The following is a 144,179-nucleotide window of genomic DNA, read 5'->3' as shown; positions in this document are numbered from 1 at the left end:
TTACAAAACCAGAGCAGTGACTAAGCCGCCACTGAGCTAAGTACCCTGCCCACTGGTGTCTCACTTTCACCTGGGGCTCCCCAAAGTATGGCAAAGTTAAAGGTCTGTTTATATTCACTGTTGCTCTCTCATCTTTTGGTTTGGTTTGGTTTGGTTTGGTTTTGCCCGTATTTCTGAAACAGAGAGAAGGTTGAGATCCAAACCCATAGCTGCAGTTTCTAGGTGCCACTACTGAAACAATAACCCTCAGGGATGTCTAATCAGAAGAGCTGGAGCACATTCATGTCAGAGGGAGTCTGTGCACTGTGATTAAGAGTGTTTTCAACCCGCGAACAGAGGGGTTTTGCTTTAGTTTGAAAGATTGTCATGGAAAATCCCTTGTGTCACCTGTTTTAAAAGATGTGCGTTACACTCCTATAGTTAGCTCTGAAACATGTAAGACAAGATGGGCCTTGTCATCACCTTCTAAAGTCAGGGATCCAGAAATCTCAGTCCCCTGGTTCGAAAGGTGAGGTGCAAGTAGATGCTTTGCACCTTCCATGTATGCAGTGGGGAATCACACAGCAACGGCACTGCTTATGAGTGCCACACAGTCCTGGTCCTTGCCCTAAAGAGCTTGCAGTTTGGGTAGGGAGGCAACAATCTCATTGGGAGGCTTCTGTTGTGTTGCTTTTTTTTTTTTTTTCCTCTTTTAATACCTTATATATGGCATTTGGCAATGCATGACAGAGAACATACATCTTGGTTAGCTGTTACCTGAAGCATAACAGCTAACCAAGCTACCAGGGAGGGTACTGATCAGTTTCCTAGAAGACAAGACACGAGCAGAGGTCACAGCACACGTTTTTCTCCAGCTGAAAAAGCTGAATCTACATTTGCAAGCCCCTATTGCCCCAAGGAGCAAGAATGGGGCATCTCAGTTGCAGATTTCACCTAATTTTAAATAGAGTCAAAATGCAAATTTGTATTCAGGTTTTGTCACTGAGTAAAAGATGTCTTGCACTATGCCTTTTACAGGAGGCATTCACAGTGCTTCACCTGGAACATTCCCATGCACCTCCTGGGCTTCCTACCAGCTATTTCTAGCTGGCCCTCCCTTGAGTATGGAGACATGCTGACTTGCCCTGTAGCAGGGACCCTTCTCTCTGTAAGGTCCATTTTGGGAGACTTAAGCTTTTCTCAAACGCCTTTAGAGGGGACTCATGCTCTTCTTTGCTTCAACCTAAAGGGGACTTGAGGCAGTCTGGAAATCTTAACTGAGGCAGAAACCTCATTTTTAGGTTTTACACTACTTATCTTAGGTCCTAAAGCAGAACCTGGGTCTAACATGTCCATACAAGCACATGGATTTGAGTCTCCATCGTCTTTCAGAAGGACACACCACTGTTTTTTCATTAAAGGTGGCAGAAAGTGAGACTGGAACTGCAGTGCCTCCAGTAAGAAATCTAAGCTTGGGATTCCTTCCTGCCATTCTCTTTTCTCTCTCTGTTTACACAAAAGACAGACCACATTCAACAGTATCAGTGCAACCCAACCATGATACTCATTGAGCAGTTAACACACACACAAATACAAAGAGAAAAAGAAAAAGAAAAAGTGGCAGTCTATCCATCTCACTTGGCATGTTTATATGTCCTTCTTAACCATAAAAAAGAAGCCTGTTTACAAAGTGGAGTGTCGGTAACATTGTGTAAAGGAACACTTATCTGAGAAACTTTGATCTCCTTCTGAAGCACCATTACTCTGAGACTGAAGGGCTAATGGCTCTTTGGGTGGGAGAGAAAGTTTTTCAACAGAAAAAGAAGGAAGTTTATTGTGCTATCTAGTGGACACATTTAGAAAATCCTGCTCCTTGGAAATAAGTCGTGGCTGTATCACTGGCAGTCTTATCCCACATTGCACAGGCTGCTGAATGGGGGGGGGGGGGGGGGGGGGGGGGGAACAAGACATTGAGGCCTCCTGTAATGAGATAGTGGGGAAGTTGTTACTCTAGGGCAGGCCTGCTATCTCACTCATTTAACTAATGGACATATTAATGGAGCTGAGAGCTAAACCAGACACAGAGCCCTGCCTATTGAAGCAAACGTTTTCCATTTACAGACTCCGGGACGCATTTTACCATGCTGATTCACATTTTTAGGTCCTACTTGGGTGAGTAATCATATTGGCTTTGAGAGCACAAGCAGAACATTGGCCTCAACAACAGGAGTGTAACCCACTGCCAGGAGAGTGATGGTGTTGGATCCTAAAACATCTAGTTAGATATCTCTAAAAATAAAAATATGATTTTTTTTTTTTTTTTTTTAAGGGATTGAGGATTCCTGGGATGCAAAAAGCAAGTTGAAAAACATACATAAGACTCAGGTAGATTCAGTTTCAGAGAGGTCTGAAATCCTACAGGAACAGCATCATTCACCCTACTGCCTTTGCAAAAATAGCATAAAATCTTGCCCAATCCTTTTTTTCTTCCTAATTTCAAGTTTTCCAGGTCTCCCTTAAGACACTGAGCTTCACTGCAGTCAGAGATCTGGGTATCTCTAATCTTTCCTGCAAACACATTTCTCTAAAATGTTTGTTAAAACGCACTGTCAAATTGAAACTTAATAGCACAGACCTTCCTCACAAACATAAATAGCACCTCCGGAGGCTCACACATCACTGCTCTTCGCTTTCATCTGTCCTGCTGCTCTCCATTTTATTTCTCCGCGCTGCCGCTTGCACTTTTCAACTTCTTCTATCTGTCGCTGAGTCCTTCATTCAAAGACCACTGAAATCCTTGGGAGCCCATCCAATACCTGCCGCTGGCTTTGAGCCCCACCACAGCAATTCTGCCCTGCCAGCAGTGAACACTTCCTTCGAGGCACTGAACAAACCCATTAACTAATCTCGTTAAAAATACTCCTTCACTAGCCAGCCTTTAAACAGTGGCGTCTATTGTATAAACGTGTATTTCTCTTATAAACAGTGCTGGGGAGACAATATAGAGATAGGCTGGAGCTGCCTTTTGCCAGTTGCTTGGCCTGTTGAAACAATTAGCTTGAAAGACAGACTTTAAAAGATGAGGGGTTTGTGCCCGCAAAAGAAAAGCAGCAGCTTCAAAAGAGTGTGATTTATTCGAAAGGGAGAGAAAAATAAAAGGAAGCAGAATAGTTAGGCTCATTGAGTTTCCATCCTGTAGTTTCCTTATTTTGCTAGGCTGTGAAAGACCGCGGCCAGGCTCTATGGAGCGTGCACATTTGAACCCAGATTTACTAATGACTGATAAAGCAGTCATGAAAGTTCAATTTATGTCTTTCTTTTCCCCAAAAAACAAGGCATTCATAAGCCGCCATATTTTTTGGTTGGAGACAAATAAGGTAGCTGTTATTGCAAGGTCTTTAAAATAGATAATACCTCGTTTGGAAACCAAGATGAAGTACCCTTCTATCTGGCATACCCTTGAAACATTTACAGAAAGCCTTTTAATGGAGATTTAGTGCACGTATAATAATAACAACACAGAATTTGATACCCTCTAGGTAAAAGCTGCCTGGCACTCCCTTAACAACCACAATTACTGCACAACTTGTTATACCTAAAGTTAATAAACCAGAATTAAGGTTGTGAATAATCTTTATTAACCAGTAGGAACCTGTGTCTTCTCCCCGTTGTGACTGTCCCACAGGCACCAAAGACCCTATGTTTGTCCTCTAGTTTACCTTTCCTGGGGTGCGTTTACCTTTCTAGCCCTGAAAGCTCTGGCAGTGACTGACACATACTGGGGCTGAGGCAAAAAAACCAACCATCACAAAACAAAACAACCCCCCCCCCCCCCCAACAACAACAAAAAACCAAACCAAACCAACAAAAAACCACACAAAAAATCAAATAAAATATTACAGAAGGAAAATAAAGATAAAAGAACAAAATTAAAGAGGAAAGGGGAAGGGAAAGGGAAAGGGAAAGGGAAAGGGAAAGGGATAAAATAAAATAAAATAAAATAAAATAAAATAAAATAAAATAAAATAAAATAAAATAAAATAAAATAAAATAAAATAAAATAAAGGACAGCGATTCCTTCCGTGCCGCGCGCGGCCCCGTTCCCGCTCCCAGCGCCGGTGCCGCGGGCGCACGGAGCGGCGCGGGTGACACCGTGTGGCCGCCGCCGGGACTGCCCCCGCCGCGCCCGCCCCGGCCCGCGGGGTCGTGAGGCGGCGGCCGGGGGACACCGCCTGTGCCGGCCCTCGGCCGCCCCTCTTGGCACAGCCGCACCCGGGCTCTCCAAATGCTCCGGGCGAGGAGCCCGCTTCTTCCTGTTGGAAGTTAAATGAGAGTGGGAGACAGAACTTGCCTTAAGCTAACTCTGGGTGCAGCCGGGGGACACATCTGCCTTTACGCTCCATTTTAGGCAGCTGCGGGCAGGGGGGGCGGGGTGGAGATTTGCAGGAATGGTGCTCTTCCCTGTGTCAGCAGGCCGGGGAGAGGGAAGGGTTCTCCTTTCTCAGCCCTGGCTCCTCACACCAGCCTCTTTTGGAGCCAAAGTGCCAGAGGAAGGAGACGAGCACAGCGCGCTCCAGCCTGTGCCCGCACATTTCTGGGTTAGACATCCTTGCAGGGAGATGGTTTTATTTAGACAGAGTAGGTGGTGATGAGATACCGTGTGCTGGGCCAGCAGAATTACAATGCATGTGGTTTAGGCCTTTGTGAGTCTGTCCTCAATTATTTTTGTTTGTTTTGGTCCTTCCCCAAGTCTTTCAGATAGAGTGTCTTCACTCATGTTTTTGTTCTTCCAGGAACAGACACGAGAATCCAAACTCCAGGCCTTGTCTGACATCACATCCCTGTGCCAAAAAGGCCAAAGGAGTTGTAATTGCTGTCAGAAATGAGCTTTCAACAGGCCCCTGCGAGGAGAGACAGTGAAGAAAAAAACAATCCTTCTTTTCCTTGGCCCCAAAATGCCTGTAAACTTTGACCTCCTGACAGAGAAAGGCCAGTGGTGGAAAGGGCCTGCTGTGGAGTCATGACCTCTGCTAATAGACCTCCTGCTTGTGAAGTTGTTCAGTACTGCCACCTGCTCTCCCCAGAGGTATAAAATAAAGCATTAAAAAGTTTTGTAATGTACCAGTTCTCACTGGTAGAAACAGGGGACTAAATGCTTCACGCTCCTCAGGATGCTGAGGATATTAAATGTAAGGTATATAAACGTTTCACGCATAATGGCAAATCTCCCAATTAGCCTTTCCCTCTATTAAACACCATAAGAAAATCTGAGGTTTCTGAACATAGATTTCTATCACTATTTTACATGCTGTGGGATTTCCAAAATATCTTCATGACTCTGAAAGAGATTACAAACGAGTTGCAGAAGATCCATATCTTTCCAGAGAAGTGGCTGATTGCCAGGTAGGTGGTCAAGAGCATAGAATCACAGGATGGTTTGGGAGAGACCTTAGAGATCATCTGGGTCCACCCCCACTGCCATGGGTAGGGACACCTTCCATTAAACCAGGTTTGTCAGAGCCCAAACCAACCTGGCCTTGAACACTTCCAGGGATGGAGCATTCACAGCTTCTCTGGGCAACTTCTTCCATTGACTCACCACCCTCAAAGTAAAGAATTTCTTCCTAATATCTAATCTAAATATCCCCTCTTTCAGTTTAAAGCCATTACGCCTTGTCCTTTTACTACATGCCCTTGTAAAAAATCCCACTCCTGCTGTCTTGTAGGCCCTCCTTACGAACTGGAAGGTTGCTGTAGGGTGTCCCCAGAGCCTAATATCCAAAATGACACTAGAAATGGATGTTTAGGCAACTTTATCACACCCACGTACCCAACTTCTTTTTCCTCATAACCTCTTCTAGGTACAGACACTCAAGAAATCTGGGTTCTTTTAAACATCTCCAGCACACAGCTGAAAAGAACACATGTGGAAGATCACCAAGAATCAGGTAGTATTTGAATTAGGACAAGTGAGGCCTCTTTGCTCATGCTCCAAGACTTCAGCATGGATTTTGCCTGCAGTGGAAAAGTCTTCTCCACAGATTTATGTCCTGTTCCTATAATCCCTTAACTGACCTTATTCATTGGGTGGGAGGAGCATAGACATTTCATGGCCATCAAAACCCCATCTCAAGCTGTGGACACCAGAAGACTATCCACCTCCAGCTGTAACCAGGTCAAACAAAGCACACACTGTCCATCCAAATCCTGCCTGTTGCCAGACTAACTTTAAAGAAAAGAAATTACACACACTCCAGCAAAATGTATTTTCACTCCAGCAAAATGTAAGTTGAGATGATCACAAAATTGGAAACAAGGTCACGAAATAGAGAAATAATGAAGATTATTTATAGGTATGGCTTTTCAGAGCAGAGCTCTTCTCTAACACCCAATGTCTAGGTGTATAATGGGAAAGCCATGTTATCTTTGGATCAGTGTAGAGAAACTATCAAAGTATCTTCTAAAGAAACGTAGTATAATGCCATGTAATACAATATTATAATAAAAGAAGACTAATATAGGAACTTACATTATTATAGTTGAGTTTAAACTGCCTTCCCTGACTGGTGATTGATCTACTTACTGGCACAACAGCAAATGCCTTCAGTTTATGCCATGATGTGAAAGGAGAAGCGTCGGCTCCTAAAAGTACCACAGAGCCATTGATTCTTGCATTGGTGTTTGTGGATCCATCAGGAACACATTTGCCTGTTCTGTGTGGTGTTTTTGCAGCAGTCTGGTAATTCAGGTGATAGAATTCTTGCAGGAGGCCTCCTGTTCTGCTGGACGAATACCTGGAGCTTGTGCTGGTTGCCTGGGAAAGTGATGGTATCCCTGCCATGGGACTTCTTCCCTCCCTTTCTTGACCCCACTGACACTGACTCCATGCCAGACTGGTCTGCTTTGATGTGCTCCTGGGTGGACAGATGAGTGTGGCCAGCTGGAGGAAGACAATCATATTGTCCGTTCATTTTTATCCTCTCTGTCAAAGCAGAGATGTCACAGAGATATAATTACCCCAGCTCTTTGGAGAGAGACTGATGAAGGCCAGGACAGAAAAACAAAACAGTACTACAGATACTGATGTAATATCAGCACTCGACAGCTTTGATATTGCGGACGGAACCATGATGTTACTGATCAATCATATCATGATGAATTGTGATACCAGTTCCTCACCTCCTCCATGTTACTCTCCATCTCAATGGCAAATGTGGGGCGAAAGGCCACTGAATGCAGGGTTCTCAAAAGTGGTTTTTTTGGCTCACCTGGAAGGTCTCAGAGGAATTGGTTGAGGGCCTAGAGGTCAGTGCCTTCAGAGGGCTGGAGCAACCCTTTTATCTCAGTAATTGGTCTTCTCCTAACTCTTAGCCTGCCTGAATTTGTGCTCTGGGCTAGAAATAATGTCATTGGGCATGAGAGCTTTCAGGCAGTCTGAACGATGAAATCAGCCCCTGTTGATAGATTTGTGGTGAAGGAACTCCTTGATATTTGCTCTTTCCTTCTGTCTGTGTCTCAAAGCAGACAGTTGATAATGTCCAGAGTTATCACAATGTGGCTAGATCACTAAATGGCTTACACTGCTCTTCCAATCCCATTGCTAAGAAACATCTAGAAACCCATCAAAGGAGAGGGCTGCCTATCTAAGCATGGGGAGGGAGTTTCAGATTAGTGAAATCAGAAGCTAGAAAACCAAAGGGGAAAAACTTACAGAAGAAGGACCCTTCCAGAAACCTTCCAAGTCTGGACTTGTCTCCCCTTCCTAAAGAGCTGTGGCACCTCCACTGCCAATCCCAAATGTACACCATGGCTATCTTCACACAAGGAAGAGCCTATTCCTTATTAAGGAGCTTTACTTAGCTAAGTAAGCCCCTCAGCTACTGAGATCTGCATCAGTGAAAACCAGAATACTGACTCTAGCTGAAGACTGACTGGATCCCAGCTCAGACACCAGGACTACCAACACATGGTTTAAGACCCCTAGTACTCTGCATTGACTTGACCTTTCTTTGCAAATTCAAATACCATGTATTCCAAAGTGTCATAAACATCAACAGTCATGCCATCTCAGGAAGGAAAAGTGATATGCACTGTGTTTGTCAGATACAAATTAAACCATTATTCTTGATCACAGCCACTACCTTGCAAGTGCAGCCTAGAATTTAGCAGTATGTAAAGGCAGCCCTAGTTCTGTGGCTGACCAGTTCTTCTCCCTCATCTGAGCACTTGGTTTCATGTAATTAAACATGCCAACAGAAAAAAATATAGTCCTTTATCAGATTGACAGCTAAGCCCTGACTTAAAACCATAACCTCGAGTATGTTCAAAGCTGAAAATCCAATCTGGTTGACATTTTGTCCTTTAACACATGCTGTCATAATCCCAAATTAACAGCTGCCCTTATATTGTATCAAACTAAATCACACACATTTTGGAAACTTTTGCATGTGAAGGAAGCATAGTGCTACATAAAGATGGTGTCAGATCAAATTTGCAGCCTTCTTTGTTGGTGTTTGGATTTTTCTCAGATCTTCAAGGTTATATACATTTCATGGTCTAATTTCTGTTATTCCCTAAGGCACTGATGCATATTTACCCACTGAAAAAAATTAATTTGTTTGAAACATGATAATTTATAATAGGCATATTATGATCCTTTCAGATTTATTGTGATCTAATCACTAGGCACGTATTTAGGAAATATAAAATCCTTTCAAGACTTTTACCTTGAGACAGGCTAAGAATGCACAATGCACAAACACACATTCATAACAACTCCCAGTTTGGTAAGATGATCCATTCTCCAAAGCCATATATATCAAAAAGTTAACTGAACATTAGCCACCTTTCAAACCTTAATTGCACAGCTTGCTTAAAATAGAATAGTTTGCAGAAATGTTTTTGTAAGTCAAAGGCATGTTCAAACTGCACAGAGAGAAATGGAAAAAAATTTGGCCAGATTGTCACTTTGGTATGAATTTATGTTTACATATCTAAGGCAGAATCTAAATGCAATTCAAATAAAAATGATGGCCAAACTTCAGGAATTTTACCTCAAATTAAGAAGACTGCCTTATCACCATATCTGGTATCAAACCTAATTTTTAGTAGTTTGGTTATTTTTCCTGTGAGTTTGGTGAACTCTCAAGAAGCCATAACCCCTGTTCAGTGGAGCTGTACCAGCAGAACAAAGTCTGGTACACCACACCATTTTTGCTCACAAGATACTTTCTATAGTAGTGCTACACCAGCCTGAATGTTCCCTGTTCCTGCTCAGGGATTAATGATGATAAATTAGTAACTACAGTAGGGCAAGTAGGTGGTGAGAGCTAGAAAATTCGGTAAAATGATAACATGCAGTTTGATATGATGGATGGCTTTATTCAGTTATTTCATGTTTTGGGATACAAACTTGATTCTTCAGTGGATGAACTTGAGCTGTGACTAGTGTGAGGCAGAGAAACTTTGTGACTGTAACGAGTATGCTTCTTACTGCTAGTAAAATATGTGCTCCCAACATTTCCTTAGTGAAAGAACCTCTTCCACCAACATCTCATAATTAAACAATACTCATAGTGTGTCACCACCTTTTTTTAAACTCCCAGTTGCAAATATCTGCCACGATGTCTAGCAGCCACATTATTTTTTGAACCTAAATTTCTAATTGTAATGACTACAAGCTAAAGCTTGAAAACATGAACACTCAAGATTATGATGCCCACAGATAAGTAAAATAAATCCAAATCTTTGCAATTTTAAAACCAGTTCTGTAATCTCTTCCTTATCATCTTAATTAAAATAATTCTTTTAAAACTATCCTCTGAAAACACACCTAGTCCATTATTTTTGTTTGATATTCACTAGGAAAAAAAAAAGAAAAACAAACAAACAACAAAAAAACAAAAAACAAACAAAACAAACTGATGGGCTAAAAAGTAGGCATTTCTTATGAAACCAGACAATTCTTTTGCTGGTATTGCCCTTATGTAGTGAAGGTTAAACCAGAGGGATGGGTAATGGTGGTTCTTTAACCAAAAAACATATCCTAACCAATAGTTTGCTTTTCCAGGTACTTATACTTTTTTCCTATTTAATCCATACTCTGTAGCACATAAGAAAATCCTGAAGCAATATTCCTTTTTGAAAGCATCCCACCAGTCTCACCATCCCTTACTTCTTTATGGATTGACCTGCCCTTGGTGGGTCCATGCCATGCTCAGCAAGGAAAATAAAGCAGCTTAGAGAGGGACTTGATAAGTTTTGGTGCTATTCAAAGTTCTCCAGTGCTCTCTAGAGCTATACTAACACTGAGTGCTGGGGAGTAGGAGGGCTGTGAAGGACACGTGGGAAGAAGAAAAGGCAGAGAACAAGCCACTGGATTAGGTGGGAGGTGTGGAAATTGGAGAAAGAAGGACTGCTCTACAACCCAGCCATGGCTCCAGCTCTGGTTACCTAGATTTCAGATGTAGACATGGTTATGGGTACCCCAGCTGTGTGTGTCCATTTTGAGCTACTTCTTAGTGTCCTAAATAAATACACTGTGTGTAAAGGCTCTTTCTATAGTGTCATCAGATTGTCAGCCTAAAGCTAAGAACATTACTCCTCTTGATACCAGTGAGAGTTTTTCCTGCTGGGTTTTTTTTTTTTTTTTCCTGTGGGCAGGAACAGGAACCCCATTAGACAGACAGACAGTTATAGACAAAATAGGGCTTTTTTTCCCATAATTTGAACTTCCATTATAGATAGGTACTTCCAGGTTAAACACATACACAAATGTCCTCCCCTTCTCCTTCTTCTGCGCAGCCCTGTGGGATAGGGCATAGCCTAACCTTACTCCAATTTCTCTGTTTTCATCTGCTGAGGGACAGTGAACAGATCAGGAAGCCTGTTGTTCCAAATCTGAAATTCCAAGTGCATTACTTGTTCAAATTAAGCCATGTGATACTGTTTTAGTTCATTGATTTGACAACTGTGACATTTAAAACAATGTTTCTGATACAGAAACTGCTGAAAAAGCAAATGAAAAATGTCCCAAAAGCAAACTGTTGTGGAAAGTAAGCACAGCTGGACCTTAATTCTTTAATAAATTGGAATGAATATTCCCAGAACAAATTTTCTGGTTTTAGCTGTGTTTTTAAATTGCAAGACTTCTGAACTTGCATGACACCTGGAAAACATACCATCCTCTCTCTCTCTCCACAAACTGAGTATTTCAGGAAATTTTCCTGTCTGTACAAGGAAAAGCCTGTAAGTTCAAGCATGATTATCCCTAATTTTTAGGCATAAAGTTTAAAGCTACAATACACTGAACTTTGAAGTAATTCTATCATTTAATGATAGAAATATTTGTTTACTGAGATGTTTAAAACTACCAAAGCTGCTTAAAACACCCCAAAAGCACCAAAGCTGCTTAAAACACCCCAAAAGTATGTGGATGTGTCACCTGGGGACATAGTTTAGTGGTGAACATGGTGGTGCTGGGTTAGATATTTATCACACTGATCTTAGAGGTCTTTTCCAACCTTAGCAGTTCCATGATTGTATGAAAGTGCATTTTAAAATGTTGTATCTGCTTATCTGCCTTCTGCCTTTCCATCTCTTGTCTTCTCTTGTCCCATTGTCTCCATTGCCAGCCTTTTTCCCTTACTTTCCTCCAAATGCCAGACTAAAAATATTTCCCTTCTGCTTTCCCCACCTAGGTCTCAGCACACTGACTATATCTTTGCCTTGATTCCCAAGACCATTAAAAATGCAGTCACTGAGGGATATTGCTGCACAGCTTGATCATGTAAGCAAATACAATGCTCTAGTGCACCTGTAAGATGCAAAGACATTGTAAAAATAGAGAGGGGGGGAAAAAATGCTGTTCTCATTCCTCCCAAATGAAGTAAGAGGTTGTCATAGGAGCTCAGTTTCCACACTCTCTCCCTACCCAATTTTTTGGCCAGCCTGCTCTTCCTTCCCCACTCATCCGTGAGGAGTTGAAAAGGGCAGAACCGAAAGCAGCATGAAATGGGAGTGAGACTTGTAAAGACAATGAAACAAAATGAATAGACATAAGTAAAATAATCCTAAAACAATGACAGCTCTCTTTATTGTAAAAACCGAGATGATAAAATGGATAGTAAAACTTTTAATCGCCTCTTTACCGCAGTGCAAGACTGCTGCTGTCAGAGTCCTGCAGTCAAGCTGTGGCCAGACTGAGCAGGTTTTTTAGAGTTTCATTCTTCATCTGCAGATTTCAGGAATGAAAGGATTGTTCCTAAGAGAGGAAGTTAAAATTTAAATTGCCCAATTTCTTCCTTAGGCTGGCATAAATCAAAAGTATCAATTGGGTTAGGCTGGTTGGGAAGAGATGAAAATCTGGTCTTCAGTGTTTAAAAGAAAATGCATTTCTATTGCATATTATTAGAAAACTAATTTTTGTTGCCTCTATAAGACAACAATTAAGAAAGGAAGAGAAAATAAAATGTTTTAAGTACTGTACTATGTCCCATGGACTCTTTTTGGAGTATCAGTCAGTCATCAGTCCTAAAATAAAGTCCTCCAAGGCTGCAAAGAACTCCAGGTTTGCAGGAATCCCGAACTTGTGGCCAAAAGCCCAGGGTGCCAACAACTGACCAGGAAAAAAAGGCAGACTTCCACCACAAATCTGTCACACTTGAAATATTTCGATGAAGCATTTCAAGTTAAACTAATAGTACACCTTTTTGAGTTTTGTCCTGGCTCTACTCAGGGGGCCTGTAGTTGTGCCAGATGGTTTCTGTAAGAGAAGAACAGGAAAGCCTGAATCAAAACCATCCAATTTTAGATAAAGATGATCTACAAAGTCCTGTCAGAGTCTGGCCTGAGGGGTGTTCCAGCTCTTCATTTACCGTTTATAATTTTTCCGTTACATTTATTTCAAAAATACAATCTTCTCTTTTGGACTCATTTTGTGAACTGAAGGCTGTCTGCCACTCCTGATGACTGACTGATGAAGTCTGCTTCTATTTCTAAAATAAAGCCAGGAGTAGACTACAACATGCCTGAGCCAGGCTAGAACGAGAGGGATGCTTGAATGAGAGGGATGGTTGCAGTAGAGAAGGTACAAGTCAGACATTTAGGCTCTATGTTTCTTGGGCTGGTGATTTAGGACAGACCACTTTGCCCTTTACCAATAAAAGACGAACAAAAACTACCACTCTTCCTGCTCTTCTGCTGCTTTGTGGCACAGGAAGCGGGGAAAGAGAAGGATGTATTTGTTTGGAGCATCCATCCACCCTATAGATCCTGGAACCCACACGCCACTGTTATGCCCTGGCCACACTGCTACATCCCAGGAACAGCCCTCTTGGGTGAACAGGAGGCTGCTGGCTGGTGCTGTATGTCTGACAGAGTTGGAGGGCAAACTAAGATGGATTTGAAACTTCTCCTCCTAGCGCAGGAGGGAAAAAGATTAAAACAAATGGGCTACAGGATGGCTAATGGTGCTGGTACAATCACTGGCAATAGCAGCTGTAATAGAGTCAGCCTTGAAGCAATCTGCAGAGTGGTGATGTTACTTTATTCTTTGTAATGATCATTGTTAACTAATATTTGTCTGCTGAATGCCTACAGGTCTTTGTCAAGGATCAGGCCCCACTATGGCTGGTCCTGAATACAACCTAATAAAAAGCTGCCATTCTTCAGAGCTTGAAATTGAAGCACAAGTCAAAAGACAATAAGTGAATTCTGCAAAGAAACAGGTGGGCCCCAGGGTAACAATGAGAAAAATGTGTGATGACATGGCCTGAAAGTGGCCAAACAGTTACATGCAAGAGAATGAGAAATGCTGCTATTTCTGTTAATTTGAAGAGTCTCTTGGACAGTCTAAGTTAAAGTTGCCAGGTCTTTTGATGCCTTTTCAGAGCTGAAGTCCGCCTCCTGGTAAGCAGCTGTCAGGAAGGCAGGGAAGAGGTAGCCTCTCTCTCAAGGTGACATGAAGTGAATGTGGGAGCAGCAATGTTGATACCTAAGGCTAATTCTCTGCACACAGTCCATTTGAACTGCATCTTCCAGAAGCCAAACCGGACTTCCCAGGCAGCTAATAAAAGGGATTTGTCTTCTGTACAAACTGGCTGCTGCCAAATGGCCACTGCAGAGTGAGCAGCCGGTCCTTCCCCAGGCTCGCACTCTTCAGAAAATAATGATGGCTTTGCTGTCTCTGCTGACCAGCTCTGTACCGAAATGGGAAAGGTTCCATATGTGTAATAGGAGCTCAGAGACCATGGTAATGAGTATGGTGTAAAAAATGATAGATAGGTGGATGGACAGATACCTCTTTATCATTTTTCCGAGCCATCCAATTTCCCCAGGCACAGAGTACACCCCAGAGATTTGGGTTTAAGGCAGAGAAAGCTTTACACGATGGATTGAGTGTTGTGTAAATATGTAAATAAAGAATAGCTCTTTAATTTTTTATGAGGAGTGCATTTTAAAGCCCTGCTTTGGTCTTCTTACTCAGGCTAAATTGCCACCTAACAAAATGGCAGTCATACCTGAACAAACATAACTATGTTCTGCACAGAAAACACCTGTATTAAGGATTAACTAATGAAAAAGTATTTGGATATTAAGAAAAGCAAAAAACTTGTGCATCAGACAAAAGCTTCCTGGGGTATGAAGTGCATTTGGCTATCAAGATGCTCTTTGTAGGCCACATGCTGCTTGCTGACATGCCTGAATCCTAAATAAACAGACTTTATAAAGGGAAGCTAACAGGGTTCAGGGGCAAGTGGAGTGTCACAGCCACCCTAGTGCCATGTGTGACGTGTCTGGAGGCAGTCTGTGCACAGCAGTGTGTAGTGGCAGCACCGTACAGGACTGAGCTGTTCAGCAGCAAGACTGGCACCTGAGCACCCAGAAGATGCAGGGCCCTCAATATGACTCTGGCAGGACTGTCAAGAAAGCCTACAATGGGATTTAAGCACACAAGCCCCCAAACTGCAAGCTGGCAGAGGGAAGTGGAGGGCTAATCAGTGCTCTCTGGCACTGTCTGAGCTGGCTGTAGGGTGCTGGGTCCCAGGCAGGCACACCTGCACCCCGTGTTTCAAACATACAGCTTGTGCCTCAGCACATCAGCTCAGGGACATCTGATGTGACCCCAGTTTTTGTGGTTTCCTTTGTCCCCACAATCCCTCTGCCAGCTGCAGTAAGGAGACCTGCACGGCTCAGCTCCCAACTGCACAGAGAACAGGCATGCTCTTGCCTGCCTGCCTTCCCCTCTCTTGGTCTGCTCTCACTCACGGAAACCAGCAAGGGAGAGGAAGGGAGCTCCCAAAGCAATGCATTGCAAGTGATTTACATGGAGAATGGCTAAGGCAAAGCAATGCGTGCATCTGGGAACAATCCTGAGCTGGTAGGAGCATAGACAACACAGTCCACTCATAATTGCTCTATTCCCCCTCCAGGATCTCCATCAGGATGTGAAAGGTTTCAGCAACTGATCACCTTCACTCAAGGAAAAAAAAATTACAGAACTCTGGTTCTGCATGTATATATGAAAAAAGATCTTAGAACTGTTTTCCTGCAGGAAGTCCAAGTGTAAATATCATCCATGAGAAGCGACTCTGCCATTAAAACCATCCTTGCTTTGTTCATACCACCAAAGACACAGTGTTCTGCCTAACTAAAGGTCACAAAACAGCAGAAATTTGAATTCTTCCATCAATGCTTCTAGCAATCCAGGAGAATTCACATAAAACCTATAATCCATCCAGTAAACATATCTACATGCATACATATATACAGATGTTTATATACACACACAAACGCACAATGAAGGAGGAAATACTCCCTTTAACAGCATGACCTTGTTGTTTTGTACCACTGTTTAAGAAAGGGATTATTAATGAAGCTAGCAGAAGTGCAGCAGTGTTTGTTAAGGCAGCGAAAACACCCATTCCTCCTTTTTTCAGCCGAACTGAAACCCTCACATACATCCACACTCTTGCAGTGTTTAGGTGTAAATAACACCCGGTGTGTACAAAGCTCCCCCTTTCATATTCATTACTGTCATAGCTTTGAAAGGAAAAAAGCAGAGGTCATTTATTAGAGGTTACTTTTCATGCAAAACACCCTGTGGTTGCTGTCATTCAGAACTACTTAGTCTACGCCCTCAGTCATCTATTAGCAGGGCTTCAGGTCATAACCTTTAGTGGCATTTGGAATCCCAGAACCTCTGATTAGTGCAGGATTTACATATCCTTCAGTAAAAAAATGCTCAGCTATAGAAATGCATGAAGTGTTGTAAATTTGTTTGGCCTTTTGTCTGGAATACATATGAACTCTGCATTCAAAGCAGGGTGCATTAAACTATATTTGTTTATCGTGTTATAGCTCCTCCGTTAATGTGGCGTCAGTTAACCCATTAAAGACAAAGTGTCCTTTCAAAATGGGCTCATAATTGAGCACAAAGGAGGTGGACGCCAGTGCAATTAATAGGTTCAGATCAAACAAGCCAACTGTTGGTGCTTCTTTAGGCCTGATCTGTTTTTCTCAGAGAAGTAGCCATGCCTGTATGAAGTTTGACTTAATGGTCTCTGCTGGGATCCGTATCATGAAATTTTACTGGAAGGTGTGAAAGTACTACTGAGTTGCTGCCTTGGCAGATGGTAGCAAGGTGTAACCAATCACACATTTTTGAGTTTCAGTAGCATAGAAACATCATTCCTTTGCAATATAGGATCAATACATATTGGGGTTTTTTGTTGCTAGAATTTAGAACCAAATTACACTGTTCTTCTAACAGAAATGCCATTAACAAGCATTAGCATGACTAATTGGCTGATTTAGCCCAGCAGAGAGGATTTGTCAAACAATACTAAGCCAGTTTCCCAGATACTTGAGTACTTGGGGTGCTCTTCTATATTCTCATATATTTTGAGGAAGACATTTTTAAAGGGTATAACATTCATGGCACATGGCTGGAATCAGTCATCTGTGCATTTGAGAGGACCTCAGCTGAACTGAAGTTCTCTAAGTCACGCACAGCGGGATACCATCTATGTTTTATTCAGGTTGGTTATGACTCTCTTGCCTGGATGTGAATTCTAATAGTGATAACAAAAGTGGTACCCTGTGCTGTGGGGGCTTCTGTATACCATCACAGAGCTTCACCTGGACATTCCAACCTTTGAGTCAAAGGAAATTCCAGCCAGAAGACCATTTAGCCTGCAGTCTTCCTCCTGGGAAAGTTAATTTGGATGTCAGTGAGCACCAGTGAGAGCACAGCAAACAGAATACTTGACAGGAGTATTTTTTACATATACATTATGACTTTGTGTGGTTATATGTCCCCTCTAGGTAAAGCTGGAGATATTTTCACCATGAATTTACAAAAAAAAATTATTTATAAATATTATTAATACCTCCTTACTCCAAATGAATACATGGCCATGCATACAGGCTGGTGGACATCTCTGGACCCCAGTTCCTTTCAAATTACAATCCAACTGAGAGGTGACACTTACAAGTCAGTCTCAGAATTCTTTGTTGAAAGAGCAACCTCTGCCAAATCCATCCTTATTTCTGCATGTCTTTGTGTTTCATACACTCAGATGTGAGAGGAACTCCTTGATGTCCTGCAAATATCAATGGGAGATACAGTCTGAAGGGACGCTCCCCGCATGGATAAAGCTTTGACAGAGTGATCCATGGTCAGCAAAGAGGATATCACCTTTGCATGTCTATCACATGTCAACATCCAAATTCCATCCAAAATCCAATGCTGTCCAGCTCTGTAGCTACTCTTTGACTTGCCTGCAAGTTGAGAACATCAGAATGGCCTGGCCTCCGAGTATGAAACTTGACTTTTGAGGTCACATCTGTGCATTGTTTCATTCAGAGGCTGCATTTCTGGAGGTGTGAGGTCAGGTATTTCAATGTATCTCCTGGTTTAAATTAAACTCAGTGATAAGAGGCAGAGAGACCCCACATTTGGGTGATTTGCTGCAATGGCTTGGAACCAACCCAGCCCCCAGGGGAGCAGAGGGACACAACCTCGTCTTTAAATTGGCAGCAGTGGGGAAAGACTGTGAACCTGCATCTCAGGTGATTATAGTGAACTTGACTTTTTCAGTTCAGGAAAGTATTTCAAGGCATACAGGCTGAAATTGAGAGCACAGATCTAGACACAGCCCAAGAAGAAAACCTGGCCCTTTGTCTCTTTCTTACCACAGAGAAGCAATACCTTTTCAATTACAAGAGACGTCAAAAGGTCTATCTGTAACAGACAGAAGGCTAAAATACTTACCTAGAAAATGTCATTTTCCTGCAACATCAGGTTCTGGCATGGGTATCTTCACTGATCAGGCTTTATAACTCCTCAAGGTTACCACACTCTTCAAGGCAGAATCATGTGTGCGCATCTTATTTTACCTTTCATATTTTCAAACAGACCCAGAGGAAAGGCAGAGAGAAATTTGCCATTCTGCAGGATCAGAAAAGAGAATGACACAGAGCCAACAATCACATGAGCTTAGGAGCAAAGCTGAGGACATTTCCTATGGGAACGTGAGGCGGAGAACGATCAACCCCAAGACACACTGAAACAACATCAAGGTCCAGCCATGTCTATTCATTTTTTGAAAGCCTGAAATGCTACCGATTCTCCAACATTGTACTCAGAAGTTGTAGGAGGCAGGACACTGCCAGGCCAAAGTAACGTCTGATACACCTGATCCACACAGAGAGAAATGCGCAGGAAAAGCTCTGTGCCACTCATGTCTAGATGTGCCACTACCCCAGTGCATATTAATACCTAGACTAAACAACATATGAAAAAGTTCATTGGTAGGTGTCAAGGTTGTTCTACAGGGACACACATGAGAGTCGGTTTTCTGAGCTTTTATGGGATTTCAGAAAAAAACTCATCAGTCAGCGCCTGATGACAAAAGTTTTGTGCCTGGGGCAGTGCTCACCACCCACAGAATAAGAGCCCTGGGGGACATATCAAGGGTAAGGAAGGATTAATAATGGGAAACAATGAAAAGTAATAGAGAATGGAAAGTAAGAAGCAGTAAACGACATGGAGGAATAGAATCAAAGCAGTAAAATCACTTTGAAAGGAAACTTTCTCACATGGTTGGTTGAAAAGAACAGATGGCACATGGACACCCCTTAACTTATTACAGCTGCTTGTCAGAACAGGTAAGAAGGCAAGCCTACAGATACCTCTGAGCCCAACGACTTCTGCCTGCCTGTGGCATGCGCATTTATTCAAAGTTAAATGGTTAAAGTAGCACTCTAAAACAGAGATTTTTCTGGTCACATGAAGAAAGAAAACTGGAAACCTCTGTTCCACAGTGATAAAAAAGGTGACTAGCTCTAGCAATTCATAAGAGAATTTGCATTCTTCTACTATTTAAGCCGTTAATCTTCATTCCTCAAAGCTTTTACACCAACCTTTAGGCTTTTTAACAACAAGAGGACTCTAGCCGACCTTTAGTTAAGATGGAACACAAATGTTATGCTAAAATGAGATCCAAGGAAACCATTGTTTACATAGAACTCAGGGAATGCTTTGTGGCCACCTTCAGTGAGAGAAGACTGAATTCCATGTTGCACAGTTACAAATTGTATTTTTAAAAACGAGTTTCATTTAGAAATCATTTCATTAAGATAAATACCATTTTTCCTCAAATAAATCCTCTATCCTTTGTTTTCCTCCAGATCTGGTTATATGAAAGTACAGTATTTGGGAAAATATTTGAAATACTGCCAGTGTTTAAACTGAAGGTGACAAATAAATTCAAGCATTGATCTGTCCCTGCTACTGAACAGGAGGAGCTGCTGTTGAGGTCAGCACTGAGAAGAGTTGTCACCAGATCCCTGCCATGTCCCATCAGTTACTCATGCACTTTTGATGTACCAGACACCCACTGTGGTTTAGTTAAATTAGATGGGTTCAGCTTCTGTTGGACCTTGAATGTGAATCACATATTCTCAACTAAATAAGGAAATAAAATTAAATACAATTTTGGTCAACCCTCTACCACAAATCAAAGTTTTATGTTTGTATATACAGATGCTTAAATCTCCATACATGCATACAATTTTTAGTGGATTATTCCGATTGTCTGCCTTACAGCTGCAGCACATTTGCTGTGTTTAATAACACTGCGACCTTCCCCTGCATAGGAGACTGTGACTGCAAGAGAAGACACATAGACACATCCATATGTTCTCCCCTCTGCTTCTCCCCTCTGCTTCTCCCTCCTCTGCTTCCATACTCCCACACATCCTGACACTTGCTCAGACAAGAAGGTCTGATAGTTTTCCCACTTCACAGGTTAACTCATTTCATTACTCCACCATTCTCCAAAATTCTCCACCGCTGCCCATGTTTGCAGTGCCCGTGCACTGCAGCACCTCCTAATATAACTCTCCTTGGTCTTTGGGGCTTGTGCACTGACCTTATCAACTTCCCTTGGAAAAATAGCCATAAACAGCACTTTAAACACCAGATTTATTTAAAAGCAAAGTGATCAGGAGAACACAGCACAACCAGAGCTCAGGGAATGTGTTTTTTCCCTCTGGCTCCCCCACTGACTGGCTGTTAAGACTTCAGGCAAGTTACTGAGTCGGTCTGTGCTTAAGTTCAGTGCTCAGACGTGTTTCTCTGTAAACTTCATGGTCTCAGAGACAAGGCCTGTCTTTTGCTCCAGATGTGTAAAATGACTGGCACAGTAAGGCCTTGTTAGTAGCTGGGGTCTGTAGCTATCATGGCAATACCACAAATGCTGTTTACATTTCATAATCAAATACTGCACTGCAAATGCATTTAGCACCCGACAGTCAAATAATGTAATAGGTCCTTGCCACATAATCAAGGTTAGATTTCACTTAAAACAATAACACTAAAGAAGTCATCTGGGTGTGGAAACTGCAGCAGACTCAAGATACAGCTTCTGTGACATTTCCCTGGCTTACACAAGAATTTTCTACCTTCCATCTGAGCTGCCAAGGCCTGACTTGTTTGCTCTCATAAGAGAGGGGGTGGTGGGCTTAGGTTCATGGTGGCCCTAGGGCTTTTTGTCAACCCAGCACATGGGCAGCGTGGATGCCTGAAAAAGGTGTTGTGGAGAAATATCCTTACTCAGCAGATGACTGAGAGAGAAGCTGCTCAGCAGAACACAAGGTGAACAAATGGAAATGGAGGGGGGAGGAAATCACCATCTCTTAAATGACCCTGCAACACCCTGTGCCCAGCCAGGACTCTGCTGTCCCCTCCTGCGAAGAGGAAGTTGCAATAGCTATGCAAACATCTACTGACCTCACTGAAACACGTGGCAATGATAAAGTAGGTGACAAACAGCAAAGGCATCATTTCCTAGACAGCCATATTTATAATTTGTAGGCATACACACACACTGTAGAGCAAAACTGGGACCTAAACAATTTGTGTGCACTGATTTTCGTAGTAGACTCAAGTTGTTCAGTTCACCTCTGACATCTCTTAGCAGAATTTTTTTTTAACTACCATGTGACACGAAGTGAAAAATCCCTGTTGAGCTGTCTCCATCACAAGTGTCTTCACCTCACTGAACTTTGCCAGTAAAGCATCCAAGAAACACAATGATGCCACTTTTAGTCATTGTCTCATTTTCCAGCTGTTGGTAATGGACACACTGTGCCTTAGCCTGTAATGACAAAACTGAAAGCACACTCTGTGTTTTATAGGCCTCTGCTCTTTTGAATTTGTGACATCTATGCTAAAATGGGTCTTTTTTGACTACAGCTGGGAAAATGCACCAGTAAGATACTTAGCTGAAACATATTTTGTCGCAAAAAGGTGAGGATTATTTTTAACAAATTTAATTAACAGAATTGTGTATTTTTATGATTTTTAAATACTAGAGATTTATAAAGAAAAACAAAGTAACAGTTCTATATGGGTTTTGTCTTTCTGTATTACAAGGGAAAATCCTTTGAAATGTTTTAGTTGTAGATTCTGCTCAGTGAAGTATCTCCTAAAGTGGTCAGCTTGAGGATTTTTTTGGAGAGGAGAAGTGCAAACCCAGCAAATCCAGCCAGAACAATGTATTTATATACTGTGTGTGAGCAAACCACAGTGAGCAGGGACTGAGACTGCCTGGTGAAGACTAAAGAAAAGGCTGTAGCCTGGAGTAGGGAGGATACCTCGAGGTCCTCTGTTCCTGGGAGTCTCATGCATTGCCATAAATGACCATCTGAAGGCTTTTTCAGAAAGACAGACAGCTGAGGTAGTGGGTGGCATTTTAAAATCAGCCTGTGGCACAGTCCCACCTGAGGGACTCCAGCAACACGATGCTGATGAGAGAATCCCCTGGGTGACTGGGTCACACTTGTGACTACACCAAATTACAGCAGAAATGAACTCTCACTCACAGTAGGCTGAGATTTGGGGGACCTCAAAAAATATAATGAAGTGGCCAGTGCTGTGCAGCCCCCTGCCCCAGGCTGTATCAAATGGCCTTTGGGATGGAATTCCCCTGCCAGGCAGAATCGTTTTGAAGGTGTGGTACCCACCAGAATTACCCCCCATAAACACTGTCCTACATTTATCCCTCCTTGTTCCACTACCCACAAGAGCAACTGCAATGCATTTGAAGGAGAACTTCCAGCTCTTGTTCAAAAGCTACCAGTGATAACATCTAGGAACTGCCCCTTTTGTTTTCCCGTTCTTATATGCATCACAGTGGGGATAACCAGGAGGCGGGGATGGGAAAAGAGAAGAGAGAACACCAGCTCTTTCCAAAACCCCCAGCTGATCTATCTGGAAGATGTTTCACACCTGGGAGGGAAACCGCTGGTGTGTGAATGGCAGTAGTTACTTAATCCCTACACCCACGGAGAACTGGAGCAGAGCATAAAGGCTCAGGCAGTTCTGCTTGTTCCTATTGCCAGCCCCCGTTTTGGCAGCCCAACACCATTTCCTCCTTACCTTGCCCCTCTCTCCACTCTCTCACCCCCATTTTAAGCTGGAAACCAGTCAAATGTTTTACTTAGGCCTGCAAGTCTAATTCTTCGTAGGTTTGAGTTGTTGGTTTGTGTTGGGGTTTTTTTCAAATGAAAATGCCTAGTTACATGTAACATATGGATTTTATAAAGGTGGGTATGTATTAAAGGTAAAACAGAAAAAGAAAGAACAAAGTTTATTATTTTACACAGTGGAGTGGACACCTCATATGGCTAATTCTTGAGTTAAATGAGTTTTCCAAGAAAATGTTTAGTCTTCCATTGAACAATTATTTTAAATACTTTGCCACCATGAAGTAAGGCAGTGTAAGTTTTATGAACATACATCTTTTTTTTTTCCTTTCACGGAAACATTTGCTTGACTGATCCCTTATAGTTCCAGAAACAAATACAAGTGCATTTGCTTAGAATAACAAAACCACACACAATACTTAACTCACTAGGATGATTTAGCAGTGGTTCAGTATTTCTTTTGGCTGAGTGCTCTGGATGAGATCCCATGTACACAGTCTTGTATTTTACACTAATACTTTTACTTCAGGTTATACAGTAATCTCTGTCAGGCGCTGTGCCCCAAGTACAGTATTAAAAGCTATCTGCTGATGGAATGTCTCTGTCAAAAGGGCATGTGCAAAATAGATTCTAAAAATTAAACTTGTTTAATGCATTACACTTCATGGGTGTTAGAGCGGAGAATTAACTGAGATAGTAAACCCATACTCCCCATCACTTAAAAGATAAACACAGTCACTGAGCAAGGGATATATTTGTAACTATGAGGAAAAAAAATTGCCTCGGTTCTAGAAAAACTGTCTCAAACTGTCCTCTTTCCTTTTCATGCCTGACACATATAGAAATTAAACCTGTTAAGTTGTAAATTTAATTAAAAGAAACCTCATAAAATATATTAATACAATCTCTAGGAGGACTCCTCTGTACCAAACTTTTATTGCCTTCCCTTTTTATATGCCAGAACAATCCTTTGTGAAATTTCTCCTTAAATATATTTAATTTATATCTCTCTGGCTGGTGACACTCACACTGAACATCCCTGCAGTACGGAGGCAGCTGGCTGTACCCTACACACTGTGCATCCAGTATGTGGCACGAGCTTTTCCAGCTGAAACTTGCCAAATGCTGTCCTGTGACCCCACGCTCCACTGCCTGCTGCTTGTGACCACTTAGGTACCAAAAAGTTACTTTGAAGAAGGGTGACAGAATCCTGACCTAAAGAAGACCATGTATTTACAGGTCCCATTCTGCCATCCTTCCACAGGTTTTTAATGTTTCTAGTTTCCTACTGGCTTAATTAGAGCTGCAGGGGAGCTTCTAATTTTTCTGGTCACACTTTATTATCTTCTGATTACTAACCATTAGTCTTCATCTTTCTCTAGGGCTTGAGGTTTTTGGATTTTTTTTTTTTTTTTTTTGGGGGGGGGTGGGAAGGGGGGTTCTTTGGGGTTTCTTTGCTTTTTTAAAAAAGAGGGTTTTTTTAAATGGCCAGGAATGAGATATATGTTGAAAATAAATTTCCTCTTCTCAAAGTAATTGCTAGCTGGGGATGATAATTTCTTTGTTCAGAGCAGATACAGAACTATTGTCTTGGCCTCCTAAATTGGTACACCATACCCCATGCTGTCTGCAAGCATCAGTGTGGAGCCATGCACAGGAGATGCTGAATATCCGATATAACGGTGGTGTCCCTGTCTAACAAAAACTAACTCCTTCTCCTTTTTTTTTTTTTTTAATGGAAGAGAAATAATGAGACAACTGCACAGCATTTTAGTCCACATTTCTCTATTTCCTTCTCATAAAAGGTCTCAAAGAAATGCAAAGCACCATTGAAGAGTTCAAAGACATACCTCAGAATGTGACTGCACATTCAAGGCACACTGACATATTCAAGACTGGATAGCTCTATTGGAGGGGGGAAAAAAAAGAGAAAGAAAGAGAGAGAGAAAAGAAAGAAAAAGGTTCAGCATACAAAACACAATACACAATATCTACTTCTACTGTGTAAAACTCACTGCATTCATTTTGCTCACTGAGCAAACTAGGTCCCAGAGTATAACACACACAATAAATCGAGCCTTCTTTTTTTCCATAGGAGCTGATTTTAAGAGAAGCTAAAAATTACCCAGTGTAAATGATGCAGAGGCTGATGCAGCTGAATTTATAAATTGGGTTGAAAAGTTTGACATGCTGAATTAGATTATGCTATATAATGCATCACTAAGTAATTGATATGTACATTACGTGCAAAGAAAGCCCCGCTAACTCATGTGTAACTTTCCTTTTTTTTTTCGCATTATTGTGTAACTTGGCCATTGGCTCATTGTCAGTTGAACAAATTTTCAAAAGGAGATTTAGTCCCTTATGAGCTGAATAAAAATTTTGTTCCATTCTGGTACTCTAAAAATAGAATACAGGATAAAGATACTTTTTTTTAAAGTAGAAAATACATAGGAATGCATCAGAGCATTTAAAGCCCCTTTTGTGGCCTTTTTTCCATTTTTAGGGAAGTTTTCCTTACATTTGTTCAAGAAATGTAAAGTCCAGATGAAAGATGTGTAATACCAGCACCAACTGGAGAGGTCATCAGGAATTTAAGGGAAGGGGGAATATACCATTTCCTTAGCAAAAACCAAACAATGTAACACTGATTTCTGTCTTCTGGGAGTGCACCAGAAATTTTTTTTTTTAAATCATACCAGACAGAAATTTCAGTTTTATACTGGTTGTTCAGTATGTTTACAGTCTTCTACTGATGATCTGCATTTATTTCAAGAAGATGAGAGCATTTCCCTCTGCAATTACTAGCATATCTGCTCTGATCCAATGCTGATTGCAGCACAGGGCCTTAAATCTCTGTAATCTGTCTGAAATGTTATTAAATATTAGATTTCACTGTGATTTGTTTTCTTATCACTTTACTTGTAACTTTACAGCCATTCACCGCCAAGAGACCTTGAACTGGAGGCTACGGCTTTAATCTCAATTTGTTATACTAAAATGCAAAATTAAAGAAGAATGAAAAAAGTTGAATATTACCAAGGAATGTAATTGATAGCATTGTGTCAGTTTTGAGTTTTAATATTATAAACTGAATTTTATGATACTCTACCCTAATAGTGACATATTTAACATTTTAAGACTGGATATAATAATTTTATGGGACAAAATGGGTATTGTTAGAAGGTTATACAGTAGTACTTTATCAAATCCTTGTATATTAAATACCAAAACACTATGATAAAATAATAGTAAGTCTCACTTCTCCTTGGAGAAAAAAATCTGTCTTTAATGTCTCATCTCTAGTTCAAGACCTCCTCGAGGTCTCTGGTCAGGAAACAGTGCCACCAAAGCTCTGTGCACAGGGGTATGGACAGACAGCATTTACAGCGTTCTGGCAGTTTTCACTTGAAAATGCAAAGCAGGGAAATTTTTATATCCTGACAAATTCTGCTTTGCTTCCAGGAAATTCCAGTTTGGTAGGTGCCCAAAGGGCCTATACCAAAGGGAACAGGCATGAGCATGCTTTCAAACAGTACAGGAGCAGCCAGGAATAGATGATTTTGGTTCTCCTCCCCTATTTGACCACTCCCCAAAACAGAGGTTCTCTCTTCCATATCACCAGCCAGACTCAAACTTCCTTACATCCAAGTCCCTGTAATGCACTTCTGGCATGCTGCTGGTTATAATGCTTATTAATTTGCATCACATTTTCCTTCCAGTCTTCTCTTCCCCTGACCTCCATCTACCTCCCTCTCAGCCCATCCTTAAACTGTGGAGAACTTGGAATATAAAGAAATAAGAAACATGTAGAAATCCAAATCTATGTTTTAAGTGAGCTACCTTGCCAGAATGTGGCAGGATGTCATCATTTGTAGCATTGGTACACATCTGTCATGGTAAAGAAAGGCAACTTTCTGGACTGGGAAAAGGGAATAATTCTCTCTTGCCAGGATTCTGAAATTCAGACAATGTCCAAATCCAAAATAAAACTAAAAACCAAAAATATATTGGTAGAAATATTAGATGTTATGACTGCAGTATGGCAGCAGCTCTGGAGATGAAATATAATATGTGAGGGTACAGATGTAACAAGAGGGAGGATAGCACAGGACTTTCAGCCATGGAAATATCCAGATCAGGATACTAACCCAGCAGTTCCACTGTGCTTTGCCTGTCTGAATCACCCCAGCAATGTCCCTCCTTAACAGTCCATCCTTAAAGTGCATATAATAAAATGAGGCCACTGAGACTCGTACATGGCTGGCTCTCTCCATTGATTTTAATTCTCTAACTAGAAATGCTGCACAAGGTCAGTTTATGTGGAAAAATCTGTACCAGCAGAGGCTCACATTGACCCTTCTTTCAGAAGAAAATCATAGGATTTCAAATTGGGGTTTTGTATAGATTGGGAAAAGTGTCCACAGAAAAGAATGGCGACTGTGATTTTATACAGACATATATAAAGGACTTGAAGACATGTGCCAAGTTTTTGTTAGTTATATAGGGCTCTTCCATGAGCCACAAAGATCTAAACAATTCAAAACTGTCAGATAAAAGGGGTTTGGGGGAGTTTTCAAGTCCATTCAAGGCAGGAAGGCAGGCAGGAAAGCAGGCAGGAAAGCAGGCAGGAAGGCAGGCAGGCAGGAAAGCAGGAAGGCAGGCTTATACTTTGGATATCACTAAATATGAAAAGACAATCTAGATACATTTGATGTTCATGCATGGGTTAATGTTAGAGTTGGTTGCTCTAGAAAGTTCTGTCCAACAAGCTCAGGTGTCCCTGATGTGGAGCCCCAAGCATAACATTTTATTATATTTGTCATCTCCTACTGGTGAGATTTAGGGACAGAGTTCTTGTCCCAATTCATCCCCACAAAATACAGATCAACAAAGGTTTTGTTAGCTGCTGTATTTTTCTGGTTTGCTTTCAGATTCACATTGCAGATGAATATCCTAACACTTGCACTGCCTGTGTCCCTCTCCGTCTTTGTGTGCATTTACAAAGTGAAACATTCTTCATTTTAGTCTGTCAGAGATATATATTATTTTCAATTTTATTTTTTAATTCTAGAATATCACAGGATTGGAAAATGTTAAGAGTAAAATAGGCATGGCTGTCTATAGGAAGAGAAAGCCTACTAAAACCTTCAAAAATATAAAGGACAACATTCACCCAAAACAGAATCCAACTAGATTCTCCCTCCAACCATGGACAGTCCTGGAAAGAAAGGTCATGATCATCTTCCTCTTGGAAGAGGATTACAAAATAATTTTTGTATTGACATTTGTGATGTTAGTTTCAAACAGACATCAATTACTCTGCCTGCAACATTATCCCAGGGCTCAGTACAGCAGAGAAACATTTATTTAAACATGCCAGCTGTGTTCAAAGTGAAAGAAAATTCCCGTAAAATACTTTCAAAACAGAAATGAACATCAATTTTAAAAAATAAATAAATAAACATCGGCCCACATTTATGAAACAAGAAGAGAAATAAAACCTGTCTGATCACCCTGCAGAAGTACGTGCACATTTTGTAGTAAAAAGAAAGGAAGGGAAGCTGTAGCTAATTTTCTCTGAGTTTTGTGTCTTTTTTTTTCTCAGAAAAGGAAGACACCAAAAAAAGGAAATAAAAAGTGTGGTTGAAAGTGGGCAGGGAAAAGGAAACACTCTGTCACAAGATGGTCCTCTCTAATTCCACCTTGGGAGATGCCAGCAAGCACGGAAAGCTGTGCCGGCAGTGGGACAAGCCGTGAGGAACGCGAGGAGCTGCATTTTGCACCAGGCTGAAGTGCCAGGGGAGCTGTGACCCCAAGCAGGCGCAGCCCCGAGGCTGCCGTGCCCGCAGCCAGGAGGGCAGAGCGGGCAGGGGCTGGACCCGCACTCGGCCAAACCGGGCTGGATCCACTGTCCCGGCACCGGGGCACCGCAGCGAAAGGAAGGGACTCGGTGTGCTTCCACGCCGTGGGGTGCTGTTCTGAAAATGATTCTTCCTGACACATGATTGCTGTGATTTGGCTCGCTGTTCTATCAGAATAAAAAACCAAAATAACCCCCCAAAAACCCAGTAAACAAACAAACAAACAAAACAAATTAAAGGAAAAAAAACCAAACAACAACAATTCAAAATCCATTTTCTAGAAAAATTATGTTCATGTTCAACCTGGAGACAAAAGCCGAAACACCCAAGAGGTCCATCCCAGAGCCACAGCACCCCAGCAATAATTAAAGGGAACATTTTTGTATTATGGCACAATACAGTCATGGTGTTTGGACATATCAAAACAAACAAACCATATTCAGGAAAATCCGTGGCACAAAAGAGCTAAACAAATCATGGGGTAGAGGCAAACATGGCCACACCATCAGCATTCAAGACCTGAAGAAAAGAGTGGAAACTTTCAGGGTCTGAATGCAGGAGTGGAAAAGCTAATTGAGCACAAATGAAAGGATCTATTACGGCTGAAAGAATAAGTGAGAGTACAGGCAGGACAATACTCTCATTTATGATTCAAATGCCCATGGATAGTGCACTACAGCTTTAAATACAATTTACAGCCTTGATTACAAATGACTATGTGCATCAACTTGGAAGCAATGCAAAGACTGCGAGCAAGAGAAAGAGGCTGCCTTGTCAGAAAGGAAGGAGAAGGGGATAAGTGACGGCAGAGCTGGGCTGGACACTCAGAAGCAATTGGAATGTGCAGAATTATGAAATAGGGCTTTTAAAAACCTGAAGATGAACTGATTAGTGGGCAAGAAGGCTCACATTTAGAATAACCGAATTGCACAGTGATAAGATTATAAAGGGAGATTTATGCTAGATAATCACAGTGAGATCAGGGGCAAGGGAGTATCATTCTGTCCCTGTGTCTTCCAAAAGCAAAATATAAATATATGAATGTGGTAAAAATAATAAGTACTGGAAATGAAGAGCAAGGACAGCCTCTTATTTTTATGGAAAGCAGCAGCAGCTTTTTTTCTCAGCCTGCATGAGACCCAAAACTGACCTGAAACCACCCAAGTTGTGAATTACTTTCTACCCAGAAACTGGCTGTATCCTCACTGCCTTTTTTTTTTTAAGCTATGTTATGTTTTATGAACCAAACATTACTTCTGTTAAATTTCCAAGAGTTGGGAAATTCTAAAAATCTTATGAAAAACATAAAATTATTTGGGCTGTGTAGCAACAAAATAAGCACTGGATGGACATTGGCACCAAAGACAGTGCACCCCGAAGTTCCACAGACTGTATATTTTCATATTTTTTCTATTCCACATCCATTCTGAGCTCCAACCATTGCGTACCACAGCAGCTAACAAAAGTCAGGAAAATGCCATCAACCCTCCATAGGTCCCACTTTCCCAATTCTCCCAGAGCCTGTCTGAAACCAGAAACTCACTAAAAAGCTACTGGTGGGAGTAGACCTCAGTGACAAGGAGACAGGCACAAGCAGAAGCAAACAGCTGGGTGAAGGTGTGGCCTTCACACCTGCAGGAGGGCATCAGTACCTGAGAACTCAGCCCTGCCACGCTTTCTACTGGTAGTGTCTAAGCAACTCAGGTAATTACTTTGCATTTACCTCTTCCCCTAGGTGGCCCTGAGACATTTCTTCCAAGTAGAAATCGCTCTCTCAAAGAGATCTGTGAGTCCAGGACTGTCAGTCTTAATCACAGGCAGTGCACCATGTGCTCAGGAGTGAAACCCAAGTTCAAAAAGCCTCCATGCCTTGTGCAATATTGCAGCAGTCCCTTGACTAAAAATTAAGGAGTGGCTCAATAAAATGAAGGAGAGCTGTACATATATTCCTGCAACATTCCAACCCATTCCCACTGAACACTTGTCAGAATCAGTTTTCAAAATTTACAAGTAGTGAGAACAACCAAACCTCAGGAACTAACCCTCCTCTCATAACCAAAAGCCGCAATCTCCATAATTATGTGCACGGGAGACTGGAACTGTGTAATGAGGAGGAAGAAAATGAGAGGCTTCTGATGGCTGATTCAAGACAATGGAGCCCTCATCTCAGAGCCCAAAGAGTAACCACACAAAGGACAAACCCAAAGTCTCTTCTCTTTCCCTCATCATAACCATTCACTGCAGAGCACAGTAATGCTGGGGCAAGTGTGTGTATTTTTACTTCTTTTGTAAGGGTTCAGCTGGCACCTTTCTTAAGCAAGGCAGTTAGCATGAGTAGCCCAACACAGCACCCTTTCTCCACAGTTATTAATTTTTTAAGGACACTGTTTTTGAAACAAAAAGAGAATGAAACTACATGGCGTGTACTCCCAGTCTCCAATTGGGAGTGGAAGAAAATAATGGCCACACACTGCTATACAATTAGGTCTGTCTTATACTGATGTTTTTCTAAGCAATGCCAGGTGGTTTATTCACCAAATAATGAGACACTAAATGGATCTAAAGATTCTTGGCAACTGGTAAATGCTTACCTTGGACTTCCTATTCCTCTCTTCAAGAAATGGTTTGTTTTTCCCAAGAGCTTTTTAAAGTAGCTCCTCAGCTGTGATTAAAAGCAAATAACAGTGGTCTGAAGGTTGGTTACCTAACACTTGTTTAATGATACAGCTCAGGGAACTGCAAGCGCACCTCAGACACCTCATTGGTTTAGTAAACAGCTGCAGCCATCAGAAGACCTTGTTTTTAAAGTCCATAATTCCCTTCCAGAAACAAAAAAACCCCAAAATGTTGTAGCTAACTTTTCTCTACTTGATCACTGCCCAAAATCCTATTAGAAAAAAACAAATTAAATCTTAGCTTCATTATTTGCAAGAGCAACAAAAACATGGAATCTTTTCCCTGATACTGCAGGAGGAGGGAAGACAAGCTCTGGGAGCAGGAGGTGGCCACGTGTGGGCAGCAGCACAGCGAGGACTGGTGGTACCCACAGCCCAGCATGGAGGGCCAAAGGAGTCAGGCTGCCTCCAGAGCCGAGCAAAGAAGGGAGAGACCATATCTCAACAGGCTTATGCAGCCTCTGGGCTCAGCATCGGCTGTGGAGCAAATCAGAGGACAAAGAAGGAGTGGACCTGGCTCCACCATTCCACCACTCCACCAAGTAAAAGCTGGTGGGGCAGCCAAGGACCTCAGAGCCAACACAGCAGTAGCTCCCAGGGTCATCCCGTGCCCCTAGGGCAGAGAAGTACCAGCTGAATCATCCCACTGATCACTGGGAAACACGATGTTTCAACCACAGCTCTGTCCCATGATCCAATCCCCATCCTCTGCTGCTCCATCTTTGAGAACTAGAGAGTGCTCCAGCTCCAAACAAAACTGACCTGGGGACAGGAGCCCTCCTGTACAGGTACAAAGCAATTTAAATAACCCTGGGGCTGCTAAGGTCAGGCTTAGGTGCAGGCTGCTTTTCCCCCTGCTGCGCTCGCAGGGGTGGACACAGCCCGGTGGGCGGGGGTGGACACCAAGGTCGGCAGAAGCACCAGCACCCAGTGCTGGGATGTCACTCAGGAAAAAGGCTTTAAAGGAACAAGCCATTTCAGAACTATCAGCAGACAGCAAATAGAGCAGCCAATGGATTTTGCTTCCCTTTCTTTTTGTCAAATTAGGGAGAGAAGCACATTATACAAATATTAATAATGAAAAAAAATGCTGTGAATAATTCTTCACTTATGGTTTCTCCTCCAAATATTTAGAATTAGTATTGCTTTGACCATCTTTGTCCGAAGATCGCTTCCATTTCAAAAGATGACTGTTCACAGCCAGAGATTTAGAATTTCGTTTATATGAATACAAATTGATATTTATGAAAAATCCTACATCTAAAGTACATCTGCTAGAGTCATTTTCTAGAATATTCCACAAAATTCTAAACATACTGAACATTGCAAGGCTTCCCAAGAAGAACTAATTACAATGCCCAAATTAATATTTGAAGAAAATCTTGAAGCACTGGCTCTGTTCTCATTTAAATACGTGACTACTCTCTTTATAATGTGCAAAGCATTATAACCATTTATATATGTTCCAAGTGATATATTACTGAGTTGAACCTAGATTCCCCTTCTTTTGTTCTGGGTTCATAACCTTGCTGTATTATCTTCCATAACTCTATAGCTTGCTAATGCATAATTCAAGCCTCTCTTATTGACAAAAGGCAGCAGAAAGAAAGAATATTTCAATGCCACTTTCCCACGTAGATAGTATTGCTTTCACTTCAGCTAGTATAATTTCCATACTAAAGCCAAATCTTTTAAAGTACATTAAGTATCATTTTCATTGCTTATTTGCAATTGATTCACTGGAACAACTACATCTGTTTACCTCCATCTTCTGAGACTACTTTACTGCAAGTTTTTTGTTGGGTTTTACTGGGGTTTCTTTTGAAGCGGGTTTCTTTCCAAAAGAAGAAACTTCAGTTAAAACATTATGCACTGATGTATGACATCAGCTTCACACTAATCTCTTGATTTAACTAGAGCTTGGCTTTAGGACTAGCGTCACAGTTTCCCCAGATGCAGGTATGGAGCAGAACCACTTTGCCATCATCCTGCAAACCCTGTTCTACCCCTTCCCTGTGTAAAGTAACTGTAAACAGGCATGTATCACGTTCCCATGCATCTCTGACTGGAGGTCAAATTTGTCCTCACAGTCAGCCATGCATTATGCAAAAATCCCACTGATGCTAATGCAGTTCCTTCAAATACACGCAGGTGGGAAGGAGAAGATAGTCTGCCCATTTTCCATGTTGGCAACAGATATGGAGAACTCCAAAGGCTTTCAGTCTCCTCTGAGAAACAGACTGCCTCCTTCCAATGGTACAAAAGTGATACAGCCCACAGATAGAATAATTACAAACAATTAAATGCTCCAAGAAGCAGCCAAGTATCAACCCTTCCTCATCATTACCTGGGCAGGTTAAGACTGTCAATTCTTGTGTCTCCACAGACCCTCAGCTCAATGTCCTCTCTCATTAGAGCGTTCTTTGGAAGCCAAAAAGGACACATCTTCCTTTACAGAAGGCTGTAGGGCAGCGAGCAGCTACTCTCCCTCTGCATCAGCCCAGTGGATTGTCAGCACACGTTTCACAGAGTCCCTGCTGCGTGTGGCTCAGCACACTGCGCTGTGCACGGAGCTGTGCGAGGCGAGGCTCCTCTGCAGCCTTCCTTCTCACCTGTGCATTTATCTGAGCTGTGAAACTGAAACCCTGCTCTCATCTAACTTCCCCTGGCACTCAGCCTGCGCTCAATCTGCAGCCAGACTGCCTACACATGGCACCTGCCCTTGTGGCCAGCAGCGTCCATCACCCAGCCACATTTATTTGTTCCATCTCTTGGCTGCAGTAAGAACAGAGGCTGGGGCAGATTGGCCAAATCCAGGAGTGCCAGGGCCCATCCCCACAGCAGGTACGCCTTTAGAGCACGGCGTGTGTGCCTTGCGCACTGCGCCTCGCTTCTCCAAGCTGCAACTCGTTTGCCTCACATGCAGCTGAAAGGCATTCAAGCAGGGAAGTGCCGTGGTCAGAGGGGGAATTTGCCCCCGAGGCTGGTGCAGCATCACTTCTGCACAGCAGCCCACATGCAGCTTAAGCATCAGGAAATGTCCCTTACCATACAGTGCCCAGCACAGATGGACACCCACCTAAGACACTCTTTATATAATGAAGGAAACTGTAATCTTACTAATTAATCTGCCAAAAGTGGCATGAAAATTTATCAGAAGAGGCTCTACAAGGCACCTGGACTCCCTGTAATCGTATTTACCAACCAGTCTCAGTAATAACACCTTCTAGCAACGTTTATAGCTCTGGTGCTTCTCTCTGTGCCACCTCAGCCACTCACCTGTTCCTTGCAAGTTCAGCTTCCTGAAGCATTGCAATTCTAGCTACAGTCAAGATGATTTCTCTAAACTTAGGAGGGTGTTTATTTTTTTCTAAAAACTCTCAAAGACTCATTTTCTGCAAAATACTCAGAAAACACAGCTTGAGAAGCAAAATTCAGGTGGGTTTAATGGTGCCTCCAGCTGTGCCTCATTTTAAAGTCACTGTTTATTCAACAGAATCAATGCAAAGGAGAATTGAGTTACGAAATACTTTAATGTCATGGTCTGAAAAAGTAGCAGTTTAGGAGAGTAACACTGCTGCCACTTGGATTATTCTCCTTCTACTTGCCTCACCTTAAAGGTCATGGAATTTCTCGTATCATATGCTGTCAGAGGAGAGAAAATGAAAATTACTTATGTAATTTTGCAGGGAATTCCATATGTTTGTAACCCTGAAAGCACTAGAACTTTAAGGGGCTGTGTAGGAAATGGTGCTGTGAAGTAAATCATCAGCCTTGTCAGCAGCAAGTAAACAGCCCATGTCATTCTTGACACTTGCTTATTGCCTGTCCTTCCCCCTGGAATTTCGCTTAGGTCTGCTTGGATTTAACTCTAGCACTTGCATTCAAGCTAGCTCAGAAGTTCCTGCAGCTCTCACTGCACCAGGGATGACCTCTGGCCAAATGCAAGGAAGGCCCTAACTTGCAAAGGATGAACACAGAGCTGCAGTGAACCTTTCCAGAAGTCACTGCCTAGACTCTCAGTTCTTCATCACACACAAGGGCCCCAGAGAGGCCTGAACATCTCCCCAGCTAAGGGAGTACAGGGCTTCTGGATCCTGGGCTGGTCCCATTGCATGGCTGGTGCAAAACCAAAAATGCCAGAACACAGCTGTGCCGAGACCATCTCCTCAATGGCAGGGCTGAGACCAGCCCCAATTCCCTTCACACCTCTGTCCTGGTGGATACGGCTCTTGGGATGTGAGAGAGCAGAGCTTCCCTGTTTGAGGCTGTGAGCTGGGAAGTGAGCAGGTCAGGGAAAGGAGTGCAAGAAGAGCCATGCACGTGTGTCACTGCCGGGGAAACAGCGAGTACAGGCCCTCCTTCACCATCCTGGTGCCAGCCCAGGGCCACTGGCAGCAGGCAGCCTTGTCCTCTCAAGGCACAGGGATGGTGAGCAACCTGAGACTGGGCACCTAAGCAAATTTCTACGTAATTTCACCTTCTTGTTAGCGAATTTCCAAAAATCTGTCTTTGTAAAGAGCTCCTAGAACCTACCTCTAGACCTACAGTTCCTAGAGATAAAAAATGTGCTTCATGTCACACCTGCACTAAGCTTCCTCCTGACAGTCCCTCTAACAATGCAGACAAACACTCCGTAACAAGAACACACCCTACTCTTGTCAATATTTGGAAAAAAAAAAACAAACAACAAACCTTGGGAAAAGCCAATCATTCCCATATCCATAGCAGGCTTTTGCACATTAGCAGGAGCACGGCCACACAACTGATTTGCCATTTCACAGGACAAGCAAGTAGGAAACCCCAGCAGAGGGGACGGGACTTGGCAAGCTCCCGAGGTGGACTTCTTGTAAAAGAAGAGAAAACTCTTGCCAGCTGCCTGTCCCCACCACTGCTCTGGACATATCACCTTCTCTGTGGTGCAAGCAACCACCCACACCTGTCTTCTCTGAAGGAGGAGAGGAACACGTGAGGAAGAAAAATTTGGGAAAGCAGTACCAGCAAACCGGTTACCATTTTATTTCCATGGTCTTCTGTGGGTGAAGTGACTGCAGCGACCTCCCACTGCTGGCTCCCACATGGAAAAACAGACCCAGTGTCCCTGCAGCAGCAGCAGCATGACTCTCATGAAAACTCGTGGTAAAAGCAAGAAATGGCTTGGTTTGTGACCTACCTTCGCCAAGGGAAGCCCCTCACAGAAGAACTGTGTTTATTGGAGCACTGCTCCAGCATTCTGTGACAAGTTGTAGGTCTCAGAAACCACCACTGGCTCAAGAATTGTCTCAGGCAAAGCACAACATTGCCCTGTCCCAGAAAAATAAGCTGATTTCTGGGAGTAAGATGAACGGGAGGGTCAGTGTCCCTTTTATGTCATATCATAACAATGAATATTTAAAAGATAAATAAATCATTTTTCTCTGCTTAGAAAAACCTTCTGAGGTTCCTGTGGTACTTTGGGTTGATGATGATGAAAGATGACATGCACAGATTTTCACTTACAGAAAGGCAACATGGGTAACTCACATTTTCTAAACTCCTGACAGGTAACTCACCTGATGACACAGGAACAAACAAATCAAGCCATCTGTACCAATCTCACATGAACAACTTAAATCTGAGATACAAAGGATTTCATGAAGGAAAGAGCCAAGTGTATAAGCCATTTTAATATTGGACATTTTTTCTTAACAGCTTTAAGCATCTCCAGCTCTTTTATCCAACATACTACAAGGCATCTTAAAACATTCTGTATTACAGAATGCTATCTGAATGTACCCTCTAGCATCCTCAAAGGATTGCTCCAGTTCAGCATCTGCTTAAAACACTAAGACTTCTTGCCTGCCTTTTTCTTCCCCCTCCTGCTTGGGGCTAATCAGCTTGCTTGTTTCTCTAAAAGAGCAATATGCTTCTCAGAATGCCTTAGGTATTGGAGAGACCCTTCAGTCCACCCTCAACTACTCATAATTACAGTTCTACCTCTGGTTCACTCATCAGTCAAGAAAGCAGAGATCAAAATAGGCATTCCCTTATTTTCTGTCAGAACATCATTCACCCTAAGAACATTTTTGCAGGATAAGATGATTCACCAAGATTAAATTATGTGCTTATTTTCAGAATTTTCCAATCCATCTTCCCAGAAGCTGCCTGCACATTCCTCCTCCCTTTCATTTAAACAGAAGCCCTCCGCAATAGGGACACACCTCATCTGGTTAGGTTTCAGAGTTTCTGCTCCATCTCCAAATCCTTTTGTCTCTCAAACTGTTGACTTTGCCCTTTTTGGCAACTTTTCCACTCAATGGCAATTCTTCCCTGAACCTCTCGTTCCACTTCTAGCCTCTCCTTGGTCCTGTTCTCAGCTTTGCCCTTCCTCAGAGACTGCTTGCCATCTGCTTCAATTTCAGAGGGTCAAAACTTAACCCCTTACTGATCTTCATGTGCTTTCGTCACCTCTCTTTCTCTATGGCCCTGTGAGCAATCCAGGGTATGCGAGTATCCAAATCCAGAGCTGGGCCATGTTGATGCTCTTGATGCCACTACTTAAGCCACAAACAAAATAAACCTCTGGTCTGTGCCTGCTCACAACATACTCTTGCCTCTCTCATTAGCAAAAGCATTCCTTACTTTGACCAGTAACTGGTGGTCAATTTGGAAATACTTGCTTATATCCAACACATATGGACTTTTTTTCCCATGTACAATTTACTCTTTGACTACCAGCCTCGAACAAAGGGAGTATTTTTCTAGTATTTTGAGGGGGTTATGAAAAACCAAGCAAAAGTATCTTTGAAACAGCTACTGTCTACCTGGAGATAGCTAATGATGTCATCACATGGTTACAGTCCCTCTCAAAAAGCCAGCATTCCCACAGCCCCATGGAAAGCAGCTAATAGGGGAGCATGTCTATGCTTTCAATTATCTTCAACTGCTTTACATCACTTGCTGCTCCAGAAACAATCATTTCATAATTTGTAATAAAAACCTGAAGTGGAAGGTTTTTTATAGATCAGCACACTCCATTTCATTTGTGTTATCTTCTAAAATAGTGGACCGGGCTGGTGTTCCTTACCTGTGAGCTCTCAGTGAATCCACTTGTTGTCTCTGAACATTGGACTGCCCTGAAGTATGGAGCTCTCAAACACAGCAAAAGAGAAAGCAGAGAGCATGAATGAGGAGAGAAGACTCTGCAATTCGGTGCTTTGCTTAAAAATAGTGGCTTGCACGGAGGTTGGGAAATTTGACTTGTCATAAAATGCAACCTTTTCCACTAATAATCCAACACATTTTACATAGTAAGAACCTAATGAAGAAGTTACCTCTTGCTTTGTTCCAGGTCTTGTGGCAGATTGGTTTTTCAAGGATAAATCCCCACCTATGTCAATGAATTCCAGCACTCCTGGTGGAGCTGCTGAGATATACTTGAGGTAGCCTAGCATGGGAATATGGCTTGGAAGAACAATACCAAGCACAGGCCTGGTCAGAAACTCTTTGGGCATGAGAAGGAGTGAACAGGGGTGATGCAGATACTCCCAGGAGAGTAAGAGGATTTTGTAAGATGGCTCCGAACGGCAAGCATGCTCTGATGCCTCCAGCAGGATAAACGAAGACACCACACAGCTCCCCAAAGCATGAGAACCCAGCAACACATTTACTGGGATTACCACGAAACCTGCAGGATATCAGTGCCTGGAAATCCCCCTAGAGAGAGATTTGTATCCTACAGTTAACAGCAAAACACTTTTTGCACCTACCAGCAGATGCTGTTTTCTAAAGGATAATACCCAGTTGTTTTCATTAAAGCTGGGTCTTCTATAGGACAGACGCAGCAATTTATGGTAAGGTTTATCACTAAGGACATTTAAGAGGTTTTAAAATACCAACCTAAAAATTGTCTTGGCTTTCCAACTGGCTTAACTTTTTGTAGAATGCACCCATTTATACACAGCATTTCTGACAGAAGGAATTTCAAGAATGCAGCATGGTGGCAATGTAGTAGCTGATTAGGCCTGTGGAGAAAGTTTCTCCAAGTTTGACTTCTGGTCAGCGTACAACATCCAGGATACAAAAATACTCTGGTGAAGGTGGTCTGTCTCTTTCACTTCCACCATAATAAAAGAGATCTCCTACACTTCAGCTATAATAAACCACACACAAACCAGAGGGGGGGGGAGGGAGAGAGAGAGAGGCAGAGAGGGAGAGATGGCAGATACACGGAGAATCTGCAGCATAGATAATCAAACCCTTTATTGTCTAAGTTACATTAGACTTGCAACACCATAAAAACCTGTTAAGAAGAAGAAACAGTAGATTGGTAGAGGTAGTAGAAAGTCCCTGTAACAGTCATAAAAGGGCTTTACAGGAGTGTGTCATGCCAAAAAAACTTATGACTTTGCTTAAAAGAGCTGATCAAAGCCCATTTGACTAAATAAATAAGAACACAACTCATTTTAAATACTATGGTCTAACTAAAATAGCAAATCAATACAATACAATGATAAAGAAAAAACAGAAATCGTGGGATTCACTTCCAAAAACAGATGGTCCTTAAGGTTGGTTTTCCCCCACCCACTCTTATTTCTTGCTTAATTAAGTGAAAATCTCACTTCTGTGCTATACACAGCATATAATTATTTAAACTGATTTCCCCTACTGTTGTTCTTCATGAAGCTAAATTATGATTGTAAACTTTGCTGATTAGTACCCTGGTAATGGCAGTGACAGCACTAGCTTCTGTGTGAAGGATTCGGGAAGAAAATTCCAGAAAGAAGGTTTGGCTCTAAGTATTAACTCAGATTTTCTAGTTCTAGTTCAGCTTGCCAAAAAAATACAATTAAAAAAAAAGAAAGAAATTACAAATGTACACTACACTTCCGTGCCATTTTGGGTATGGAAGAGTTTTTAATAACTAAACCACAAACAAACAGGTTAAGCAACTAGCTTTTGTGCATTCCTGAACTGTCACCATTACGTTCTCTCATGGAAAATATGACTCAGAAAAGCAACAAAACAAAAGAAAAGAAGAAATCAACAAAAAAAAAAAATCAAAGCTAGTGCAAACTCAAAATGATAATCATTAAGCAACACAGCAAAATATTTAATTCTTTTTTTTCTTTTTTTTTTTTTTTTGGTGTACAATGGAATGTGTCTATGCGACCTCCCTCAAAATAACTTCACAGAACAGTTAATTACAGTCACTTTTAAGTACTTGCACAGACATTCCTAACTACACCGAGACTTACAGAGAATTCTGGTTTACATCTCGTGTAATAGCATAAGGAAAATCTAGTTTAAAAAAAATACGTAAGAAAGTTAATTTGCATTGTTGCAAGTGTTGCAAAGTAACAAAACCTGTCAAGTAATTTAAAACAAGTAACAAGTAGTATCCAGACCAAATTACTGACTAGATTTTTTTTAAAAAAGGAACCCCCCCGCCCACCAAAACTGTTAGAACAGAAAGATCACGTTTTAAGGTTTTTTCTGCTTTTTTTCTTTTTTTTTTTAACAAATCGTTTGTCAGAAGCCCATTTCTACAAAAACAGCACTATTCCATTACTGTATTAAGTAAACTGTGGTCTCACCTGTATTAAAGGTTAGCATCATTTCTGTACATGTAAAATTATTGCTTTTTTGAAAAATATATTTAGCATGCTAGTTGTTTTTTTAACTCCATTTCCTGCCTTTACAAACTGTTACAATTAAAAAAAAAACAAAACTAGTAAAGCTTTTGCAAAAATTTTCACAGAACATTTTCTTTCAAGGCAGCAGTAACTTTTGATAATGCATAAAATTATATGTGCAAAATCTGAAACTCTCAGAAATATTACCATCACACATAGTGTCACAGCAATAAGAAAAGAAAATATTTATATCTGTGGAATACATTTTTAATTGCTTACACTGCATGGTTTAACAACCTGTTATGTGCCACAACCCCACCTTGAAAACTTGCAGTTAAAGAGTTACGGTAGAAGAGGTATATAAAGCTTTTTTTTTTCTTTTTTTTCCTAACACCACCAGTGATCACCAAGTACAAGACATGACACATTTATATGAACATTAACCTGCCACCACAAAAGAAGTTCCTTGTCTTTCCAGAACATCAGCGGGCCCAAGGAGGAGTGGCAGCTGGTCTGCTGAACCGAACTCAGGAGCAGAGAGCACCTTATGGCCCCAGGGCTGCCTGAATTCGTTCAGTGACACCTTTTCTCTTCTAAACAGACAGATCAGCGGTGTTAGACAGCTGAATGTTTTATTATTTCCATTTTTTTTCATTAAGTGAAGACTTCCTTTGTGACCAGGTTGAAGAAAGTAGCCCTGTTAACAAAAAAAAGGTCCTGAGAGTAAAACACAGAAGCCTGTTTTTTTTCTTAGTGTTCAACTAGCTTTTCTTTTCCAAAGCAGAATAGAAGCTTTTCTCTGGAAGTGTTTCAATTTCCATATTCACATACTATTAATGGTGCGCAGTCAAGAGCAAGAGCACTAGAAATCCAAGTGGTCCCCAAACTGTAATGAAACAAACCATTGCAGAATGACGGTCTTTCTCTTTAGTCCCTTTAATCCTTCATCAAGCATTGCTTTCTCAGCACCGAATGCCACCTCTTCCCTGCACCCCCCATTCTTCCTCTCTCTGTTGTTTTTTTTTTTTAATTTGCTTTTCAGCATGACAGGCAGTGGCAGTTTCATTAATTAATACTTCTCCAGCCCTCAAATCCACTGCTGTTTTTCAAATGTATCAAATAGTCATTGTGAGCATCAGGGAGGTTTTTGTTACAGTGCTTAACTTCTTCATGCTGTCCAAATCACATAAAGTTTAATTTTTCCAGTGTCTCAAACTTCTGTTGATTAATATAGATGCCTTGTGCCGCCACAGTGCTTGCCAACTCCACTGTTTATTATAAAGGAAATAAGGAACCATGGGACTGATTAGTACGTCAATTTATATATATCTTGTGTAGCATCTTCATTTATTTTAAGATGATTAACAGCGCGGAGGAGGCACCCCCCTCCTGGCAGAGCGCTGCTCCCAGCCTCGCGCAGCAGCTCCGGGTGCGGCGATGGCTGGCAGGGGGATGCTCTGGAGCGCGGGGGGCTGCCGGGGCTCCTCCGCCCGGGATCTAGGTTCCCTTCCGGAGATGCAGCGTGTGGGTGACCTCCGTGCCGCCGTGCTCTCTCCCCTGCAAGAAGGACAACACGGGGAAAAGCTCATTCTCGCCCCTGCTCCCAGGCACGACCCTCCAGCAAGTTGTGCCGGCATTCGTTACCCTTTATTAGCATCACGTACGTTCATCTTGACCCACCACGTGAGAACACTTTGGGGGGTTTTTTTTAAGCGTCTCCCCCAAGAGCAAAGCGCGTCAGGCCCATATATAAAGTCCCTGACGGACTAGAACAAGAAGTAACAGGATCTGGCGGAGCAGTTCAGAGAAGGCTGAGAACAAGGAGGGAAAGAAGAGGCCTCCAAAAAGTGGAATTTTGTGCTAGCCAAAAGGGATTTATAACTAGATCAGTGCTTTAAAAAGGCTGAAGTTTGACGTCACAGAGGCAGCTAAATGAAAAAAAACTGAATTCTTGTGCAGGTCTGTCAAATGCTAAGGCAGCTTTTTTCCCCCCTTGTCATCTTCCTTTTATTTTCTTAGCCAATTTTCATGAATAATTACCACATTGAAAAAAAATAGCAGGGATATTCTAAAATCAAGTGAAATTAAAGATAACATCATGAATAAGTGGGAGCCTGCAGCTCCCAAGAAAAGCTTTAAAATGACATTTAGAACATCACTGTCGGAACAATGCAGTTTACAATCCTGATCCTAAAACAACATGGCAAGATTAATCTTACATAAATGCATTATCCTTAAGCTAAAGTCTTGATGAAGTGAAACAGACCATTTTAAATTAATGCAACATAAAATACGGCACCCATGTAAAATCCAAGCAAGTTTCAAGCTGTGCCTATGGCAGCCCTCGAAATAGCTAAAGAAAGCCCAGCTCTGGTTGACATAACGTATTAAGTGCATCTCTTTTGTTAATAGATTTAGAAAATTCCTAATTAAACCTGGCCTGAGATTCATGACATTTACCAGTCAAAGTTTGGTTTTAAGGCGGAAAGATTTGCAACAAAATTAAAGAAAAAAAAAGCTGCTGTACAGACCGCAGTATATTTGAAATGTAGGAAACAGTAACTGAATGAGAGATGTGATAAAACTTCCTTAGTTGGATGCTGAATTTCCTGCAGTAAACTAAGAAAGATGCTTTACATTTTTGCGCGGCTGCATCATGCCTGAGAGACACAGCCACAATTCCAGGAGGAGGCGTTCATCATTGGAACACCTCGTATGGAACCGGCTCCGTGTACATGGGGGAGCACAGCAGAGCTTCGTGGGGCTGGCGGGGAGGGGAGGGGAGGGGAGGGGAGGGGAGGGGAGGGGAGGGGAGGGGAGGGGAGGGGAGGGGAGGGGAAGCACCTTGCCCCACTTTCCCTGGGCAGGAACTGAAAAAGGGGTGTGATTAGGGGCGCTCTTTTGCAATGGATAGCCTGCAAGGTGGTGAAGGCACGCCCTGCATGTCATGGATCACACAAAACAAGGGATCCTGGAAAAGGACAATCCATCCTCCCCACCTGCAAGGATAGCGCAGAGGGGATGGAGGTGATGGGTGGCTGAGCCCCTTTCAGGCACAGCTGTGCTCCCTGTTTCATCAGGGAACAGCACCTGAGCTTCACGTGTGCCAAAACCCACTCAGTGGCTCAGCCCCCTGTACTCACACTGTCCCAAGGTACGGTCAGATTTTGAACCAGCTGATACAGAGTTGGATTGAATTCTTCCTGAAATAAAAATGTTTTCCCTTTTAAAAAGTAGGCTTTCTTCACTTTCAATGAAGTGGCAGATCTTTACGTGAAACCTACAGCTTCCATGCCAAAAGCTGCTCTCATAGCAACTTCCAGGGCTTTTCCCCAGTTAACAGGAAAAACCCAGTTTGTGTGCATGTTAATATGCTGGAGACAGATTATTGCATGACATTGAAGTAAATTGCAAGAAGCACAAGTACCACTGCAGTTTGCAGGCAAGGGACAAGTGTTGGGACAAGAACTACAGCTCCTAATCCTGTCTCTAATGCTCATAAAGTAACAGACATACATGCATATTACTCAGATGCCAGTACAGCAGCCTCCATGGTTCCTTGATTGTTTGCACTATAATCTCCATATGTATGAACGAGACAAATTAGGTTGCCATTTATTTGTTCATTATCTATTATTTTGATTAATGGAATTCTTGTTCTCAGAATAACTATTTAAAAATAACATTTGCAATAATGAGGACTGAACTATTAATCATGATCTTTGGAAGAAACTCTGCAAGGAACTGGGGCAAGACATTTCATATGAACAAATGTCATAAATAGGACTTCTAACAGACAGTACTAGAATTTTGAGTGCAAGAAAACCCAAACCAGGCAAACTCAGAAACCAATAGTTTAAATAACTTTTTAATCTGGGTTAGGTTTTTTGCCTCCTCCCCTTCTCTGTAAAGTCGCTTTAGGACACACAGAGCTATAGTGTTGCTGGACTATAAAAACATTACAGGTAACAGATGTCCCCAGCTTTTCCCCCAAGCTCCTTTACAACACACACATATATACATACATATATATATATATATAGTGTTTTCTTGATGGTTCTCTCCAGCCCGTCTATCCCCTAAGTTCTCGCTATTCACATTTATGCTATTTCAAATAATGAATGCTGCAAGAAATATTTTAAAATTCTTAAGAGTGGAGAAAATGAAGGTTTAGGGACCCCTTAATGAAGGTACTTTACCTTTGTCACACAGTAGATACAGGACCTACTGCACACCCCTCTCTTCAGTGAATGAGGCCCAAGAACTGTGCTGTCCAGAAAGAAGGACAATCAGCGCTTTCTGGCATGGGGAAAGCTTCAGCCAGAGAATTCAGGATACCAACAGCTGGGTTTTTTTCCCTGGGCTGCAGCTTCTAATTAATTTTCAGTGAATAAAAGGGTGTTTTTCTGGAGAGGACAAAGGTTGGAGTTTTGGGGGTTTTCCTTGTTTCGCTCACACAGAAGATGGAGAACTTGGGTGTCTCTGACTCCAGTGCTGCAAATATAGTTCATATATATATATATATATATATATATATATATATATATATACACTCAACTAGAGAGAGCTCTCCCTCACTGCCAACCAGTAAATCATGCCTTCTGAACACCCAATTTCTTGTCCCTTAAAATTTTTAGAGCATATTGATTGACACTGATAGAGCATAAACCATATTCCTAAAGTGGGCCAAGTTTTTATACGGCTTTAAAAACGCAGAAGGAGAAGTCAAATGCACGGCGTATGCCTTAGAAACTGCTACCGCTGCTGTCACCACTGTGAAAAAGCAGGCTCCAGACTGACTCCTGTACCACTGGGAATTGGGCTTCTGGCTGCAGTGCTGCAGCATCAGGCAGTGTCTCTGAAATGACCCCACGCTTTAGGAGAGCCTTGCTTTGAGACACACATGGTTGCAGGGCCCCTTCTGAAGGGGAGCCAGCTTTTGTCTTGCCATGTATACGCAATTGAAGCGCGCTCCCCAAATTCATGCCTACTAAATCATGTCTCTGGATGTTGCTTAGACTACGCCAAATTAAGATACATATTCATTGTGGATAAGCAAGCTTTATTATGTATATACTGGGATATTTAGCATTTATAAAAATATTCAGAATATTCAATATGTTTAATATGGCAGCTTTTCAAGAGAATCCACATGACTTAGCACAGATTGTATTGACTTGGGGTATGTAATGAGCATTTTTTGTCCTTTAGATAAAGAAGAGTAGGAAATATTCCAAAGTTCATGGGAAATTCATTTTATGTAAAAATGTCATTTTGGTTTGGGTTTTTTTTAAAGCATTCGGGTAGAAATAAGAAACCACAATAAATAATGTTACGAATTAGTATCTTATTTCCTACATTTTATATATATTTCATTGGTGCTGACAACAAAGCATGAAACACATGTTAGCTACTGTTAGCCCAGTGCTAGCAGTAGCAAAACTGTGTGTGTTTGATCTTTTTTATACAGTGCTATAGGTGACCTCCTTTTCAGTGATGCTGAACACCTGCACCTCCTGTTGGTGGTTCACTACCCTAAAATAGGGTTCTTATTTAGACACCTAAATATAGATTTAGCTGGTTCGTTTTTGAAAAAGCCTGGCTGTAGACCCTATTTTTAACATGCAGAATTAGAATTATTCTGTGATAAAACTGCTATTCAACGTAGCACTGTTGTAAGCTACCATGCTGGGGGATTTGAAAAGCCCTACCTAACACTGTTTCATAAAGGAAACCTTTAGAGATGATCTTCTGGCTCACTAGAGAAGGGAATGGGGGAACCATGAAATACTAATGTTAATATTTTTACTCTTTGGCAGACTACTCAGGGGAAGATATTTTACCTGTGAGGTGGAAACATTATGTAAAGTGAATCATTTCCACTTGACATCAAAAAAACCCCTCTTTCCTTCTCAAACTACCGTACATGGTAACTATTGTTTCTTGCTCGGAGCATGTGCGTGGCACTTCTGTAACTTGAACTGACTTTACACCATAAACTCTCACGAATAGATCTGTCCCCAATTAAGAAATGAAATGAAGACATGGAGTGACAACGTTTTAAGTGGGAAATGGTAATGTTAACAGAATGCTGCAGGCACCTTTCTCAGTGAGAGCTCATTTCTGTGCTTCTGAAGGCCCCTACAGCTGCATGTGGAAATGAGAGTATTCCCTCTGTAACGCCCAGGGACTGTGCAGGTGGAGTCTTCTGGGGGAGCACAATGCCTGCCCACCACACGAGCTGGCAAAACAGCAGACAACTGAATAATCCTACCCGACAGAGACACTGACAAATTGAGACAAAGGCTGGTACTGAGGAGCAAACAGGACAAAAGAAAGGGAACTATCTCCTGCAGAAGTGATCACACTGCATCTTCTGTGAAAATACTGACTGGCATGAGATTAAGCCATTCAAGAAGCTAACCCCTACTCAGTGTTCTGCTGTATTGAGATGCTGTAATTTAATCAAATGCTTTGAAGGCAGACTGGCAGATAGCACAAGCAAGCTACCTTCACCATGGAAGAAGTCAGCCAATAAATTCTGGCATGACAATAGTTTACAAACACAAGATTATGAGTCAATTTATTGTGCAGTAATATAACCCAAATTACAAAAAGAGTCCAGATGTGGTCTGAGCTACCACATTTCATTTTGGATATATATGGCCATTTCAGAATTTTTTGGAAATGTATTTCCAACTTTGACCTTTCATTGTCTTCTAGAAGAAGAAAGCCCAGATGCCTTCAGAATGTGATCTCAACTACACATGAGAGAAAACCATGAGCATGAAAAGATGAAAGAGCATTTTAAAAGATGCTTAGGTTTACTAAATCTACATTATTGAACTGATGAGAACCAAAGACTAGCTGAGCGAGTTGGCAGAGCTGCAGTGTTTCACTCTGACACACAGTGTGTCTCTGTCATTCACTGTGTTACTGAGAGATGTGTCCTTGCACAATTTTATCAGATAAGCATCATAAGGGGGACACTACAGCATAACTTTTCAGCTACTGTCCCACAAAAGCAAAACAAACATTGCCCACAGCTACAACAACTGAAGTGCTATGCCATCTTGGAAACTTTTATGAGAATTGTTGGCCACTCCTATGGCTTGGTGCCAATCCAGATGCTCTTGTGACAGAGGCTGGGTTCTCCATGCAGCCTTTGGGCCAGGAAGATGCAAGGACAGAGAGAAGGTGCCAAGAGTCTTCATGAAGGGTGCAGCACAGGAACTAGGCAATGTGGTGGTGCCCAGTGAGAATGTTTAATGAGCAAGTGGAAACCAACCCATAAACTTCATAATGTTGGGAGTAGCACAGAGATGCATTCTCTAAGCATGGCTAAAACATCTGCAATAGTTTAGTAAGAGACAGGAGGACGAGGGCTGCTATAGTGAAAATTAAACTAAAAGTGAGGATGAAAGGAAACGTGAGTGATGCTGAAGGCTGTTTCACAGTGGCAGAGAAGCGCCCAGGAGAAGGTGTGCTCTGAAACCCACCTGCCAAGCTGCAAATGGAATAGGAAGGTCCAGGCTATAACACTATTCTCCAAAGACATAAGATACATGAAACAAATTCTGTTTAACGATTTTCTGTGTAACGGCTTTGTCATGTATAATTCAGAGCTCTGAGAAGTGTTTGTTAAGACAGGAAACAATATACTAGAAACAGGAAAGCACACTAAGAGAGTCCAGGGAAACTGGTGGATAGGAACTTTTCAAAGGCCAGATACTGGATATCAGGGTACAAATACTCTTCAGAAAAATGAAGACTAAACATTAATTGTCTTATTGCAGCAGAAAATGTGTTAATTGTAAAAGCAAATTTCCAGGAATTCTTTATGTACTATCTCACTATTACATGTCAGGGCACATTACAGAGTTACCTATCCCACCCAGACCCCAGTAAGCCAGTAACATGTTTATTTGAACACTAACTACCTGCTTTACAGTTAACTGATGCTCTATATATCAGATTCTGATAAAATGCTTAAAAAATTTAAGATTTTTAAAAAATTAAGCAATACCATTATTATTTATACATGTTATAAAACAGTCAGTGCTCTAGTGATGAGTATCATTGTGCAATTTTTTTCCCAGATACCACATTAAAAACCAAACACCCAATTAATTGTAAAACATACTTGTTTTGAGGCATCTGCGGAGGTGGTGTGAACTTCAGTACCTCGGAGTCCATTAGACTCAAATACCACTGTGGGAACAAGGGGGCTTGTTAACAGATGAACATTCAAGCTTCGTTAGTGTGTGTACATTATTTGAGACCATTACAGATTAACCACGTTCAAAAAAAGACACCAGCTACTAGCCTGTGGCCGGAAAATACCAATTTACCGTAACACTTACTGGAAGAGAGTGTGCTAATGGCAGCCTAGGGCCACTGCCCTTTTTAATTCAGACTTCAGCACTGAAGAAAGCAATCACTGACAACATTAATTATCAGTGTACGTGTAAAGGGACCCTCTTCTTGCATTACTTACCATTTGGCTTCTGTCATTTTGCATCAGCCTGGCTTATGTATGCATCATTCACACTTTTGAGGAGGAACCCGATACTCTCACTGTCTCATGCAATGCTCAGGAGGTCTCGTGACACCGGTGGCTTCAGCCTCCTCCAGCCTCAACCACAGACCATGTCAGGTTAAAAATGGCTGATAGGGATTTACCATTTTAGGGCTGACCAGTCTGAGGAAAAATCTTGTTTCCCACAAAAATGTTCCTGTCAACAGCAACGACGAGGCAAAACAAAGCCTTATGTTGTGCTGAAAGGGGTACTTTGATTTCAATTTGTGCTGGTGGCAACAGAATTCATTAGCATATTCATTTCTGAGTACCCTACTCTCTAATTAAAATAAAACATTTGCAAATAGACTTATCTTAAATGCATTGCAATTTTATGGAGTTTGGGCAGGGATCAGGTAAGGAATATATGGAGAACAAGAGCAATAGTCATAAAAATAAAAAACCTGTCTATTAGATTTAGGTACTGGAATTACTTAGGTTAACATGGTATGTGAAATTGAATTCTTGGCATTTTGTTAGCTGAATCTGAAGGCAGGCAAGTGGGAAAGGGAGAAAGCAAGAGCGAGTGTGAAAAGGTACCTGCATGGGACCTCTGATGAGTCCTGAGGTGGCTGGGTTGGGTAAAGCATTTTCCACATTCTCTGCAGACACAGTCTCCTTGGCGTGTTTGTGTCCTGAGCATCCCTGTAGTCAGGAGAGAGGGAGGGAAGGAGGGAGGAGGGGGTGGACGGGGGGGGGGTGGCGGGGAGAGGAGAGAGGAAAGTTGAGAAGAAAACATTATGCCAGAAGAAAACATCATTAGTATGTCTAATGTGTCATTATGTGAGGCTACCTTCAGGCCCTGGATGACAACTGTCAGCCTTCATCTAGGCACTGGCTGACAGGCTAGGCACACACAGGACTGCAAGAATGCATAAATTACATTGAATTAAAAAATGCTCCCCATGATGTGCCCGCACCAGGACTGGCATGTCAGGTGTGCGCTTTTCAGAGCAGCTGGATCCACTTCTCAGCCATCACCCAGCTTTGTCAAGCAGTACATCAGGCAAATCAAAGTGACTCCAGCGTGGCGGAGACAAGTCACATGGATAATAGGAAGTGAGTAGGACCAGAGCCCGACTGTCCCCCCCAGGCGGCAATACCTCAGAGACAAATGCAGAGCGAGCAGAGCCATCGCAAACTGATCAAACCTTTCGCCCCTGCCTACCTGCCTGCCGGTGCTGCTTTGACCCCGGACCTCTGAGGCACAGACGAAAGACATCTGTGAATGAAAGTGTCATTCCGGACATTTTGAGCTGGTAGCAGCACAGCAGCCTTCCCCAGCCCTGGGTAAACATGTTTTCTAGGCCATTAGCATTTGTGGAAAACCGTTCAAACCTCTCCTTTTTCTCCAAAGGTCAGTTTACAGCATCTGACTTAAAGGGCTGGTCTTTGTCTTTTTGCTGCTGATCAAAAAAGACACATTTGACTTTTATTGGGCTTTTTTATTATTAAAGAAAATGTTTGAACATCATCTTTTCTATTTTGGTAAAACACCCTCTTCAGAAGAAAAGAGTCGATGTTTCCATTTGCCACTGGAATACTTCGGCTTTTAAAGAAATTCTGAGACGGATGTCAACAGAAGTGAAGTTTCAGCTTTTCTTTCATATCCCCCCTCCCCAGTTACAGCATTTAAAAAGAATAAAATTGGAACAAAAAAGTGGCAATAAAAAAACCTCCACACAACTGAAAAATTTACTGCAGGATGCCACAGGATTCATCCAAAATATGGATGCTGCAGCTGAAAATGAATGGAGAAGATGACAGCTGCCATCTACTCTGCTGGTATGACACCAAGCATCCTAGGATGGCTTCCACCACACCATATACTGCAAAGAAGTGTTTTGCTGCAAAAAAACCTCCAAACAAACACCCCACTCACAGGCTGTTTTCTCCTTTTGTAATAGCACCTCCTGCAGATGGCAGCACAGTCTGCATAATACACCTGAACACTCTCGCTCACAAAATTAAGTTTCTGGCAGTCAAATACAAGATCATGATTTGGGGGAAAATCCGGATCAGATATACTGACACACACACACAAAAGCAAAAAAAACCAAACCAAAACAAAAACAAACAAATAATCAACAACAAAAAAACCACTAACAAAACTATTTTAAAACATCACGTAAGTGTTCTAAGCATCAATGAGAACCTTACTGAACTATAATGGGATGGGTTTGCCTTGTAAGGCAGTCAAGATTGAAGCAGGATTTCTGAGCTGTTATGAGTATTTTTCCCCTCACTGGCCAGAACTGTAGCTGCAAGCTGGAAAACAAAGCTGAGGGAAGCGTGTGGAGGAACCAGCTGTGGCTGCTGGACAGGCAGGGACTGGCAGAGCAGCTTTGTGAAGCCCAGGAGAGCTGGGTTCCTCCAGTCATGGTTCTGACACCACTGGAGAGACATTTAATCCCTCTATAACCCATGTCTCCTTCTGCTGAAGGGGAATACATTTATCTCAGAAGCCATCACTACCCTGATCCAACAGCCTTCATGGAAGCACTGCTCCCACTCATGAGGGACAGTTGAGGATGCTGTTGTAAGCCAATGTATAAACACGAAGGATGAGTGGGTTAAGACTTCCACCTAACCCCTCCCTACCACTCACTTTATGGGAGTTATTCAAAAAAGCTGGTAGAAAAAATGGATAGCTCCCAGGTGTATTTGCCATTGTTGCATTTCCTAAGTAGCACCATAAAGCTTTTGATAGTTCAGAGCTTTGAGCCATGGGCGTGGCTGCTGAAAGACAATGCCCCTATGAGTCATCACTCAGGGTATCCTCTAGGTGAACAAAGGTGTTCAAAAATTAAGGTAAATGAACACGACTGTGTGAATGGAATTCCTGTGAAATCCATGCTCAAAGCTGGTCTCAAAGTAACCCTGAAGAAAGAGTGCATCTGCTGCCATAACCCACCCAATATGTAAATGGTATGAATAAAATAAATAACCACTCTTAAATATAACAGTAAGATTCTCTCTACAAGCATTTGGGAAGACTGGGCAGTGTGAAACAAACCTAGCCTAAGCACAGCAAGCTTCATGTTTGCAGCTGTATCACAACAGTACACACAACAACTCTCTTCCAAGGACACACTGGAACAAACACAAATGTAAAAGAAAGGATCCCAAAAGTAAATGTAGCCACTCAAAAGGAAGTCGAGCACTGTACTACCACACACTAAAATAGTCTATTGTGATCCAAGATGACATCATATACCAAAAAAACCCAAGTAAAGTCTATTGGGAATATTCAACTGAGGAAAAACCATGACAAATAGTGTACCTAAGCAGGATTTTGGGCTGTCCTTTATGTCATGATTGCCATATTCACACTACAGTATTAAGGCTAAATTGAATGATGCATACTGACTCAGAGGACCCAGCCTATGTAGAGCAATATGTTATTTCAGGCGAAGTTCAATTACCCTCCTCTGTTTGCAGTTGGTAGGATCTCATTCCTTTTGCCTGAAGCAGCTTTTTATTTGAGTGCTATGAAAAACAGCCATCATGCCAATTGGTTTGGAGAAACATCAACAACTTGGAAGTTGTATATAAAATGAAGACAAGCTACATTAAAAAAAAAAAGAGGTTTCAAATTCTGAAAACTTGATTGCTGTAAAACACTTGGAATGAAAGAAGAGGTTTCAAAGCAGAGATGGGCACTAAATAACTTCCAGTTAAAGTGTCTCTAGAAATCACTGCCCAGCAAAAACATTTTGGCAATAAAATTCCTCTTTAAAAAGCAGGTAAATAGAGACCTCTTTAGAAACCCTGCCCCTATTTTACTTTGTTCGAAAAGTCATCATGAATTTTCTGGTCCTTGCCTTCACTAAGTCATCTTCTATTTCCTAGCTTTTACTGTTTCTCTCTTACCCCTCCTAACATGGCTGGGAGCTCACTGGATCAGTAAGATTTCTCTGAGCAGGCTGACACAATGTAATAACATCAAGGAGGGCACCCACATGAAGGTACCCCAAGTTGGGGGTGGAACAATGGTGGAACTGGTACTTAGAGCAGGAAGTGGGCAGGGAGAAACTTTAGACAACAATCCACTGGGATGGAGAAAGCAAAGACGGCAGGACAAAAAACACTCTAAGGAACACTGAAACTGCAGTTTTAGAAACTAAGCAGTCCTCCTCTGCTTCCTTAACAAAACCCAGGCAGGAGCCTGATGTTGGTTAGCCCCTAAGCACCTGCGAAATGATCTGCTCAATAAGTAACAGGCCCCTACACAGCATCACCTTTGAAGTGACTGAGCAGAAGTGACAATGGGGTGGCTGAAAGATGCAACTCACCCATGGACTATGTCAGATTCTGCCTTCCTGTCTTCTCTAAAAGGCCCTTCCGCCAAGACCTGACCTAACGCTCTGGGCTCCTTCCTTGCCTCAACTTGCACACACCTTCTGGGCACTAGACCACAGCTGTCCTTAAAACTAGCAGCTTCCAAGTGTCCTGGATTTTGTACCACTTGCAAAAAGCTCCATTTCACACACGCTTTTGACAAAAGAGAGCACATTATGTCAAGTGAGGACACCGGAACACCAGCCTGGAATGTGTGTTCTTTTCATGTGGAGTTGATTTGCACAATTTCTACAAAGACAAGAGTATAAAAAATAGCATGGTTTACAAATGGTGAGAGGTGAGACTATGGCTCCAATTCGCCTCTCCTACAGACACACACACCTCTCACGTGTAATCAACCAGTATGATTTTCAGTTTCCACTGAGACAAACTAATTCTGGCAGATCATCAGAAGAGTATGGTTTCAAAAGCAAATATGTAGGTGTATTTTTATTTACATGGCAGTTGAGCTTTTTTAGTCCCTGAACTTTTAAACTGGCTATTTGCACAACTGATTTTTCTGCTTATGTGAATTAGTAGGCACATATTCAGCTCTACCTCTTTTTAATTATAAGCATACAAACAGATCAAAAGACTCATTTGAAAAATATCTAGCAGCCTTTGATATGGACAAGGAAGATCTTAAGACTTTTGTCAAGAAAGACAAAGGACACTGACAAGTGATTATCCCTCTGTGTTGCTGGAAGACTTGTTTGCAGACAAAACTGAACAAAACCTCCAAAATAACATCACAGATAAGCCCCAGAGGACGTTTATTTCGCCTGAAGGAAAAAGAGGATGATGTGTGCCAGCACCAGCATATCAGGGGGATCTTCCTGTGACAGCACATCTGTGTAACTCTAGCCTGCTTGAAGCAAGAGGACAAAGGAACAGCAGTACTCCAGGTGGAACCAGATACATTTAACCTGCGACAGAAATGTCACAAAGTGCACAAGGGGGGGATGCTGCAATGTTAAGAGAGCAGTAAACAAACCTATTCAAGCCTATCCAGCAATGATAAAAACAGTGAACTTGTAATCCTAACCGTTAAAGGAAGAGAAGGAAAACACGGGGAAACAGCATGTCATGACTCCGAACAAAGAAGGAACAAGCAAGCTATGTCCTCAGCTATGGAAGGCCTTGTGAAAATCTTACCTGTGTGATCTAGGACAGGGCTGTTGGCACCACAGGTTTGGTACAGTGAAGCAAGGTCCTTTGGAATGTATGTTTTAAAGATATTTAAAATGTCCAAATGTTTCTCATGCCCATCTGATCCCAGATCCTGTTTGCTGGAGTGTAAAGCTGGAGCAACTCCCACGGCGTTAGGCTGAGGCTGCAGCACTGGACTCACTCGTGCTACCGCTGTGCAGTTTGCCAATGTCCTGATCTCATTCCCAGCCTTCACGTGAGGCTCCCTCTGAGGCACCGACGGCTCTTCATGTTTAGGGTACTGCTCACTCTTACAAAGAGGATGGTACTGCAGCGGGGGGTTGTATTTGGCCTTCATGGAGTCAGATGCACAGTGCTTACCTGGAGAGGCAAACCCAGTACTTCCTTGGGGAACCACATATTTTTCCACTTGCTTACTGTTGGTGGGCTGTGTGCTAGGCCTGGATATGACCGTTTGAGTAGGTGTTACGCTTCTGCCATAGGTTCCCATTTGCATAAGTTTGGAATTCGTTTCGTATTTGCTTTTTTGTTGTGCTGCTATGCCGTATTGCTCCTGGGAATGGTTTAACTTGGGCTGCCTGTACCCATCCAGACCTGACACGCGTGAACCACACTGGCCGAGGGCATGACTGTCCTTTGATGGATGCGTACTCACAGACTTTGCAGTCATCCCGACAGAAATAGAGCTGGGTTTGGAACCTGGCAATGCACTTAGCACTTGAGTACGTGTAAATCTGGCAATGGGCAAAGGCTGGCACTCCTTACCACCGAGAACTGGAGGGGGGCCAGTGCGCCCACTCCTTGCCAGAAAGACCAGGTTGTTTTTAATACTCTTGAATCCATTCTGTTGAACCCAAGGGGGTACCATCGAGTTACAGCTGATTTTGTGCAAAATTCTTTTGTGCATCCACAGGACTTCAGGGTAGTAGGTCTTGTGACTGCAGAAAGGACACGGGTAGACAATTAAAGCAGCTTGCAAGGATGTATTCAGATATTTATTGCATGAATTATCCCTTGTTGATTTTTCACTCAAATCGAGTGGAGCTACCTCTAGAGCTTCAGCACCTTTTTCTATCAGAGGATGCTCCCTGTGCAAGTCCAGCAAATTTTCTCTAGCACGACTAGCCTGCCCTTCAAGTGATGTTTTCAAGTCCATGACCATGTCTGAAGATGTCTGGCCCACACCCGAAGCAAAGCTAGCAATGTGATTGGAGCAAGGAAGCCCTTGGCTGTGATGAAATACTGGCATCTTTATGTCTGCAGAACCTTGGTATTTTGAAAAGGGTTCCTTGATGACACCCTCCAGTGCTGAGACCAGAGCAGGAATCTCTGGTTTAGATTCCCTGGCCTCATTTTCTCTGGCGTTGCGGCCTCCCAGCTTTGGGAGTTCATCCAACTGATACGTTATCATTGGGGTTTCCTCTTCAGGGAAGTTGCAGTGGTATGGCTTTCCATCTGAATGGGACAAACAAAAAAATATCATTGTCATTTTACACAGAAAGGAGCCCAAAAGACAAAGCATAATTCAAGATTAGAGTAAGATAGCAGGAGAAAAAGGAAACTTTGGTATTACTACTGTAATGACGTGCTACAGACCAAATGTACTGCATGAGCAAGAAAATCTTGAAATAAGACACAACAGCTCAATTTACTTTTAAAGACAACTGTGGAGTCTGGATAAACTCTCTAATACTGCATGTTCATGACATTTTGAAGAAAAAACAATTCAATAACATACCCATGTTAAAATTCTGGGACTGCAAGAAAAATAAACAAATCTGCAACCATTTAATGCTTTAACAAAAGCAAAGATAATGGAGCCAGATAAAACTGACCTAGTTAAAGGTCTGTCAGCTCTTCCATTACAAGCCCCTATTTTCAAAGGGTTTATAACTCAGCAATAAAAATTGGCTCCACAGGGAAACCAACCATATTAGCAGGTACAGCATACAGAATAAACTGCCCACTTTAAGGGGGACTTTTGCAGCGGCCAAGTATAAAGGATGAGTTGTAGAGGATGCAAATTTTTAATTTTCTGTCCTTTAGATAAAAGCAGATATTTTTCTTTTGTTTTTTAAATTTGTTTTTCTTTGTAACATGTGTTTATGTTTCAATCAAACTTTAGGAAAATTTTGTGACTGCTCAATCCATAGGAAGATAAGAATTCAACATTTCAGCCATTTAGATTACAGAGCTCAAAACACTCTTTTCATTTTCCTCATTTTCATTTCTCAGATCTCCAGAGTAGATTTATCCACCTAACATATGTCCTGGAAAGGGAACATAGTGGGCAGCAATTAGAGCTGTTTAGGGTGAAAGAGAAGAGTAGGATTTGTTTTGCTGGGAGCATGGCTACCTCTGCCTGCTCTCCTGATGCTGACCTCTCAGAGCCACTGATGAAGCCAATGAATCCCTTCAAATCAGTTCACAGATCAATTCCACAGAGATTTTCATCGCAGCAGTAATGCTTACTGCACTGAATCCATTTAGCATGTAACTGAATTGAATCATCTGACAAACTTTCAGTTTCAATTAACACGCAGTTAATGAGCCACTGCCAGGCAAGTGTAAGAAGACCGTGCTCCATCTAAAACATCACCAGTCCGAAGCGATCACCACATCTGTAGGAGGGGTGAGAAGGGGAAAGGAGTGAACTGCTCTAGAGCTGCATATCCTCTCACATCAGCTCAGAAAAGCCAACCCTTCAGAAAATCGAGCACTGTTCATTAGCGCAGGGCACTGCCACGGGCGTTATTCTGCACGGCGCAATGGAAGAACCACGCTGTTGGCTGGAGCTGCTCTGCAAATAGAGTCCACTTAGCCTCACCTTCAATTCAGGCAAAAACATTCTTAAGCTTTTGTTTAATTCGAGGTAATTAGGTTAAAAATAACCCATAGGTTTGCAGCCTCGCAGGGCTGAATGCTCACTCTGCTAAGATCATTTTCCTTTCAAACTCTCCAAGGGGGTATATTCAGGGACTAAAAAAAACCTCACAACCCAGAAACTTGTTTTTCCCATATTGCAGGGACAAGGTTTTGGGAAAGCACATGCCCAGCACTACTAGCCAAATTTACAGTTTGAAACAAAGACGCCACATGCAGCAGTGAAATCTGACACTGCACATCTGTGTTGTTTTCAAAGCGTATCTGTCAAAGCCCAAAATATTTGTGCTCTTAAATAAGATTTTAAGGTTTCTTTTTATGATCACAAGGAGTGGCTGCTTTGATCATTGTAGTAAATAATAAAGCAAAGCAAACCAAATCCTTTGGTTGCAGCAGTACTCCGTGAAGAGAGAACCAATTTGCTGGCTGTGCTGGGCAGAGGAGGGAGGCGGGAAACCACTGCCAGCCCCATTCCAGGCACTGCAGAGCTGGGAGGCTCGCGGTTCACCTGTGCAGCCGAGATGAAGGGGGGAATCAGCAGATACCTGCGACTCCCAGGTTGCTCTGTGTAGCACAGACATCCTTGAATACTTTCTTGCTTGGTCAAAATCAATGTACCAAGCTGTTTCAGCAAAGAGGACAAGGTCAGACTGTGAGAGGTGGCACATGTCAGATCTGGGCTTGGTCTTTAGGTCTGGACTGTTCAGTTTAGGTCTGTACTTGGGGAGGGGAGGAGGAGGAGAAAACAGAGAGAGCCCACAGTCCCATGTGCCCCAGTAAAGCCTGGGACTGCAAACTTTGAGGTGGCTGCAGTCCTTTTTGCCCTATTTCCTAGTGCATCTGTCTATGAAAAAGGGATTTTCCAGGTGGAAAATGTAACACAGAGCAGGAAAACGATGAAGGCATTCCGGAGGTGTACCTAGGCCTGCAATACTGTCAGTGCATTAGATGAAAATTAGTAAGGCTAGTACAAAACACAACCATAAGCTTCTAACACCTCTTAGTAATGTCTTGCTAGATTAAATTCCTCTGATGCCTCACAAGAACAGTAATGAACATACCAAGAATAATTTTAAAGCTTAGATCAGGAGGCTCAATAGCAGTATGTGTGCTAATTGCTCAAGCTGTACTTAAAAAAAAATTAAAAACAAACAGAAAAAAACAACAACAAATGAACAACCAACCAAAAACCCCCAACCCCCTACGCCTCTTTCCCAAGATTTGGACAGAAACAATTTTCACCTGCAGGCCAACTCAGACTTCTTCATCAGTACAAAGCACAGCCTATGCTCTTCCCTAGCCCCATCCTGCTCTCCACCAGGGATCCAACACTACAGACCTCAACACCCAGACTGCCACGTGCCATCCTTCCCATCATGGCAGGTGGTCCAGGCTGGGTAATGAGCAGGTAACAAAAGCCAGGTGGAAGAGGGGATGAAGGCAAGAGCAAGAGAAGATGGTAAGCATACCTAAAATATAGGTAAAGTCTTTTCAGAAAAATAGATAAAATTTATTTCTGCCTGCTCCCAGCCACTTGCCCCAGCTAAAAAGGGTACTAATAATCCTTTTAAATCACTGTTATAAAATATCATTGTAATCAGTGCAGTGCAGGCATTACTGTCACCAGAAACTTTCAGAATTTTATTATGGCCAGGTCAAAGCAAAAAGCTATGAATGAGATGCCTTCTGCTTGATCTCCAGGGGCTATAAATCATACTTCTCATTGAAAGAGTTCTTTGCTTAGCATATTCTTGCTTTTTATCCTACAGTCTCCATCATCTCTTTAAATTTATTTTCTCTCAATTCCTTTGTTTCTTACCCCAAACAGCTGTTTATCTGTTTCACTTTAGAGTGAGAAAGGTCCTTTTACCACACCCCTGAAGTGTTACAGCTTTTCTGTGTCACAGATACCTGGGCAACAGCTAAAGCAGAGGAATTTTCCAAGGTGCCCAGCTATGAGGTGGCTGCTGATGCCACCTCAGGACTTCAGTTTGGCTGCAGCTTCAAATATCAACAGCATCACAGGCCACAGGGAAAACAAAGCAGGAGAGTGCAAAACACTTAACTATATGAAAACCACAGTCTAGAAACAAAGGAACATTCAGGGATGTTGAGCAGTTCCTGAGAAATATACCTAATGGCATTGCTCAGTTACTCACACACATAGATAAAAGAAACTCCCCTTCTACCCACACACATATATCCCCTCTTTCTCCCCCTCACATGCATAAACTCCACTTGTTTTCTTCCCAGCACTGTGTCTCCACAAAACCAAATTTCAGAATGGGCTACACAGCTGTTTTAATTCATGAGGCTTCCTATAAAGTAAACCAGGCTACAAGGCAGAGGACAATGAAACCGTGATTTCTATTCAGAAGAGCAGAACTGGCTAGAAATTGGCCCCTTTTCTGGCTAGTGTTACAGCACTAGGAGTCTAAGGAAAAGGAGCAGATGTGGTGTGTTTGATTTTCAGTAAACATTTGATAGTGATTTGCACTTTGAGATGAATACTGTGGCTTGATTTGAAAACCAACTGCAAATAAATCATGATAAAAGCAAAGGATAACATGGGAAGAAGGTGCAATATTGCAAAGACCTGTATTAGGTCCTATTTCAGTTGGTATTTTCTTTAATGTTCCAGAAGAGATTCTAGGCAGCATGCTAACTTAAATCTCCAGGAAACATCACATTTGGAGGAGCTGCAAAAATACTGGGGATGAGGAAATAATGCACAGGAACTCAGAGAGAATAGAAATGCAGTCTGAAAATAATCAAATGAGATTCATTCTGGGGAAGAAAAGCAGGCCAAGACAAGTGAAGGGAAATGATCCAAAAAAATCCATGCAGTGGGAAGGCAGAATCTGGGAAGAAGTAATGTTGAAAATAACAGATGTTACAATAGACAGCAAGTTAAATATGAGTGTAGTAGATAGAAGTTCTTCAGCTCAGCTTTCAGAAATAAAAGTACACATTATAAAAACAAAAAAAAACCTACCCCTCTGAAGAAGACACAATGGCCATGCTGGTCACAGGGGGTTTTGAATATACAAAATATATGAAAAACATATATTAAAAAAATTATCTATATAAATATATATACACACCATAATAATGGGCAATATGTAAAAGCCCACAGTAAGCATAATACAATGGGACCCAGCAGGGGAAAAAAAGCAAAAAGCAGTTTTGCAGCAGAAAATCACGTCTTCTATTCTGTGAAAGTAAGGTTCAACAAAAACAGTCCATGCCCCTAGAATATCTGTGCAGATCTGCAAATACAGGTAAATCAGAAGGAGTTCAGAGAACTGACACAGAAAAGTAACCCACCAGAAAATAAAGACAAACAGTTCCCCCACATGGCTGAGGGAAGACAGAAGGGTGACAGGCCAATGTCTGCAGCCTCCCCAGGAGTTCAAGCTCCAGAAGAATTATGTCATCCAGAGCACTGGAGTCTATCAACAACAATCAGATACACTTGCACACAGAAAAACTCATGATTAACAGTAAGAAAAAAAAAAAGATAATACGTATTTGTAGCTTGAGGAATAAATGTCAAGGGAAGAGGCAAAACACCACTTGGACTGTAAAACCTGTATGGACAAAAACATGGACTATCAACACATAAAAATCCATCTTTTTCATGGGGAGGCAGAAAGCATGACTTACTCCTCCCCTTCGCTTTATCAGCACAGCAAAGCAAAACCCTGCATTAGCCAGTATCCACACATTGTAACCGCTTTACAGACACATGCCAAAAAACTAGCCTTCCTTTCATATTAATTCCAGACACAATTAGCTTAAGAAAGGACTTTTAAAGCATTCAACGGTGAGCCCATTACACTCCTTCGAAGCAGGTTTATCCTCTGAGTGTAGCTCAGGCTGTTCAAAGAGACCTAGTATCTGTTTTTCAGAGGAGGATTTGTCTTACCCGAGCCATGCCCCCTGTTCTAGCTGCCTGTGGGTCAAGTTTTTATACTCCACACGCTGTCCATCACCTCCCCTGCTTTCTGATCCAGTTGTGCTGATGCCTTAGGTTTTAACTTTCATATTTTTCAAACCCTGTGCTGCCTACTGTGTAACTCTGAAGTTTCTTGTAGCCTGTTAACTTCTGCTCTCTCGTGCTAGGCCTGCTCTCCAAGGACACTCAGACCGTCCTAGGCCCAAAAGTAGAAACCAAAAGCCTCTAAAGGGGGGGCAAGCTTGGGGAAATTACATCATTAACTGAAGCTTTAATTGGAGAATTAACCCTGATATGCAAATGAAACAAACTTATAAAAGTCTGAAGAAGTCGTGACCTGTTGTCCATCTTGGGGTCCATCTTGGCAGTAGCCTCTGGCTCCCCAGAGTGTAGCTTTGAAGGCCTTTCAAATAAATACCTACCTTTATTCCCTTACTCTTGTCTAGTCTCTGTTTTTAGGTGGCCACTTCAGGCATCAGTGCCACTCAGAGGATCCCCAACGTGGTGGCAACATGGGCATGAGGTGAGAGACAACTCCTACAAACCCTCTTAGGTTTTCTTACACCACAAGGCCACGTGCCACAATGAAACACTGCTAAGTGAAAGTTACGCTGTTTTGATAAGAGATACAGCTTCTCGTCTGCGAAGCTCCTCTTGCTTTACACGTTGTTAGATGTTTTGAGGGGCTCCTACACCAGCTCCCCAGTAATTCAGAGAAAAAGATCAAGGACTAGACTGAAGCACTCAGCACCACAGGACGGGGTAGGTTAGCAGGTAAGAGGGTGATACTGAAGGGTAGAAAACACACAATCAACTAATATCCCTGCTTTCTCTCCAACTAATTTTAGAATTGACGGTGAGTGGTTTTGGCTGAGGTTTGAGGTTTTAACAGGGCAGAAACACAGCACAGCTCTTGATGCTGGCTGATACAGATGGTTTATCAGTCAGACAGCACACCCTGATCCACAGAGGTTTCCCTTCAGCTACATGAGGGGGAAAGGGGAGTAATGCTGTCCCACACAACCCAGGAGCACATGGAAAGCAAGTCCCAGGTGCCCCAAGAAGTCCTGCCTTCACCTGGTTATGAGCAAGATGCTTCTGGTTTGTATTACACTGCTTTTTCTTATTACTTTTGAGCATTTTTTTCTCTTATTTTTGTTGTGGCTAGTTGTCAGGGAATTAGTTTTACACTTCCACGCAATCACCTATACATTTCTAGCGACACTATACTTCCATCCTTAGCCAATAGACCCAGGTCATGGGTTTACCAACCAGAAGTAGCAGCCCTTTGGTACAGTTTGCATTCATTGTCTCCCCATTCTCTTTTTCTACATCTAAATTTTCATAGTTCCTAAAATGATTACCCACTGACTTTTTAAACTCCTAGCAAATAATTTCAAGCAAAGGATCCTCATGGGAGCTCTTTACTTTCTACCAAATATTTCTTGGGGAAGGATGATGACTATGAAAAACCATGATCTCACAAGTAGAGACATAAGAACTGCTGTTTTGTTTCGGGGGTTTTTTTTGGGAGGGGAGTGGGCCCAGAGGTGAAAAACAATTATCTCATGAAAAAAATTTAACTTTTTTTAGGCACTGTCCTGGTTTTGGCCAGGACAGGGCTAATTTTTGCAAGAGCTGGGAGGGGGCATGGCCAGGACCCTAATGTTATTTGATACCACCTCAGGTAATTGCTGGGAGGGGGAAAGGGACACTGGAGAAACCTGCAGACCAGAAAAGTCCTGTATGTTTGTTGTTGGGGGTTTTTTTGAGTGTGAATTGTTTTTCTTAAACCTCTTATTATTAATATTGTTGCTGTTACTGTTTGTTTTTTTATCTCATTTCTGTTTCCAGTAAATTGCTCATCTCAAGCTGTGATTTTTGCTTTTTGTGCTTCCAATAGGAGGGGGAGGAGGAAGTGACCAGTGGCAGCATGATGTTAGTGGTAATACCAAATTGGAGAATAATATTCCTAAAGCACAACAGGCACCCTAGAGTAACGGGATTTAACGTTTTTTACACCATTTACTTCCCAAACAGTACTACTGCTGTTGCCACAACGATTATATGACTAATGGTCGGTGTCTTTAATTCAATTATTTTTATGACTACGCTATTTTTCAGCTGGTTTTCCTCCTTTTTTTTTTTTTTTTTTCCCAGGCTTCCCTTTATTCCTGGAACAGCAATGAACTGATTTATCTCAAAGTCCTGTTTCCTTCATTTCACTAACTTTACCCTCCACAATTTCTAATTTTACCTGCAAGTTACTTTTTACCCTCGCTGTCAAATGCATCATCCTGCCGAGGCCAGAGAGTGCAAACAGCTGAAGGGCCCCATTGCATTGTTCATATCCTTCCCCCTGCAGAACTGGGGGACACTGCAGGGGACAAAATCAGGACAGGCCAGCCGAGCCCATCACTTCTAATGCTTCCTGGTCTCAATTTGACTGATTTGTCCAGTATGACACCTGCTGCTTGTGAAAACAAAATCCACAGAGCTCTTACAATCCAGACAGCAAAAAACATGAATATGTGACCATCAGACTTGAAGTTTGTTCACTTCTGGACTACACATGTTGAGATTTCTGAATTATTTTAGATTATTAGTGTTGTTATCATCAGAGATACTGCATCAGTTTTGCATTTCAGAAAGAATCTCAAATGTCACCAAAGTGAGTGGAAAAAAGCACAAAATTTTAGTTGATTACATTTGATACGTAACCTTTTAAGATGAGTGAAATCTGAGTCTGACAACAGTAACAGTACAGCACACAAAAGACCCCTTTTGTGGTATTCCCTAGCTCAGTAAAATTACAATTCTTCTGCACAGCAGAAATGCTTCAGAGTTATGTCATACTTCAAGATCACTTCTTTTTTTGCAAAAGAAAAGGGAGGTCTGAAACCATCCGCACAGCTACAGATGCAAATGCCAGCAAGGTTATTGGAATTTCAAGCATAATCAAGAGAATAGGCACCAAAAAAGTAACTAAGGAACTAGGTTGTAAAGGGTATCAGGTCCAAAATCTCTCAGAGTGAAGTGCACGTTGTTAGGTACTGGAAAAACAAGCCTGAAAGTTCACAGTGAACTTCTCTCCAGCTACTTTGCCTACAATGTTTTCTTGAAGAATATTTGGCTTTGTTGTTATCTAGGGTACTGATGCTACCAGTCTCCCAGAAGTCAACTGGTTGAAACAGCATCTCCATGCACCAATTATTCCAATATCCTCTTGCACAGTATCTTTTCATCACCCTCAGCTTCGCACCAGTGCGCCTCAGGTGCAAAAAGCTTTGTACTGAACCCCAAACACAAACCCTCTTCTAGGGTAGGTGCTTTGGGATCTGTCTCCCAGGTACCAGACTCAACACAGACTTGGGGGTTATGGAAGGAAAGCATCCACAGCAGGGCACGTAATGAAGTGAAAGTGCAAATGTGGGTAAAATGGCTGCTGCTGGCAGCATGCCACAGACACAACATTTACAGTGTTCATCACACTTCTCTGTACCTCCTCGGTGGCATTTTTTTGGCAAGTCATTCTATACATGGCACATAGGAATCCTGGGCAATGGCAGAGCCAGTCATGACTTACCAGTCCTTTCACCTGTGTATTTCTCAACAGAGGTCCATGAGCCTATTCTCTGCCCAGCAGCAGGCAAAAAGCCCCACAAAATAACATGTACTTATCTGCAGGTGAAGCTGTAGCTCCTGTTATCACAGCATTTCCAAGTGCCTTTTTCACCCTTCATCCATATTGTATCGACCCAAGGCTAGTAGTGAAGACTTCACTGGGACTTTCACCATTTGTGAACAAAGTTTGTTGTCTTTTATCTAGAGCTGAGGGCAGGTGACACTGGTCTGACCAGTTCTACAAAGCAAGGCTGCACCTAATGCATCTGATCCCCATCCTGATGCCACATCCTGCTCGCATCCCCAGCATAGCGCCTTCTGGGACTTGGGATTGGACTTCCTGGTCATGGCCCACAGCCCCTCTTTGCCCTCTTCAAGAGCATCCTGATGTCTTCCCATCTCACAGAGGGCTGCTCTAGCTACAGTCTGGGTCCTGGAAAGTGGTGAGGGAATGTAACTACTTACCTAAAAATCATGGGTAAAATAAAGGGACAGAGCAATACCTACACACAACCAATACAAACACGTTTTCAGGGACTGCTTGCCAAAATGAAACTGTACCATTTGGTATTGCCTTAAATGTTGCTGCTCATAATATACTTAAAGAAAATTATGGGATATAAAACCCCTGGAATGCTCTGCAAAATTAGGCAGTGATTAGGCCAGATGATACCAATTTGACTCTTAACACAGCTTTGTCGTAATTTCAGAGTTAACAGCAATAGAAGTAGAAGTGCTCCAAAACCTAGGCAGAATGCCTCCAGTACGCTCTGTTGCTGCTGCACATTTCTCCATGTGTGGCCTGCCTGTGAAGTTTGGTGCAGGTAGATGGAGCAAAAAGAAAGGGTGTAAGACCATTAACACAGCAGGATACATAATTAAATTTCAGAGGGTTGGATTTGAGCAAGGGCTCTTGTGGTTTTTTGGGTATTGGTTCTTTTCTTTTAGTTTAAGGCACAGGAAGAGAAGGGCAATTGGCTTTGATGCATCAAAAATACTTGCAGAGGAGATGGAAAACTGTGACTCAGATTTTTTTAAGCAAGTGGCAGCTTGCCCATACAATCCCTCCAAACATAGACCCAAACAGTTGTAAATCTTCCTGGAGATTTTCCCTTTCATTCCAACAGTCAGATTTGCCACAATGTCTGCTCCACAGCATCTTCTTGACCACCACCTGTTCATCTTCCTTCAAGTGCTTTAAAAGGAGGAAGGCTTTCCAGGCCAGGACTGTGGACTGGCAGCCGTCCCACACAGCTTAACATACCTCATCCAGTATTTCATTTCTCCCATCATTTATTAAGCATGGGTAGTGTACTGCCATACATCATAAAGCCCTTTACTACAGCTACTCAATCTAAAAACAGAGGGTACAGCTGTGCTGTCAGCCAGCATTCTGCAGAAATACCTCAGCTACAGCCGGCAAGCCCAGCGTGGTAACAGAGGCAGCAGTCACAGAAGTAAGGAGCTCTGCATGACCTAATTTACCTTGTTTCTCCTGCTGAAGGCCATGCGACCATAGCTGGTGACTCTGCAAACAGACTTAAGGCAGTCGAGAATCTCTACTGTGCATGTCCATCACATAAAATACAGGAGCACATGACAGAAAGGGGAACTTAGATGCTACGTGTTACACAGATTTAAAGATTCAGTAGTTACGCAGTGCTTGGACAGAAAATGAGCTTTCTTGAGCTTATTGCTTTTCTGGCCTTCAGAGGAAAGAGGACTTTGAAAAGAGAATGGAAGAAAATAGGGTTGCAATAGGGAAAGAAGTAAACCTTATTAAACCCAACACATAGGCTGGACAAACTGAACTATGATTCTGTGACCACCACTGGAAACTAGATGATCTTGGCAAGGTGTGATATTGCTGATCATAATTAGCACCATTATGTGATGCTGCAAGCACGTGGCAGGAGAGATGAGGTACCAACCCCTGCAGTTTTCCTCAAGGCAGAAGAAGACCCTATGCTACTGAAAGACCAAAAGCTGATTTGAACAGCTCTTCTCTGGATGGACCAAAGGGAACCAGGGCTCCCGAGGAGGATGCAACTGTAGACACAAGGGCAACCTTTGGTCACTCAGCGAAGGCCTCTGACTCGGTACCCACTGCAGCTGAACTGCCCCAAAGGTGCTGTACATGTGACACACAACCAGCAGCCCTGAGCCAAAGGCCTCAAAAGGCTGGAGGTACCAGACACAGCTCCCCTGCAGCTGCCTCTGGCTTGGCACTGGCAGTGTTTGCCCCTATTGACTGCACAGGACAGGGGTATTTGCAGGTTGGTTAATGGCTAGGTAAGTACCTTCCCTTTCCCCTTCCATGCACTGTCCTCCTTGCAGTAACAATAACAATGGAAGGCTTCCAGAAAAGTAAATGGTCCTTCAGACCATTCAGACCATGGCTTGAAACTACTCTGTGACAGCCTCATGGAGATCACTAAAGACATCAGCCATTTACTGGCAACTTCCATAATCCCCTTGAAGAGCTGATAGACAAAGCAGGCTGGAACCTAGCACCACCAGCACAGCAGCAGAAAGGGCAGCTGTCTGCAGGCAAAATGCACTCTAAAAGGGATATGGAGCTTTAGCATTTTTCCTGACACCATTCCTTTTATACCAAGAAGTAAATTAGAGAGCTCACGAGAACACCAGAGTTCTGGGTTCACTTATATTCTTATTTTTTAAATTCTCTTCTGAAAAAATGAGTAAAGGGAAAAAAATAACTTTTAGGATGTCATTTAAAAGATAAAATAAATAAATACCAACATCTATTAAACTCTGGTGGAAGAGACAGAGGAAGTCTTCTGTTTGGGAAAGAAGTCAGATGAGAATCATCCCAGGGTGCATCATGTAACTCAGAAAGGTCAGGAGACAAGGGTCTCAAAGACATCTTGAAAAAAAGAAGAACCAGCTGTAAACATGTTTTAATTAATCCTTCAAATAATAGAAACCTTGTTATACTAAAGGAGGATGGGAAAGAGAAATCAAATCCATTTGAAAAATGGCAATAGAAACACATCACTTAAAATAAGCTTCAGAGACAATGAAACAGTAATTCTGCACCTGTGAGCCATGAATCTTTATATCACCCCCTCCTTTTAATAACAACTGTGTGAAAATGCTAAAACATTATTAAATCTGAAACTAACTACTGCATGTAGCACATAGGAAGCTTCTCCACTTTCCAATTAGCACCAAGGTTTAAGCTTTAAAAGCAGCAGAAGCAAAAGAAATGCTGAAAAACACTGCCACAGGCTGGCTTAATTTGGAACTTCTCCTTTTCAAAAGGATTAAAAGCAGAAAACCAAACAACCAAATACACACATCCAGAAGGGCAGGAAAGTACTTCAGATCTATTTCCTTCCCCCAGCACTCATTTTATCGCATTCCTTACAAGTGAACAGATAAGTATATTTAGGGGCAGCTTAAAAACTTGGTTTGATAAAAAAGAACTTCTACGCATGTACCTGCAGCATTTTGCAAACATCACTTTGGGCCAGGGGCTCCGTTAACCATCTCTCACCTCCATATTGAGAGCAAGCCCCACAAAAGATCCCTGGGCCTGCCATGGGATGAACAGAGGAAGATTTTAAAATGTCAATGATCAGTGCCCTTAAACACAAAGATGTCTGATGCTTCAGTGCAAAGGCTGTCTGCTCAGACATGCAAACCTGGCAGGATGGAAATGCATCTCACTGGGAACAAGCTGCACCTTGGGCAAGGGCTGTGGCTTGGTGTATTTTTGTAGGAAGCAGTACTGACACCTCTCCTCCTGAGGAGTTTAAGTGTTAATTATTCCCCAGTGCTAAGGACTTATGGGGACCTGATTTTTTGGAATCTCAGGAAGGCCATCTGCTTTCCCAGCAGCACACAATACGTCTGGTGAGAACAACTCTACTGGGGAGTGGATACACTGGGGAGGGATGAGGGGAACTAAGGTAACCAAACCACCCCCACTCCTCTGCTCCAGACGTATCAATTGTAGGGTCTGTTTTTATGAACATAACACTCCACAGGGAAAAAAACAACAAAAAAGAAAGATTAATTTACTAATAAAGAAGGCATTCCTCAGAACTCTGACATCACTGCCTTATCATTTATCCACACCCTTCTGTTACAAATGGCAGCACACCACTCATCCCAACCACAGTTGGCCCCTTAAGACTGCTTCCAGACTGAAATAAAACTTGTCTACAGAAGAATGGGCTTAAGAAATTAATCTGGTTAATTCAGATTCTTAAATAGTAGAGAATCATATAGAAAAACAGGTATTTGCCCAGATATTTACAAAGAGCATGTGTGTGTGTCTTCCCAGTATCACACATAAAGAAGTACTTAGCACCACAACTACTCTGGTAAAGATACAGATTAGGCCAACGTCACGAAAATAAAAATGTTTTGAAAATCCTTCTCAAAGTCAGAGTCATTTTAAATCTATTCACTAAGAGGCATTTAATCCGTGACTTAATCCACCCGCACACCTGACTACACACAAAGTCCAGGTGATAACTAGTCCTTATGCACAGATATCAATCCCACTGAGCCAATTTCAGCTTTAGTTCCTTAATCAGAAGAAACACACAGCCTCCAAAGGGACTTTAAGCCCTTGTGAGGGAGGTTCCATAGCGAACGGAGCCGCCCATCCCCGGGAGTTCAGTCATGCGCTCTCGGCACTACTGAGCTCACCGTGGCACCTTCACCTGCACACAGGTAAGCGCTCAGTTGAAATCCCAGCCTAGGGCCCTACTGCCATGTGCAGCCCAGTCGGCCTTCCCCCGCCACCAACACCCCCACCGCAGCTCCCCAGAGAGCCCAGGGAAATCAGTTTGTACAGCACATCGCCTGCAAGAAAGCTCTCATATTTTCACTGTCACTAAAGGCGCAGGTATTTTCCCTGCATGCCGATGTCAGTGCCTGGCTCGGCAGCGAGCGGGCAGCTGCGGGCTGCTGAGCAGGAGAGCAGGCCGGGCAAGAAAAGGAGGAGCAGGAGAAAGGAGGAGGAGGAGGAGGGAGGGAGGAGGTGCCGGCGCCGGCCGCTCCGGCTGTGGCCGCCAGGTGGCGCCGCCGCCCAGCGGATGATGCCGGAGCCGCTTCCCAAGGCACCGCCACCGCCTCGCTGGCTCGAGTAGGGGACCTGGTCCGGGGGCTGCCCAAGCCTCCTCCCAAACCCTACCCACGGCGCAACAAACCTCCAGGCAAATAAAAAACAAACAAACACGAACAACAACAAAAGAACAAAAATACCCGCCAGAAAAAGGCGGGAGGCGACAGTGCCGCCCCCCCCCCGCTGCTGCTCAGGACCACCGGCTCTAAGCATCGCTGACACAGTACAGGAAGAAACCTCCCCTCCATGCGCATGCACCCCTCCTGGCACCATCGGCACCTGTGGCCTCAGCTCAGTCCCCTGCACCAGGCAACGCTGACAAGTTGGGGAAAAATCCCAATAAAATATTTTAAACAAAAGTTACCAACTAACACAACAACACCACCACAAAAAAGAAGAGGCTGACCGCACAGAAGCATCCCCAGGTGACAGCAGTGCCACAGGGGACACAGCTCGCTGTAGAGGCAGCTGTCGGAGGGATTCCTCCTTGCTTCAACCATCCACTCGGGGCAGCCCCATCCCTGTACTGAATGTGATCATACAGCCATTGCCATTCGTGTCAGCGCCCACCACCACACTTCCAAAGGATGGAGACAGATCCACTCAGCAGTGCTCAAACGGCCACGGGACCAGGAAGGGGCAGCCAGCATCCCACAGCTCTTCCCATTACATCCTGGGACAGCTGTGAACTTGGGAAACCTGGTCCCCACTCTGAGTTCACCATTCCTCCTGCCATCCATAACCAATTGCATATGTATCACTCCACCTCCGTGTAATAGGGACACAAGTCCTTTAGTGAACAAGTGCAGGGCTCCTGTCAGAGCTGTGGGGCAAAGAGAGGCTCCATCAAGCGGCAAATGCTCCCTGCAGGACTGAGGTGGGCTGATGTGTTTGATGGTGACAGACAATTCACCCTAGGTCAAAGTGTTTGCTACCATCAAAAAAATAAAGCCGTGTTGAGTCCAGTAACTTTGGGTGTAATTGCAGGAAGCCCAAGGGTTTTCTTAATGAACAGTATGATGTAATTTTTCTTTTTTTTTCTTTTTAAAAAACCAAAATTCTCTTGATGCAATTAGTTCCTAACAGGTTAATACAGATTACTTTACAAGGTAGGACCATGTTTGCAGATGGTAGAAAGGCATTCATTTTAGAGGAGACAAAACCTCTAACACAGACGTTTTGACTTTTGTTCGCTGCCCCTACTATGTAGAAAAATCCCTGTCAGAACAGGCTGAAGTCTGGGTGGCCAGCAGCAGGATGAGATAATGCCATACTCTATCTTTCTTTACAGAGTGTCCTTCTTGATGCATGGTAATCAGTTAGCCCACATGTTCCTCTCCACAGGAAAGGATGGCTTGAACTTTCCTAGCACAGCCACTGGGGAAAATACAGAAACATGGCAGAAGAGAATACAAAGACCTCACAAATGCAAAAACCTCTGCCTGCCAAGTGCTAATTGAGAGAACATTCTTGCCAATTAAAAAAGTGCTCTGGTAGTGGGAGAAGCTAACAGGAAAGTAAACTAATAAGCAGTAACTAGCACAAGAAAACAGGTATCTGTGGAGATGGTCGCTGACATTTGCAATCAGGTCAGTTTTAAACTACTCCAGACTGCTGGTTTGTGGTTACAGGAGGGCAAATTAGGATGTTGCAACAACCCATTATTAAATTCAAAATGTTTGCAGAGTGCACGTGAGTAAGAACTTCAGATTTTGCCAAATACAGCAAGGAAGAAAAATAAGTACAGTATTATGTTCTGCATTCAACTTAAGACAAAGACCAGGAGAAGGATAAACGGAGGCAACTCTATTCTCAGGAAAAAAATAATTCAATTATTTAGAGGAAGGAGTCCTGAAATAAAGGCCTAGGTTTTTTTAAGCAATGCAAGATTTTGGGTACTCCTGCTTTATAGCATTAAAACATACTTCATATGCTTTCATTCGCAAGCGACACTCCAGACGACAAGCACATTTCATTGTATTCTGCACTGCCACTGGGCACCCAAGTGCACTTGTTTCTCTGGCATTTGTTTTCACTTCCAGCCTATGAAGAAATTAGAGCATACCACTGACTCTTCCCTGATGCCTCACTTTTCTATTTGACTATCTGGGAATGGAAAGCAACAGTAGAAGCCGAGTTGGAACACGCAGTTTAAGGATGTTTTAGCAAAGTTTTATAAAAGCCAGCACTTCCAAAGTAAATTCTCAAAAAAATTGTCTTCGTTTAAATATTTAGGCTTAATTCACATAATTCCTTCATTATTTCAGAATGAAAGTTCCCAGAAAAATATAAGAGCATAAATGAGCACTGAGTTTACCAGGGACTTTCCAAGGCTCTGTCATAATTTTGTGTATTTGTTGATGAAATACTGGCTTTCCCAAGCTCACGGCTGACAATTCCCCTTCCCCTTGGTTGTTTTGGTTTTTAAGAGTCTTCAAAGTTTTCTTCTGTCTATAATTAAGAAATCCTGCACTATGAGGTACCTCCTTTCATCTTTTTTTAGGCTGTGCTAGAAGGCTTCCCATGAGAAGGGAATGCTTAGCATGGTTTCTAGATAAGCCAGGTCTGTATTTAGGGTCACAGGTGTGAAAGCCGCCCTTTTTAGCGGCACACAGAGTTCAGCAGCAAAACTTTCTGCCAACTGAGAACCTGAGTCAACCTTCCAATCTCTTCCACTAAAGAACTTTACCCCAACAGTTTTCTCCTTTGTCCTTCCTGTCTGAATCTTCCTATCTTTCTGTATTTTTTTGCCTGTGGAAAAGTTCATTACATAGGTGTAATGCCTTTTACCTTCATGAAAACTATAAAGATGCCTTCTGGACCTCTTTTCCCCACACCCTTCCAGTATCTTCTGAACACATCCTTTTTGCTAGTCATCAGTACTCTTTCTCTGTCCTTTTGTCTTGCTCCATTCTCTGCTTCACAAGACAAAAAAATGCATCTCAGAAGGCGGATGGTTTTGTAGTTAAAGACAACCAAAGACATTCCAAGCTACAGTTTTTGGGTTTGCTACATACTTTATGTCCCATAAACAACCATGAGAAAGTTGTTCAATCCCTGGGAGATTAAAGTTCTCTATCCTCTGGAGGAAGAGCACTGTTACTCAGAAGTGAGAGTCTCTTAGCTCCAACTAACTGAGAAGATTTGTCCTCTCCCCGACTCAGCTCTCCACACAGAAGTCTCTGTGTTAATTTCAGCTGTGGCTCCTTGATCACCTGCCCTGGCCAGGACAGAGAACTTAATAAACTGGTACACTTCCAGTTTTGAAGATGTAACACATTGAAAACAGCCTTGCTGATCGTAACTCCTCACCATATCTAGTCCTCATCATTTACTACAATTGAGCATTTACATCAGAGTTTGTAAACCCTTATTCCTTCTTTTGACTCTAGTTAACTAGTTGCGGTGAAGCTCAGAGTAATTATGTATGGCAAAAAAAGTCCCAGACATTATGAAAAAAATGTGAATTTAAAATAAACAAACAGCCTTCTACATTCTCCTTGCCTTTTCCCTTGTCCCAGCATCTCTGAACCCACTCTTTAGGTCTTCTCAGTTTTCTTTTTACTTCCAGTGCATTGTATTTGCCCTTAGGCAAAGTCAAAAAACTTACTTTAGGCAAAAACTCTTGCCCAAGAAATTCATGCTCCCTCAACCTAAACACAAAATTCAGATTTCAATTAGCCTACTGTGAATTTCATACAGCTGAATATTACTGGCACTTACACTGTGCTAAACGTTTTCTTGCTGCTTAGCGTTGGACTTCAAAGTGAAGGACAGTTCTACCCTGGAAATCCTCTCAACAGACACAACTTAAAACTTTTAAGACTATGGAGTACTTTCAATATTGTGGTAAAACACAACCCTCATTTCAAACAAATCAAAAGTGTGTCACAGCAGCTCTTCTAAAAATCTCTTCATTTGGTTTAGCTAAAACGTGCTACTGCAGTGTCATACTCCTGTATTTACAATGAGAAGTACCTTTAAAATGGAGCTGAAGTTTTTATGCATATCCTATTTTGGTTCAAAATTGATCTACTGCTACTAGTAACAAATTTAAGTTGTAATGTTGAGAACATAAACCTATATTTTTAACAGAAGTTGTTTCTATGTAACCTAATTATCAAGGTTACTATCTGAGTCATCTTGTTACTAGGCTGAAAAAAAACCCCAGAAAAACAAAGCAATATTTTGTCTAACATAACTGAATCACAAGAAATTAATTATTTTCTGTGGAAAGCAGTGGTTTTAGTATTATAGTATCACACTGCTACAAGTACTTTCTGCAAATGGTACTTCCAAAATAAGCATATTTAGATCTCAGACTCATTATTAAGTAGCTTTCTTGAAATTTTTCTAACCTTCATTTTAAAATTAAGTATGAGAAATTTAATGTATCCGAATGAGCTCAGTTAAAGTTGCCTCCAAATTCTAGGCTGACGGGCTCTATAATCCAAACTGAAATGCATGAGGAGGGGTAGTGGGGGGTTTCTCTGTCCTTCTGCCAGTCTTCTCAAACTCAAATCCTTGCCAAGTTAGTCTTCTCCATTCCACAGACTTTCTCTGCAAGAGGTGGCTGCAGCCTCAAAATGGAGAACCACCACTGAAAAAGTCTCACCTTTTTTAATTTTTAAACTCCCTCTGAGGAGGTTTTCCATTCCCCCAAAGCTGGAAACAGACAACCAACACCCCCTTCTACCATAGTTGTCTTCTTGTAGGTGGGCGCCATCCTACCTCTTCTAACCAAGCTCCTTCCTGCATCTAAGAGGATCTAAGAAATCCCTCACTTGATGTGGCCTGTCCTCTAAGACATGAAGACTTGGGGTGACAATGGGTCAACACAGTCTAAAGATAGATCAGCTTGCTCTAACAGCTTAATAGCTCGTTACAGGCAGCTGTAGCACTCAATGAGGCAAAGAACAACTCCACTCCTTTGAGGTTCCCAACTGCTGGGAGTGGCATTTGCCAGCTTGGCCAAAAAAATAAAAACTACAAAACAAAAAACACAAAACAAAACAAAAAATAAACAAACAAAAAAAACCCACACAAAGAAGAAGAAAAATCATCATTTTACTACTCATCACTAAGTTCATCTCAGAGCTGATGACAGTATCTGCATATCCCAGATGCAAAGCCCGTGTCTATCAGGTGATGCTGGCCAGAGATAGCATAAATCAAGTCTGCCTACTCACTCACTGAACTGGTATCAAGATAGGCTCTCCCAGCAAACTGCTTGAAATGGATGCCACCTCCACCACATTTGATCATCAGTTTAAAGGGAAAACAGGAAAGCTGTTGGACTGGCAGCTTTTTCCTTTTCCCTTGCTGAAGTCCAACACCAGATTACCAGCCTGGCAGACAGTTACAGGGCATCACCCATTCTCAACCTACATGTTCTATCAAGCACTGCCAAGGAAGAGCCCTGACACTACACTGCAGCCTCGGGATACACGGTTTGGAAGAACGCAGAAGCTCGACCTTCTTAATTAGTTAATTCCCCAGAAGGAGTTCATTCCATGAACATCTGCTCTTCCAGGGAATGTCAAGCTTTGCTGGAAGAAGCAAAACCAGTAACAAATCCACAGTATACATAGGATTGACATTTTTAAATAAAACTTGCATGGCAGTTACTTAAAGGGCCTTTTTCTTTAAGCAACCTTGTCACATCTCATCAGTTTGGGACCCCAGAGGAGAACTACCTACATCGCTGCTACATGGGTACTCTTAATACATGCTGTTTTCAGATCTGAAAAATCTGCAGGTTTGTATTTTGCAGTGAAGTAGTAGTAAAGGAGATGCTAGTGTAGGCATACCTAAAAAAAAAGGGAAATGCTAGTACTGCTGGATCATTGCAGACATTGGGTTCAAACTTCTTTTCACATTAAAAAGTATAATGATATTTTGGACCTGATAGGAAATAACCAAAATTTCTTCAGTGCTTCTCCTGTGAGCCAAATGAGTCAGGAGCAGAAATGTATGAGCCACTGCCCCAAGTGCTCCAACGGCACTTTGAGGCGCATCAGACTGTGCCGAGCAGTGAAGCATCCCTGAAGCGCTATAACTTCAGTTAGAACTTGTAATTCAGAAATCTCCCAGTGACCCCATTACCAGCGTAGCATAGAGAAAACAGGGCTGGTCTTGGTATATGAAGGCAATGACTATTCAGGGAGCTTTAATCAGAAGGAATTTAACTGAACAAACAGCCGTGGCTCCCAGAGAAAGGCTGAGTACTTTTAAAAATTGAAAGTAGCTGAGCGTATGCTCTAGAACAATAAGATAGAATTATTACACTAAAACCCTTTAATTAATGCATGCGACAGAAGCTGTGATTTTTAAACCCTAATCTCCCTGTCATTTCAGTTTTTAAGAAATAGTAAGAAGCACCCATCTGCTCAAGCTGCCACACAAGGCCCAAAGTTCTGTTCTCACACCAGTTTTGTGCCGGATGTCTCAATAAATTTATTGCTTATTTACATCAGCCAAAATGGAGAAGAAAGCTGCTGATCTCCTAAGTTTGCCCTCCTGCTAAAACAGACAAAATGTATTTTGCTGTTGCACATAGCATTTTTCCCCCTAAAAGCACGGGCTTGTCTCCCCCTCCCCCAAAAAAGAAAACCCATAGGGCATTTCTAAAACCCTGACAGATGTTTAATTACAGAGGCACTAGCAGGCATTATTTTGAGAAGCTCAAACACAGAACGACTGTATCTGACAACCAAATGGCTAAAGAGTCTGCTGTACCACTAGCGAAGCAAAAACTCTGCTAATCCAAGTTTTGCTAATTCAAACACCTAATAATTCATATGCAAGCAAAAAGCTGCGGGTAGCACAACACATCTGAATAACCATTTAATAGGAGGAATCTGTGGCGTGATCTCATGTTGCCAGGGGTGTATTAGGAAATACAGCAAACAGCAGTCAGCGCTATGTTGTGAAATATCAAACCCAACTCTTACTCTCAGCATCTAAGAACAAAGTACCTTTTGTAATGCAGGTTTCTCCCCCATTCTGCATTTATTAATTCATTAACTTCATTCACTTAAATAGGTCCTTCAGTCACTGATGTAAATGGAACAGGGAACCACAGTACGCCTGTGGGCTGTGTGGCAGGAACAGAAAAGAGATGGCACTGCCGTCTCCACTGTTACTTCCAGCTGTTCCTTACAAATTTCTCACTGATTCCCTCGAAGTTCTCACACTAGGTACCAATTAAAAAACTTTGTTTTATTCCGACAGAAAATCCTAGTTAGGCCTGTTAAAAAATAAACAAAACCCACAAATCCAGTCACCCAGACCTTCAACTAAAATTTCTTGGCTATGCCTCTGAATGGAGCGGAACCTGCACCTTCTTTGCTGAGTCAAATTCAGTAGTGAATAATTTTCATCCTTTATCCGCCCTCAGAGCTGAATGAGGCGTACGTGCCTTGCTGTGCTGTAGAACTGTGTACTGAGCACGCAGCAACATGAAATACTGTCCTAACAGATTTAAGCATGCCTCAAAGCACATTGTTCTGACAGCGCCTGGGTCTCCGTCATCACTCTCGTAACTATCAATGATTCTGGTTAATTTTACAATCACAAGAGGTACAAGCCTCCATCTGGTTAGTCTACATATTGCTGCAAAGTTGGAATCACACTGATCAACAAAATATGTTGGCTAGTAATGCTCTGTTAAGGTGGACTGATGAGTGGAGAACAGTCCTACTTTCAGCTACGCTAAAGACCCACAGCAAATACAAGGGAGCAGAGCACAAGGATTGGTGCTCCCTAGGGAAAGGTGCCTGACACACTAGGGCTGCTGGGGGAGGCCAGGCAGACAGATCAGGATTCAGATGCGCCAGCAGGTCTGCTTGGTAACCTAACACACCAGGTACAGTCTCCTGCAATGCATAAAGCAACAACTGCCACAGCTCTTTCCCTGGAAAGAAGCTGAAGGGAAGAGATTTCCTGGTTTAATGCCTGTGACTGAAGCAAACTTGTGACCACAGGTGGCAGGGTTTCCAAACACTTCTTGTTTCCTACTTGTGCAAACCCCAAGTACAACAGCACCCTCACACACAAGGGAATCGTGGTGTAGCTGCTACTACAGAGCACGTCACCACCATCCCTGTCACCCCTCACTAAGAAGCCCTTGCTCAGGTCTTAGGGGATGTCAATGCATGGATCCTCACGTCAAGAGTAGCAACATTACATCCATGCCAGCAGCCAAAAACCAGACATCTATGTGACTGTCAGCATGGATGGAGATACCCTGGCGAGGCTGCTGTTTGTGTTGTCACAGCCCTTCCTCCAACCCCTTCCTCAACACAAAACCCAGCTGGAAGTGCCACTTAGTAGTGCTGCATCTGCACCTGGGGTCCCTTCCACCAGACCTACAGGGCTCAAGGGGTAATGCTGCTTTTAAGCCTAACACACCTAACACAGACAATTCCGTTGGCAGAACTTGCAACACAGAGTGCATCTAAGTCACCTTGAAACAGGTACTTCTTGCTAATCTTCCAATTTTGGGTTACTTTTGGATGTTGTCACAAACTAGGACTCCCCTCCATCCCCTTCTGTCTTCCAGCACAGGGGCCAGTGTTGATTTCTCCCAAGTCTGACTCAATTTTATTCTTACCTTCTAAACAGGCCCTTTCTATGAACTCCTGGTAAGCAGCATGTTTAAATGCAGAACTAAGTTTTTACATATCTTTACCTACAGCTCTTATTATATTTGCAAAAACACAAATTACTGTGTTTATATGCAATGTACTCCATAACCAAAATAAATTAAAAATTCAAGGCCTTTTCTCACTCTGGACTTTAGAAAACACTTCTCCAGTAAGACCCTGAGTAAACTGATTTAAACGCTCTTAAAACTTCAGCTTATTCTGAATCACTAAATTTGTATTTGAGGCTCTTCACAGCACAGTATGCATAATGTAGGGTAAAACAATGGAACTCCCTTATGCAGCAGTTAGGAAGCAAAACACCTCAACCCTTGTATTTCAACCTTCTTTCTTCATTAACCTACCAGGCAAACAGAAGCAGTCCATGAGCAAAGGGCAAGCAACATTTCTTTCTCTGCTTTTGTTGAGAACTCCCCTTCCCATAGCTCTACTCACTTCTACTCACCATCAGCCACAGCACAGATTCCCCCAACCACCTTTCATTTCATTCATCTAATACTATTCTAAATATGTACAATAAGCCTGTTGTGATCCCAGTGAAATCCCCGATGATACAACTACTAACCTCAAAAGAAGGAAAACCAGTCCGAAGAACACAAATAGATAAAACCCAGTAAATTCAGAGCCTCTCCTAGCTCTGGACAGTAGAAGTTTTTAAAAACCCAGTGGGTCCATACCTTAAGCAATGAAAAACAGGTTACAGAACTCAGCAACAGGAATTAATAAAAATGACCAAGGGTAATCTATCAATCACTATATCGTTTGCAGTTCATATTACAGCAGAAAGGTATGAATGTTGTCAGTGTTATACACTGGCTACTCAGATCTATGATGAATAATTGATAGAGGTCATCCATTTGAGTCCCAGGCTATTAGTCAAAACTCTAAACCTGCTGTTCACCAACAGCAGAGCACTGCAGATGAAGGATAGAGGGGCATTTACAGGGAACTATTTTCAACAATGCAAGCAATTATAAGGGAATGTAGATGATCTGAAAACAAAAGCTGACTTTTTCTAAGACCTATGATACTACTCTTAGTGAATCAGCAAAACAGCATTTCATGTATACCTACTCTGTACAATTTATTGTCAAGAACAAAATCCATAAGACAAATATGAACTTGAGGTTTCAGTCTTAAATCTCTTAAAAGTTTGAGAGCTTTGAGAGTGTTTTGAGTTGAAGGCTGGGAAGCGTATTTGCCTCACACTCCCTTAGATATTTTGCACTGAGCATCTACTATGTCTCATCCTGATAAAGTGACTTTGAACTAAAATCAAAGAATAAAAAACCTTTGTGTTATGGCCCAAAGTTTTGATGTTACTTTTAAAATGAGTAAATAATACACCAGGAATAGCTATATTTACGAACACACTGGGCGTCTGAGGAACTAAGTCTTGCAACATGACCCACACTGTATTAACCCTGACAGAGACGTTACCCAAGTAACTTACTCCATGATGGTATTAATTCTAATGGTAGCAAATGGTAGCACACCTTTGAAATTTGGAGAAAGGTTAATACAACAAATAAGCATCTACTAACTACAAACAGTCCTATGTACTAGTGCCTTGTTTATTTACTTACAATTCACCATGACTGAAGAATCACCATCCTGACTCTCTCAGTCCATACTGCAGGGTACAGAACAGATCACAATTTCATTTTAGATTTAAGGTCAAGCTCACTGAGCTGCCTCTGTATGGTTTGTAAAGGCAGAATAATCCTTTACTACAACGACACCTGAGATATGGAACAGGATTGTCTACGAACAGCAGCCCCACTTTTTAATCTTTACAACAGCAGTTCAGCAGTGGCATTTGAAACAGCCATGATATAGTTATGTCCTGACAAGCAACACCTGACATGCCTTCCCTATCTTTGCACATCCCAGGAATCAACAAAATAGGTAACATTTTCTCCAATAACTATGAGAGGCAGGTAGCCAAAATACAGTTTTCTCTGCAAATTTAGGGATATCAGAGCCTACTTTTAATTCCCTTTGCTGAAATACAAGGCTCTGTCTAGACACCAGCCTTAAGGCACTCTCTTTGCATATAAGGCAGGTCAGAGTATACTGGAAGCATAAGGATTGTCAAAAAACCTGTTTGGGCTTTGGCAAAGTAGTAGTACATATTCTGTAAACAGCACAGTTCCTAGGCTTCTGTCTGACAGAAGCAAAAAAATGCTAAAGTATTTCTGACAAACTCAAACTTTCCTTGCCAAAAGCCATCCTCTCCCCAGCTCAGCCTGTTAGGAAACCAGCCTGAAGAAGGGTTTGTGCAAATCTCCACCTTTTCTTACCCAGAGATAAATTTTGTTTATTTTGACTGAGTTTTGGAGCCTGCATACTTTGGACTTGCAGACTCCAAGATCAGTAATACTAGTTTTATACTTGACTTTTTACAGCCTGCCACTCATCTTTTCCACCAACTCAGTGGAGCCACATTTTGACCAGAAACTCATTAACATCCTGTCTGAACACACCAGTAGAGCCTCTTCTCTCACGCTTCCTGTAAACAGCAAAACCCAATCCTACTCCTATCTTCACTTCAAAATATTTTTCTCACACCAAGCTCTTGTTCAACAGCTTGTGTGCAGTGGTCAGGCTGTAGACACCTTGCACATGTACAGTCAGTAGTTGCTTCTGATGGGTCAGACTCTCAGCTATTCCACTCCCAAGGCTTATGGATACAGACTTCCAGGCAAGTCCTGAATTTGGTTCGAAACACTGGTTTGGAGACAGGGCAGTTGAAGAGACCGAAGAGTTTCCACTAAGAAATTTACAGCTGAATTGGCTGAGCCGTTGGTTTGGTGGCAGGGTGAAGTGAAAACGAGACAAAGAGGGAAACAGATTTGATAGCAAACAAGTAATTTATCACTAACTTCACTCCATTGCTTCCACATAATTCCTCAGCTAGTTTAAAGGCCTGTGTGATACTCGACATGGACAGGCAAATACAAACAGCAGCATTTAGTAAATCAGTTATGAAGATTAGCTTTGCCTTACAACAGCTGAGCAAAATACAAGATATTAAGCTCAAACAAACTTCATAATGTAGGAAAATAACTAATTGCACTTTAAAGAAAGCATAGTAAAATTACTACACCATCAGAAGGGAGTAATTTATTAATTATGTGATGATCATGTACTTCTGTTCTTTTTAGCTGGGCCTGGAGCTGAAATATGAGCCTTATATGGAAAGAAGCTTTGATGACAGCCATTTATTTGGGAAAGCTTTTCGAGCCTTTTTGTTTCACACAAATGATTTGAATGTTTAAAGTATTGAAATAGCTTCATATCTAGGTATTAATAAAGAGATGTTGTCTTTTCCATCTTTCATATTTTTATTAAGCTTTCAGTGAAAAATGCTGCTGTTAGCTTATAAGCAATTCAAAAATAATATATATACAAGCAGGCAGCCATTTTCACAGTCTGGCAAGTAACAGATTTCCATAAATAACAAAGAATACAGGGTCATGATATCAGCTGTTCAGAAATTTTAAAAAGTCAGATTGCTTCTATTTTTGAAGTAACTATTTGCTGGATTATTTTTATTTATGGCTTGAAACTGAATCTAGAAATGTTTTCCATGAACTTTAGACACCATGCTCCTGACTGACTGGCCTTCTCTCTGCTGTTTTCTCACTTGACTTCCATGCATCTGTGTCCAGTCTGAGGGCAGGGGATGGCACCAGCTCACAAGCTAGGCCTGCAAAGGTCTGTGAACATCTGAATATGCGCCTCATGAATTTGTACGCCCAGATTGCACAGACGCTGGCTTATTTGCTCACACAGGTAGTCAGCTGCTCTGTTACCTGGCTCTTCAGATGCAGCATTAATTGCACTGTACATCAGTTTTAGGTAATTAGACACAGCTGTACGTTTGAAAATGGTAGCACACAGTGGGAAATCCTTCTGGAAGACTTTGGTCATTAACACTTTCACAATTCTCAGGTATACCATTATCTACTCCTTAATTCTCTGGTTTGATCCCTGTTTAAAGTTTTCTTTTACTTTTCCCTTGGGGACTTTGTCAAGCTTTCCACTTGAAAATGATTCTGCGACATTGTGACTGTGCCTCTTTCTAACAGAAAAAAATCACATAATTCTGTGAAATATAATACATACATATACATACCTATAATATACATACATATAATTCTGTGAAAATGGAAGCCGTATTCTTAAAAGATCCAAGAAAAAAAGAAAAAAAAAGTATTTCTGACCAACAGAAGTTGATGGACAAGATAAGGTTGCTATTTTTTTTTTCTTTTAAATGACATATGAAATAATGCATTTCACATACTTCTTCCTCCCCAGAAAAGCTGACCATTTTTCTAGAAAGAGACAGGAAGCTCCACTTCTGGGAAAAAACCTTAAAAACAACAAACACCAAAATTGTCTCAGATCTGCTCAATTAATTTTCTTCCACAAACACAGGTTACAAGCCGTGTTAGTTTAGAACTGGATTTTGACAATCTCATTACCTCATGATTCAGGTAACTAAAAAAAATTAAAATCTATGCTACAGTTATTCATAAAAATTATGAGACTACTCTTGTTACTGCTTATCTGAAAATATAAACAAATTGGGTCTCAGACATCTTGAAAAAACGGCTTGTTTCATTCTGCTGTATTGGGGGTTGCAAATAAAGAAGGAAGAGATTACAGTGGTGGTTGTGAAAGCATGAAAACTCTATGGGCACAAAGGCATACACAGAAATAAATACAGCAAAAATAAATACAGCAGAATAAAATTAAACAGGTTCATCCAGTCTGACTGCATCCCAGAACCAGAGTACAGTATTAGTTTAAGACAATGATCAAGCGATTTCTTCTTTGGTTTCAGCAGTCCAGCAAGAAGAAGAAGACTGTAAGAAGAGCAGTGATAACATGGTAACCCCAGAAATTAGAGAAGTGTGTATCACTTTAATTTTGATTCATGAGCAAGGATTTCTTTTCTTCCTTTTTTTTTCCCCCTAACTGCCACTAACTGTATTTCTGGTGTTCTGCTTCAAGGGAGCACCAAGCTACTAGGGGATTTCCTAAGTGGGATTACCCGTGTTTCTTCAGTTCCTGCTGGCTGCTTACAGTTGCACCTGTGACAACTTAACCAAGTTGGCTGTCAACGACCTGCAGCCAAACATGAGGATTTAAGCTCTCTCAGAAACAAAGCACATGGATGAAATGTAACCTCAGGGTGGGATTTCTTCGTTTGGCTGAAATCAGTAACAACTTCTAAGTCCTTAGAAGAAACAGAAAGAACACAAAATCTAAGCTTGCCTAAGAACTTCCGCCTTTCTGTCAAGAGTCTTGTTTTTCCATTCAGCTTTTGCTGAGGTATAGTCACAGTGCAGAATATAATTAACTCTTGAGTAAGAGAGGAATGGGAAAACGGTTTCCCTTCTCTTCTCAGGAAAAAACCTTTTGGGGTGGGAGGGTGGGCGTCAAAACAGAACAGCACCACAGCTTAAAGTAAAGAGAGACACAATTAAGCTTTCATACAACATCTGTGTCACATTTACACATGCGCTCACTTCCAGGGAAGCGACAGACATCAAACTAATGGAGAACATCCCGACTCTCCAAATGCAGGAAGAATGCTGCAGCTTTCCCAGCTGTGCTCTTGGGACTGTAAAGCAAGAGATCAGCAAAGGAGCCTTTTTTTATTGGTTTTACTACTGGTTTTGGCCAAGTAGTGTCGCAAAGTTCTTAAACACAGTTATCCTACTGCACTATGAGAATTATGTACACCAGGACTGCTGGAAAACAATAGCTGCAGAATAAGCTTCATCATCTTCTGGATGTTATGCACAGTAATTGGTTCCAGGGTCAACTCTGTGATGCTACAACAAAGGGCTGTAGCTTAAGGGAAAAGAATAAACAGCAGGAGTTAATGGAAGTTCTGTTAATATATAAATGCCCCCCAAAATGAAAGAAAGGCAGAAAATAAAATATTCTGTATAAACAAAACTGATTATGAATCCAACACGCAACCTTAGCTTTCAACAAGCTGTTAATTTCATTGAAGAAAAGAAACAGAGCAAGTACTTTCAAGTCACTGTAACAAGAAAGCAACACATTAAGAGTTTGAAGCTAGTCTGACAAACATTGTGCTTGCCATGGGTGCCAGTTTGTGCGAAAAATACAGACAAAGAAAGGTGTCTGAAATTACAGTATTATTCACAAAATATCATTATTAGGGTATAGGCCACTTTGTTCAAAACACCATGTGTGATTGCTCCACTGAATCTAAACATCTGGGGCAAGTTACCCATCTGGCTTTAGCGCCTTTGAAATGACATGCTGCATTTAAGCTAAGAGGTCCAGTCACACCAGTTTTGAATAATCGTGTTTTCATAGTCCAGCACTTTATCATTTTGAATCTTCCTATTCAATAACACTTTTGATAAAAATATATTTAATCCTTCTCCCTCCATACCAGGAAAGTGAAACAGATATAGAGGTACAAATGCTTTCTAGGTATTTCGCCAAATATTAACAATTATCTCCTGACACTCAAGCACTCAGATGAAAAGGTACAAAGGAACATCTTATCCTTGTGATTTGCGAGATGAAACACTAGGACATGCAACATATCAAAACGGAATCCCTCATTTCTATGTTTCCCTATCACGTTTCCTTCCCTTTTCCATTTGCACTGTTCTCAGGACCTGAAAAACTTTTACCTGTTTTTCTTTCACCTGCTCTGCTGCTATGCACAGCTTCAGATGCTGGGACTGCTCATGCAGGGTTGTAGCAGGCCCACTGTGTGACCTCCTTCCCCAGTTCACTCCCACCCCCTAACATGAGCAGGATGACACTGAGCTACCAGCACCTTCTTCCTTGGCGGTCCACCTTCTCTCCATGGTCACTCATTTCCTTTCCTTAAACAATACTCTGTTCCCAAGTGCCAGCTGTGCCCACACAGGATGAGTCCCCACAGTGTGCCAACCTCCCTGGCACATTCTGCTCCAGGCCATGGCTATCGTCATGGACCTTCTCCCATTAGTAAGCCAACACTGTGACACTATTTATGCAAACACAGCATGCTTTTATCTCCAGCCTACTTCCTTCTGCTGTTGACTCAGCTTTTTTCCAAGGCTGCTCCTAAGGCTCCCCACTCCTACATAAACCACCTATGGTTTGCAGCTGACAAGAGCCTGAAACCCAGACCCTCCAAGATAAACTCCTCCATCACTTCCTTTGGCTTACAAACACATGATGGTTGCAACAAGATGGATCAAAGGAAAATACCCCCAGCCAGGTCCCATCTATCACCCAGCTCTCGGCAGCCCCAGCCTGAGTGCCCTGTTCGCCCACAGCAACACTGGGACACATCATGTCACGAAATGGCACTTTGGCTCGCTCCCAGTTCGGACCCTCAACTGAAGAAATACAGATTGGTTATCTTACAGAGGATATGCTGTGAGATGATCTAGATACCATGCATCAGATCAAACATGTGCATGTCAGAAAGCAAATTCACAGATAGGGCAGAAAACCACATTTCTGGCTCGTGCTTTTGCATGGCTCCCACTCCCCACTACAACAGGGATCTCTGGAGGGCTGTCAGTAGCAGAGATCTGCTTGGAACTATCAATGAGCTTCTAGAAGAAGTTGTTTACATCATTTGGATGCACCTCTAATAGTAACACATCAGCCCTTTACCATTTAGATCTATTTATCTATACTTGTTACATAAACTCAGACACTTTCTGAATTTTTGTCTGTCCTTTCTCAAACCTTTTTCTGCTTGATGGACTTTTTAATTACATTATGATTTTGGCCCTTTCCAACCCTTCTTTCCTCCCTAGGTATCATGTTTCTATCCTTTTGGCTTCTAAAGGCCTCAAAGAAAGTTGCAAAACTGGAATTAGAGCAAATACTTTATGAAGAGTAGTTTCCATGATGCCTTGGTTAAGTCAGTGTTTCAACTTACTGAATATAATTTTTTTAACAGAATCTTGCTCTAATATAATTGACCAAGTATAGCAGAAAATCCTACTAGGCACATAAAAACTTCATTATGAATTCACAGCACTTCATTTCCATTATGAGCCTTAGTATTAAGACACTTGCATGCTGATAACACCTAAGATAAAAAATCCTAATAACTTGCAAAATGAAACTATTGTTTGAATTATAACGAATGTGTCATGTCTGTATGTATTAAACTAATAAAAGCAGAACACTCCCTACTTCCACACAAATAACAGCACTGAGGCTTCTCTGTCCAATATATTTAACATTACAGTAGCAACTAAGTGATCCTCACTTATGTGCACCCATTTTGTTGTCCCAGAACAATCCAAGTAAGGATTAATTTTTTCCTGTTACAACATTACTTGTCATTCTGTGTTTGGGTATTTTTTAAGGCTTCTCCAGGCTTCAACAGTACTTAAGGTTAAGACATTTCTGGGAAATTGCTGTGCATGTGGATACAGACATGTGCAAGGACAAGAAACTTCTGCAAAGTATTATAAGGGGTTTAGGATTAATATGTTCCATGTGCAGTGTAAGCTGTACTTCCTGAATTCTCTTTTAAGGGAAGAGACAGATCTGTTTGCTTCATTATCTAGTAAAAAAAGACTTTACTACCTACTGAATAAAGGTTAAATCACGGGAAACTGAACGTACCTTTGGTTCAATAGTGCTACACAGCTACCAAAACATACAAAAGGCAACAAGGAAATGCAGCATCTGCTCCACTACCTTGGGGTACCACAGGCATAGGAAGAGATGAAGTCTTTTATACCCCTTTATCAACCCGAGTCATTGCATTCAGTCTTTCACCATCATGACACTGGTGAATGACCTCTACTGTCGAAACACCCAGAAAATATTTCACAGGAGGAGAGGAGAGAGAGAGAAAAAAAAAAGCCCTTTAGACCTGAGATTCATATTTCCCAAAGAACCCATATATTTCCGTTGTGGTTATGCTTTTTTCCCCCCCTGCCAAATATTTAGGTTTTGCTGACAACAGATTGCCTCGAATGCTATTTAAGCAGTAAGACATCACAAGACATGTGCTATCCTAAGATAACGCACACCTCTGAAGTGTTGTTAGGTATAGCTGATGCCTTCAACTGCCTGATGAATTTGTTATCTCAAAGAAACACAATGTTTGGGAGTGCCTTATATTAAAAACTAACCCCAACTTTAGTCTTTAAATAAATAAATAAAAACTGTGATTTTGCATCCTTTAAAAAAAAAAAAAAAAAGGAAAAAAGAAGAGATCTGACTTGGAGTAAACCCTAACTTCTGGCTCCCAAACAAAACTAAACTTTTTCGCTTTATCCCTGTGATATCACAAAAACAATCATTTTAATGGCTATTTATTTTTCTGTTAAAGTAACAGAGATAATGAAGTAATAGCTGAGGTTTGAGATTACCAACCTGGAAAAAAAAGTTCTGAAAGAAAGAGGGCAAATCTTCCCCCATGCGTCCTGTACAAGGATGAGTATCTCACGCTCTAAATCCATGTTAAGTAAGCGCCTGAATCAAAGTTACAATAATCATCGAGTACTTTCGTCTTTCACATGGACACTCTCTCAATAGAGATTCTGCACTTAAAAAGGATGAAGGGTTGGATTTTTGCCCTCAGCATCACTAAAGTGCAACCAAACCCATCAACAGAGTAGCCACAAAAGACAATTCTGAGACTTGTTCCTCCCCTAGTCTCATCCCCTGTAAAGTTTGCATGCTACGGTACATTTCAGGATATACCATTTACACTGGCATTGACTACAGAAAAGAAAGATTTCTCTATTCTTCTCTAATCTCAGGCCATTAGGTGCCAAGTGGCTCAACAAAGCAGTTAACAATGATTCCAATCTGACTGCTCTTATGCTTAAAATCAAACCAGCAGTTACAACTATTGCTGTATCAGGGCCCAAGTATTCTGCAATTTTCCAGTCCAAACCCATGCTGTCTATAAACAAGAAAAACAAATTCACCATGAAAGTAAGTTCCCTACACATTTACAAATCCATTCAGGGCATTGAAAATATTGTCTAGCTGTCAGTTACAAAATATGGGACAGTAGCAATCACACACCAAGTACAAGCATTCAAAAGTCTCATTCAAGGCCTAAGGCACTGAAAATTATAATGAAAAACTCAAAAGTTTTCCTCCACAGTTTCAATACAATTCACTATATGCTTATCATGTCCCTAAAAAATACAGGCTTACTGATGATAAATCTTGTAGGCAATCAAAAGAAAACTGAGAATAAGAAAAGTTATCGATGCTCCCATCGTAAAGGGTTCCCTTAACTGCAGCTAAGTTGCTCTTGACTTTTACTGGTGTGACTGGTACCACAGTCAGGTCCTTTCACAGTAAAGTAATCCAGTGCCTGAATGAGACTACTGGGTTAAAAAGTAATAAAGTGAAGTCAAGTGAGACCTAGTAAAACTTGTATTTGTAAAACGCACCTGCAGAACACAAATTATCTACCAATGTTTGGCCCAACCACACATTACTTTTATACCCTGTGCCACCCTGGGACTCCCCCACATTTCAGCTCCTGCAGAATTTTGCCCACCCCATCCCCTGAGAGTGCCTACTGCCAAACTTAATGCATTAAAAAAGCAAGTCTGACTCTCGATTGAGGGCAAATGGTGAACGATAATGGTAAGAACAGCAAAAAGATTTAACATTAAAGACATTTACACAAGCCCCTCGTTAGCAGTCATTTACAGATCAGCAGAATCCCACTAAACAGAGTCATGGAGCTATGGAAGTATTTGGGAATCAGATTAAAACACTACCATTGCCATTTTCATTGCCTGAATCTTGTTTTACTAGCTGGGGGGGAAGGCAGTCCTTGCTCACTGATCGGAAACTGCTTGAAAATAAAAGCACTACACAATGTGATCTTTTGACTATAAATGTCACAAAGCAGTATTTCACAGGCTATAGTTTGATGTAATAGAAACATCCAGTACAAAGAATTACCAGAGATGCTAAACTGACTTTTACAAGGCAGCAAGGCCAGGGTAGGTGCCAGGAAGTGAGGGGTTTTTTAAAACTGAGGTTCTATGCAGCTGGATTCCCAAGCACACATCCCTACATGCAGACATTTATAGTATTTACTGAAGAAGAGCTAAAAGTCTACTATGAACACTGGAGTCCCTGTGCAACTGACTTAAAAGGGTATTTTTGAATGCACAAACTGAAACCAAGTAGCCAATAGCTTTCCACACCTTTGGATATATTCTTTTTAATATGCTAGTGTGCATGGTAAGCGTGGAATGGTGACTGACAGCTCAGGAAGGACTAAACATAGACACAAGCAATCCTTTGAAGCAGCTGTTGGGACTACATTTCCAAAAACTGTGGAAGTAGTAGTATGAAGAAATAATCTTGGGCATCTTCTATAAGCTTCAGGGCAAAGCATATCCTACTATCACCAGTCTTTAAGAAACCACACTCACTTCCTTGCTTCCTAACAGATAAAATAAAGGCTGGGTAAAACCTATCTCTCTTAGCATCTTGTACAATTTTTCTTCCAAGCTGAGCTGTGTTTTGGTTGCTCACATCACAGAAAGACAGCTACAATAAACTGCCTAAAAAATACTTCTATCTCATTGTGTTGCTTGTTATTGCATATGGTAACCTGCAAAAAAGGAACATCAACAATTAAAACTAAATAGAGTAGAAGTATCTTTGACAGGCACAAAGCTCTGCTGTACTTAAAACCCCTACTGAAATGTTTACAAGGAATAAAAGCAGTGCTACAGTTGGTCTAATAACTTCAAAATGCTGCATAAGAAATTGTCTCTGAGCAACAATAAAGGCAATCTCTGTCACAAGAAGTCATTAATCTACTGAAGTATCCCAAATTCAGCCAGCAGTCCTTAGTTCTGACTTGAGCTGACCGTGTGTTATCTGCTCGTCACCACCATGCCCCATTTCAAGAGGAACTGGAATTGCTTTTTAACACTCTTGCTGGCCACCCACTTTACATGTGACTGAGTAAAACAGGCCTTGGTAAAGCAGAGCAGAGTGTGGTAATCAGGAGCACAGTGGAATTTACTTAAGATACCTACAAGGCAATGGTTACATGTTCCTTAGTCGGTATGATGTCAGGTTAATGGATAGTATTAAAGGATACAGAGACTGCTTTGTGCCAAAGCATTGCTGCCCTGCTCCAGTCAAACACTTTTTGCATGAGTTTCTTGAAGCATAGCTCCCATCATCAGCCTAAAATACAGACGGGACAAGCAACTTCATGTGTGTGAGGTGCACCTGCCAAGGGAGGCTTTAACCACTTTTTAGATGTCCCATGGCTTTTCTCTCTTCCTCTCAGAACACACTGGATTGATCCTGGCTGCCAGAATTTTTCTTGCTATCCATTTTCTTGGGACAATCACCGTAAGTTCTATTTTGTTCTGTTTCCTCAATAGTTCTTCCCATTAACATCAACCCACAGTTAAAGAGAAATAGAAGCAAATACTACTGCTGAGGGCAGCACCACAGGAATATATATACTCATATAGGAGATTTCATTTGCAGTCCTGAGGAGAGTACACAAATCCAAAGGGGAGGAAAAAGGGAACTAAGTGCTGCTGTGGAGGTACACACAGGCCTGTACTGGTCAAAAATGATGGTTCAACTTGCAGTGATTTGCAGAGAAACCTCAGATAATGAGAAAGTACCACACTGCATATGGCTTTGCTAACATGCATCAGGATTGGACTATGTGCATTACAGCAAGGCAGATAAGAAAGAGAAATTTCTAAATGGTATTATTAGATGTGTTCAAACTAGGTAACAAACTAGGTAACTGATCTACTCCAAATTTGATATAAGGAACATCTGAACTCTGCTAAGTTCCCAACCAACATTTAATGGACCTCTTACTGCTAGCACAGTGTCCTTGCCTCTGCCCAACATCCCCTATGATTTGAATCATCAATTGCTTGTATTTCCAAGTCCCAGAGTTCCATTGATCCCAGTGGAGTTAAGAATCAAAACAATTAGTTTTAGTTGTAAAGCTGAGAGGGTTTTATATTGCAACAACCACCCCTCAGCAATGCCCAAATTAACTGGTGAATGTGTAATCACAGCATAACACTCTTATCTTCGCCGTTCTGAGACACTGTTCCTTCATGAAACTACCTTATTTCTTGGAAGCCTGGGGCAACAGTTACCAATTGTCCAGCACTGAAACATTCTCCGGTTTGTTATATGCTCCTTCAGCAAACTAAATATACTAAATAACTTAAACATACTTGAGACTGTACATACAGAACAAGGTATCATTTGGTGTAAAATGCCCCAAGAGCACTGCCTTTAGCAGCACGATACTGTGGGATTTACAGTAAGTGAGAGTCTGGCATGAGAAGTATCTGAAGTGTAATTATTCTTGATATGTAGTAAAAATGTTTGATTTTTAGACAGTAGAGAGACCTCCCCTTGCACACAGAGAAACATTTTTTCATGTAAGAACAATGAAGTCCTGGTACTGGATACTGGCAGCTGTTCATACACTCATGCTAGCAACAGAAAACATCCACTAGGACTATCTTTCTCTGTTCCCTGGAATTACTGTACATTTTTATTTTTCTAGTTTCATTTGCTTAGCTGTTTTATTCTTACTGTTGTTTTCCTCCCCAAAATTACAGCCTTGCTTCTTAACTAAAATATTAAAGCAACTCTAAACTACTTTTACTTTTGAATTATGTTACATCAAATGACTTCTGAAATTGCACACTTTTCATTAAAGTCCCAGGTCTTGCATTTGTTATAATTAGTATCTGAGCAAAACAAAGACCAAATTTATGCTTCATAAATCTCTCCTACTCTTCTTCCACAGAACTTGCTAATGTTCTTATGTTTCTATTCAAGCATTCCAGTTTACATATAGGATTTTCTTATAACATGCCTGGGATAAATCCCACGTGTTACATCCCCAAGACTGTATATAACCTGTATGCAATTCACAGGCAGCTGTCTCTTCTTCAGTTTACTAATAAAGATACTCAACCAGTCTCTGGCCATGCTCTTCTAAGAGTTTTTGAAATGTAACAAACACAAAGGAAGAGGTCCAGACCTTCTGGTTTTCACATAGTAATCCTCTGGGAGTTATCCACCTGTGCACAGCACATCGTGAGCCTTTACAGCTTCAGTGCAAGCCATCCAGCATGCTGACACTGCCTTGGAGGGTTTGAACCCCAATGCCATTGCACACCTTTCTTCAGGCCCCCATCCCCTCTGAAACCTCATCACACGGCACAGCTCCCTTCACCGAAGTCCTGCTTCTCTCTGCCTTCCCCCATTCTCCTTACTCTCCACCCTGCACCTTATTCCCAACTCATCCCACATGGTGCTCATGTTCTAAGCAAGTCCCACCACACCACCAGTGATTCCTGATGTAGACCAAGTACAGCCACACACCAGTGTTTTGAGGGTTTTTTATATTCTGCAGAGTCTAGAGACTTGTGTCCACCTCACCTAGTCAGGCCATGAGCTTCTTGGGCTGAAAGCAGTATTGGTACAGAGCCCGGCAAAACAGTCCTCACTCGCAATCAGCCCCTTCCTGCAATGTCCAGTTTAGTAGAAACAGCATGTGTGCAATACAAGTGGATCAGTCTCTCCCTGAATCATTTAAAAAATCAGAGGAGTCTGACAGAAGGGGAAAAAAAAGGCAAAGAGAAGGGAGAGTGGAGGCAGGAGATAAAGGAAATAGAAGAGACAAGATGGTTTTCACTGGAAGCAGCATTCTGAGGTGCTACATCCTTTCCCTGATGTCCTTCCCTGACATGGTCACACTAGAAGCAGCATTCCTCTCCTTCATTCCTATGTAACACTACTTTTCTTTTCTTTATTTTCCTCTCCTAGATTACTTTTAACATTTACTTCCACTCCAGTCTGACACCTACACGCAAGAAGTACCATGTTTTTGGAACTCCCTCACTGACTGGGCTATCACAGGTCTGTGCTTTTACTACCTGCTTGCCAAGAACCAAGAGGTATTTAAATTCTTTTCACTTCTTTTTTTCATCTTCCCACCTGACAACAGCAGTCGCAGCCTCAAAAATTATTCTTCATTTCAGGACTGACACAGAGCCTAATGTAACAAACCCAAACACCTTCACTGCTAAACACACCATGGCGATGAAGGGGCTCATGCCTTAAAAACACTAACCACCAAATTACTTTGAGATATCTAAAACTACATTTTAAGTGAGAAGCTTGAAGATTAGAAAGATAGTGCTTTCCCTTCACTTTTATCAACACGTATATATCCCTCTCTGCTCTCTCAGTCATATCTCTAGGGTTCCTTTCAGGGAAAAATGAAAATCACAAAAAACCCAACCAAGAACCTCAATCTGGGGAAGAGCTGAGCAAAAACCTACAGATGGTTCACACAGCTTTGGATGCAACTTGGTGAACATTCAGGTACAGTTTCACCAATGGCATGAATGATAAATAAAAATGAAGAATCACCTGGGGCAGGAATACCCCAAAAATATTCAAAGTTTGGTCTCAACAAAGCAAATGCGCTCTGGGCCACCTCTTCCCACGTGGCTGTCACACAAAGCACAGATACTTCATGCATGATCTCTGCATGACAGGTATCACACAGCACACTATGTGTAACTCTAGAAAACTCATTTTTACCCTCCCTCCAACCAGATGAAGTACACTTTGCAATCAGCTAGCTTACCCTTGGCAGCTAATAAACTGAGTTTGCAACACTACACCCCCGGTGCCTGAGAAATCATGATGTTACTCGACAAAGGCAGCAGCGGCAAATTACAGAAGGGTTAAGAACAAAGGAGTGCCTACTCTAGAGGCTCTCAACCCCAATTCTTGCTCTTCTCCCAGTGAGCCCTGTCAGTACTCTCCAGCTCCAGCCACCCTCAGCCCTGACAACCTGCTGGCCCTAAGTGACCACAGAGGTGCACTGCCAGCTTCCCTGCTGGGAGACGCTGTGCATCAACAGCACTCCTCAGATTATTAAGAATTAAATGCACAAAGAAATACTTTCAGCTGAGTCAACGTCACAACATTCAATACTTGGCAGTCTCAAGGCCCTTTTCTGACACAGGATAACTTAGTAATGCGTCAAAGGGGGAAGGAAAGAGTAAAGATAGGAAAGTAAAAAAAAACCACAACAGATATTGTATAACCTTATGAGTAGCACGAGATTTTCCTGATTATGGCCTGAGTAAAAATAAAAACTGCAGTAAAAAACTGCAGAAATAATTTCAGGAACAGGAACCAAGAGCCCTGCTTGCCTGCCTCCACTGGGGAGGAAGCCTGTCCATGGGGCTGGAGCACTATTCTTGAAGGAAAAACTTCACCTGGAAGAGTAACTAAAAAAGGCTGCAGCAAAGGATGGCAAACTACAGCAGTTCTAGGACAAAATGCACTTCAAGGCCATACCACAACACCTCATTTTTGCAAGCACATACATGAGGGCAGAATCTGGCCTATATTCCATACACCTTAAGTTACTGCTCACAGAGGAGGGGAAAAAAAGCCTCTGGAGTTACAGCAGCAATCTGCAAAAGAGTAAAATTAATCCTAAAGCTTGCTGAAAAGAATGACCTCAGTCCCTCAGAACACAATATAAGGGCAGTGCCAATAAACTTGCATATCAGAAAGAGACAATTAGGAAACTTCAGTCCTGAACACTGACCTACGAAAACTCCTTTTAAAAATAACAAAACAAATAAGCAAAAAAACCCTAAACTTTCTTTCAAATAAAAAAAAAACCCTGTTACTTGTAAAAAATGTTCCCTTCATTGAGACAGTGATTTGTGTTAAGTAACCTCTAATAATAGGTAACATTTCTCTAGCAATAAAGTGTTTCTTAGTAGCCAGTTCAATACTTGATTAGTTCTTCAGCTGTGATGTTAGCAAATATAAAATTCAGCAGCCACCCTCCTGGCCCATCATTGCAAACATATCCCTTTTCAAAAATATGCCTCTATTCAGGCCCATCAGTTTGCTGCTTCTTTATAGTTAAAGAAAACCAGGACCAGTTTGGTACCCAAAGAAGTGAGTTTCCAGTTGCTGGCATCAGTTAAGCCAGTAACTTTAATTCCTGTGAGAGCAAACTGCAGTGTGACTCTAATTCTCCCCCTTCACTCCTGCAACAACGGCTCAAAGCTTGAGTTGAGGCAAGAAGCAGAACAGGTAAAGATATGAGACAACTTCTCCTGTTAAAAATAAAAGGCTTAATATGGAGAGCATGTAAGAACAGTTTTCCTATCTGAACACCATGCGAAAAAGTGTTGCGCTGTTTTCAGCCCGTCTCCAGAGAGATGGTTTTCCACCACAGCAGTTCTGATTACGGCACTGTACATTCCGCTGGTGAATCATGGCAGCCCCATTTAAATCTAGACAAAGCTGCAGTTTTATCACCACACCTCGTTGTGAGCTGTACCAAAGTGTTTCAGGGGGCAGCTGATGGACTTTCACACAAAGTAGGCACACTCCCATAAAGAAATTTAAGTGTTCAAGAATCCAAGAGCAGATGGGAAAGCCAGATTCTGAGTCTTTTAAATGGGCAAGTAACCATACTGCAAATATTTAAGAATCTGTAAGAATCTAGTTCGTCACTAGACTTTTTGGAGTTGTTTTTTTATGGAAAGGTAAAAAAGCATTTAAAAAAAGTGGTGTTCTTGGATTAATTTTAATATATCCAACATTGCTTCAAAAACTTATGAAAAACATGTAACAATACACAATTCTGGAAAATTTTGCTTTGTTGCTGTGGGGTCTGAAGTCAGGAGAAAAGACAACATTATATAATATCCTGAAAGAGCAAGGTAATTGAAGAAACCCACCCTCGTCCACAATGGTGCAGATTATTTCATCCACGATGGTCGTGAAAATGAGTTTAACTCTATAGATAACTATGCTCTTCACAACAAAAGGAATGAAAATGAGAGGAAAGTGTTTTTGTTCACCAAACAGAAAACAAACAAAAACCAGCAGAAGGGCTAGTAAGGAAAGAATGGTTAATTTCACATTTCTAAAAGGGTATTATAAACAAAGCATGGTGAACAACAAAAATAAAGGATTTTAAAAAAAAAGATACTAAAGTGCTTAATGGTGTTCTTTTAAATATTTACTTTGCTGCTATTTGGAGAATAATTTGTTCCATTTAGTAGCATTGGGCTCAAAGGACCACTTTAATCCAGAGAGATTAATTATAGCCTTTGGAGTTATAAACACAATTTGGGAAGTGAAGCGGAGAAGAGGAGAGAGACTCCTCTCACGCTGGCGATTAACAAGTTTATGTGCTTTGGGGCTACGCTACGCAGGCTTCACCTGTGTACTGCAGGCAGAACATTGCAGAGGACACCCATGAATTGAGGAAAAACAGCCCCCGAGACATCCAGGGAAGACACAACCCTACCCTACCGTGTTGCTATAGGCAACTAAAATACTTCTCAGGTATCCTTCACCAAAATACAAGTTCACCAGCACATTACAAAACATCATCTCGCTTTTATTACCTGCACCAGAAACTAGCTGCCCCACTGAGACAAGCAGCGGGCACAGGACCTTTAAAACCTCACACATGCTTTCATGTATTTCTCCCTTTGGCCATCGCTGTGTCCCAGACCAGGAGACACAGGGACCTGCAACAATTACCACGCAAAGCTAGGAGCGATCTTACCTAGCAAGGGGTTGGCTGCTCCCTCCTCCGAGCTTTCCTCAGCCCCCTCCTCTCCCAAGCCAGAGGTGGCCGAGTCCTCTGGGGCGGATGCGGAGCCAGGGGTGCTGGGCCCGCTGACGGACCCCGAGTCACCTTCCTCACTGCTGGAGCCGTAGCGGTCCGGCGGGGCGGCTGTCCCGCTCTCGCTGCAGCTCCTGCGCTCCTTGCGGTGCACCCGGGAGTGCAGCACCATTTGGTGGTACGTGCGGAAGATCTTCCCGCACTCAAAGCACTCGGTGGACTTGTTCTGGGTGGCCCGCCGGCTCTGCCGCGAGGCAGGGCGATAGTCCAGATCCCCTGGGGCAAGCGGGCAGCTCTCCCCCGCTGGGGCACTGCCAGTTTTCTCCAGGCGCCCACTGGTGCAGCTTTTCTTCTTGGGGTTGCTGGGTGAGTCCTGATCTCGCTTGCGCTTCTCCTGGTTCACAAGGATATACTCCCTCTTATCCTTGTCATAAGTCACGTCTGCATCTGCCAGGGCCTCATCCCATCCCACATACTTCACATACTCTGAGGGCTCTACTACTTTTCCTTTGGTGGCCAGCTGCCAAGCTTGGTAGCTACTGACCGGATCCAGCTCAGCTACTCTTTTCCCAGGCTGTCCTCTCGTAACTCTATCCAGCCCTACAGATGGCCGTAGATTCAGACACTGCAAGAAAAACTGCTTGGTTACTGAGGAGCTCAGGCTCCCATCAATCAAGCCCTCAGCTTTATCCCCAGTGCTGCCTGGCTGCACACGGTAGTGAACAGCATTATGCACTTTCAGGCTTTCCATATTTGTAAACAGATTTCCACACTTGGTGCAAACTTCATACAGAGATAGGCCTGTCACAATTGTCTCCTCTTGTATCACATCATTGATAGTGGCTATCAGCTCCAAATCATTTTTTGGTTTGTTTTTGCTCCCGGACCTGGGGCCATGCGACTTCATGTGGTTTTTGAGAAACCAGGGCTCTTTGAATCTCCTGCCACAAATATGGCACCCGTGATCAAATGAGCCCCTGTGCTTTTTCATGTGAGCTTTCAGGAACCAGGTTTGACTAAAGGTCTGACCGCAGACTTCGCATGGGAACTCTCCTGCATTCAGCTCACTCTTGCAGTTCTCGGTGTAGGCCTCCCCATTGGGGACCTGAGCTGTTATATGGTCTTTCTCTATGTGGTTTAACAGCGTCTCCTCCCTCAGGGTCATGTAACTGCACAACCTGCACTTGAATGGTTTGTGGACCTGGTCCAGGTGTTGCTCCAGGTCCCTCTTCCTTTCAAATTTGTTTTTGCAGAAGGTGCACCTGTAAGAGGTCAGCTTGCCATCCTCCTCAGCTGGTGCTGTCTCTGTGACCTCCTTCTTGCTGCTTCTCAACAAGATCTTGCTGCTATCGACCTGAGCAGTACCGTTCAAGATCTTGTTGCAGGCAGACGTACTTTTAGTGGGGCTGGTACACCCGCCAAGGCCCTCTGAAACGCCCATCTCCCCCAGCTGCGCCTCTCCCATCTCCGCCTCATGCCCCTGACTTAAAGTGCCTGTCCTGTGACTGCGGATGTGAATCTTCAGGTTGCCCTTTTGGGAAGCTCTGTGATCGCAGTAAGGGCATTTGTAGGGCTTCTCACCTGTGTGCTTCCTCATGTGCTGCGACAGGGAGCTCTGAAAAGGAAAACTTTTACCACAGATGCAACAACTGTGGCACATGGTCTTGTCAGCATCCATGTCGTTCTTGCTTAGCTTGCCAGGGCTGGAGGATCTTCGTAACTCCATTTCTGCTTCTCTGCTACGATCCATCTGTATTACTGCAACAGAGGGTAAGCGGGGCAGGAGGACAAAAGCATGTCTGGCAGCAGAGGAGGGCTGGACCGCGTTTTCAATCATACGGTTCTGCAGAGAGGTGTTTTATTGCTTCATTCTCAGGGTAGCATTTCTCCTTTCAGCTGCTCCGCAGAGTCCAAAGCACCAATTTATTTCCGTGGGCTCTGTAAGCAGATGGCATAGATCACCTGAAACAAGAACAAAATCATACAAATGTACAGATTCTTAAATATATTCAAACCTATTCATGTTTTGAATTCAACAGCTTCCATCACTCACTCCGCATTCAGAAGCGCACCATATGACAATCTATTGCACCAAAAGGCAGTAGTTTCTCTTTCTGTTGATATTCTAGACTTCAGTGACAAGCATAATTACTAAATAAGTAAAATCCATAAAAGAGCAAATACTCATTTCCATACACTGCTATCAGTGTCTTGAAGGAAGTGCAAACTTGAAAAGTATTTTTTGTTTTAAAACCAGGCAGAAGTGGCTAAAAATACACCTTAAATGAGGAAAACATTTCTTGTGGGGGTTATTACACTTTAAATCTGTGGCTTTACCATCATGTGTAATTTCATGTAAAATACTTACTTGCCAAAGATAAAAGGCTTTCCTAGAGACTTTAGCAAGTATCATATTCCTGCTGGCAACTGCATTACTTTGTGTCTCAGACAGCTCTGCTGTGCTTGAAGTAGCAAGCACAGAACAGGCGCAAAGGCTGAGGACGCTCAGTACTTTGATTACAGAGCAAACAAGAATGCAGAGCCTGACAAAGCACTCATGAAAACTAAGTTATTTCCTGCTGGACAGTGAACTACAAAACCTCTCCAAGTATAAATTTTAGTCTCAAACTAACAAAGCAAAGTGATAATGTATGGATCAAATTACCTGAAATGTGAGTGATTTATGTCAACATGACACACAGGAAATGACACCACCACCCACCTCAATGAAACAGAATTTTAACCATAAACAAACAACCAAAACAAGAAAAAAACTCTGATTAACAGAATAGATTAATATAAATTTAAATGTCTTTGTATCTTTTCATGATTAAATTCAAGGGTCAGTATCTTAGTGCAAGATGGAACACACCAGCAACTCCCCACCCTGTATACAGCAAAAAACAATGATCAAAATCCACATAGGTTGTTTCTTTTCCAATTACTACACTGTGAAACAAAATCTTCCCACCCTCCTATCCTCATTAAGGACTACAAACACCACATGACTAAGATCAAAGAACACAGCATTCTCTAATGAAGAGAACTGATCTATTGCCACATTAAGAAAACATCAGCTTCTCAAAATGTAGCTAAAAATATGCAGAGCACTAACAAGACCATATATTCCCACATCCATCACTTGACATCTATGACTCAACCAAGAGCTACAGATCTACAGCTGCAAATTTTAAGGTTTGTCACTGTATTCACCTCTGAGTCTCTTCAATACGTACATAAACAGTCTAATCACATCACCAGCACGAGCTTAACAAAAAGCAAGGCAAGACTGTCGCAATTCTCATCTCAGTCACAGGCTACAGAAGAACTTCATTACATTTAATTTAATCTAGCCCTCTTATTTGCTACAAAGCATTCATTTCTGGGTTGGATATTCTGCATATCTAGTATCCATTTAGCATGTTAGGAGTTATCAAACAGCATCAAACCCAACTACCTTTTCATCAGAGAGCTGACAATAACATTTAAGGGGTGAGTTACAAAAGCAATTTCATTTCTTGAATGAAGCATTTTGTTATTAATAAAGAAAAAGAAGAAATAGGTATCACAAATTCAGAAGTCCATATGAGCAGGAAGTTTACAGACTACAGTATCTAAACTAACCTTTGAAATTAGTAATTTAAAACCAAACTGAGGGACAGCCTCAGAAGAAACTTTCTGGGTGAATAAAGGATGTGAGCCACTGAAGTTGTGGCTGCACCAGAAGGTACAAACACACCAAACAGCAAATACCAGTGCAGTTTATACTGCCTATCAGTGGATGAAACATCTTAGAGTAATAACATCTTATTTATCTGACCCACAACCTAAAACTGCCAACTAGCAACCTATACTCTTATAATCAAAGATTTAACCTAAAAGTCATTAAATCATAAAAAAACCCACCTGGTCCTTGTTCAAGTATACAATGCTAAATGCAAGCAACAGCTTCTTCTGAAATGTTCCACACCATTGCAGAAAAAAACCAGAAAGCTTTGGGAACCATTTTCTTCATGTGTTTTATACATTCATAATTTTCTACAGCTTATACCAGTGAGAACACTGCTTCTATTGGCAGGCTAGTTTTTAGTCTAACTACTTTTTTTTTTATTATTTTTAAATGTAGGGCCCATTTTAACTCAACTTTCTGCAGTGTTTCCTGTCTGAAAGTTCAAAAGAGCTTTAAGAGCCAAGCTTAGACAAGAATGCTGTATGCAGCAGTCCAAGCACATGTAGATCCAAAGCTTCAGAGTCCCTTTGTTTACTTGGCCACAGATTCCCTGAGCTTAGTCTTGACATATTTCACTTTAATTATTTATAGCATTTTCATTAATGAAACTTAGTTATGAAAATGAGGCTATGAAGAAAGCATTACTTATAAGAAGGGTATTAGCCACTCACAGGAGATCCCCCTAGTCCCATATTTAATTAGGCCTGAGGGGGAAAAATGTCAGAGTTAAAAAACTACTGAATAATTAGTCTAAAATACTTAATGGAAGTGTTATCGTCTTCACAAAAATATTCTGAGAATTATTTTTCATCTTTATTACTTTATCTTGGCCAGCGCACTGCAATCTGTGACTTTAATAGTTGAAATAAAGTATTCCTAGACTTGGATTATTTGAGTTCATACACATGTAAGACTCACAAAAATTCACGTCTCATATTCCACAGACAAAACTCTAGGGGGATGAAGGGTGTTCACCAAACCTGAGCTTGCTTTACACGGTGTGTAGAGGTCAGCCTTAGGCTTTGGTAACTTGACTGACACAAACAAAAATATGTAAACAGCTCACTTCTTGCTCCTCATATCATTTGAGTGCTACTTAAAAGTAACTCTTCTAGAGGGGTCTCTGCAGAACAGCAAAGCTCGTTGTTCATTGGAAAGTGCAAATAAAGTAACAACTTTTAAAAAAAGCTTCAATTTAGAGGACTGAACTTACAAAATAAGGAAAAAAATACTTGTAAAGAATCCTAACAATAGAAAATAACATTCTGCCTTAATAATTTTTATCTCAGGATTAATTACTAAACATCAAAGGTGGCAGAATGGATGGAAGACATCAAATGGTAAATCCAGCAACACCGGTAACTCTTTCATTAGGAGTAAAATTTTGCCAGAGTTATCTGTTTCTTTCTGGCTGTGATGATAAACATAGTTGTATTTTGAAATAATTCCAAATTTTAAAGTATTCTGAAATAATTCTCTATCAGCATGCATGGAATGCAGCCATCTCCAGCTACCCTCAGGCTACCAAAAGTGTTTCACCTCTCAGTAATTTCAGGTGGTAACCAGTAGCCCTTTCACTGCTTGGGTCCAAGCTCACCCAGCAGTTCCATAGCACTGGCTCATCACACAGAATGCACAGCAGTCACACCCAGCCTGCGGACTCCTGCCAGACTGTCACAGCAGAGAAATCCCCACTAGCAGAGAGGCAATCCATAAGAAAACACAAGTGAATGTAAATTGTGAATTAATATGTAGTCTTTTAAAATATTTTGTGTGTTTTAATGGCGCTGCAGTCTATGGCAAATGCCATCCAGCTACTTGGAAGAGGTGTGATACTCTAAGGGGCACAGGAACTAGATTCAGTCTATTTTGTTGAACGAGGAATCAGCAGTTCGTGTAAGAAGCAGCTGGCCGGTATAAAGGGGCATTTTCAGCCCCTTTAAAATACAGCTATCATCACTGTTTACATGCAAGTTTGGTATATAAAGCAAGATGGTAAAGAAACATGAAAAAAAACCAAAAACAGGAGGGGTGTTGTGCTGAGAAATGCCTTTGCACAGCCAAATATTTTAGTTATAAGGTTTCTTCCTGCACCATTGCCTCACTAGATTCTTTGCCTTGACCCACATGGGAATAAATAACTAACAAACTTTTTTTTATCCCCCTGGTGCCCCTGAAGGGAAAACAAGCCTTCCTACCCTCTTAAAGAAACTACTTGTCAGAATCTACTCTATTTCAAACATTCAGGCATCAAAACTTCTCTGTTTTTTAAAAATAACTCAGACAGAGTTGCTTCCTTTCAGAGAAAGCACATTTGACCAAAGTGACTTGTTCTCACCAGAGAGCCCCAGCATCTTTTCAATCATCATCTGTGGCTTTCCCAGTGAGGCTGTGGTAGCCTGTCCCTGCTGGCAGCTCGGCAGGTACTCTGGTGCACGGCTGCATCATCCTCACAACTTCTGCAAGACCCTCATTTAGCTTTGAAATGAAGCATGCAGAGAAGTACAGGGAAAGAGCACTTCGTGTAACGTCAGAGAACTCTGAAATACACGTCTCTTCATCCCACCTTAATACTCTGGAAGAGGACCAGGTACTGAGGACTGCCCACAGGGAAGGACAGAGCCCCCTAAGGACCTTTTGTGCCTCTTGGGAAACAATTAGTAAAATGAGAAATTGAAAATAAACAACACAGGAAAATTGGTGAGGGGGGATAAATCAAGAAAAGAAGAATTCAAAAGATACCACACTGAAAAAGTAATTGCAAATTCATTTCTTACATACAAATATGCTGTGCAGTGCAGACAGAGAAAAACATACAAAATAATTCCTGTTCCAACATACAACAAGCAAACATACATTTCTTTTAAATTTCTCTTCAATTGAACATGATTTTAAAAATCATACTGCATGGTCTATAGTAGCAAGAAGGGAAAACTCTTCAGTAAGTAATAAAGAAGAAAGTACAATTTGGGAAGCTACATAGACCTATTCAAATAGCTCAGTGTATCTTTTAAAACAAGCTGCTTGCAATCTGGGCGTATTTCAAGTCCCAGCTGAAAGATAAATGCACTGGAGAAATAATCGCTCTTCTGATCTCCAAGAGGTTTGAACATATACTGCAATCACTCTACCATGTTCTTCTGCCAAGAGCAACAAGGACTTAAAAAAAAAAAAAGCCAAGGGGAATCATGATCTTGTGGAAAAATATCTTACTGAAATTCCTTCTAGATGATGAAATGATAGGACATAGCACGTAAATATCGAGGTGAATTTGAGGAAGTTGTGTATTTCAAGAACAGCCACCTGGAGAGAAGCTCTCTGCTGATTTGAGAAGGCTCAGGTTGCCTCAGAGCCTAACAGGCTTTGCCATTCAGAGCAAAGAGGCCAGAAGAGAGGAGACAAAAGACAGAGAACATTTTACAGCAGCCCTACCAGCCTTCAAGCTCACTGAACCGCAGAGACCCTTCTCCCCCTCCATGTCTTCTTCCCAGGCTACAGACTGTCCTCCACACACACCAGCCTTGCCCTACCTGCACACCCTTCTCTTCACTTGGGGAGGGGACACGGCTTCTTCGGAACAGCCAGATCCTACAGGCATCATCAGTACACCACCCTGACTAAAGGCTCAATCCTGCCATCCTTATTTACACACCAGTCCTACCTAAATGCCTCTTACAGACCATATCACCAGACTATGGACCACAGACTACACCAGAGCACAGAAGAACAAGCTTATCTTTAAACAGTCAGCCTGTACCTGAATTTGCAGGAAATTCTGGCACTCTGCAACCTATAATGGTAAAGGCAGCACAGCTCTGAATGAATTTTTTGAGAGTAATCCAAACTAACCCAGTAAAGCCCTATGAAAAAATCCCAAGAAGACTGACAAATTTTCCAAATATATTCAGTTATTAGAAGTCGCAATCCTGACAACAGACCTCCTGAAGTCTGTTTAAGCGTGCCAAAACTGACACAGGACTGAAAAAGAAAAATAAAAAGCTTCTGGAAAAACAAACAAGAAATTTCTATTAATCTATTTCCACTCAGGCTTTTAAAATCCTTGGGCAGCATTTTGCAATACTTTTTTTTGTCTAATTATTTTCAACCAGCCTTCCCCCGCAGCTGGTGAAGCTCTTCCCGTTTTCAAAGTTTGCTGTCTGAACCCTGAGATATTATTTTGAGCTTCTCCAAATACATCATGTGTTTTTGTGTCTTTCTCCCTCCATGAGCTAATGACATTTTGCAGCAGGCTTCCGAGCGGGAGCCAGGAAAGCAGAGTCAGGCCTTTCCCAACTGATGCCTCACCCTTAGCACGGGAACAAATACATGAAATAAAGGTAAAAACACTGATGCTGAAAAAAGCTGGAGGTATGCATTTGCAACAAGGTGATCGCTCTCAAAATGAAGTCAGCAAAACCTCTGTAACCCAGATTTTTTTGTGGGTCCTCAGGAATCAGTTCAGCAGCAAGGCAGGGTGGGGGGAGTTTGTTTTCTCACTGCTACAGGGTATGTTGAGAAACACAGAGCTGTCACCCACTCAGTACATATTTTGTGTTTTAGTGTACTGTGCGTGTTTGTCTTCTGAGAGACAAAGAAATGTACTTTACTAGTTACACTGTAGTATTCTAAGCAATGAATTGAAATGTATCATTAACATCTAGGACAAGCTTTATCTTGCTACCAAAACAAAGGGACTATTCTTTGAACAAATTGAGGGGGAAAATCCCATAATGACAATGAAGAGTTCGTCTCCCTAAAAACTGTGCTGCACAAGAGTAACAATTACAGGCTTATATTCTACAGACTGAGGTTGCAAATGGCTGCATGAAGCGATGCATTCACTATTGGGAGAGTAAGTACCATTGATGACAAGGCCTTGGGGCTTCTGCTGTTCGCAGACCAATCAATAATCCATTATGAACAAACTACATTTCCCCCTAATATGAAGAAATGAATAAAAGGGAATCAGTAACACTAGTACTTTCATGGAAAAAAACCCAACAATGCAGAAATCACAAAATGCCATCACAAGACTTAAAACTATTGGTGATGTCTAACACTGACAGAACTACCCACAATAATCCTTTATTTTACAGCAGTTGCTGGAGACCATTACATTTTATTTTAAAAAAAAAAAAAAAAAAAAAAGCTTATTTTAACAGCAAGATTTTTTCAAGGCTACTTATTCTGGCTGCAGGACAAAACAAAAAGCAACATTAATCTTTCAAGGCGAGGAGAATATGAACTAACTTCACCCGAACATCTACCAGCTTGCTTCAAACTATTTTCTAATGCAACGTAAATAAGACTTCTAATTAGAAATAACTGTCCAAATGTGACTGGTCAACCATAACAAGACTTTATTGCAGCAGCTGTGTTACCATCCAGACATGAGGCCCTGAAACTGTTGTTCTCCCATTGTCATTGTCAGATGCTACAATACAATCAAGAGAGGATCCATTTAAATAACACAACCATAGCAAACCTCAGCATCCTGAGTCCAGTTTTCTACTCAGACCTCTCAGCACAGCAGCACCAGAAGGCAGAAGAGAAAAGCTCTCCCAAAAAATTACAGATAAAGAACCTAAATTAAAAAAAAGTTACCGATTTTTTTGATGGGTAACAGTAAATTAGACCCAAAGGAAACACTGAGACTGATATTACTAATGCATAAGGCAGCCTATGTCCTTTTTCTGAAATGTAAAGACTAGTAGTTAAAGTTGACCTCGCAGGGTGGGGGGCTAGCGGGAATGAATGCACAATGCGATTATTGATCAGCCCTAGAAAAGCCAAGAACTGCACTAGTGCAGATGTGATTTTTCTTTTCCTAGGGCCGTTAATGATATATACCGGCAAGTCAAAAGCTCTTATTTTGACATGCTGTAACAGTATCATTAATTCTGAAAATAAGCATCAACTTAGGTTCAACTCAGGTTTGAACTTAGGTTCAAAAAAAAAAAACACTTAAAAAACCCCAACAACAAAAAAACCCCCTCCATTTTACTTCAGTATAACAGTAATGTCTTCCTATTTGGCCACACCCACTAAGGGCGTTAACTTCAGTGGCTGATTATTCCTGAAGCCTAAGATTTAAACATTGAAGAAACATTTACAGTCCTGATAGTTTCAAACAAAAAAAAAATAAGTCAGTTACAAGCAGAGTCACCTCAATACTGTGTACTACCTCCTTATTCAAATCGATGGCATTGATGCTGTCTATTCATGCATGTCTATGGAGATGCATATATATATGGGCAGCACAGTATTTTCCCAGCATCCAATAGTGCTTTTATATTTAATGATCTTGTTAGGGTTTCCACTGCAGACCAATTTACACAAGGTTGTAACATGGCCATTTTAAATCTTCAGTGTGGGGGCTGATTTCAAGCTGTACGGGCGGGGTATTTTTCTGTCAATATGCTCTGTTCCGAGCTCAGTTTGTATCTTACAACAGTAAAAAATTTTAAAGTATCTGTTTTTATTTGCAGTGTCACGACAAGGAAATACTTTGGGTTTTTGCAATTTTTACATTATCTGTATAGAAGAACAGGGACTGGATCACCAGCTGGCAGAAAATGCAGGAGTGCAGTACATGGCACACACAGACACATACCCACCCCTTCTCACTGCCTCCTTCCTCTGCCCCATCAATGCAAGCTACACACAAACCACATCCTCAGCTGCCATAACTGTACACAGTGCCATGAAATCAATTTGTATCAATTCAGAAGCTGTACTGCTAACTAAAACTGGAATGTCTTTGTGCTGTGTACATCAAGACCTGAATGCAAGAAAAACATGAGCATAATTGAAGGTAAACATTTTGAATTGTTCATTTCCTACCCCAGCAAAAGTTACACAAAGCAACCTTGCCCTAAGAGCCCAAATTCTACTCTGTCACAACTAACAATTACACCAGTAAGGAACAAACTTCAGTGCTTTAGTAGATTCATGCAGTGCTGCAACAACTTGTCCGTAGCAGACCTCAATGCATAAAGCTGTATGTTTAATACCAAACAAGTTTACTAGCCACAGTTATGTGTTCACCAGGTCAATGGAAAGTAAATATTATTTCTATAGGCCACTGCTGCAAGATAAGCTGTGTGAAGAATTCAGAAATTCAAGGTAATAAATTAATTTCGCTTATACCTAATATATCCTACAGCTCAAACTACAACAGTAAAATCATTACGTTACAAACAGAAGTGTTGCCAAGCGTTAACCCATTAACAGACTTAGGATTACAGCACTGTGCTTTGATAAACTACTAATTTCTTACTGTAACAAAAATTATTTCTGAAGTAACACCACCAAATTGTTTGCTTACTTCTTCCCCTTCCAAAGTATTATAAAGGAATTGTAAAGCAGTGAAACAAAAGCAAGAAGAGTGCATTGAAAAAAAAACCAAAAAAAAAAATTGGGGGGAGGGGAGAAGGAGTGGGACAGAAAGGGCAGAGGGACTGTGCCCTGAAATACAAGGAGGAATAATCATATGCAATAAACCATAGAAGCGTTCTCTTAAACATTACCGTCTGAGATAGCACTGCTAGCACTGAGAAGCAACACAAAACTCACAAAACACACATTTGCAGATGTTGGGCTAGTTTTTTTTGTGTGTGTGTGTAGAGATATGTATGTGTCTGTATGTGTGTGTATATATAAAGCATTTCACTGTAAGCTCCTGTAAAACACAAAACAGCATGGACAAGCTCTATTTTAGGAAGCTTTCTTAAACGTTTAAGAACTTAAGCAGGTAATTCATTAAGACTTTCAACTACAGTTTTTCCACACTCTGCAGCATTTCTGAATTTCAAGCACGCAGACTATGCCCAGGCCCAAGCAAAGACACTGCACTTCAGAGATCCCACACCAGCCAAGCTGAAGCTTGCTCTACACCAGCTGAGACTCAGCACTTACTGCGCTGCTTAAATCGCACACAGCTTTGGCTCCATGACACCACCAGTCCCAAACTGGCAGATGACAGTGCTAAAGGCCAATCTGTGGACAGCCAGTGTCTCAGAAATACCTTCATTTCACCTTCTTTAAACTGAAGTACACAGTACCCCTGAAGATCAATCCATCCACAAGTGTAATTTGTGATGATGAGCTTATCTTACACGTAGCAGTAAGACAGCTGACTGCTAGCAGTTTAAAAGAAGGATCAAAAGTTCCTAAGTTCAGCGTAAGTTTTAAAGAAGTCAGCTGTTGCTGCATTACTCCAACTGTTCATTTTAGAGTTTTCTGCAGTTATCATCATTAAAAGCCATTTCCATTACATATGTGATAAATCCAACTTTGAAATATACTGAATCTTGTATTGGCCCTTCCCTGTCAGCACAGAAAAGCAAACAGGTATAGCCAGTACAATAAAAGTGGCATAACCATAAAGCATGAGTTGATTTGCACACTGAAATAACTACTCTTGTCCTCTTTTTATTCATATACTTATTTAAACACAAAGGGAAGAAAGCAATATTCTTGTATGCCAAATGAATACAAAGCACAAGATGACTTTTTCTGGATTTCAAACCTTCCAGTCAGGAGAAAAGAAACTAAACCTGAAATCAAATCTTTCAGCTGTCTGTTGGCCTGGCTTATTTTGGTAGGAAGTGCTGAACTATCTCTGTGGAACATCACTGTAATGTATCACCTAAAAGAGACAAACATTCCATCCGGTCCTTATAAATACAATTTCAAAGCACATTTTACCAACCCTGTCAACTCTGCTCACATAACAGCACAATGTAAAGCATGCTTCAGAATTTGGCAGGTCAGGACATTGTGGAATCACAAGATGAGCCCCGATAACTCTGTTCGGAACTACTCTGTACATGTACTTCTCCTTGTCATTTAATCAAACACTTGGAACCTTTGGGCCAGTCCTTCACCTACAGGGTACAAGGCACTTACCCAGAACTCCAAAGACAGACAGAAATTTACCCAAGTGCAGAAAATGATTCTGTGTTACATCCTCTGTGAAAAAGAAAGGCCTGGATGGACATCAATCTCCAAAACCATTCCTGAGCTCATTGCTGGCCTTGGGTACAGGAAGGTAGAGTTAAGAGCAGAAAAAAGTAAAGGAACAAACCCCACCTCTACTTAGATACTCTCTTAACAGCCTCAACACTCAAACGCTGAGCAACTACTTCAAAACAAAACCTCTGAAATTATCACTCATAGCATAGCAAGCAAGCAAGCCTGTAAGGAAGAAAGGTCTGTTGCACAGGCTGTTGCTGGTTTATCTATTTTTCGATACACTACAACTAAAACTTGCAAGACAAATCTATCAACTGGTAAGAAAAACATGAATTACATACACCAAGAACACCAATCTGTTTGCATCACAAAATATTAGTCAGACTTTATTACTGATTTCAAAGAAATGAGTGTATGTACCACATGCACCCACCAACACCCGCTCTCCTCACCACCCTTCACAACAGAGAACTCAACACACCACCATCACTGCACATGTCGCTGCACCTTCCACCGCAGCCCACGTCCCTGTCCATCCCACCCGCCCCCACACCACTTCTGTGGCACTGACCTTCTTACTGCTGCTCTCTGACCTGGCTCCACCCCACCTCCGCCACCACCATGCCTCCCAGCCCCAGCTGTCCACGCACACTGCCTGCCTGTCAGATTCCTTCTGGATCACCTGAGGCCAGATGCCAGGCTCACACTCCCTTCCCAGCCACTGCCATCCCGCAGATGTAGTTTAAAGGCCATGACTTTTCCCCACTCTTCCCCATCTGTCTGCCTGCCCTCCAGCCCTTTCTCAGTTGTCCCCAACACTTCTGCCTCTTCCAGGGGCACTTTCACTTTCTTCTCTTTCCCAAACCTGTTTGGGCTCTTCATGACTAATTCTTCCATTTGGGCTCTCCCTCATTAGTTCAGTCCCTGCTCACTGGCTTGTTGTTTGCCAGGACATTCCAACACACTCACATGCCGTCTCCTTGCCCCTTCTGTCCTCTTCCACAGAAGATGCCCACTTTTCAAGCTTTTATATCCTCAGTTACAATAGAATAATCTCTAGCCACCAAGCCTGTAACTTGCCCCCGTCTTCTGCTCTCCCAAAAATCAAAGGACGCCAACACCCATGCCATATGCCTCGCATGTTACGTTCAAGCACCATTCTTCAAGGACCTACACAGTTCCACCCTACCCTCTTTTGTGTGGGCAGTGACTCACCCTCCCTAATACATCTTTTATATCGGTTTCCCACTTACGAGCTTGTGTTCTGACACTGTATTTAGAACTGGTTTTTCATTATATTTTCATTCATTCTTAAAAGCATATTTTCCAAAAATGACTCAAAATTAAATCCATCACTCAATTTTGTATAGTTCCTTGCCCCTAATACATAATATGTGTACTATATATTGCTATGTTCTAATTGGTATGTATATTCCTCAAGGCAGGAACTTGAGATCTTTTATACGTGCTCTTTTATGTACTTTTATACAGTGCCAAATGTTCCAACTTCAAATAATTTCTAAGAGCAAATTATCATTATAAAGTCAAGATTCACCTTTTCAAAGAGTCAAAGTCCCTCTTTTCATCAGAGGAACAGACAGAAGTTGAGAAATAGCTTCTTTCCCATGAGCTCTGAAAGTAAACTAATCCCCTCTTCTGCCTACCCAGAGTTCATCTCTTAAGTTAACCAAAAGGACCATCAAATAAATGGTAAAGCTAAGCTAGTAAGAAGCTAACACGGCATAAATCACGTCACTAACCCCTAGCCTGTCTGCCTTTCTGAAACATACATTTCCAGCCAATGTTATGCATTTACATTTAATAACAAACAAAAAGCATAATGACAAATAAAATCCAAGTGCTGCACTTCTCTCTCATCTCTTCACAACCAACTGGAAAAAAATTAGGCAATGCAGAACATGAAATTAAAGGGTGAGATCCTTAGAGGTGATGCTCACTTCAGTGACATATTCTTCTTACAGGAGTTAGTCTCTTTCTACACCTGGGACTGTAGGTATGATTTGAAAGCTCTTCAAACTCACTTTCCTCCAGCATGGGCATGGTGCTTCATATCACACATTTTACCATTCTGCAAATAGAAATACACTCCTTCACCCCTCAGGGCAATGCTGAAGTGAGTAGATTTTCCACCAGAGAAGCACAACATAACTGTGACTCTTTAACTCCAAAAGCAGAATTTGAGCCACACCACTAAATCCTTAAACCTGTTACACAACAAATAAGCATGGATTACAGCGTGGCTGGTTCATTATGGGATGTTTGTGATGCTATTCCTAACACACAAACGCCATTTGTCTTGGCCACATACATAAAGACCATTCTCCTATTTCAGGTTATCCATCTTTACCATCGCTTTCACTTCTCTGCATCTCACCCATTTATTACTCATTTACTCCCTATTTAATACACCTCTACACCACAGACAGTGCTAAATAATCATGATGTAACAGCACAGTATTACACTTGCTCTATATATAAATGACTGCTAGACTACAATTACCTGACACTTCTTACTACCAAAACAAACCATTTATAACTATATATTACCTTTAGTACTCCATGGCTATGCCACTTGCAGCACTAAACAAAGAGCATACAAATAAAAAGAACCAATCTACACCAGGGAGGTTTGTATTTCAGTAGAAATAGCAAACATAAGTTGTAGAAAATGCCTGACTAAAAGCACATTTTTAGGTAGGTGTAAAATAATTTTGGCAGGTTTACAACAGTCAGCTACAACGTTTGCTAATACTTCAGAGGATTTGGGATTTTGGTTTTTTTTAAACAGGTTTAGATAAGCACACCTGTATTCACTTCCTTAAGTAATGGGTACATTTATCAAAGCTACTGTTTATAATCTGAAGAGATGACTTTCTCACAAGAAAAATTTTGCCATATATATGTAAGAAAAAAACAGCCTCAATTTCACCAGCAGTAAAAACCCACAATCTTGAAAGAAAAACACACACATTATTACTACCATGTATGGGGTCAAAAGTACACCACCTTATCTATAATCAAGTGTTTTGTAAACATAAGGAAACTTTTTCCTTAAACCCTTGTATCAGGTTTGTATTCAAGCAGGACAACTCCTTTCAATACCATGATTCTGAAAATACAGGTTTACAACTAGAAGTATTGTTCCTCATTCTGTCACATTTCTTTTTTGACAGGCTTTCAAGAATCTCCTGAACTTGATTAATTCAAATGTGATTCATTCAATTAACATATAAAATCAAGGTGTTCATTAAATACAATATCCAAAACCAGGTATGGATAAAACTTGCACAGAAAGCACAATTGAAATGGTTATTATAGTACTGCCAACTCAGAGCACTAAACCTCATGGGTCAAGTACTCAAATACATGGTACATCCATCGACTTAGGAGAGGTTTCTGACTCTATCTTGGCTGTGGATTCTCTTATTTGTCTTTTGAGCTTTTACAGTACACTCAGTCGTATCTCAAGCTTCTTCCAACAACCACGAAGTCAAGGAACTTTCTGTTTTCACAGGCTTACATCTTCTCTTTTAGAATCTGGACTGCAGAAAAAGGGGCTTTAGGAAATGATCCCTACCTTCTCCACTGACAAATTTTAAGTGGGAACATCATAACTGAAGCAAACAGATGTGGTATTCCTTTGCTCTGCTGCTTCACTCATAAAATACTCCTCAGAAGGTTACACCAGCTCACCTATAAACATCTAATGCAGGGGTACAGAACAATCCCTCCATATGTGCATTGGTGGATGGATGGTGCAATTTACAGAGCATGCATAGTCTCCACTTACTCCACAGGATGTACAGGTAATCAAAAAATTAGGCAAAAGAAAGATCTGCCAGAATGTTTCTAGTATAACCCTGAATATAAGTAGAATAGATGTGGAAGGAGGTGACAAACCCCGCTATGTCTCACTGGGTTTTTCATCTGCAAAACTGTGTCTGTCCTGGTTATAGCTAAAGGCAGTTGCAGCATTTGCTAACACTGAAACCACTAAGAGGTTGTTTCAACCCAAATTAAGAGGTATCCCATAAAGGAGAAGTCAACAGACCAACCCCCTGAGATACAGCAATAATACTGGAAAATAAGGTCCAGAATAGCCTCTGTTTCACGACTTATTCTCTAGCATATTATCAATTTGGAACTTAGGAAGACAACATTCCTGCATATGCTTCAGATAACAAACCAAAGGTACAAAGACTGGTCTCATGCTGTTACCTAGATGCTTCCTCATGCCGCCTTCTACATGGCTGGACCAACTGAGGCTGGTCCAGCCTCTGTAGTGGAGTTTGGCCACCAATGGGCCCTGTCACTGGTCATCATGATACCTCTTGCATGAGTCAACTGCTTTTTGGGAACCCCATTAGGGCAGCTGGATACAGGTCATTTAATCAACAAGTTTCTCTCATCTTGGGACTTGCAGAAAGACTGCCAGCATATTAGAAGTTTAGACCCACTCAAGGCTTCAGTTACAAACCATGGGTCAAATTCTAACCTAAGCCAGACAGGTGTCCCTCCTGACTTACTGTGACGACTTTAGCACCCACTGCACACTTATACCCATACAAGAAGGGAGACACCAGCCCTTCAGTTTTGGTTTTAAACTGCAAGGCTGACATTTATCTTTCTTACACATTTAGAATTATTTCCTTTTGTACCAGAATTCTTTGTAAAACCCTGCCTGAGCCTACAGGATGTACATTAGCTGGAAACCAAGGCATCCAAAATTTTAAGAAAGTACCCAATTTACCTAGCACCTCACCACTACCCAATTCACATAAAGCTTAGTATTTGCAAATGGACAAATTCCAGAAAGAAAAGCCCATCCACGCTAAGAAACCAAGAAGACTCAGATATGACCTCTAGCTTAGTCACTGAATTGCAAACGGGTCAAACTGTGAGAGCACCCCAAGAGGCTTCTGATGCTCCTTCCCCAAGCAGCTGCAACCAAGCACTGTCAAAGATAAGGGATGGGGCACATGAGTCTTCAGCCTGTCCCAGTTCAGACCCTCTTATGTTCCCATGACTATTAGTGAGGAATCCAAAGCCATCTGGTGCTGTACAAGAAAAGGGCGAAGGTCTCCCCACATTCAGATGTTACAGCCCAGCCACCTCCAGTCAAAGGGTGGGGCGTCGCTTTTATGTGGCCGCAGAATTTCAGGGCAAGGCTTATCTTCCACAGCAAGTTGCAAAACAGCTGGCGCTGCAGCCACCCAGAGCACAGCCACCACCTCTGGCACAGCAGCAGAAACACGCCTTGGCAAGGTAAAGAGGACTCCCTTCCCCACCTTTTTATGAACATCTGTGAGAGGTCAACAGTCTCCGAAAGAGCTGACAACACAACTTTCAAACTGGGAAGGCAAATAGTGCAGATTCCCTGGAACAAAAAAAAAAAAAAAAGCTCTAAAAGCACACACATCTCCCACTCTGCTACCTGCTCTGTTTGCACCTCACTACTTCCCACCACGCAGGCTGCCAGGAACACAGACACCTCCCTTACTAGAAACCTGACACTGCCATGGCTGCCTACAAGAGGCTTCAGAGACAGCCTCCTTGTGCCTCCATCGAATAACCAACTCACACCAATTATCTTGCATCCAAAGGGAAGGAACAAAAATCAAATTAATAAACTTTGGTAACTAATGACAGGGAGTTTTTACATCTTAAATCATGACATACAAAAAGATGTCAGTAAGATTTAAAGTGCATTCAGTACAGATTTTCTGAGTAAAGGGTATGCTACCATGAAGAGAGGACATTATCAGTGTATTGGCACACACACCAAACTTCACACCTTTCACTGTAAAACCAACAGTTTCTCTGTTTGAAACAGTAAAGCTCATCTGTAGAAATTTTGCGGCTAACAAACATTTGATTTCACTTTCCAGCAACAATACAGCCATCGTATTACAAATACCATCAAATAAAATTTTAATTATTTTCAAAGACTCACTTGGTAGCTGTTAATGAACGCAAACGGTTAGGGAAATCCTGCCAAAAGAAAGTAATGACCAGATGTGTACCAGTGCAGCAAGGTCTAACTTAAATGAATAACAACTTTAAATCATTAAAAAGAGTTGGACTCATCTGTTATCAACCTTCATCCCAACATTTATTCTAAAGCCTTTCTCCTAACCCAGAATCTATATAAGCCCTTGACCAAAGTAATTTAGAAATCATGAAATATATGTTAATATCTAAATAAGAGAAAGAACATTAATTTTATAGGCTTTCACATTTAAATCTCACATTCTTTTAAGTAACTTCCATTAACCTCTCTTTACAGCTTTTTCTGAGTTCATAATGCTTCCTGCAGACAAAAATAAAACAAACTGCAGAGATATCAGAAAGTTATAGATGTACACTTTAATTACCCTATATTAGTAATGTTTGTCATCTACATTAACATTGTAAATGAAAACAACACATGCAGATCCAGAGATGTGCTTGCAATAGTTTGCACCCTTGGCCACCACGCCTGTGCGGCAGCAGCTAATTACAGGGGTGAGCTATGCCAATATGGAGCTTGTGCTTGTATTGCAAAAAAGAGCAATTCATAGCCCAGCTTAGTTTTAACTGCACAGCGTGGGGCTCAGAGAAAAGACCCACATTTTGTACTGGTATTATTAGAGTGGTGTTTTTCACAAAACGGAGAAGTATTTTTCCGTATACATCAAATAACCCAAAAGTGCAACACCTTGTATCATGTTGCATTTCCTTATAAGGGATATGCAACCCAAAAATATTTAAACCACTCCAATAACCCCCTGACATGAACATACTAAACTCCAAGGCATAAAAACACAACATATCTTTAGCACAGCACAGAAATACCAAATTTAAAAGTTATTTCATTTGTAAATGCATCCTTATTAGAAGAATGCTTCTTGCTTCATTGGTTCATATTCCCAAGTCTCTGGCCAATTGAGCAAGTAAGTGAAACAACATCTATGCATTTTATAATTAAGTTATCTCCACATTACTGTTTTTGTTCTGCACTGATGAAAGCACTAAAGGAAGAAATGCAGCTGCTGAGCACCAAAGGCGCTCCTCATTTCAAGTACCTTACAAAACAAAGGCTGAAGTCAAAAGTTGGTCACATTCATTCAGCACAATAAAATCTTTCAGGGAGAGTCACCACAATAATCAAAAATCAATCATAAAATGTGCACAAAATCACAGTTCTTCACCCTTCAACTCTAGCATCCACAGGCAGATTTTCTGCTAGTGTTACAATTATTTTTATCTATAATTATTTGAATCAATTCTCTAAAGAAACATAACCCAACAGCTGAAAAACTACATGTAAGGTTTTAATTATTCTCTTAGTGTCTTGCCATGAAGTTTGCTCTAACATTTTTCCAGCTGGCCAAGAAAAGCAAACATGTGTCAAGGTCAGAGAGAAATAGTTGGTTCTAACTTCATTTGAATTCCAGTTCTGGGCAACAAAAAAATCCAGCAATTTAAACAGGAAACTGTCTTAATAGTTCTGAATTCATCTTTTCCATGAATGGAGAAGCAACATGCAGTAAGTCTGTCTGCTTCTGCTTGTTTCATCATTGAGGGAAAGAAAAAAAAATTTAAAAAAGCCTCAGATTTGGTCTTGCTGAAGCAGATCTGCAAGCAGTGGCTGGTTTAACAAAGCTAATCTTCACTGAAGCACATAATACGTAAATTGCAGACCACAGCAGTCTGTTGCTTTCCTAATACTGCAGTGTTGGTTTCTAATATGAACTGGAACCTCTTGTACAAAAATTCTCAGGATAATCAAGTGCTGCCAGGTCATTCCTTGTCATACAATTTAGTGTAGTTTCAGTGACATTGCAAGCATTTTGTGGCTTTACTAAGGCTGACTAAGCTTAACTGTTGCACTGGTTTTTTTAAAATCAATTTTAGCATAATAAATTCCCTTTTGTGACACACACTGTTCATATTTGGTATCAAAGTAACAGAGCATGCACAATCATGAGGATATTTCCTTAAAATCTGAGCCACTATAGCAGTGGTTCAGATGAAAAAAAACCACTTTTTCTAAAACCACAGCCATCCTTCATCTTAAGAAAAGCAGTAAGAGATGAGACCAGTACCCCAACTTCAGAGGGCACAAAGTGATTTAGAAGTAGGCAAGAGCATCCTTCTTTGAAAATGTGTCTTCTTCACTTCATGCTTTGAGTAGCCCTCTTATGCCAAAAGTCATATGTCATAACCTCTCCATTAGTTAGCCTGAGCTGTAATGTTTTACTCTGATAATATCTCAGCATAGTGAGTTCCACAGGTCAAATGTCTTTGAGAGGTCAGCTCATTCTGGCACCCAGCCACATGAAGACATTTCTTTTCACTCAAGCCTCACTCCAACTCCTCAGACTGTGAATAGGCAATACTGGGTTTGAATAGAAGTTCAATGTAGAATATTGGTGAAATAACCTGAGCCTAAAGCAATCTTTTGTCAATGACTACATTTAATTTGAAACAGATGTTTAGCCAGTTTTACCATACAGTACATTCTACATACTTGCACATGTAAAGATGCCCAATACAGGCAGACAGGGAGAGAGGCATGAACTGAAATTTTCAAAGTAGCTGAAGAGTCTTACAAATGTTGTTATGGAGGTTCCTTTGAAAATTTCAGCTATGCTTTTTGTAAGTCTCCTCATCGGGCTTTTATACAAGAGTTAATCAGATAATTTGGTGATAAGTACTCAAGAATGCAGAGCTAGAAAAGAAAAAAAAAAATCTCTTACACATAGGAGGAAAATGGGGAAAGACAGAGGGAGGGAGATTATAGTGTGTGTTTTTGAGGGAAGTACTTTTTGGTCTACCCTTTAGTCCATGGGAGTTAAGTTTGTTTTAACCGCTACTTTGAAAATGCCCCAATTTGTCTGCAGAGCAAACTAAAAACTGTCTGAAATCATCAAACTTTCAGGTATTACCCAGAACAACTACAAAAAAGGACACATAGTGAATCCTGCTTGAAATTTAATAACAAGAAGTATTTTATATTGTCTGAGGAAATCTAGGACATCCTGAGCTTCACATCATGTCCATAGTGTATGGAACTATTTCAGGATGTATTTAAAACTGATCATTTATGAATACTTTCCTAAAGACATGTAGTCTTAGCATTTCCGTATTTTGTTGCATATTGCTTGAACAAAATTATCTGTTGCACATTATTCACGGTGTCCTAAAGTGGCCTGCATTCAAGAAAGCCTCATCCGTGTTCTCATTCCACATAAAACCATTAAACTGCTGCAAATGGTAAAGTCATCATTTTCTAATTATAACTCTAAATTAAGGCTTTTGTGTTGTTAATTCTCCAGGAAAACTTGCACCTATGTTTTACAATGAAAGGAAAAATATCAAAATACATCCTACTAAAGGTTTATGAATGAATCCCTTGTATCACTGATGGAACACGCATGAAGCCAAAATCCATTCTATTTCCACATCAATTTTTTTCCTTGTACATGAAGAGATGATGACCTAAAATGATTTTCCTTTCTGAAACCAAACGCAGTGAGTGAGCTGTGCTGTAAATACAAGCTTTTCAGACATCTTAAAAATAAAGTTACTAAGAATGGAACAAAAAGAAATTTAAGCCATTAACTGAACCTTTACACAAGTCCCAGTTCTGCGAACACTTATGCAACTGAGTAACTTCACACACATAAATAATCTGCTTAAATCCAGTGGGGCTACTCTTATTTTCAAAACTACTCATACCTTTTAAGTGTGAGTAGAATCATGACATAGTAGATTTAACAAAAAACTAAATCAGAGATTCCACTGTGAAACTTGAAAATTTCTTTCAAAAAGACACTACTTAAAATACACCATCAAATTCTAGTCATCTGCTCTAAGCAAAAATACCTACAACATTCAGAATTATTTTAAAACTAAACCTGAAATTTCCCAAATGATGTGCAAATATTTTTCAAACACTTAATTGGCTCTGGAGATACTAACTAGGTTACTAATTTAAGCAAAGAATTTTCATGTCTCGGGTATCTGTACAAACCATCATGCTTAAGTGCCTAACAAGGAAAGCTTGCTTTCCAAAGCGCTTATTATTGCATTTCCCGTTGACTGCGATGGGATTTCCAAGTACTCAGCTCTTCTGAGTAAGGGAATACTTAATACCAGGACACAGGAGTGCAAATTAAGAAATCTATAATTAGGTCATCCAGATTTTACAGTTTTTACCTGACTAATTTGTGCATTGTACTAGAGATGACAAACCATCAAACACACAAAAACACGAAAAAAACCAAACAAAAACAACCCTCTAGAAATTATGACACAGTAAAATACAAAGCACACACCCTTGCTATGAGAGGATGCCAATAAAAGACTGGAGCTTTGATCTTCTTTTCAACAGTCACACATACAGTGGCAGAAATATCCTTAACCCTCCAAAATATATTCAGCCAAGACTACAAGATGGTAGTGCTTTCTCAATAAGCATTAAATAGAGGATGACTTCACCTGAGAAGTCCTTTAATCCTTCCTGTATTACTTTGTTGTCTAAGCACATAGCAAAAACCTTCCTGTCATACCTCTCCCTGGATGAGCGGAGAGCATTCTCTACAACTTGGATACAATAAACTGCAGTTCATTTTTCAAGTGTGGAATCAATATTGTTAAGTGGGAATCTGGGGGGGTTTTCCTTCCCTTGTATGAATGCTTGTAACCATTATTGAATCATTTCTCATCTTCTATCTTGCATAACATCAGTATTTGCTCTTTCAACTTTCATCTTTGTTTCTGCTGCATCTCCACTTTCAGAACCTGCTTCCAGACTCATTTTGGAGGCATTTAGTCATAGCAGGGTGGTAAAATCACTTCTTTGGGATGCTCATTTTGCGCTATGTTAAACAAACAAACAAAAAAAAGCACACCAAACATACTATAAAAAAAAAAAAAGTCACTTCCTGATACTTCCATTGATTTTTTTCCTCCTAAACTTTAGGGCGTTAGTGACTCAGCTCCCAAATGAAACTGATGCTGGAAAGCTGTCAGGAAACTATTTTTATCTGGCAAGTTATTAAGTGTTGCAAATGTTTATGTTGTAATTTAGAGAAATTATCTGTTACCAATACTTCAATCGTCTCAATCACTGATTTCCTAACATTACACACCCATAACCGAAAAACAGATCAATATGCATTTGATAATCACCAAACATAAACTGCCCTTTTATAGTATTGATCAGCAGCTTTTTCTACACGTGCAGTAGTTCGAGGGAGTAACAGGCACTTGGCAGTATCAACACTGTGCTGACAGAAAGAGAAACTGGCTGGCACTCATGCAACATCGTGTCAGTAGATACCACGTCCATCAAACACTGACAGTTTGGCAGATCAGATGCTCTCTGCCATAATGTCATAATGACTTCAATTTACTTCTGCGCAGCACCCAAAGGCTGCGATTTTATGAGCTATCCAAGTCTCTTCTCTTCAAGAACAAGACTCTTGCTTTTGCAACCTTGACAGTTTCATATATTTCCTTAAAGTTTCCTAGTAGGCATAACCAGAACAGTAAGAAACACAAAGCTGTTAACTGGTTTCCTCATAATTTGTATCAATAACTTAAGTTTTATTTAGCAATTAAAATTTCACGTGCAAATTTCAAACACTGGCAAGTTTCAATTACTGAAAAACAAACAGAAGCAGAAGAAGGAAACCTCATAAAAACCACTAAGGTAGCAATTTTCATAAGCCCAAGCTCAAGAGGGCAGCCTTCACTCCTAACAGAGAAGTAAGATGCCAGCGTTCAACATCCAAGAATGTGCTTCCATGCATCAAGAGAGGCAACAACAGTTTTAATCAAGGATAGGCAGCAGCACAGAGATGAAGCCTGGTGCTCACTCCTGTCCACTGTGGACAGAAGAAAGCCCAGGCAGCAGCATGTGTTCAGGCACCAGTGGGAGAAAACATACCTCACTGCATGAAGTCACCAAGATACCATCAGCAACCAGGAGATACTCAGGTATTTCCTCACAGTTACTCAGATGCTGAAACAGGGGCAATGATTGTGTCAGTCAACAGTTGAACTGAAACTGCTGTTTGAGTTTTGGCATAAAAATGCTACAGGTTCCTTAAACTGCACCAGCATTTTTAATTGAACAGGTATTGTTTTCTCTTCCTTTCCACCTCCCAACTCCCCCAGGTCTTCTCTGTTCGACTTAAATACTTTACATGGTCTTGAATAGCACAATTTGAATCTTTTCCTTTAAAACTTAACAAGTGGAACAAAGAGAAGTTCATCAAACCTATTCTTTTCTAAGAACAGAGAGACTTAGAATTGAGAAATCAAACATGGGTTCCTGCATGCAATTTCTGTTTGCCACAGGAAACATTTTGTTCTTGTCAAGTACAGGCAGCTAAACCTACACTTCTGGTAAAGTGCAGGCAGAAAAATCTACCCACCTGAAAGCTAAGACAGGGGCGAGGAGGCAGGCTTTCCACTGGAGGACTTCAAAGCACTCCCCAACTCAAACAAAAATGTCTCAATGATTCCATGGAGGTGAGCCAACACCTCCAGGCTATAGTCCTGCCCTCAGGTCTCCACCTTTTCCACCCCTACCCCTCCACCAGGGCTCTGCCCTCCATTGCATGGCCACTACGAGAGACACCATGCCACAAGAGACAGGAGCTCTTTCTTATGAGATTTGGCTACTCAAGAAGTCTGGCCCACTGAGCTTGAAAGAAGAAGAGACCCATACAACACACGGCAGAATTTCCATGTTGTTGAATCAACATAAAGCAATAACACCTTCGTTGCAATTTGCACCACTGCGATGGTGACATCCTTTGCACAGGGGGAAAAAATAGCTTGATTTTACCTTCAAATTTTATTTAAAAAAAAAGAAAACTCAACTGACTTTTCATTCACAGTAACAAAAACAATCCTAAAGAAAAGTTTATATAAGCTACCTCCCACCAGAGTAAGTGATTGTTATATAAATACGGAGTAATTACATCTTAAAACCCCTGCTTTAAGAGACAGATCTCATTAATCTGAAGTAGGGTGCAAACTCTTTTTGTTATGCTGCAAAACCACTCCAGATTACTAAATCTGTAAGATCAGCTACTGTATGACCTAGCTCAAACATGCAGATGCCTGCTACACTGCAGGATGCCTCACCTGTCAGTAACCACAGGAAGAGTAACTAAGCACAGGACAATCAAATCTGACTGCACCCCGGTGACTGCATCCAGTTGGTCTTACCACACTTTAGTATTGCCAATTGCTACATCCCAACCAAATCCCTTCCTCCTCACCCTGGCAAAGTGACATAGGACATCTAGTGTGTTAATGATGTTTCTCAGCAGACCTGGTTTTCACAAATGCCAGTGTCACCACCACAAAAAAAAAAAAAAAAAAAGGGCAATAAAGCACATGGATTAAATCCAAAAAGAGACCCAAAAAACCATACCTCTCAATACTGAATCAGCCAGTCCATACCAAACCTTTCCGCTGAAGGAAGGAGTACAGTAGGCTGGAACCCACCCAGGCCAGGATGTCTTGTTAAGGTCACCTCTCCACAAACAGGCCCCAATGAAGGGCCCAAGTGCATATACTGATGTGTTTAAAATAATTTTAAAAACCCAAACAAAAAAACAAGAAACAAACGAAACACAAAACAAAATGTTAAAATACCATTTTGGTTTACCCAAATCATGTTATACTTGCAATACCATGCCCTTGATCTGGAGCATTCCAAACCCAATGTTTCATATTAAAACTAATCACCTCCTCCCAGATATATTCAATGATGATACACATTTTTGTAACATTTCTGCAGTTTTAACAACGAAGAGTTAGGGTTTGGTTTCTTCAAAGAAAATAAAGTAATTCTCACTGACTTCTTTGCTTTGCAACCTTTCAACCACACACAAGAGAAGAGTTGTCTTTGCAGTGACACCTGCAGTGACTCCTTCTAAGCACATATGCAAGATGGCAGTGTCAAAACATGCTTCCTAAAGTGATGCCTGAGAGAAGTTTTCGGCCAGAAGACATCCATACAGGAGTTGCAACATGAAAACTTGCAGAAGGGAGCGGATATGTGCTACCCTGCTCAACCGCCCCAGCTTCCACAACGGGGCATGTGGAGCAACCAGGCAACAAGATCTCACCTATGCTATGTCAGCACTGCATTTATTAAGCTGTTTTTCATTTACGCAAGTTGGTAATTCAGCTTTCCTAAACCTTCTTTCCCATTCCCCTTACTGCTTCGAGAAAAATCCACAGGAACAAGGAACAACCATTCCTGCCTGCTCCTTCTGTTCCTGACTTTGCACCTGTGGTTCTGCCATCCTTAAGGTACCTGGGCAGAAGCATCAGCTGGGGCCTGAGCCTTCGACCTGCAGGAGGGCTATCCTGCACACTGGTATTGCATCATATGCCCAACGAGGCTTTTTAATCATCCTGATGATGAAAGCTTCCCTTAGGGTAACTTCAGTGGGCTGCCTCAGTCCTCTCTGATTGAGCATAAATCACAGCTGACTTGGGAGGAGAACCAAGCACCTTGACGCCTTGAAAAACACAGCCAGTGGGGAGCTGTAAGGATGCAGACACTTTATAGATCTGAAAACTACATCTGAACATCAAATGCTAAATCTAGTGCTCGGGGGCACTGCGGATCTCTGACACTTCCGGGAGGACACTGAATACATAAACTTATGGATGGATTACACACATTACACCAGTACACAAATACAGTGGTTTCATGCAGCAGGCAAACTGTTTCTCCTGCCATTTAACATAAACTACCTGCTTTTACACCCTAGTTAAGAACACTTCAAAAGAAGCACGGATAGCAAGCAATTATTTGAGCTCCAAAATTAGGCAACAGTGAATCACTGTCTCTGAAACTAAACCCCAAATTGTACAGACTAACCCACATGATCAAATCTTTGCAGTCAGTTCAATAGACTTCCAAGTGGCCACCAACATCTGCCTACAGGGATCAGCCTGCTGGACCCTGTAGGAGGAGAGTTAAATTACCAGCTTTGTACTCATGGCAAGCATGTTGATTAAATAAATAAATAAACAAATAAAGATCCATTTTATTATTGGCAGCATGGCATCCCCATGCAAAAACTTCAAAACCTCTTTTCATTTTGAGCTCACTCTAATATTAGTTAAAAAACTATCAAATCAACAGCATCTTTTAATGTTTAACCAAACAGCTACATTTGTCTCTGGTTAAACTCTGCCACACTGGAAAAGATCCAGAGATTAATTTGGTTGAATGAATTTGGCTTTTAACCTAGACAATAAAATTTACTAGTATAAAAGCTTAAATCCCAACTGGCAATGTAAGGATGCCTTAGGGTACACTCTGCTTCTTGCCAACACCACATATCCACCTTTAAAGCTTTAAAGTAAATCTCTGACTTTTGTTTCCACATGTATAGGCATATACTATGTTTATACTACAAAAAATCAACACTAACTTGCAAGGGTTAAAAATATGATGCTTGCTAATGTATAACCTCAAAACTATAGAGGACTACAAATAACCTACTTCCACAAAACTGGAAATAGGAGAAGGGGAAAAAAAATTAAATCTGCTCTTTACCAAGGTAAAAGAAGCAGAAATACTGAATGACTACAGGATTATGAAGTCACTCTATTAAATTGCATTGCCATCTTTGGCATTAAGCTCATCAAACACTTACTACTATTCTAGCAAACACCTTTTTTTAACAATACTTAGCTAGGTGTCTTCTGTCATACTCGAGGAACTACAGAAAACAATCTCTGTTTCTAAAACCATCATCCTGACAGTATTGCCTTCATTTTCCCATTACCCAGCAAGGCATATACCATTTTCTGTTAACAACTGACCTCTTGTTTAAACAAATATATTCAGAGCACGCAGGTCTATGTCCTGTATAAACGGAGAACCAAATTGGCCCAGCCTACACCCCAGAACTGATTGGCAGGTGGAGATGGCGAAGAGTTGAGGAGAATCCAGCCCATAATGTCACGAAGGAAGCAAGGGGACAGACGCACATAACGTTGTACTGTCATAAACACGAAGTCTTCCACATCATTATGTGCAGCCAAGGAGGCACTTGCACCTACAGGGCTGCAGGTATTCTGTTTGCTTGACTTGAAACAGCACCAACAACAGACATGAAACCAACAATTTCTTATTTTTCAAATCCTGGCCTGGTAACACCAACACCTTTTTTCTTTTTTTTTTCCTTTGTGCATGTGTGTGTATGTGCCCGTGCCCAGGCAATGCTAAGCTTAGGGTACTTGAGTCATACGATCACCCTATGGGGCCAAGCTGGGCCACGGTTGCTAACACTGGCAAACTCCTACTCACAAGAAAGTGCCTCTCAAGTCAGCAAGACTCCTCAGATGAGTAACAAGTACTCACTGATGTCAGTAAAGATTACCCAGTGAGGGCTTTGAAGTCGCTATTTTGTAGTGGGGCGTGTGTATGTGTATGTGTGTGTGCACATGCACATGAGCAGACGTGACTCCCTGAAAGCCATGAATTCATCATTGACCTACAAAGCAGTATGGCTTACCGAGAAAAGCAGTCAGAAAGTGAGATAAATGACCCTATGCCATGACCTCAAGGAAGGAATAACCTGGGCGTAGGCAGTACCTATCGATACCTGGATTAACATGACTCAGGGAGTACAGGGCTGAAATAAAGTATTCAGAGGAACAAAATAGATGCCATGAGCACACCTCCTTCTGCCAGCCCAGTTCCCTGTCATCCTGCTCCACTTTCTATGCCACAGTGCATATTCAGCACACCTAATGCCAAGCTCTAGCCTAATGTATGCTGATGTAAATTTAAACTAACATGACCAAAGTAACTGGAGAAATACCACCAAAATGCACAGTAACTGAGCAAGGGTCAAGTTGATGCAACGTCCTAAAGTAATGGAATTTGTATCATTTTCTGACCACTGTCTAGAAGAAACTACAATGCCATATACATGTCCACAGCATGTGGCATTACTTCACTTCCAGCTGCACTGCTCAGAAAATATATAAAAGTAAGCTTTATATCTGTGCATATTTACTATGCCACACAGCTCTTACTAATAGGCTAAATTGCCAAAACCAGAAAGTCGCTGCTGCTGTTTGCAAAAGGAAAGTATCTTTGCAGTGAAAGAGAATTCCATACACAACACTTTTCCCCGGGGAAGAAAGCTGTACTCACGTGATTATACCCATGCTATATGGTATGCTGAACCTTCTCCTCCTTGGTCACTCATCTCTTGAGTGACTTTTCAGTACTACCCCTCTGTAATGGACACAATGAACCATCCTAGTATTTTCCAGGTAGCTGGCAGGCTAATTTCTGGAATGACCCAGGGACTCTGGCATTGACCACATTTCTAGGCACCCATGGAGTGATGCAGAACCAGAGCCCCATGGTGCTGTTTTCCTGCAAGCCTGGGGCAGGACCGGTTCCTGCACAGAAACCAGCTGAGTTTGGAGGAGAGCAGAGGGCACTTCCATGGACCACCACGCAGGCAGCCTTCAGTACCAGGAAGATTGTGGCAAAATTTTGCCTCGTATTATGCATACACATTCAAATGCCAGGTGAGGATCAAACACCAAAGTTGGCTTCCCCCCACTGCAGTAAAATGCACAGTAAATTCAATTCTAATAACATATTATTGTGAAGAGGACTGTGATAATTAACAGTCTTTTATTAGCACTTAATTTGACAGCAGATATGCTTTGGAGAACTTTAATGACCCCTTAATGGATCCCTACAACCACATGTACACAGACAAGATACAATCAAGTCCTGGGACTTATTCTCACTGTGTGTTTGTACACATCCCAGAACAGCAGCAACAGATCATCACTGCTGCTGGGTGCCACCATATGACAACAGCTTATAATTATACTCTCTTGATAAATCATCATCTTCTGTAAGCCTAAACCGCTGACTTTGTGTCAGATAAAAACAGATGCCTGCAGTGTTTCCACGCACCTTTACCTGACCATCATGTTGTGGTTTGATGTAGAGGATGATTGTTAGCAAAAGGAACTGATCAGAGCTACAAAAGCCGGGAAAAGGGAACTGTTCCAAGTCCTCATTTTATCTCCTTTATAATGCTAAAAACATAAAGCTACTACTTCTTTTTAGGAGAGCAGAAACATTATACCCAGCACATTCTTTGCAAAAGTAGTCAGAGTTAAGGCTGTAGCAGTAAAAGTCATGTCTAGAAAATGTGCTTTCAGGACAGATTCATGACAGTATTCACAAAAAAGACGGGATGAACAACAGACTTCCCAAGTGCTTTTTTTCATGGCTGTTTTTGCTGACATGCATCTTTCACAAACCCAGCTAGTCCTAACAAATTCTATTCATTAACAGTAATTTCTTTGTTTCCTTTCTTAAGGAAAGGAAACCAGTGCTAAAAATTAATCAGTCTTAGGTGGCTGTTAGCATCATGCCTGACATCCTCCCAACCCTTCTGTGCCAACAGCCTGGTTTTTCAGCATAGCTTCATCCTTCTCAGAGGCCCCTTGCAACACCCGAATCACTCCTGTTTTCATTCTGAACACAAACCTGCTCCACTTCATATTCCTCCTCCAAAAACACTCATGCTCAGCATGCCACATCCACCCACTCATCCCAAGTCTCTGCCACCTTCAAGTTCAGAAGTGTGCAACAGCCAGGAAAAAGGGATTGCAGAGCAAAGTACACCTAGGGGACAAGAGACAGGAAAGAAGTCTACAGAAGAACCAAGTCTTAAGTCCCTTCAAGTAACAACACAGAAGAAAAATTCAGTTACCCCATGCATATGCAAACACGTGCTTGACCAACCTCCTCTTCTCCTTCTATTTAACATCTCCTCTCCACAACCACCACCACTTTAATTTCTCCCAGAGCCTTGATGAAGCAGGACTGCACATGCTAGGCACCAGACAAAACACCAGGTATCTCCCATATCCTGCTCGTACACAACTCTGCACACACCCCATCTCATTCTGGTGCTGCTGCAGGACGGCAGCGACCACCCAGCAGACCAGTGCCACAGGAAATAAAACAAATCTCAGTCAGACCCCATTAACGCATCCCAGACAGTGACATCCAGCAACACTGTTCAGGGACGAGATGACCAGCGGAGCCCTGGCCACAACCTCAGCCTCACCACTCATGAAGAAATGGATCACCAAAGACAATGATTCTTCTACTACCTTAATGCAGGTAACTACAGATTCCTGCCATGGTGATTTCTGATGAAACAAAGACGCCCACCTACAGAAACTCAGTGCCCCTAGGTACAGGGGAAAGTGGTCCTCCACCTTCAACAGTCTTCCTGGACACTCACAGCTCCTCCAAACATCCATTTTCTCCTCTTTATTTCTGTACGATCTTGTTACTGTCTTTTTTCCTTTAAGGCTGTGTTCAGCTCATCACACCCTGTTTTCCTCTCCTCCAGCTTTTGCTGTGCCTGCTGCTTGCACCAGCTCTTTACCACTTCCAAGCGAAGAGACCGATGCTGATGCCAGACGTGAAACGACTGAGAGATCTTTACGAGTGAACCAGCTCATACTGGCACAGCTCCGCTATCCCAAACACAAGGTGTAATTATCTTGTGGGTGGAATTACACGAGGAGTAATTCTGGTTATCTGGTCTTCAATAGACCCCACAGAGCTGCCGTAAGATTCCACCAGAATTGAGTTATGCTAGTCAAAATCCATAAGACCCTAACAGCATGGGAGGAAAGTAGGGAGGACTGTGTGAAGAGCATTTTTATTATTCATCTGCTAAATTATTTTCCTACCTTCACATACTGCTATACTGACACAGATATTTTCTTTTTAAAAGAAGGGAAGATTCAAGTTCAAAACTTCATTTTGCATATTAGAATGAGAAACTGATATTTAAGCCCTTCAAATACTGTTATCTTCTTCAAACTGTAAAATACAATGAATAAAGCAGAATAAACCAGGTTTGTAAGAAAACAAAAATCTGTCTTGTCTAGCATCTTCTTAGCTGTCAGACTCTCAACTCTGATCATCTTGGCCTTTTTCTTACATATTGAAGAGAGTTTAGTTTAAGAGAGAGTGCTCTTCTTCCATGCGGATCACAGATGACACAGACTGTACCAAGCAATGGGTTTTTTTTCCCTGTTCAGAGGAAGTACCACCTCAGAGGACAGCATTCCCAATCCCACTGAGCCAGCAGGACAGCTCCCTACACACTCCAGACTAACCTGCTCTGGTCTGCAAGCTGAACTGCAGGAGAAAAGACTTGAACCAAAATTCAGACAAACTTCTTGACCCTGGTCACTGACCTGGACCACTTGTCCTTCATCAAGTCCATTACACTCTCTCTCCCATCCCCCAGGAGCACAAAACTCAAAGAGCCACATTAAGCAGGTAACCATCTGTCTTCCTCTCCAGCCTGGTGATACAAGTCTTGATCCTCGGATACCAGTGACAGAACCTGCAGGAAGCTCGGACAAGCCTTCTGCAAGGACATTAGAAGACCTAGTCTTTAGAAGGGTAAGGATCTCTTACATCTCAAGGTTCCCGTTTCTTTCCCTTTCACCAGCCTGCCAGACCAGCCAGTCCCCAGAGGATTCCTTTTAAGTTCGTATCTTCCACTCCTTTAACAAAAGAGGTCAGCATTTCTCAAACTTCTTGTTCTCCCCCTTATTTTCTGTCAGAGACAAGGACACGAAAACAATTATGGTTCTCTCCACCAGTCCTGTGCAGTGCTCCACATCCAGCTAAAAAGTTGCAGAAATGCTCACCTGCTGTTTCATTGCATTTCACTTGGCAAGTATTGAAAAGCCAAATAAATGTCACTAGGTTATCTCAAGCTGTACGTCAGGACAAGGTAGCAAAGAGTGTGAAAGTCACAGCATCTCCCAAGCTAGACAGCAGAAGATAAGTGTAATATCTAAAGGGCTCCATCATGGCTGTCATCCTTTTATGAGGACTCAGAGGGGATGGCCTGGTTTGCAACTCTATTCCTAGCTCAGAGACAAATGTGTGATCTGCAATAAACAGGTCGGAGTTAAAGGATTTTGTCATGCAGAGGTACACACAGTTTTTGTGCAGGTTAGAACAGGACACACAAAAGCCTCCAGTCTGTTGCACAGACTGCACATCATACACATTGTTGTGAGCAAGAAACGTCCTGGGTTCTGCACTGAAACAGGAGACACAACAGCAGGCAACTCAGCAGCAGGCATTTTAAATTTTCTTAGCGGCCTGCATGAATTTCACAATTATTGTTTTGTACCATTTTTCAGACTTTTAACAAGCCAAACAACCCCTTTACAATACCTAGGCTCCTTAGACATCTACTTCAGAATGTAAAAATCTGAGGGGAAAGGCTGCCCACAATCTAGAAGCTACTTTTGAGCTCCAGACACCCTCCTTATAAATGCATGAAACTTCGAAGTGAAATATTAGCAATCCTCGCCTTTTGCACTGCTTACTTTTGTGATGGCAACCTATAATCCCTAATCAACCTAGAAAATAAATGACCGATAAACCAATCTGCTTGTAACCCCATTAACAGATTCTGGCTTCAGTATCAACAGGGTAATTTGCTGAGACTATTTTTAATCCCAACTGCTAAACCATTAATCCCACAATTTCCACATAGTATTTCCACCACCCCCCAAATTTACTCAAGGTTACCAACAATTTTGCAACTCATTAAAAAGCAGATAAATAAGTAACATTTGCAAATATACACCTCCTGGCACTGGAGAACTGACAGACTCCGATTACTTGGTTGATCCCGTTAAAGCCATTACTTTCTAATTGGAAAGAGTCATTCAGAAGCAAAGCTGTGTGTCTGGCATGTCACTTGACACCTGGTATGTACCGCTCATGATAAGATGAACTCTCCAATATGCTTGCCACAATGAAAAGAAGTGGGTTATTTCATCACACCACTGATAGTCACAGCTCTCTTCTAAAATCTGTTCAAATTTATTGGGACCAAGGTTATCAACATAAATTGTCATGTTTTCTCAAACTGGCTTTAAAATATTCTTCAACTATCATTATTAATGTCAATATAAATTATGCATTGAAGATCACAGCATTCATTACTGAGGTAAAATTTATCTGGAGGGAAAGAAAAAAAAAAGAGACAGAGCAAATCTAATTAAAGTAAGTATTTACAGATTTCATACAGCTTTTCTCTTTAGTGATGAAAACACTTCTTTAAAAAAGGTCTTAAAATAAGCATTCACAGAGCCATCAAAAACAGTACCAAGAAAGCATTGTGTTAATCAGCTAAAGGTACAGTTACACAGGATGTTGCAAAGGGACTGATGTGATAATACATGAGCCTGGTAGTTTATCCAAGGATGTATCAACGTGCTAGCACAACAGTCTGGAAGACGGACCCTTGGTTTCAAGTAAGCAGCTACACACAGGAGGAAAAGCTGTATTTAGTGTTGGAAGGGTGGTGTTTAATGTTCCTTTCAACTTCTGTAAATTACAACGTCAGCCATTCCTAATTAGTATACATTAGTATTCAAACACCACGTTGAAATTAGAAGCTTAGCAGTTTTTCGGTACACTTATAGACACTTCAGACAAACACATGAATAACCTTGTTGAAACATTTTAGAGTCCCAAGGTTAAAAGAAATTACTTTAGGAGACAGATGGTGAGCAACCGGTATCTCAGTGAGGAGTGCCACTGACTTTTCAAAGTTCTCACGCTACGCACCGTATGGGGCTGACTCCTATTTACTGCACACTTTGGAACTTTGCAGTAGAGCCTCAATCTCCTGAAACCCCAAAGATGTGCATAGATAGGATGGCACAGGGGAAAGAAAGCCTAAAAATACAACACCCAGGGAAATCCAAAGGGAAAATAAGATATCTTATTTCCCTAACTGCATAGTTTAAGTCAATCCTTAAGCTGCCTGATTCATGGTTTTATCATACTTGTGGCTGCCAATGCTGGTACCAGCTCACCAATACAGGTGCCTCAGAGTCTACCGCAAAGGAAGCCAGAATGCATCCATTAAAATAGACAACTAAGCAACCTCTGTGTAAAGACTGGAGGACGGGGGCGGGAGGGGGAGAAAGACTTTGCAAGCACACACTCAACCATCAAAGAAGCAGCTCTAGTTTCAGCCAGCAGAGACTGTAACACCTCACCCGGCAATCCTTTACAACACACCGTGTCACTGGCTATTGTTCATAACTCTTCCCGCAAACCATTTCAACATTCAGAGAATGACTATTTCTTAAGGAAATTATTTCAGAAGGGAAAAATATTGCTTACTCATGAACCTGGTAGCAGTGTAACAATGAAGCAAAACAGCTACAGACAATTACATTGCACAATCTTAAATGCATCTTTTATTGTACTAGATTTCAGAAAAAGAACATTCTGAAACACTGAAATAAATCAGGGAATAAATGTGACTTGTTGTCAGCTCATACAATATGGGTTAAATGCTACCATATGGTGAGTGCGCACACGTTACCCTTTTAAAAACAAAGAACATGGCTAATTTAATTCCCAAATCTATTTTTAAATAAGTAAACGTGATCATTTTAAAATTAGGCTACAATTGTGACTAGAACACCTCAATTTCCATCAGCTTCTCTCTTTCTTTACTGAAAACTAACACCACTTCACTGCTCACCATCTTTTTAAAAAAGACAAGGAAAAATTACTATTCAGTCAGCTTTATCCCTGTAAAAAGCCAACATAAGCATTTCTATGCAGTGTAAAAATAGTGACAAGCCAACTCACCGTTCTTCCTTTCTTATACCTGCCGGAGAAGCAAAGCATGCGTGCGTGCGTCTGTGTGTGTGTGTGTGCAGTACGTTAAAACTCACTGACATACGACCCGGTTTTCAGCAAACACTCACAACAGGACCTGCCCAACAGACAGAGCTCTCACTTTCTCTGCACCTCCCAGCATGTACTGAGACATACAGTTTCAGTACACTCCCAGCCAAAAAAGAACAAAAAAAAAAAAAACAAAAAAAACAAAGGAAACACGTATGAAATACACACAGGGTAGCTGAAGCGGATGCTGTTGGTTTGAAAATTGTCTGTCTAGCCTCTGTGCTGAATATTTGTTTTTATCATTATACCATAAATGAAACATGTCAGGAGTCTAAAAATAGCTACAAATTGTAATTACATATGCTTTGTAGTTTCTATTTTACTTTGAAAAGAAGATTAAAAGCTAGATCATTTTAGAAACCGGCCTTAAAGATTTGGGGAGCCACAAAATTCTTCTACTTTGCAATTTGAAGTACACTGCTGGAAAGCATTTCCTTTGGGACATAAATATGACAGCCCCAACATGGAGAAGCAAGCTCCCAACACCACACAGTTAGATGGCGAGAAAGAAAAGGAAGAATAGTAGACAAAGCAAAAAGTAATTTCTTAGAGATTCTAAGAGTGCCCTGATTACAGATGTAATACTATAAGCTTTAATTAGGAGCTAAGTGCTGTGTGCTAAATTCATCCCCACATCCAGTGCTGTAAATTCAGTCACCCTACTAAAGTTACCTTGGGTTTTGCCACGACGGTACAACAGCAATGCCAGGCCTACAGCTTCTCCAACAGCTCATAATGAAATGTGGATTTTATTGAACAAGCGTTAAGCTACACAATATCCTGATGATACAAATTAAGTTCTTTTCCATACGTAATCACTTAAATGAAAGGTTAGCAAAAATGAATTTTAAGTAGTTCTCAGAAGGTAAGCAGTCTTGAATCCACAGAAAAGAGCCTCTGTTCCTCCATGACTTAAAACAGTTTAGACCAGTGTCTTCAGCAGCCCTGTCCCCGTGTCCCTGCAATGGACACTATGTGCAATATTAGCTCACAACCTGGGAGTGGTAAATAAACAACTTATCTCACAGCAGACCTGTGCTACTGCTATGAGACCTGCTAGAATTTATTGGCAATAAATAGTTTGGTAGCAACTTATGAGATGCAAGTTCTGTCCATCCATGCACTAACTTAATCTCAGAACACACGCTTAATGCCCCGTGTTCAGCACAAGGCGCTGTTGCCGTAATGCAGTTTCAGAAACACAAGGAGAAACTGCTAACACCAAGTGTGTAACAATGCTGATGGGGCTCTGCAGATAACCAAGATGTACACAACATCAAAAAATGAACAACAGCGTTGAGTAATCATCACACCAAAAAAAAGAGAGCTCACTGGCTTCAAATGGTAAAGCAGGTTCAGCAGATCAAGAGACCAAACATTTGCTGACTAATAGTTAGGTAATGAAAGTAAACATTTGTAATGAAGTCATCATCCTAATGAAAGCCGTGGCAGTGTTAACTACCTGGACCATAATCCACTAGCAAGTCTTAGTGCGGGCTCACTAACATAACATTTACTGGAATCGCTCCTGGTGGAAAAGGAAAGGAAGTTTCATTTACTTTCAACATAGAATTGACAAGAAATATTGCTATCTGTTAAGTCATTCTAACTCCCAAGTATTGCACAGAGTTTCTGTGCAGTTACAGTGGGTAACTGAAAAACAGAATTTTGCCTTCAGTGTCTGATTCAGAACAGCTTTATCCTAGCACTGAAGTGTATAAATATTTGCAGTATGTAAGATGTCTGCTTTGAAAAAGCAATGTTGCTCCAAGTTTCAAATATTTATATTGCAGATACCTAATCAAATAAATGTGACTTTTTTTTTCCTGTTTTTTTGCCACACTGTGATTAGGTATCTGGATTAAGTTTATGGCTAGAGAAAAAGAAATGACCATAGTAAGTTTTAGTTGATTAACTGCCAATATAACTAAGGATTTCAGATTTGCATACAGAAACTGTAATTCCACCCAGAATCACCCTCATGCAACTCCCAGTAGTCAGTGGGAGTGGAAAGGCTGCTTATTATGGGGCAGCAGTAGATTCACAAGCAACAAGTCAGTTTTTAGGACTTCTTTAGTACATGCTCTTACCCAACCAAAGAACATCACATGGTTGTGAAAAACAGTAGTAAGTCCATTTCTCCTTTCTGTGCAGAAATCCAATGCCCATTTGGGCTTGAAAGGTATGTATCTACAAATTCATACTTGTGTCTCAAAAACTTAAACAGGCACATTTTCTTGTGAAATCTGCAAGCTTGGACAAGTTGCTTCCTGCAAAATGCAATCACTTTGCATTTCAGCTTTCTATTTTGATGACTTTAAGAAACAGTACAGTCAAACCCAGATTTCCAGTTTAAGTACACATATGCAGACTTCATCACTGGTCTCAATGAAAGCTTATGCACTGGATTATTCTACATACTGCATTTAATTCCAGAGAACTCCTGAAGTTCTTGGCACAAACCGAAGTCTTCACGAAAGTTAGGCCTTTCAAAGCTGACAGGTTTTGGATCATACTAAATATAGATGCCCTTCATTAGATGGGACCTCAGCATAAAACTCACCAGATCTTAATCACAGAGAACTATAGATGACTATAGATAACTCTAGTTCTAGGTAACTACAGACAGATAATACTTATTGGTAACTATATACATACATATAACTATACAAGATAATAGTTATAGGTAATTAAAGATAACTGTTGAAGTCTCCTGCACACAAAGACCTTAACAAAAAAATGCAAATAAACAGACTGCCCAAAGTTTTTAGGAGTTGGTAACTACACCATTTCTATGACTATACTCTTCCACGCTGCCCCCTCTGGTGAAAGCACCCACAGCAAAGGTGCATTTTAAAGGTTACTCATTTTTCAATCAACTGAAGCCAACAGCCCAGCTTCTGAAGGTGATCTGTAAGATGTTAAAACAGAAACATCCTCCTTTGCTAAAACAAGGATCAATTCAACAGGGAGAGATTCAGAACAATGGCACAATAGTTTTCAACTCCTTCAATGAATGCTTCTGTACTGATAATTGCTATTATTAAATCTTGGTGACAGCATGATACTATGACCAATTATAAAATCATAAAATTAATCTAATTTTTAAAGCAAATACATTAGTCACTGCCACAGGAAAACTTTAATCTACAAAATGTTGTTCCATTCTAGGCACAGAGAGTCATTGAGGTCACTTGCAAGTAACAATAGGTAGATTTCACCCTAGTGATGTAAACTCTCTTCTATTCTGTGATGCACAGAGAAATAGTCATTCACATTCATAGAGGGACTAATACATAGTTTGTCTGGTACAGAAGTTTAGAAGGTTGTTCTAAGCTTAGATAGGTGCCACGCTAACAAAGATCACTCCTCTCCTTAAACATGTTTTAGATTATTCCTTAGGACAATGTTATTCTCACTGATGCTTTGTTTTTTCTCTCCCTTCTGTAAGCATTATCTTTGCATATTAAACTAACAGTTTAGAGGGGGCGTTATAATGCCCTATTGTTCACACAGACTCCACAGTACTTATCACTAACTAGGTGTCACTTCAACACCACTCAGTTTTATAGGAACTAAAGGCTTTAAAACAAACCCCAGGCAAGAATTTCTAGAGATAGCTAAAAACCAGTTTACACCAGGAGCTAGTAAAGGTGTTCTTGTGCCAGTAACACAGAGCCCCACGCAAATGACTTTATTATACAAAACTCACTCAAGATAGCTACGGCAGCTGCTCTTGTGAAAAGATGTCTCCTGGAATATCCGCACCTTGATACTAATTACACCACAGGTGCTCCTATGCAACTTCAGCTTCCAGTTTCAACATGAGGAAAGCTCCAAAAACCACTGTGGCCCACCCTTAGTGGGACAAAGTTGGGATGCACAGAGTAGCAAATGACCAGGCTGATGAATGTGGGTTTGCTGTGACGGAGGTAAAGGACACGCTGGTGGAGAAACAAAGCAACAATATTCTCTAACAAACGACTCATCCCAGCCAGCTGCCATAGACAAAAGGACTGGAGCAAAACTCCCAATATACTCCTCGCTGAGAGGAAACTTTTGTTATAATCACCATCATCCCTCCCTGGCACTGCTCCCCCCAAAAACAGCCAACACCTCTTACAATGCAGTTATTTTCGACCCACTGGCAACAGCCAGCCTGGGGGGCAAGCACATGGGGGCCTCACTAGAGAAGCCCAACATGCACTACCACCCACACCCACTCGTGGGACACAGCCACAAACACGGGGGCATGAGCACACACACGCACCTGCTTCAAAGAAGCATTCCCCTTCCCTGCAGCCATGTGAGCCTCACTGCCATGCACACACATACTCAGCAGAACCTGCAGGCACACACATCTGGCTCCCATGCAGCAATGCAACATACCCCATCCCTGCCTTGCATCTGTGCACACACACTCCTATCCACCTGCCACAACACCCCTCCCGGCCCTGCGTGCACCTGTCCTGCATGCAGCACCCAGCTCCCCAGCAGGTACATGTACACACTCCCCCGACCCCATCCACATATCCCTCGCAGGACTGGGGGGGGGGGGGGCAGCTGAAGGTTACTGCCCTCCCACAGGGTCAGCATCCTCCTGCTTGGCCCAGGACACACAGGGCCTTAAAACACTGCTGGAACGCAATGGTCAAAAATCAGGACACACATCACATCTCACAAAATAAAACTCAGCTATCATCCCACCCACCCACACACCATGCCCAGGGATGGGGGCACAAAGGAAATCTGATGGAAGATTTTGAAAAAGACTCCCGCTCCCAAATCAAAATCAACCCATGTTATGCCACTCAGCTTTTGCTTAAAATTACGCTTTCTTTTTGAGGGGGGGGGGGGAGAAGCCAACGAAATACACGGTTGCCAAGTCGAGTTAATGAAAAACCCTTTGGCTGTTAACTCATTTAGTGCAGCAAGCATGAAATAAAGTCCGTGGCACGGGGCCAAAGCGCAGCGGCCCTTTGCCGGGCAGGCTTCTGGGACCTCTCCCCGGCCGCCGAGGAGCCGGCCCGGAGCACGGCAGCCAGCCACCAGCTTTGGGGGGAGGATCTCCAGAAACCGGTGAATCAGCCTCAAAATAATAGTAAGGTTAAAATAAAGCCCGCAAAAATCAAAAGATCGATGGCCCCGCCAGGCTCGAGGAGCTTTTTCATAAGGGCACTTTTGCACCCACTTCCAAAAAAAAGCCGGATCCCAGCGCTGCGGGGGGACGGCGAGCGGACACCAGTAACGAGGCCGGGCCGGGGGTGCGCTCAGGGCAGGGCAAGGCAGGGCAGGGCTGGGCAGGGCAAGGCAGGGCAGGGCAGGAGGAAGGCCGGGGAACGGCGGCGGCACGGCGGCTCCTCGTCCCACCTCACCGCGCCCCGACACCCCGGGGCCGAGCGGAGCGGAGCGGAGCGGGGCCGGGCCGGGCCGGGCCGGGCGGTGGCAGGGGGCGGGCCCGCGGGCTGGGGCCGCCCCGGCGGGGCGGGGCCGCCGGCGGGCGGGGGCTCGGCTCGGCGTCCGTCCGGCCCCGTTTCCCAACCCCGCCTCACCGCGGCACCCCCGCGTCCCTCCCCGCCGAGGAAACTTCTCCGCTCGCTGGGAGAGTTCGGCTCCCCAGCCGGGGAGACGCTGGGTGCGGGCGGGGGGGCGGCGGGGAGCGCCCGGCGATGGGGAGCGAGGGGAGGAGGAAGAGGAGGGGAGGAGGAGACGGTGAGAGAGTTGCGCCTCTCCCCAAAAAGGGACTTTGACCCCGCACCGCTCTCCGGCGGACCGCGAATTACATATTTTTGTCACAGGTCGGATCCTAACGCACGTCGACACAGCGTCTAATTTATGAACTCATCAGCCTAATTTCATTATTTAATCATGCGCCCAGCAATCGTGTTTCCTTAAGAAAGGACTGACCTATTTTTGGCTGGAGATAAACGATCATGTTAACAGATGTTAATCTTGTAATCTGTTTTTCCTGTAAGCACTTCGCATACCCGCGTTTCAGACATTAAAAAAAAAAATTTTAAAAATCTTGCCCAAACGACTTGACGTCACGATTCAGTTATTATTTAAAAAAAAAAAATAAATCTCGCAGTGGTTTCAAAGACATTAAATCTTTTTCACTTTATAAATGCTGATTTGTTCTGCCTCAACTCCCACAGGCTTTTATTTGCATTTCAAATTCCACAGGTTACACCAGTCGCCTTTTCAGAAAATGTACACCAACAATAAGGCAGCAAATGGGAGGGGGGGGGAGGGGAACCCTGCATCTGGATTAAATAAAGAAGAGAATTAATGTTTCGAAAATAGTCCGAGCAAAATGATATTTGCACGTCCAGTGCCCAAGCGCCTCAGTATCTATAGGGGTAATGTAAAGGATAAGCTGTGGGCACACACAATGCGCATTCCCCAGAAGATCCCTGTCTGCTGCTGGGAGCTTATTAACGCTCCTAATAAATGGTGCTGACTCCAAACCGACACTTTTCGGCTTAAAACACAGGGTTTGTCTCCAGCAGTTAATTGCAGAGGTTAGCTGGTTTGAGGGGAAAAACAACGGCCGGCTGTCATGCTCCACACGCCTCCCCACACGTACTGCCAGTTTTAGCACCCCACCTTCTTCCCTCATAGCAAAGTTTACCCATCCAAACTTTCCTCAACTTGCCCAAGTGCTTAATTCGCATTAGGATCGCGACTCGGCGCTATGCTAATGATCACCGAAGATAGTAATGGGGGGAGGGAGGGAGGGACCAGGAGGAGGAAAGCTTTTATAGCACAAAATGTCTGGAACTGCATTATTTCTGTTCTTCTTTTCTCTCCCTCCCTATCTCTCTCCCCTTCCTTCCCTCCTCTCGCCCCCCCCCCCTTTTTTTTTAACATGTACATTAAACTCCCTGCCTCCCTCCCCCACTCCACCCGCATCAAACGGGCTATTTTTCCTCTTCTGGAAATAATCGCTACGGAGACATTGTCCTCCGAGTCCTCCTCGCTGTCTATATGTGAATAATTGTTTTTTCTGCCCGCCCACCCCCAACTTCCTTTGATAAACTGTGTACTTCTCTAACGGGGATCACGCAGCGACCGACTCGCCACGGAACCGAGTGCGACTCGCAAACAAGGGGGGGACACACACGGACCCAGCCCCACATCGGGTATTTCACGCACACGCTGGATCAATATTAGCGGGGGTGGAGGGAGAGAAGGGGGGAACAACCCACTGTTAATAATTGAAGTGGCTACTCGGGGCTCGACGACCCATCACCCACCTTCTTCAGCCGAAGCTTTTTACTTTAAAGTGCGGCAATTTGTTCTTTGTCTCTTAATGGATTAATATCGCAGTCCGCCCCCCCCCCCCCTCAACGCCCCTGACGGAGCGTACAAAGCCAAAAGGCTCCCGGAGCCCGCAGGGCTTCCCCCACCCCCCGGCACCACCACTGCAGTAAACCCGACCTCCTCCTCGCGGAACAGCGCAAAGTTACCATTTTGGAGCTGCTCCGATGACCGGGGGGACAGTCCCCGTACCCGGGGGGAGGCGCGAAGTTGAGGGATTTTTTTCCCCCAGGGGCACAGACCGAGGACCCCCCGCCCCCCGGGCCATCCCCGCCCCGCCGCCCCTCACCTCCTGCGCGGCCGGCGGCGGCAGCGTTCGGGGAAGGGCGCGCCGAGCCGCCCTGAAGGTGAAACCACGCGCCGCATGCGAGCGGCGCCGCGCTGCACATGATCCGCCGAGCGGCTCCACTGGCGCGGGCGGGGGCGGCCCCGCCGGCCCCCGCCGCGCCCCGCGCCCGCGCACCGCCCCCGCCGCGCCCGCGCCCCGCCCGCCCCGCCGCGCGTCCCCCGGCGGTCGCGCTGGTGTGGCCGGTGCGGATCCCGCACGCACACGCCGGGGACCATTGTCTGCGCGGGGCAAAGTTGGGGCGCGGGTGCCGCCGCCCCCGGGCGCTGCGGGAGCGCGGGGGGGAGGAAGGCGGGCGCCGCGTTGTGCGGGCGCGGAGTGGCGCTTCTGCCCACCGGCGCTCCGGTTCCCACGTACCTCCTCCGCTGCGAAAGGTGCGGGCTGGAGTTGCCCCAGATGCATTTCTATGAGAAACTTTATTTTTTCTTTTCTTTTTTTTTTTTTTTTTTGGGGGGGGGGGGCGAATTCCACTGGTAAAATATTTATGGATCTATTGAAATGCGCAGAAACAACAACATTAAAGTCCTCAATCAAGATCAAAGAGGAATACTGTTCAACAGCCACGCTGGGGAAGTTGAAAGACCTCCGAACAAATCAATCTGCCATATGGCTTTAGAAAGAAAAAAAATAAAAAACAAGCAACAAAAAAGCCCCCCATGCCACCCCCCTTTCCTATGGCTGAAAAGTTCAATTCTTGTTTTCCTGCCTGTTTGCGAAGCTCAGTTTAATCACGCCAAATCTGTGTGTGCCACAGGCGAGGGGAGTGTGTTTAGTCTATGGCTGGGAAGCCTAATTTAACGCTCGGTACTAGACATCAAGGGTGTGGATGGAGCCTTTTTTTTTTTTCTTTCTTTCTTTGTCTCGTAATGTGCGATGACGTACAATTGACACGGAGCACTTTTGACGGAGGGACGGTGTTTCTCGACGCCCCGGGCCGGCACAACCCCATCGCCCCCGGGCACCCCGGCTCCGAGCTCCCCGCCGGCGTCGGCCCCCGCCCCTGTCCCGGCCCTTCCTGGGCGCACCCGGCCCCTTGCCACCCTCCCTCCGTCTTACACTTGGGACGCGAACTGCTCCAGCAATGAGAAGAAAACAAAATTGGGGCCGGGGGAGGCTTTAAATCCTGCCCTTTTTCCAGTGCTTACTACAGGAACCCTCGGAATAAAGGGAAGCGGTGGGGGTGGGGGGCAGCGAGCGAGAGGGGAAAGTTGGTAATGAAGGATACACGAATCATAAAATGTAAGCTATGTGTGATTAATGATCTGCACTAATTTGTATAGCAGGCGTGTTAAAGGTCATTGACAATTGTTGCTGCTTTCAGCATGAATGCCTGAGTGGGATGTATTTGGGACAATCAAATTAAATTCTAATTCACAGAAGAAAAAATAACTAGGCATGCATAGCAGCTGGTCAAAATATAGAGGACATGCTTTAAAAAAATGCACATTGCCTGTTCTTCAAAGGCAGCTTCATTACATTAATGTGGTGTCTTTAAGTGCCTCAATAGTAAATAACGTATCTGGAATGTCTGGATTTTGTCCCTTATGCATCAGCATCTTTCCTGCACACTTTTTCAATCGTAGGCCAAATTGGGTTCCCAGTTACTCCAGAAGTGCAGCATTTTGTGGGAATTCTGAGTTCATTGGTGCCAGATTTACCTGTGAGTGGACCAGAGCAGATGTCACCTCTCTGAGCCTGAAGAATCCACCCCATGCACACGCCTGTAACACAAGCGTGTAGATTCTCTAATCACAGTTTATATAGTACTTTAGTATTTCTTTACA

At 42.0% G+C, this 144,179-nt stretch overlaps 1 protein-coding gene across 1 annotated transcript; it reads right to left on the bottom strand.

The window, feature by feature from the left end:
• Window positions 1-42,621: 42,621 nt before the first annotated feature.
• ZNF516 (zinc finger protein 516) lies at window positions 42,622-99,991 on the bottom strand (the record flags this gene model as incomplete). Its single annotated transcript, XM_082277800.1, has 5 exons — window positions 42,622-42,681; window positions 49,268-49,335; window positions 50,243-50,347; window positions 55,199-56,668; window positions 98,095-99,991. 5 exons carry the CDS (start codon window positions 99,989-99,991, stop codon window positions 42,622-42,624), a joined length of 3,600 nt encoding a protein of 1,199 aa, XP_082133926.1.
• Window positions 99,992-144,179: the final 44,188 nt, after the last annotated feature.

This window comes from Coloeus monedula (assembly GCF_965178545.1).
Source record: "Coloeus monedula genome assembly, chromosome: 1".
NCBI lineage: Eukaryota > Metazoa > Chordata > Aves > Passeriformes > Corvidae > Coloeus > Coloeus monedula.
This window is presented reverse-complemented; position numbering and strand designations above follow the sequence as displayed.